General features: G+C 44.7%; 1 protein-coding gene across 2 annotated transcripts; it reads left to right on the forward strand.

Moving 5' to 3' along the window:
- Positions 1-34236: 34236 nt before the first annotated feature.
- RCOR1 (REST corepressor 1) lies at positions 34237-118769 on the forward strand. 2 transcript variants are annotated; one of them, XM_061464049.1, is made up of 13 exons: positions 34237-34382; positions 34712-34891; positions 35000-35059; positions 77343-77426; positions 95165-95217; positions 98227-98388; positions 100958-101076; positions 104600-104678; positions 108925-109119; positions 110107-110184; positions 110912-110969; positions 111515-111744; positions 114344-118769. In XM_061464049.1, exons 1-13 carry the CDS (start codon positions 34334-34336, stop codon positions 114383-114385), a joined length of 1389 nt encoding a protein of 462 aa, XP_061320033.1. In that variant the 5' UTR covers positions 34237-34333; the 3' UTR covers positions 114386-118769. The 2 variants fall into 2 exon arrangements, with proteins under 2 accessions (XP_061320033.1, XP_061320034.1); XM_061464050.1 differs by lacking the exon at positions 34237-34382 and having other exon boundaries at positions 34622-34891.
- The last annotated feature ends 24158 nt before the right edge of the window (positions 118770-142927 follow it).

Below are 142927 nucleotides of genomic sequence, written 5' to 3' on the forward strand. Positions count from 1 at the left end.
AACTAATGATCAGATGAAATAAGGTTTTATCAATGGTTTAAAAGACCTAACTTGACACTAGTTGAATGTATATGGAATTTGTCATTAGTAATAAATGAGAGAAGTGTTTGAAACTCCTTCACTGGATGTGCATTTCTTCACTGAACATGAACTTGTACCTAAGACCACTTTTCCTCTCAATCTGTGAGGTGGGTAAAAGGTGATTGTGCCCTCTGTAACCTATATGGAAGGAGACACTCTACCTTTCTATAGCATTTGCCTTTCATTTGTAGACCTTTTACAGAAGGAAGTTGTCATGATGTGAGCAAGAGACAGAGAAGTTGCCAAATGTCTTGGAAACATAGGCAGCTACTTCTGGGAAAGCGGATGGCTAACAGGAAGGCAACTGCTTGATTCCAATTTTAGATTAATGTCCCAAACAGCATAAATCTGCTGAATTCCTTCTCTGTCTATTCAGGCCTCTTAAAAATCTTGCACTTGGGATTCTATGTCTCAGGGTATTTGAAGGTAAATGCTATCCACATTTGCACTAGCAGAATGGCTGAACAGATCAGAGATTATTTATCCTTTATTATCGGTATGCATTGGAATACATACTAAGTTTTTGATGTGCTCTGCCCCGGGCAGTGGAGGAACACAGAGAGCCCAGCAGCTTTGGGCTTGGGTGGTTGAAGAAGTTGGGAAGAGAGGGCTGGGGAAGGAGGGGATGCTGCTGCAGAGAGGTTAGTGCTATTCCTCCCGTAGCTGGACTTTCCTGACTCCCTCCTTGCTCAGCAGGTGTAGATGTGCCGGTCCAGCAGTATGGACCATTGTTGTGACTGCAATGGACCAGTCATGTGCATGGCTGTCCCCAGAGCGGCACAGTATCCATCAAGGATCAATAGTGAATGAGGAACCTGAGAGTCAAATTCCTTTGCTTTCCCTTCAATCCTTGGCAATGGGATGCAGTGCCATTGCCAAAAAGCAAGAGTTGTCCTGGATCTAAGAAGGAGAAAAATAACTGTTACAGATGAACCCAGGACAGTCAGCCAGAGGACTGACATTCAGTTCCGAGCATGGCAAGGGAGCCATCAGAAGTGGAGAGATGCTTGAAATGAGCCACTGCCATGCGGGTGTTTGGCTGAAGACTGGGGTGGGGGGAGGCTTGGGTAGATGTGTGAGAAAGGAGTAAAAGTGGAAAAAGAGTGGAAAAGAGAAGGATATGACTAATGGGCCTGTGTCTAATGGGCATGTCAAACGTGCTGTGGAGTCCAACAGTATACCCTCACCAAGGATGGGTGATCAGCTGCATCCTTCTGCCTAGCAGAAGGGGATTGTGCATTTCAGTCCAGTGTCCTGCACAACATCTGCTCCCCTTTGAAACAAAAAGATTGATTAGGATTGATTGATTAGTAAGGCATACTACAGATAGTTGCAGGAAGGTATTATGAATAAGCTATATGTTGGCTGAGTGAAGATTGTTTAGCCTTGTGAACCATGCAGGCATCACAGGTACTCAGGAGAAGTTACGGAAATGCTGCTTCTTGGCAAAGCAGGGAATGCTGATGAAAACTGAGTGCTTTTTCCTCCACAGTTACTCTCTTAGCACAGACAGCAGGGCTGTTACCCACTGACCCGGGCCTGAAGGACTGAGTTTTGGTTTTGATGCTGTTCTGGGTGTGACCTGCAAGAGCTGGGTGCACTTCTGGTGGCAGGACATTACCTGTATGGATTTGATACCTGAGCCATGGTTGTAAGGAGAACAGAAAGAAGCAACCCAAAATGCAGCTATGGACACCATGTGCCTAACCTTCATTGAGTGTTGGTGGCATAGGGACACCTGAAACTCCTGCATGGAGGGATGTTGGCTAACTGTAAGGGTGTGAACCTTCCTGGTTTAAGTAGATCAAAAGAGAGACTTTTACTGCCCTCTGCATGTGGGTTCCTGGCTATGTGTCCTGCTGGGGTGCAGTGACCTGCCCTGTTTGCTGACCAGGTGCCTCTGGCTGGGAGACATGAAGACCTACATCTCCTATAAGGATGCCCTCATAGGGGTGAAGGGGTGAGTGCCCATGAGGGGCACCAGCCCTGTGAGCCAGTCAGCATCTGAGGCAGGATGAGCTTCTTCTCAGTAAATGCTTGTGCTAGATGACTGTGGTGAAGTCATGTGGTGGCAGCCGTCCAGCCCCACAAACCACAGAGCAACAGAAACTTTAAACAGAAGTTAAGGGGAGGCCTGCAAAAGGCCTAAGTGCTCTGGCTGGCTCCAAGGCTAAGTGAACAATGCCCTGACCCAATGTGCCCCTGAGCTCCTGGTGTGGCTGGCGACATCCTAGGGGGTGAAACCTGCTAGGGAGCTCAGGGTGAGGCTGGTCTGTGCTGACCGGTAAGGAAAAAATAGCCATGTTTCTCTTTATTTTTAGGTGGAGGAGTAGCATGAAAGCCCAATTTTCCTCTCACGTGTGCTGTTTTCCACCAAGTCCTGGCAAGAGTCTGGCTTGTGCTGGTACAGTGGAAGGGCTGTCTCAATGTTGGCCTGACCTCCTCTGCCAAACCCCTCAGTTACTGCAGAGAACATGCCAGGTCTTTCACTGGTCCTCCCTTACCTGATTTGGAGTCAGTTGCCAAAGCAATCCTTGGGAAGGTGGGCAGCTTTTGTAGTGGTTGCTGATGATTCTTTGTGGCTCTCCTTGAAGTTTCCCTATGGCTCTGTCCTCCTGGAGCTGGATTCAGGGATTCACTCTGCATCCAGTGCTGTGAAAAGGAGCTGCTCCAGCCACCCCTAAGCTTTGAGGAGTGCTTGTGGCTGAGGGCCTTGGGGCACAGGGTGTCATGTTTATCAGTGACAAGGCCAGCAGCTCCCATCTCTGCTGCACGTTTGTCAGAAGTGATGGGCTGCTCTCCTGACAGTTCACAGGTCCTGCAAGATGCTTTGAAATCTTCTTGCAACTGGGTATATTTTCTCATCAGAAGTCAGCGCAGGAGCGATGTCATTAGCCTGCTGGGAGACTGGAGCAGCTTGAGGGATCACTTTGTTACTAACCCGCCACTTTGGTTGAATAGTTGGAGTGTTTCCCTCTCAGAGGCATCTGAATTTTAGAGGCTGGTAACTGCTCACTTAAATCCCTCCCTTCCAAGAGGAGAGGCATCTCTTGTTGTTTGTGCATAATGCAGCAGATTGCAGATAATGCAGGCTTCACCCTGGGTGCAGAGGGAAACCAGATGGGATGTAAAAAAGCCCTGGCCTTGTCTTATATATGGCTGTAAACTGTGCTCATCGGTTCTGTAAAGCCTGCTTTGCTTTTCACGGGGCTGAGCAGCACGGAGCGGGGGACAGGTGCTTGGCTCTGGTGTTTCCTATTCCATGGCCAGCAGCCCCCTGTGTTGCGGGGCTTTGGCACATCCCACGGCTCAGCGCTGGGTGCTGGGGCTCCTGCCTGTTGGGTCTGGTCTTCAGAGGGCGGCTCCTCACGCACGGGAGGAGCTTGGTTGGGGCTGCTCTGCTGGGTTTGGGGTTTCTGTTTGTTTTATTTCCCCAGTCATTGTCACTGCTGGATGATGGCTTCTTGTAAATTCAGGTCCACTAGAGGGCAATGTGATCTGGCGTGGGGAAGGGAGCCATCCGGGGAGATGAGTGGCACAATGAGCACGTATGGAGGTGGTGGTGCTGGGCACTGGCCTGTATGGGGCTGAGCAAACGGCTCTGCTCAACCAACCCAGTGCTGGGGTGAGAGAACCTCCTGTATTGCTGCTGACCCACCCGAGGAGAGGCTCGCTGGGTGGTGCAGAGACAGGGAAGAGCTGGACAATCAATAAATGTCACTGAAAAGTTGGGGGAGGAAGCCTGGGGTAGCACTGAGCACTTCTGAAATGACAAAGCAAATTGATGGGTGGGGGGATGGATGACATGCGCAAGTATGTGTTCCTGCTGCGAGTAGAGGAGCCTGCTCGGGTCACATCCTCTTCCCTGGAGATGTCAAGGATAATGGCTCTGCTTTCAGCACTGTCCAGTGTGGCAGGAGGTGATAGTGTCTGTTGTCTGCTTTCTTGTCCTTCCCCAGGGTGGGGAGAAGGTGAGTGTAGGGGGCACTTTGTTATCATAGGGTTTGGGGGATTTATTTTACTTGATATTTTCAATATAAGAGAGGGTCAGCTTCCTTCCCTGATCTGTGTAAGGTTTGTTATCACACCACTCAGCTTTGACAATGCCTGTGATGCAGTGTGGCTTTCGCTGGGGGTCCAGATAGCTGTGAAAAGAGTTTCATTGTGGTTTTTTTTTTTCTTTCTGCCTTTTAAGGGTGTGGAGGTTAGCTGGTGATCTGCGCTTTGTTATGTAGGATCAGGCACAACCAAGCCTGCAGGAATGGGCCCAGAGGGCAATGGAAGTAGGGTGATGCTTCAGGCATGTGACCAGCCCAACTGTGGGGTGGAGGCTTGGGGGTGTTAGGGCTGGCTGGACAGGGAAGAGAGGGTGGGGAGGTGCCTTCATCAAACTAAAGCTCCAGGGTTTGCCAACAGCAAGGGCAGGCTTGGAAGGCGGCTGTGGCAGCTGTGTGATGTGGCTACCAAGAGCATACACCTTCAAATATGGCTTGCTGGCTGTAAGCTGATCACTCCAGTGCCCTTTCCTCTGCAGAGGGTCTTCTTCTAGGGCAAAACTCTGTCCTAAATGCTTCCTGTCCCAGCTGCTATGGTGGTCCCAGCCAGGGCTAAGGGCTCCCCATAGAAGTGGTGACACCACAGCAGCTGTCTGCCTTGAGGGAAATTGCACCTGTTGACTTTAATGTGGAGCCTGCTGCAAGGTGGCACCTCAATAAGAAACAAATAAAGAATTGATGACTTTGCTCTCTCACAGGAAAGCTGACCTTGGGAGATGCTAAAAGGCAGCTGTACTGGAGAGCTACCTAATGAAGCTTGACTTCAGTTATTCTAGGTTTTCTTCAACTTTTAGTAGGTGGTCTTCACTGCATTAACACTGTAGTAACTCTCCTCTGCTTTCCTCCTGGCCAGTACCTTGGGCACAGGCATGTGGGCCTTGGCGACACCTTCCAGGAGGCTGGCAAGAAAGTGCAGCTCATTCCACTTCAATACATTGTCCATTTGTTTTTCTTCTGTGGTTTATTTTTCTTTAATTTTACCTGCTCCAAGTTTGGCAATGCAGAATTTTCCATTTTGACACAACTTGGGAGCTTTTGACAGAGAGGATTATTTAAGACTTACAGCTGGAAGAAGTAATTAAGGTTCCACTGAAAATGCAACCTCTCAAGCTAAGGCAAAAGTGCTAAATTTCATCTTAGTCTTAGTTTATGATTTTGGGTTTAGCTTTGTAGATACGTGACACTTTACTGCTGACTGTGGAAACAGGGTGCTTGAATCCTGCTTTTCATTCCATGAAGAAGCTCACAAATGCAGAAAAAGCCCCTGAAAACACATTTCCCTCCCTTCACAAACCAAAGCCTATAGCAGGTGTCTGCCAGTGGCAAGGAGGCATTATTTTTTTGTTAGCTGCTAATGACTGGTATTAGAGGTGCTGGGCAGGGCAGGACAGTCCTCAGTCCAGAATCCATAGGGAAAGGGTAAGTGGAGGAACACGGCAGCAGAAGGTGCAGTGAGTGTCCTCCATGGCCCTGTGGTTGTTGGGTGCTCAAAGCCTTTGTGGCAGAGGAAGCCATCCCAGCGGGTGATGTTTCAGTGGGTTCTGTGTGTAGCATATATTGGTGGCAAGTGATGGGTGTGCAGGTAGGTGTTCAAGGGCATGGACAAGGAGCAAACTGGCTTCCTTTCCAGGAGCCTGGTCCAGGCTGGGTTTGCACCAGCCATATGGGGAGCTGGAGGTGATGCAAAGAATCAGATTCACCATGGGAAACCTGATCCTTTCCCAGAGCATATTTCTACCTCCAGCCTTGGCTCCATGCTCTCCCATTCCTACTTCCATGTGGTTGCCAGTGTAGCATGGGAAGCATTTGGACATCTGTCCTCCTCAGCAACCCCCTGGGGCAGACCTGTCCCCAGGGGCCACAGGGCTATGTCAGCAGCCCAGGTGGGCTCGCACTGTCAGGGGGCATGAGGCAGCACATGGAGCTGTGGTGAGCCTCCGGTTATAAACATGCCCAGCTCCTTTGTAGCGTAGCAGAGAGGCAAGGAGAAAGCCACCAGGCTGAGATGAGCTTTATCTAAGCTGGTGTGGAGGATTCATCCCCTGTCCAGGCTCGAGACAGGAGACCCACTTCCTCAGTGTTCCCCTCATGAACCAGGATGCAGCCTATCAGGATTTAGAAGTTTGATCTTAAAGGCCTGCTTTTGTGCTCAGCACCTGCCACTGCCTCCCGTTGGAATGGGAAGTGTTGGTTGTGAGTTGGTGGCAGTGACTTTAACTCTACGTATCTGTCCTGTTTCTCTACTCCAAATGGAGTAGCTGTGCTCAGCACCTGGCACAGCACAGCAGGGAGCAAGTGTTCTAACAGCTTCAGGAAATGCAGATTGCTTCTAGCCCTGAGACCTTCCCAGGCAATACCTGCTCCAGGTCAGCTATGGCCCTCTGAGCCCTAAATGTGCTACCAGCCCCTTGCCCAGTATTGGCCATAGGGATGGGAAGCTGCACCTTGCCTGCATCTCCCCAAGAGCAATTTCCATGACAGGGGGGGAGTTTATGCCTGGCTCAGGAGGAGGGTTTGTAAAACTAACAGTACAGCTGCCTGAAAATATGTCCAAATGGAAACGTGCTCAAATTCCTTAAAAATCAATGAAGCACAAAAGTAGTGTGAAATCTTTAGAAAATCAGAAGATCAAGGTTTGTCACAGAACAGCACTCCACGGATTGATTTTATTTTTTTTTGTCTCATCATCTCTCCTTTTTTCTGGGAAGAGTGGCCAAGAAAACTGCTGATGCTCAATGGAAAAAACCTAAAAGCAACACTTCTTGAATGAATACTTTATATATATATATATATATATATATATATATATATATGTATGTATGTATGTACATATGTTGGTATATGTAATTGCAGGGACAAACCTAGATTTGTTTTCTGGAAAAACTTTACTTAGTTAGCTTGGATGAATCACTGCTGCTAAGAGAAAGACCTGCTGGTCTTGTTCCTATTGCTTACTCTTAAGCCAGTACTGCATCTCCAGAATATGTGCTGTTAACCCTGTGTGAAGCCAGTCACTACCTTAAAATTCTCCTTTTTTGGCTGGCCATGGCCGTTGCTGCCATTTATCAACAAGCATAGTTAAAATGTGCTGCTGCCTTTAGCTTTGTGCCATGATGCAGATTTATCCAACTTCAGCATCAGGAACTGGATGAGAGGAGAACCATGAGCTTGGTTTACTGGTGCACTGAATACTTGCTCCTGGGTCATTGCTGTCATATCCCTCTTGTTGCAGACCCGTGATGCAGCACAAGCTCCCACTACATGTCCAAATGGGCTTAAAACATTCTGACATGTAAACTGTATCAGCTGGCTTGATGCAAGATCAGATAGGGTTTGTCAGGGCTACTCCGGCTGCACGGTTCATTGGAGATTACCCATCTTCCCACAGCTGGCATGGCCCTGGCATGTAGCACCCAGCTAAGGGCAGTGCTTGGGGTAATTCAGTCTCCCTGTGCATGTACCTCACCAGGACCAATTTTACACTTCAGTAACTTGGTGGTGTACAGGTAAAGCCACGGCCTGAGATGGACATACATACTCATTCTACCCTGCAGCAGGTGAATACTGGTGAAGGAACAACGTTTTAGACAGGCAGGGACACAGACCCCATGGGACTGCCAATGTGCTCAGGTAACCCAGCCTTGGCAAATCTCTGCTGTGGCATGGACCACTGGTACTTGGACCCATCGGCTCCTCATAATTTGAGGAGGGGCTGTGATGAGCTGGGACAAATTCTCTAAAACCTATATGCAGATTGCTGCTTGCAGCAGTGTGGGTCTGCTAGGTCTGTTCTCAGCAAAACTGTGTTTTGGGTGTCACCTCGGTGGAGTTCACCATATGTTCACATGTCTCAACACCCAGTTCCAAGGTTACCTCCTGTAAAAGATGTACCTGCTATCCCCTATAGCCTTTATGGGCAATCTGGAAAGAGACAAAGTCTGGGTATTACAGGCAGCGTTGGCCAAAACCCAAATGCCTGTGTTTGCCTCCTGCACCTTCAGGTGGATCACATGCATGAGCAGCACTACTGGAGAACTCTTGACTGGCAAATAAGTGATGTCTCAATGTTTTCAAAGTTTAAAAAATGATTCTTAAATGAAGCTGCTTGTCTAGGTGACTGCTGTGGTGCCAGAAAGTTACCTTCCCATGTTTGGCACAGTCATGCCCTAGCCCAGTAGTGGGGTTTTAGTTGCTGTGATAGCACAGACAAGCAATGACGATCAGGAGGAAAATGACAGTGATGTTGAAACAAAATATACCGAGCTGGACCAGTTTTCTTTGCAAGCATTTTGTTTTCTGATAGTTGCAGAAATTTTTGCCTGGGGATCCTGTGCTGGGACAAATACCCCTGGGACAAGAAGCTCAAAGGCATATTTGGGAGGGGAAACTTTCTTCCAGCCCAGCTTTAGCAAAAGCACCCACAAGTGCAGGAGTACAAAATAAAGGCCCTCTGACTTCTCCCTCCATCTCCTCTCCCAGCAATGGGCTGGGTTCCTCAGGAGCTCCAAGCCCTCCTCTCCTCCCTTGACTAGAGCCATCCCAGATACCACGTTTTGGCATCTAAATTATAGAATTAGCTGGTGACCTGGGATATTTGGAGACTTGGGAACTTGCCACCAGGATGCAGAGCAAGACTCTGTAAGTTCCACTGCTATTGTCACATATGTCCTTGAGGGCAAGTGGCATGAGCAGCAGCTCTGACATGAAATGCTCTCATGTGGCTCTGTTCCCTTCTGCAGGGACAGAGGCAGTTGGGATGCTTGTAATTATGGTAGCTCCTCAGTGATGCAGAGACATGCACGTAGCATGGTGCTGGGTCATATATCTGAGTGAGGGTGTGTTCACGTGGGTTGCCAGAGCCTATAGAGACCTCTGGAAGTGTTGGGTGGCTTTTTATCCCAACAGGCTATTAAAGGCAGCCCTGGAGGGGAAAAGGCCAGGATGGGAAGGGTAGAAAGTCATGGAAAGGAAGTGAGGGGAAAGGGAAGCAGAGATGATGTTTGCTGAGGGCCTAATTAGCACAACTGAAAAAATGATGATAGGGTGGAGAGAGGCTGGAAAGGAAGGGAATGCTGTGTGTATGGAGAGACCAGCTGGTGGAGAGAAACCAGAAGCAGGAGAGGAGCAGGGATGGGGAAATGGGTGATGGGAGGGAGAGGGGGAGTGCGGAAGGATTAGTTGTTTTGAGGGACTTCTTCAGCAGAAGAAAATTAGTGTTAAGGCAAATGGAAATGTGTGGAAAGTAGAGATGAACTGAGTGAGGAAAATCTGTGCTTCAATATTTCTTCTGTCGTGGGAGAGGAGAAAGTGGTTTCAGGATAGCTGTGCACTTGATTACACTGAGAGGAAAACCTGGACAGTCAAAGCAAGAAAAAGAGGACCAAAGTACACAAGGAACAGAAAAAGAGCAAAGGAGCAGAAGCAAATTGTAGAAACATTTATTGCAGAGAGACTGCAATTGGATTTTCTTTTCCCTGCTAAGCAGAGTAAAAGCGAGTTCAGTTCCCCTTCTCTCTCTGGAGCAACCCCGAGGCAACTGTTCTGCTGTTTCTCTGTTGGCCGTGCTGCTGTTGGGTTACATCTGTGCTGTGCACGTGAGCAGAGCTTGAACATGGAGCTGTTTTTCATTCCCAGGCCTGCCCTCGGGGCTTCCCCTGCAGTGCTGGGAATGGGCACTGGCTGTGCCTGGGTCTGCAGCCCTGACAACAGGCACAAGGCTAGGAAAGCTGCATGGTGGTGATGCTCTCACCTGTCAGCTGCATCCCAAGGAAGCTAAACCTCTGCAGCAGCATCCCCTGCTCCATCTCCTAGCTGTGTGCCAGGGGAGAGCTCATTTTAATTACTGAGCAATAAACTTTCTCACATCCCCTTTGCAGCCCTTGCTGTTGAGCTGTGCTGCAGTGCTCAGGATCTCAGGATGCTGAGTTCCTGGGTGCACCTATGAGACCCAGACCACACAGCTGGGAAAGAAACTCGAGCCAGGGAGAAGTCCAAACCACAGTGTCCATGGTGACCTTTTGGATGTGGCTGTGGTGAGACCATCTCTGCTGCTGGGCAGAGATAAGACCAGGGTTGGTCTCTCCTGTTTCTTGGTTTCTTTTTGCAATACCCACTCTCTGTAACTCTGGTTACATGGGCGTAACCGTGTATAGGGGCCTCAGCTGCTGTTCTTCCTCAGCTTGCGCAGCAATACTGCTGTGCTGCCTATAAGCTACAGGCAGAGGAGGCTGAGATCTGATTCAAGAAAAAGTTATTGCCTCGAGAGAACAGGCTCTGCCCACACCTGATGCCTGGGCACATGCAAAATAGCACTGGTAGCCTGGAAACTGGATTGTAGGAAAATTTTGGGGGGTATGTGTTTCAGTTTTTGTAGTTTTGTGGGGTTTTTTTTGTAACTTCATTTATATATGTGAACTTTTGATAGACCTAGTGAAAATGTGTAACAGCTTCCATAACACGTAAAGTAACCCCTTCACATTTTCCTTTACTGTAATAGGTTCTTTGGTAAAATAGAATGAGAGCTATCCATTTTGTCTATTGAAAGTGCTCATGGAAAATGTCTTTCTGTGAAGTATAAATAGTTTTCCATTGTAATGTACTTCTGGATAGCTTTTGGTTTGGTGTGAGGCTTGTACTCAGCACAAAGGGAAAAATGTCTGTTAAGCAGAAGTCACAATCAAAATAATGATCCCATAATACAGGCCCAAATCCTGCTCCTTGCCACCACCCAAGCAGTCATGCTGCACCAAATGCAACCTGGACTGAAGTGCCATTCCTGCAGAAATCTCTAAATCAGCCACAGCAGTGTTGTAAACCAGGTGTTGTAAACCAGGAGGGACTCCAAAAAGGCAGCCAGCATCACCCTTCTGCATTTGAACTTCAGAGGGTGTTTCTGAAAAGGGGGAAGCATGCTATGAGCTGGGAAGGCAGGGATACGAGTACTCTGTGGTCCTATGTACACCAGTATCGTGGGCAGGACTTTGGCAGCCAAGGAGGATTCGCTCCCTGCACTGTTGCAGCTAGCCTCCAGCAAAGGGATGCTGTTTTGTTGCCCTTGTTGCTTGCCCTTGATGCAAAGTGTTTGTGCAAACTTGATTTTTCCTTTGATGGGGGAAGGAAAAATCCAGGAGTGGGCAAAGCAGAAAGTAAAGTGAATCCTGCCTGAGGACAAAAGTGATGGTGATGGCCATGGGTGTTATGAGAAAATCCTTCCGACATGAGCATCTCTGCTGTAATATAACTGTGCTTCAGGCAAGGCACAGTCTGATTCTGGCATCAGATAAGGGCTAAGTGAAACTTTTCTTGTTTGTTTTTCTTAGCTTTACAGCTCATAACTGGAGTTGTTGGGTTTCTTCCACAACAAATGCAAAAAATTCAGTGACAATTAAATGGCTGAAAGCTGAAGAAAACTAAAGTTGAATGGCCTCTTGCTTTTCTAAAAGTTTCAAACAATACTTTGTTTCAGACTTTTTTAGATTTTTATTTAATTTTAATTAAAAGCCTTAATGCTGTGGTCACTATCAAACCAGGTATTTAATTTCACATCAAATGGAAGTGCTGTAGTAATAATAATCTTATTAATAGCCATTTTCAAAATACAGAGAAAGGGATATGCAGAAGCCAGAGAACTTCTTTGGAAGGGGAGAGTCTCTGGGTACTCTGGCACCAGCAGCAAGAACACAAGTGCATGTGGTGGTCTGTCCCTTTCATTGACAGGGTAAGATCATACAGTCACTGGCCTTACAGACAGTGTGGTCCTTCTGGGAAGGGGTAAGGGAACTACAGTCCCTCCTTTTGTGCCTTTAACAGCAGTTCAAGACTCTGGATCACACTGTTCCCCTCCCTTCTCTCCTTCCAATTACAGGAGGCCAAAGTGTATTTTGCTTGGTGGAAGAATAACCCCAACCCAAAAACTGCAAAAAAATACCAAACTCCCTCTCCCAGCCAAATTAGGTGTTGTTTTTTGGTTTGGTTTGGTTTGTTTTTTTTTTTAATAGGGTGACATTTTGAGGAACGCAAACATCATGAGAGAGTGAACACTGAGAGGGCTGTACCTGATATGTGATAAACTGAAACTATACTGGGTTGGGTGGTTTGACTGTTTTAGCAGCCAGCAGGCAGATGCAGAGGGGTGGAAGGATGTTCCTGCTGCTCATAAGGATCAAGCCTGTGATCAGAGTGATGAGTTGGCAAGTCCCCGACCTGTGCTCCCCAAGCCAGGAGTGGTGACCAGCAGTGGTCTTGCCCTCAGCTCTGCCTGTTGGCTTCACATTTAATGTTTGTTTCCTGTGTTGTGGTGGATGGGTTCGAAGGCAGTGCTTCCTGTCAGACTGCAGAGCAAGCTGGATCAATAGTCTTGCTGCTGTGATGTCCTTTTGATTCGCACAGTGTCTCAGTGGACAGATCCTGGTGTTGTACCAGTTGTCCTTGGCTGGAGGCATCAGACTGAGTCAGGCTCGGCCTGTCTTGGAAGTTTTCCTATAACATCCCATTACTGGCAACTTCTACTTTGTGTCAGACACAGACAATAGACTTGGTGGTGGTGTTCTGCCAGGGGAGAACAGCTATAGATATCTCCCCCATGCAAATCTGTGCAGCCAAGCAAAGAGCACAGCCACCCGCAGGGTGTCAGTGTCCCCGTCCGGGTGCCCAAAGACCTCTCTGGGTATTTTTTATTAGGAATCATTGTAACTAAACTACACTTGCTTCAGTCTTCCCCTCCATCTTGAGAATGAAAAGGATTTGTAAAGGCCAAAACACACTTCTGCACATTATGGGTTTGAACTGCAAGGCTGCACTTTGGTTTTTCTCTGTGTTTTCCTGGTACCATGATGTCTGTGGAAAGCTCAGTTATCATATGTTTTTGGGAGATGAGACCTGAGATGAAAAACCACCCAGCACTGCAAAACATATGAAGGAGCTGCAGAAATTACCTGCCTGAGCCCATCTGCCTATGGAAGCTGGGGCAGGGCCCACCGCCTTGCTGCAGCAGTGTCAATGCTGCCCTTGGCCCAGCTTGGCCTCAGGAGAGCACTTGCCAATCCTTTATAACTAAAGGCTGAAGGATTATGTTCAGCCTTTGACTATCCAGTTCCCTTTCTCCACTCCTTAAGGAGCATTGCCCTGAGTGAAACCTGCTGGGGGTGACTCAGGCCTGTTTCTTTGCTCTGGCTCTGAGAGCTGGTGGTTGACAGCCTCCTGCCTCAAACTGCTGGCAAGGCAGCGTCCCTCCCGAACTATGGGCGAATAAAAATAGACATATGGACTGTTCCTGGCCCTGTGGAGGGTGTGGGGGGAAGAACCACTGCAGTGCTTTGGTTTTGCTACCTTGGTGAACACATATAGCCACAGGCCAGTCTGACAGGACAAAGGCTGCTCATTTTTACCAAAAGCATTCTTAAAAGCAAGAAAAAACCTTGGCATTGATTTAAAGTGCAGAGCACTTTACATCTCAGTTTGCCCGAGGCCAACTTTGATACCAGCTGGCCCCCATAGCTGAAGGGTGCCTGGGCTGCCCACCGCTGGTAAAGCTGTGACCCACGGCAGGGCAGATATTGGGAGCCACCAGCCCCACTGCTGCACAGCCTCTTCCTGCTGCCAGAATGTGCTGGTATGTCCTGATAATCCTGTCCGTTAAAAATAAATGCTTGATGTAATTGAGGAAAAATGCTGTATTTATCTTTTACTCATCTTAACTCAATCTGAAGAAAAGGCTCCTGTTGCCTGGGGAGGATGTTGTCCTGAAACACTAATGATAGAGGATGTTTATATGGGAACAGAGTTTCCCAAGGAGGGAGCTAGGCAAAGGAGATGTCGCCTCCAGTTGTCATTTTAATTTCCTGTTTTTAAATGCTTGGCCTCAGCCTTTTAGCGGGAATACAGTAGGACAAGCTGTGTTCGATGTGGTGCTTCACTCTCAGGGCAATGCGAAGAGAATAAACTGGTGCCTCTGACCACACTCATGGAGGCCCCCATGCTCAGAAGCCCAGCATCTGTCATGGATTGGGTGGTCTCGGCTCTGGCAAATGCCAGAGGGCCCCTTCAATTTAACAAAGGGGCAGGGGTATCAGCAATGTGAGAGACTTGTTCCACTTCTAATGCTGCTGGATGTGCCCCATAAGAGCTATAGAGCATGTGATGTGGTTACCCACTGGGCTCCTGGACCTTATTCCCTGCTCACACCCATGCAGCAGTTGCACCCAGCCCTGTAGCAGCACACAAGCCACTTACGGGTCTCCAGTTGTATTATGTCAACCTGCAAGTTGGGAATTTGGATGGACAAAGGGCATGCTGGCCATCTTGCTGGAGATAAAGGCTGGCACAATGTTGCAGATGCTTAGCCAAACTTATGCATCAGCACATCCTCCTTCCCCATGCTGAAAGCCTGAGAATTTGCTCCATAGCTCTTCTGCAGAAAGCACTGTGGAGAGGTGGGGACCTAGACAATTTGGAGCACAATTCCCTACATAAAGATACCAGCAATTTAGAAGGTAAGTGTGAGCCAGGGGACTAGAAGGGTCATTCCTGCTGCCCATGGTACCAGACTGAGGTTGGAAATATTGATGGACCAGGGTTGTACTGTTTGTTTCAGTGAGAGTTTTGTTATAAAGGGAGTAGCAGATGGATGCTTAACACAAAGGACTGAATTCAGTGGTGAATGGCACTGTATGCAGCCCTTCAGTGGGCAGGTGTGGGGTTCCAGTCAGCTCTCAGTTTGTCCTCAGTGAAGCTGTTATTCTAGTTGGACTCTATTATAAGGCATGAGGTTTGCTTTGTTAGTGGGAATGGGATCAGAAATGCCTATACAGGAGACACTGCATACAAACTAAAGTAATGTTTCAGTTTTTCACAATTTGATTAGTATTTCTGGAGGAAAAAGAGGCTCCTGATGGTGACTCATATATAAAATTTCTGCTAGGTAGCTGCATCCTGCTGTGTTCTGCCCTGACCCTACATAGTTTTCAGCTGTCACAGGCTGTCCCTTGCTCTTTCCTTGTGAACTCTGTGAATCAAAACAAGAACAAGTACAGTGTGAAAGTGTGAATGGCCTGTGCTACAGACCTCCCTTGGGATCTCTCCAAGAACAGAAGTCTGGAGTCAGCAGCTGTAGAGATGTGCCCTGGGCAAGCTCCAGGAGAAGACAGCTTGCTCTTCACACCAGCAAACAGCCTCTCACCTGTGCGGCTAAGAGGCACCAAGCTCCTAGTGCTTGCTAGAGCAGCTGTCGTGGGATCAGGGCACAGAAAGGCAGAGCCTGAAGGTCTCTGTGGTGTCCAGAAGAATGGGCTGCACTTATGGGCAAGCAGCCCCTCTGCTGCTGCTGCTTCATGCAGAGCAGCCTGTCTTCCTCGTCTTAGGGTAGCATGGGGCTGGAAAGCTTCTTCCTAACTTTCTCATGTGATGCACCAGCAAGTCTGTTGCTTCTGCTCAGGCTGGACCACAGATGAGCTACTCAAAGTCTGGGTCTGGCTGACTGCAAAAGGTGTTACCCAACTTTTGTTCACTTGGCTTTGTTTTCCTCTTTCATACTGGGTAGGGAGAGCATTTGAATCTCCAGCAAAGTAGTGCAACACAGGTTTTTAGCAACACCTAATGTATTCACCACTCTCTTGCAGTCAAAAGATGCCAGCAGAACTGTACTGGACTATAGTGACTTGTTGTCCGTGTACGCCAAAGCTGGAGCCAGTAGCCTGCAGGCAGTGAGAGCAGCCGTTTTCCTCCTTCCTGCTGCAACCGACTCACGCATCCCGTGCTTGTGCTCCCTCTGCCTTTTCCTCTCTGACACGGACCATGTACATGCATATATGCTTAATGGGTGGCAGAAGCAATGTCAGCCTTACCTTTGGGTGTCTGTGTTTTTTTTTGTGCATGGCAATCTTTTGACCTGTCTCCCTGCTCTGCAGCGGAGAGGAAGTAGACTGAATGTTTATTACATTTTGTAGATTACATACTCCCATCTACAGCATATGTTTACAACGAATTTATAGACCCCTATAAAGGGGCTCACAGGCATTATATTTAATTAATGTGGCAGAAATTATATCATTGTAATAACTGCCTGGCCTTTGGAGGTAAAACTCGATGCCAAGGATTCCCAGATGACTCATCTCCGATAAGAACCAGAAATGACACAGGCCATATATTCTATGGCGAATTTGTTTGGATTGGTACCTTTAGGGTATTCAGCCTTGCCAAGTCTCTGTGGTGCTGACACAGTTTATTACACATTTTCATTTATTAAGGGATTATTTGACTGCAGTTTGTTGTTTTATTGTACGGCAGGTGATAATTTTACACTAAATTAACTGTAACATTTCTGTTAGGAACAGGCCGAAGAGGCTTCTTGCTATGATGCTAAATACTAAGTAATGGCTTTTATTCATCAAGGGAGTAATTTACTCTCGTGTGCAGGGCTTGAATACGACTTTCCACCAACCTGTTATTAGTCTGCATGTGTATGCAGTTTGGGTTAGGGTTAATGGGTCTTGTGCCAGTGCAGGCTGCCTCTTAAAAACAGATATCCATGCTAGAATCTCACAGCTCATTGTTTTGAGGCTTGACTGTAAAATGGTTTGAGGTTATCAGTTCTGCACATAGGCAAAGAAATGGCCACCGAGATCTGGAGGTGGGTGATACTCATCATGTAAGCCCAAAAGCTCAGCTTTTAGCACCAGATGAGGTTACAGCTGGGCAGGCAAAACCATGAAAGCTCCTAGCACAGCTTGATTCTTTGGTAAAATAAAAAGATGCTGTTTTCTTTCCTGGATTAAATTTTTGCTATTTCAACCAAAGAAATACTTCAGTCAGAAAATAATTTTCAAACCTTTTATAAAAACAAAGGAAAAAATGAGCAACAACCACCACACCCCTTTTCCCACAGAAATTAATAACTTCTGAAGGAAAAATGTTTATCCAAAAGCCCTTTTTTCCATTTAAAATAGATTACAGATGAAAATAATTTGCCTGTCCCTTAATGAAGTTCATTATACCAGACTAGTTTCATAGTCTGTCTCACACAGATATCATTGAGCTAAGCTTTATGTTGGGAGATGGGAATTCCACACCAAATTGAATTGGAGACTGAAGCAGGAACAATTATAGCTGCAAATTATTAAAGCTTTGCTATACTGGAAATTCACAGCATGCTTATAATGGTAACTTACTATTAGGAAGAACTGCACTACAAAGCTAAAAATAGAGGCAAAAATCAGAACCATATTGCTTTGATCACAATTCCATGTTTAAAGAAAGTAATCATTGGCAAAATAATCCCCTTCCCAACTGTGCTGTGGATTAGCTTTGGTTAATGCTAACATTTCCTTTATATGGAGCACATCAAGGGAAAAAAATATCAATTAACATCTAGAGCTGTGTAAGTAATTCGCAGTAAATAATTTACTCAAGGAAACCCCCTGACACACACACGCTCTTTCTCACTTATGACTTTTCTGCAAGCAAACTCTGACTTTCAGTACATGATACTGGTGAGTGATAACTTACCAAGCGGTTAGCTGTGAGTTACACGTATTCTGACTGGACAAGCAAGTGAAGTGTTATGCTTCTAGCTGCTGAAAGGACGATCAGAGCTCCTAAATTAGGTGTTCACTGTGGTGGGTTTTTTTTGTTTCATTGTTTTGTTTTTTTTTTTATGATTATTTATTCCAAATTGTCTGCTGGGGGATATTTTCTAGGACTCCTTTTAAAATTTGCTGCTCAAAGATCGTTCCATGGCAAATTTGTTAGCTGGAGTGTTCATCGAAAGCTGCCACCAAAGCAGTGCGCATCCACACGCAGCTATTTTTTTCAAGTGTTCCCCAGGTCTAAAAGCACTAAATGGGCTTGTCTGATTTATTTGGGGATGTTTGCTATTGCTTTTAGATGAGGGAATGTGAGACTTTGTAAATAGCTGTTGTCTGTTGCCTTTTGGGGATGACATTTAATTTTCCCCCATCTCCCCAGTTTTCTGGAGTCCGTTTTCTGCAAAGGGAATATTCAGCAAATTTCCAGCTCATCCTCAATGTGGGTTGGTTGATTTGTGTCAAGGGCAATGGCAATACCAGCCTATGAAACAAAACTCCCCTGGGCCCCAGGCCTGGGAATTCAGTGTTTGCAAGTGGGAGGCTCTGCCTGTGCATGCCAGCTCAGGTGCAAACATTTTTTGGGGAAAAAAACCTGTCCACTTAAGAGCAGAGGAGTTGCCTGGCACCTGCACAGAAAGTACGCTTGAGAACAGATCCTTGCTGGATAGCTTACAAAAGCTGCTGCTCCTAAAGCCACCAACAAAAAAAAAGATGAGCAGATTTAGGAATGAACCGAGATTCAAACAAATCCTTTGTGCACGTTCAACATATCTTTGTGCATAACTGAGAATTTAAATTCATTCCATCCTTTGGAGGACATTTCAGTTGGTGCATTTTTAGAGGGATGTGATCTTGTGCCTGGTCTGGAACTTGGAGGTCCCTTCTGCTCTTGTCTCTGTAACATGCTGGTGATGTACATCTCTGTGGTTTTTAGGTGGCATGTGACAGCATGACATGAGCTTGTAAAGCCCTGAGAGATCCTTAAGTGAGGGTTATCCTACAAGGGCCCAGTGAGATTACAAAGTCCTGTTGTGTTCAGACAGTGTTACAAATAGTGAGGTGCGCTGGCATGAGTGGCATGGGTATCAGCTGCATCATGTCTAGTTTTACATCCAGCAAAATTATTAGAACCACTGCTGTTATCATCAGTGAGAATAAAAATTCCTAAAAGGATAGGGCTACTATGGGACATCCTGTACAAAATGATGCTTGGAAGTTGCACCACAGTATATGCCATTTTGGTACATTTCTACTCATCAAGCATCCCTGCAGCCTGTTCAAAGAACTGTAAGTAAAACTTGAGCTGCTGATAACCATTTTACAAATGAAAGCCTTGATTTTTTTTTTTTTTTTGATGGTGTGAGACTTGTGAATAAAATAGGGGGAAAAACACAGAGCAGAATAAATTTTATTAGTGGAGTAGATGTGGCAGAAAAATTACAGTTTCTGGAAGAGTGTTGGAAACAGCATAAGAAGGTTGGAAAAGAAATAGCAGCTTCAATTTTGATCGTCTGTTTGGGGTGATAGTAAAACCAAGAGTACCGTTTCCAGTCTAAAATCCCTATCTCCAATACTAAGGAGCATTAGAGGCTAAATAAGGATTTGAATACAAATGTCTTCAGCTCCAGCTCACCACAGAGTTAAAGGATCTGTTCCAGGGAATGCAGTATCCACATGAAGAGCCCCCCTAGATCTGTGCCTTTGAAGCTTAAGTTTTAATTTGGGATTTAAAAAAAACCCAGTTGCACAAGGCCTTGCACATGGCTTACAGGCATCCTGGGAGAGATCCTGCACTGCTGCTGGCTTGAGCAGAGCTGGCTTGGAGGTCTCGCTGCTTGCCTGCCCCGGAAAGGGAACGCTGCCCTTGGTGATGCTGCTGATGCAAGAATGATTCAGCTTTGAATGAGAGAGAAGTGCTGAATCCAGGACAGGTGGGGTGGCACACAGGGTGGCTGAGCGCCGACAACGCTGGCTTTAAAGCCAAACACACATGGTTTGGGTTAAAGCTGGCCTCCATCTGTCCAAATGCATTGCAGATTATAGATGATGTGGGCTTTGCACGGGAAATTTTTTTTTTCATCTTGGCATAAGGCAACCAAGGAGGCACATGTATGATGTGTGCATTTTTCTTGTGCTCTGTGTCTCATTTAATCAAAAGAGCTTTCTTAGCAGCCCAGATACGCTGCGTGACCACTTGTATTATTGTCAGCATTGTGCAATGTTGTTATTTTGCCTGTTCTCTTTCATGTGCAGGCTTGAGTGTACTTGGAAGCACCAGGCACAGCTCACTCATTTAGGGGCACCTGAACTGGGATAAAATTAGGTAGCAGGTAGTTTTACCATCACACCTTTACCTCCTAGTGTAGCCAGAGCTGGCAGTTGGGTCATCTTCAATGGATGCCCATGGGTGGCCCTATTAAACAAGACGCCTCTGCACTTGGAAGTGCTGTGTCCCTGCAGCAGTGATGATGGGGTCCCAGAATGCAGGGGATGCTGTTAGGTGAGCTGGTTTGGAGCTGGGGCTGGCCCACAGCTCCAGCCCAGGCCAGCTGGATTCAGGGTTTATGGCCTCTCTGGTGTATTCCCAGGTAGGTGTTGGAAGACCCAGAAGCAACAGGAGGGCCTGCCTCGGGGTGACAGTGGGGAGTCGCTGCCCAGCCTCACTGATGCTCTGTCAGCTGCCCAGCTGCTCTGTAAGCAATTCTGAGGTTGCATTTGTTTTTATTTATTCCATTACATAAAATATTCAAATTTGAGGAAAAAAAACCCACCAAACCAAACAAAGCCCCACAAAACAAAACTCCTCAACACCCAGAGATATTTCCAGAGAACAGTATTTTGTGTTTGCTTCTGCTGGGCAGTGTCTGGCCCTTCAGCTTGCAGTGCAGCAGTTTCCATTTTGAGCCCTCATATTCTTGGGTCAGACCTGGATACAGGAGCCTGTAACTAAAGATTGGTTTCTGAGTGATCTCACTGTGCATCCCAAGACCTGCACAGGGTCATGCCAGTACAAGCCATATTAGTAGCAGACAACTTCATTTACTCAGTGAGAGAATATGTGCATCACAGCTCAGCTGTGGGCTTGGAGGGCAAGGAAGCATTTGGTGAGGGATTGCTGCTTAGCAGATAAGCGTTACAATTTTCTCACCTGGGAAAGCTCCATCTTCCCCAAAATGGGGGGATGCCTCATGTGAGCTCCCTCCTGTGATATCTGGAAAACATTCTGAGAGATTTTTTCCTCCTTCAAATAAAGAACTCACTAAGTTTTCTGTTCCTTTGAGTCCCCATGCTTCCCATTCCCAGAGGCATAACATTGAGCCTAATCACCAACTAGAACAACTGAGGCCTTTATTTTGGCGTAAAGCTGCATGAAGAAAGAAAGTCCCCTGTGTATACAGCTGCAACACTTGCATGATTGTAAGAAAAACGGAGGAATCCACCATGATTTCCAAATCTGCGTTTTCTTTCTTCCTATAATGAGTGCGATGCATAATTTACACAGGCAACAAAACGTATGAAGCTGATTATTTTTTTCTTTCTGTTTGTTTTCATTCAATTGCAGAAGGGCTGGAACTGCAGAACGCTGAGATAAGAGCCCTACCCTTTCCTCAGCGTGGCGAGCACAACATGGAGGATGGAGAGGAACTCAAGGTACAAACGTGAGGACTTAGCTGGGTCTTCTAGCAGCTATCAAGAAAAAAAGAAGTCTCATCTCCTTCCTGTTTTGAAAAGGAGGAGCATGAAGAGCCACGGTGTGAAACACTCAGTGTTCTGGGGGCAATCACAGCCTCAGTCACCGAGATACCTGCCCACACCCAGGACTATGGCAATAAACTGCTGACTACAACCAGTATTATAAAAATTCCTCCCTGGATGCTGTAGGCACACCAATGATTTTGCATATGCCAAAGCCTCACTGGGTGATGACATAGTTCCTCTTTGGGTTGACTCATGAGCTGCTCCTCCTGGTTGCTATGAAAGTGGAAAGCAAGTACATTCAATGGAAAGACAGAAAAATCTCAGTATTGTTTCTGGATTCAGATTTGACCCTTTCACTTTTGCAGCTGGTGAGCTTTGCCACTTAGACATTTACCAACTTGTTTGTTCGTGGCAGAATCAACAACAATAAAATTTGTGTGTATAATTTAAAGCAAACAATCTCTACTGTTAATCTGGCCTTCAAGGCCTGAAGTAAACAACCGTATTTCAAGGTACTTGTACTGAGGAAAGAAAAGCATGTCGGTCCTACTCTTTTTCAAATGAGACAAAATGTTTAACAGACTAAAAGCTCTAACCCCCAAGTTGTTATGGTGAGATAACAGCTCCATTAATTAGATGATCAGATATTACCTTATTAGAAAATTCTTGCATTGGTCTGTCATGGCTTGTGGTTGAGACATGTTACTCTCTTCTTTTGAGCCTTTATAATATTCCAGTAGGTTATTTAGTGTAATTGCCATAATTCTCTAATCTGCACATTTGCATCAGTGTTGTGTGTTGGTTATGACCTCGTTCAGGGTATTTATCTGTGCTGGTTTTCAGCAGCTCTCAGGAAAAAAAAAGATCCTTTCACAATGTGGAAGTTTGCCACTGTTCCAGGCCTTGTTTTCCGTCACTCACCAGGGGAAGTGAACCTGGTAGATTTGTGTATTTGAGCCCTTTCTTAGTTAGCAGCATGCCAGCATGTAGGCAGACGGGAGAGTGAGAGGGAAAAGTCTGGATAAAGACATTAGGGCAGCTGACAGGGAGACTGAGAGCTGACATAGCTCCCCTGCCACTGACTCCTGAGCAGGGGCAGTTTACATGGGGGTGTAACAATGTCTCCTGCTATGTCTGTTTGCCCTGCTGCATGGAAGATTAAATTGCCTGCAAGCTGCTGATGGCAGGAGCTTACAGCCTGGTGATTTAAGGGGAACTAAAATCACTGCTGATCCACTTTGAAATGTGGCTGTCGGCAGAGAGCTTGCTGCAGCAAGAGCCAATGGGACGGTGGCACAGCTCTGCCAGCACAAGTCATCCAGCACCCAAGTTAGCACCAGGCTCTCTTGCAGGGCTATGGGCTGCCCAAACTGAAATTGCCTGTGGATTTCAAGCAGACCTAGCATTTCACAACACAATCTCTCCCTGTAGTTCACTATGGAGGGCCCATATACATTTGTGTATTGTACAGCTCCTTCACAGCCTGCAATACTTTTAAGATGCAATACATGTTTATCTCAATGTAGGATAGACACTAATTAACACTGCTCGTTAATGAGGGCACTATCAACTTGCATAACGGTGAACCACTGAGTGCGCGCAGCAATGTATGAATGAGAGGTTAACAGCAGATGACAGCTCATTTCTTTCTGTTCTTCTGCCCAGAACATCCTGCCAATACACACATTATAAATAATGTGCTCTTCTGATGGTAAGGGCAAGCATTTCAGAAGTGAGTGTCGCTTCCTTCTTCTAGGAGTGATTACATGACATTTGGGGTTTCAGCCTTAATACCATCTATTGCCTTGGTTGCTGGGATCAGCTGTTTCCCCCCAGGATCTCTACTGGTTGACTGCAGCCCCGTTCTGCTTTCTGAATTAGAAAGTTGAATGTGAAACAGATTAACTTAAAAGCCTATAGAAAAGGGCAAGTGGCATTTTTTTATGTGCCTGAGACGCCTGTGCCCATCTGACTCACAGTTCACGGCTCACAGAATGGTGTCATTAGTAATTCGTGTAAATGTTCACTTGCTCACCCACCCACAGCCCTGTTATATACTGCTTTTCCATGCAAAACGTTCCACCAGCAATAAAGCCCAGTTAGCATCATGCTATCTTTGCTCTCCCACCCATTATGCCACATCAGTGTTCCTTCTGTGGGAAATACATTTACTTGCTGTGAAGAGCCATCTAGTGAGGGTTTACTGCATATAAAATCAAAGTAACTATTTCTTTATTGTTTCCAGGCAATACTGAAAGAAAAAGTGCTCTCTTTTTTTTTCCTCTTCTCCCTCCCTCCATGTGCTCCTACTGCACTCAAGCTTCAGCTAAAGCAAACGGCTTGAGCAGGTGAGGCTGTGTGGGACTGAATGCTTATTCTTTTGGACATTTCTTTACAAAAAACAGGGAGCACTTGTGCTCACCCTCACTCAGCTCTGCTTTTGAGGTATAAGCATGGGTTAAGGAAGAGTCATGAAGGACCTGCCCTCTGCACCGGCAAAAGCAAAAGCAACGTGACTGGGTGGAGAAAACAGGGAAGGGCCACGCTATGCAGAAGTGAAAGGCTCTGAAGCCGGTCGTGTTTTAGTATACGGGGAATGGAAGAACAGAGCCAGGCGGTGAAGTGCCCCTTGTCACACAGGCAGCGATGGCATAGCCAGGAACTTAATTCAGCTTTCAGAAAGCTAAGCCAGAGCCTCACATAAAGGGAGCATCATTTGAATAGTGGGCAATTCCGTGCTTGTTTGCTTTTTTGTTTTGTTCTCTACAGGACAACAAACTTCAGCACAAGAAAATGAGGAGTAGAGTTGGGACTGTCCATGCACTACAGAAATTTGAAGTTACTGCTCCTGGAGTATCAAAAGCACAGATGCATTGCAAACCTACATTGTTAAGAATCTTACAGTCTGCAAAAGATACTGAACACACCGAGTTAAATATTAAGCATTCAGTCAGGGAAATGACAGCAGCTTTTCTACAGGCTTGTGTTGTGCTCTGAAACTATACCCAGTGAGTGTGGCTGGGTGAAGTGAGGGGGTGCAGGGCCAGCATCAGGTTTTTTGGCTGTACTCAAGCAGTTTACAAGCTAAATCTGAGTGGCTGCAGGCAGCGGGGTCTCTGTCAAGGTGTGCTTGGGATGCTCCCCAGCAGGAGATATGCTGGAGTCTCCATCATGACATTCACTCTGCAGCCTCCTCCAGCCCTTTCAAGGCACTCGGGGTGGGAGTTTGCAAGCAAGCAGGCAGCTGCACACCACTTTGCCTTATGCTGCACTGGCACTGGAGTTACCCTCCCCACCTCCTGCCTGCATGTTTCCAGTGCTGGTTCTCAGTGGGCAGCTTTTCTGTCCCTCAAAAGCTCAGCTCTGTGCTCTCCTGCCATGTTCTTGGCTCAGCTCCCCTAGGCATAGCCAGCCAGCCCTTGATGGGAGAGTGCTAAGCATCACCTTCTCTGTAGGGCTGAAAAAAATGGCTGGCACACTGGAGGAGAAGACTCTCAGTCATCTGACACTGCAATACACAATAAACAGGACAGTAATTTTTCACAGCTACACAGCTTATCAGGACAGGAAAAGTAATCCAACTTTTATAAATAAGCCTTTATTCTACAAAACCCAAACACTCTCACACACAACAAAATGCTCCGAATTCTGAATGCCTGTCACTTTACAGTGACTATTCCTTACTTTTTTTTTTTTAATGCAATCAATGATTTTTAGTTCTTTTTTAACAGTGGGAAAATCCCCATTTTTTAGTCAGTGGAAAGTGTTTGACTACATCAATGATTAATAGGTTTCATGTAATAGCTGCAACTGAAATTTAGAAAGCAAACGAGCCAAAGAAAGCCAAATGGATTTGTTATAATGATTTCATTAGGGATTTTTAAAAGTTTGCTTTATCCTTGCAGTTTGTTGTCAGAGAGAATTGGCTGAATTCAGTCAAAACGGTTTGTTCTTTGTCTGGCCGTGGTCACCATAGCTACCATTTCAATCTGTTAACATATGCGGTATTATTTTGTTCCTGTCTCTTAAACTCTGTTCACAGATGCTTTCAAGATTTTCCTTTGTACATATCTGATTGGTCCATGCCCGGTTTGGCTCCATGCCTTTTTAGACGAGAGCCTCTGTGATGAGGACAAGGTGGTTAGGCATGTGGTGCAGCAATGGCGACAGAAGGAAAAGCTGGGGTGGGGATGGTTCCTACTCCTCTGCAGCATGGGATCTGTGAGAAATACCTTGGGAAGACATTGTCAGAGGTGTATGTTTTTTCTGGAGAGTAAGTGTTCCCTGGATGTGCTGTAGCAGATCTTCAGCTGCCGTAAATCAGCACAAATGCATTCATTTTAGGGGAGCTGTCGTGACTGCTGATGGTCAGGTCCTGTGACGTTGCTCATTACACAGGTTTTGGGTAAGGAGCCAAGATATGAAGGGAGGCATGACTACAACATTTAAAATAAGTAAGTAATATGATTTCATAGCCTCTACTCTCTTGCTTTCTCCAGTCTTAGAAAAGGTTCAGGTTGTCACTGAGTATGGAGGTGTATCCACTCTGTACAGTGGAGGTGATTGGAATATTTAGTGATCAGATTATCCACATTTCACATTTTAATTGGCATTGAGTTGGGAAAAAAGTCAGTTTTCCCTATTGCTGAATGTGAAGATGATTGATATGGCTTCATTTTTTTTCCAACTGCGAAGCAGGCAGGTAAATGTATTGATGTGAGTATGTACACAGACAGTTTATAGTGGGGAAGCTGTAAGAGGAATCAGATAGTCTGGAAAAGATACAATTTTCTTTCACAACAAAACTCTCACAGTAAAGTTAAGGTGAGTGTCTCACTTTTTTTTAGTAGTATAAAAGCCTTTGCTTAAAGCTCCTTGGGTCTGATTTTCAGAGCTGCTGAGCACCCTGCTCTTCAATGTCTTTTAATTGGAGATGTAGGTGCTCAGCATTTTTGGCAGCTGGGACCCCTGTATAATGCCTATAGAGAGTAGCTGGAGAAAGTGAGAGAAATGTTACTGTAATGAGGGGCTAATTCTGCCTCTTCTTCCTACCTCTCAGCACAGATGAAAGAGTGCCTATGAGTCATGTGATGTGCACAGAGAAGGGGAATTCTGATTTACTGCTCTGGGTCCCCAGGGGCAGGGATGCTCTCTTAGCACGACTCACAGTATGTCACATCTGCATTTCCAGTATAAGGCCCATTTTTAAGGACTCCTAGTTTGGCTATAAAAATTCACTTAGCATACATGAATAGAAACCAAATTGACAAGGTAGATCATAACTGCTCTGAAAGGGCCATTAGTTCCTGTCATATGAAAAATCCACATTTTACAAAAGCGAATATTGTTCACATTTGCACAACAGCCTGTAACTGTTCCTTCTAAGTCTTTATAGCCTGTATGGAAATAATAGTTTCCAAAATCACTATTGATACCACAATAGTATTCCTGCACAGAAACTGCAGGAAGCAGATGCCTGTGCTTGATATTAACTCAGAGCTTTCCAGTGCCTCTGCACAGGTTCCAATCAGTACAAACTCTAGATTTACACTGATGTAACTGAGAAGAGGAAGACCACAGTATAAAGATTTGGTCTGGTGACTGAAAGTTTGGTGCAAGATTTCTGGTGTCCTAAGAAGCATACCAGCTTTGAGAGGGCACCAAGTCTGGTGAGAATCCATCTATCCCCTGTACTCACAGCTGGTGGGGAGGGGGTAGAGGAGATGCATCTGTATTTGGTGCTTTTGGTATTTAATAAGGAAAAAGCCTGGGACAAATAGGAAAGTAGCTGTTTTTTAAGTAGTGATTTTAAGAGGTACTAAGTCATAGCATTTTCTAATTTTGTTTTTCAGTTGTTAATTAATCCATCAGTTAATGCCAAATTGAGGTTTCATTAGTATTTTTCTTTTCCAGGTTTTCATCTGTTTCATATTTTCTTTAAACAAATAGTGAGGAACCAGCTTTGACTTCATTCTCCTCTCCCTGGGATCACTAGCATTTGAGTTTTACAGATTATATTTGGAATGGATGGAAGAGAAACTGTAAAATCAAAGGTTGGCACTAGAGTCCTGATGAGCTGTGCTATGCCTTAGGGGTGTGTTCATGGAAACACCGGGCCTGAACCTTCTTGTACTGGTTTTACAACAAAGGGAATTTCCAGTGATTTCAGCAGAGTGATCCTAAGTACATCAGAAGGATGTGAATAAGATGATTTTCTACACTCCCACATGTGTGTATGGACATACTGACCTATATTTTCACTCTGTTACGAAATTTTGCTTGGACCTATGACTACATGTTTGAAGGGCAATTTCAGATGAATTTCTGACAGTTTCTTTTCCTGTGGAAATGCCAGTGGTCAGAGGTCCTGTAGGCCATCCTGGCTGAATTTCCCCAAGATCCTCCTATGCCATCCTATGCTCCCACCAGTTGACTGCAGCGACACGGGCCACTGGAAAGCTGCAACCGTGGAGGGTCTTGCATAGAGGAGTTGTCCTGCTGGATCCAGCTGATGCTTCCCTGCTAGCCTTGCTGCTAGCAGAATCCTCCAAAGATTGTGCCACAGTGGTGAATGAGTAACTACTCCTGGGGAAATCTTCCCTCACTCAGAAGAAGGAAGATTTAAATGCTGAAGTGCAAGGGATTGTATTCCTTGCAAAGTTCTTAAATTAGTATCTACTGTTAAACTCACATTTTTGTCCCATTAGGTCTTGTGACGAAGAGCTCCCTGAAGGGATTGTGTGCATTGCTTCCTTGAAATCTCCTGTGAGAAAGATTGTATTACTGGACTCCCAGTCACCCTGAAAATGATGGCAGCAGTTCCCTGCCACTCCAGCTGCCCTCACAGACTTCATCATTGCATACTGCCTGCTCTGCTGCTGAAATGGCAATGATGGAGAGAAATGGAATGAAAGAAGCTTATAAAACGAGAGTGGTATCTTTCCAGGTAAATGCTGTGGAGCTGCAATCCTCCTTATGATGAATTGACTCCTGAAAAGAAATCTTATTTCCTCATTCATTTTTTTTTTTTTTAAGGAGTGATCAGTCTCTTTGCACCTTGTATTTCTCTTCTGAGACAAACATTTTCTAATTAAACACAGAACTGAGTGGAGCAAACCCATCAGCTACCTGAGGCTTTCTACTCTTATTTTGCTATGTCCCACTTTCTTGTCCTCAGGAAGGGAAAAGTGCCTGTTCCACCTCATAGGAGGCTTGGTTTCTGTGAGAAGGCATCAGCCATGGAGGGGTTAACAGCACCAGAGCCTAGCTCCTGTTTCCCCCCACCCTCTCACTGCTGTCCCTCCTCACTTTCTCCTCTGAGCTCTTCTTCAGGGTTCCTCAGGGGTGCAGGGTGGGTGGCATAGAGGTGCTACCTGTCTGGGTGCTGCCACCCAGGTGTACCCCTACTCTGGACACCTGCTGGCTGGGGCGGTGGAGGAGCTGAGGGAGAACAGGGCTCCTAAGCAGCCTTAAATTTAATTAGCTGAGAGAAGCTCCTGGCGGAAAAGGAGAGAGGGGAGTCCTGTGGGAGCAACACAGAGGGGTGGTGAAAGCCATATGCCCAAGGAGCTGAATTCCTGCTAAGGAGATGCTCACAACAGCGTGTACAGATGGGTGACTCCTGTTTCCATCAGCTTCATGAACTGTGAAATAGCTCCTAGCATGGATGCTGAAACAAACCCACTGGGGTCTGCGTTCACACTTCGCTGGGATAGACAGGGTGCTCTCTGGAACTCTGCCTGTGCCAAGATGTCATGCGTTTGTTCCAGTGCTCTCCCTGGCACCACCTGCCTCTGCAGGATTTCAATCCCATCCTCTCCCTCCCAGGGCCAGCTCTTAGTGCCTCCCCTCTGGGCCAGCTACGAGTCCTGCTCCACGCCAAGACAGGGTTTCCTGTGCTGCTGTGGCTCTCCTGGTCATGCCATGCTCACCCTGCAGCTGCAGCAGCCCTTCTGCCTCCTGCTGCTGATCAACCCCAGCTTCCTCTCTGCACCCTCTCACTCCCACCACAGTCATCCCCGTATTTTTTCCACTGGCCTCCCACTCACTACAGGATATGAGCCATTCTCTCCAGTGGGAAATAAAAGTTTGGATTAAAATTTGCTGTATTATTCCTTCTCTTTCAGGCAGCTTTCAGGCTCCAAGGACAAATTTCCAAAGGAACACATGAGATTTAGGGAGAGATTTTTAAGGTCTTTTAGTTACATTAAAATTAAGTTAGATGCCCCTTGGGATATCTTCAGCAGAAGGAGGTGGTTTTGAAATTTGCATGTGATGTCTGTTTATGTTTTTTAGGCAACTAAATGCTTCCAGAGATTTTGGGTTTTGAACATATAAGTCCCCTTGAAATCAAAGGGATCCAGGCATCAACTCCTATACATGCCTTCCAAATTCCAGCTCAAGTTGTTGTCAAACTTGGAGCACAAAATTCTAACGTAAGAGATTATAACCCTAATTTCCAATCTGCTTTAGCAGGCAGCTTAGCTTCAGAGGAAAAAAACAACCCAGTGTTAACTGTATAAGCATCTTGTTCAAAGGGTAACGTTTTCCTGATTAATAGCCTTTCAGTATTAAAAACATTCAGTCTAGAGCATGATTAATTGTCCCTTCTACTACTAGTGACCAAATATATGTGTATGTATATACACAGATACATATATATATATACGTGTGTAAACACCCAGGCACATTCTCACTAGGATAAGCATTTTCAGAGTGTCCGTTTTCAAGGAAAATATAATATGCATGAGGTGAGAGCTGTTTTTTACAACTCTGGCAAATGGGAAGGGTTTTAGCTCCTGTAACCCTTTGTTGCAAGAACTGGCAGCCTGAGGGATGTGTGGCAAGCATCGCTGCCTTGGTGAAAGGCACAAAACAATTACCTGGACAGGGAGGAGATGAAGAATGAGGCAGAAGATTCTTTGCTTTTAATTTGGGGAACAAAGGCTGCTCAGTTGATGGACATCCTGGCTGTGTTTCTACTTCCTAAGTATTTTACTTGTGGGACTGACAGAGTTAATGACAATAAAAGGTTTTAATTTAAAAATTGGCAAGGAGAGGTGTTTTTCCCTTGACAAAGATAACCAAATTTCAATAAATTATTTAAAAAGACAGTCCTGCCTGGTCTAACCTGTTATGCTACAGCAAAAACACAGCAGTGACATCTTTATAAGGATAAGACTTCCCCCCTTCCCCCCCCCAACCTTTTGCTCTGATGTATAAACAGCTGAACAGGTTAACCATCATGTTACAGTAATGTGCGGAAGTTGCAGCCAAGCTCAGGGCCTAGGAAGAATACCATCCTTGCCTTTTGTGACTCGGTCTTCTACAGATCATATACAAAACTCCTCCTGATCCTACACATGGCTTGATGAACTTCAGCAGAACATAGCGGTGTACACACTAATGTGTAGGATCAGGAGCTAATGTGTCTAAATGAAGTACTGATCCAGGTAAACAAGACCCTGTACCCCTCAGTCTCTCCTGGTGCTCATGGGGTTTCCTCCTTGTCTGTTCCACCTTGCAGAACTTCAAAATAATGAAGTCTTAATACTGGGATTCTCTAGAGCAAGTGGTGTGAGACGGAGGAGTAGAAATGTTGCTCTTTTGGCATTTGTAGTAGTCAAAGGCTGCAAAAAGTGCATTCACTGTTGCTGCTGAAAAATAAAATAGAATTCTGTATTTTGTGTACAGTCTCTATGTACACTCTCGCCTACACAACGTGAAGAGTTTTCTTTATGGCCAGAAAAGAATTTTTCAGTTTCCTTCAAGAACACCACCAAAATCTGTAGCGCTGTGTTGGGACACTCTTGAAACTTCAGGCTTTTAGCCTAAGCAGAAGGAAATCCAACACCACTGTTAAGGAAGCAAAAACAAACATGAAAATTTTTCTCAATGGTTACAGATGAAAAGCTCCATCAGCATCAGAGATGTTAAATTCAGGGCTCCTGAGTTTGTGCAGAAAGGTCTAAAAAAGCAAAGCTGGGGATGAAGAGGGGGGTGTTGGCTTGGGACAACAGCTGTGACAGGTGTAAACTGGCTGCGATAGTGACAACCCCGAGATCTGCTACTTAAGGACACACACAGTGCACACATTTCTACCCACCGGCACCAGAAGACACTGATTCGCTGCTCTTTCCGGGCATCTCATCTTCTGCCAGGGGCAAGGGCAGGCTGGTGAGCAGGCGGGCGGGAAAGGGTGTGCCCCGCCATCCCAGGGGATGGCTTCTGCACGGGTGGCATCCACAGGTGATACGGTGCTCCTCCAGCTTGCTCCTATGGGACAGTGCTGCTCAGGAGGGCCAGGGCCCTTCAGGAGAGGCAAGCAGTTGTGAAGTGCCAGCAGGAAGGGTTTCAACAGTTGAAAATAGTGAAATGGTGTTATAAATATTTTAGATTATGGATTTAAGAATTTAATCCTGGGGCCTAAGTGGGTAATGGCTATGAACAAGGGAGGAGGAAGGGAGAGGAAATGAGTGAAGACCAAAATTAGGTCTTGATTTGCAAAGCCATACACGTCTTGGTGTATGTCTGTGGTCCCAGGTTCAGGTTCAAATTCAAGTTGAGTACTCAGGTGTGCTTTTTCTTTTTTTCAGGGGTGGGACCTTCAAAGCAGATGGAAAAACATTTCCAATTCCACTCAAGCTCATTTTTAAATGAAAAATTGGGTGTTCGCATTCTGCCCTTGCATTTCTGGAGCAGAAATACTGGAGTACAGAGAAGAATAAGGAACACTGCCATGTTTGTGTTCCTGTCTATCATGGAAAATGTATTCTTCACTGAAGAACTAATACACTTTGCACTGGGAAATATTTGTGGCCGTCAGTGCTGGGGTTTAAGAGCATAGCTAATTATTCCCCTGATTTAGAACTGATATTTTTAAAGAGTGTGTGATCAAGAGTCACTGTCATGACCTTCAGTTTTGTGAGCTAGAAAAAGTTATTTTTATGTGGTGTAAATATTATTTTTGCACTGTAAATAAACGTGGTGAAATCACAGGTACATGCATGTCTACATGAAGGAAACTGATTATGCATCTGTCAGTGTCTACACACAACACATATTCCAGCATCTGAGGAAACTAAATACTGTAAAGAGGTCAGTACACTGAAAGAAACTAACATGGATTTCAAAAGGTATTACTTTTCTGTTTTAATGGAGCAAATAGTGCATGAAAACTGGGGAGGACCCCTTCCAAACTATAACCTAGCAGTGAAATAATTTTGATAATCTTAAACACATTATAGAAGAGGAACGGTAAACCCAGCCCTAGAGTCCGTAGCTCTGCCTCAGCAGCACTTTCCCCCTCCCCCTGTGCAAATTCTCTTGGATTAAAATGGCAGAGGGAGGAGGGGAGCGGCTGGGGACAGTTTGTCTGATACGAGATAACCGCTGCAAGTCAAATCGCACTTTTAATTGCACGGACCAATAAATAAAAAAACTTGCTAAGGAAGTTAATTTGAATGAAAATACAAGACACACCCCACAAGCTGTTTTCCACGATTATGTATTGTTTTCCCTCGCCCTGCTGTACAGTTCAAGTCGCAAATAAAAGCGAGCAGTTTGTACACTTTTGTTGCTCATTTCTGTTACGACGGGTCTGGAGACCCCATTCCTGTCCTCCCCCCGAAACAATTTTCCCCCTGAAGCCTATAGGGTTTGCTGGTAGGAGCCTCGTGTCACAAGGAAAGGAAAAGTGGCCTCACTTCCCCTTTTGTTTCCGTCCCTCGCCCCTCGCTCCTCGCCCAGGCTCCTTCCCAGGTTTTGGGAGGCTGTGCTGCAGGTAGGGCAGTAGCCCACTCCCGGATTTGGCTGGGGGAAGGCACAAACACGCCAGACTACGCCGTCCCCGACTCCTGAAGCCCGATCTTAACGCTGGCAGCCACGTGGAGAGGGTTTCCGTGCCGAGCCGGGCCTTCGCACGCTGAAGGGGCAGCGCTGAGGCCCGAACTCCCACCAGGCCGCACAGGTCGCCTGGGGGGAAAGGTGCCCAGCCGGCAAGGCACGGGATATGGAAATCTGGGTGTGGGGTCTGTTGTTCAGGCCGGGCCCAAAGAGAGATTCTGACTTCGCAACAGAGCGCCTCAGGGGGAACGGAAGGGAGGGTGACTAAAGAAGTGCTCGAGGGGACCTCGGGACGACCACTGCCGCTGCCCGAGGCAAGGGCTTTGGCCGTCGGCTCTCCCTCTGGAGGGAAGTCGGGAGCGCCCTCCTGTCGGGACCCGACCCTGCTCTGGGCTGCGGCCAGGAAGGGCCGTCCCAGTGTGCCCGTTTTCCAGCTGGCTGCCCGCATCCCTTCAGAGATCTGCTCCCGGCCACAGGGAATCGCCAACGACGATGTCCCGTGCCATCGGTGCTGCTCCCAACCGGTCCGCCCCCCCTCCTCAGGCCATTCCTGACCGCTAGGCTTCCCAACACCTCGGAACACCCTTCCCCCTCGCGGAGCAGCCTCTGCTGCCGGCAACACGAGCCGTCCCGACCGGACCACGAGCAGAGCCACAGGCACTAACCGCCCCCGGCCGCGCCCCGACCGGACCGACGCCCCTAGCAACAGCCCCCATGGCAACAAGGGCTTTGTATGGAACCCATTCAAACCACGCCGTAACCTTCCGCCTGGGGGGAGGGGGGAGGTAAGAGGCAAAAGTAGTCCCTCAATACCCTCCCGGGGCTGACTTCACGCTGGGGCGGCGAACCCCGCTGTCGCCCACCCCGCGAGCCGAGCCGAGCCGAGCCGGACCGGGCTAAGCCGCGGAGCACCGCTGCGGTGGCGGCACAGCAACTCGCCTCCATCCCCCTCCGCTCAGCGGCAGCTCTCTGAGAAGAGGTATCGCTGGGCGGAGAGATCCTGGAGCCCTCACACGTACGGCCCAGCGATACGCCTCCACCTAACCCAGCAAACGGAAGCGCCAGGCCGCCACGATGGGCAGGAGGCGCTGTCCAATGGGCAGACGGGCTCGCCTCCCAAAATGTAGGTTTAGCCAATGGGCAGGGGCAGGAGCGGGGGAAGGTGGGGCTGGTGGCAGGCAGCAGCGCAGGTTGAACGGAGTCCCAGCGCAGGGCTGGGATGAGTCTTAAAGTTCGGGGCGATCGCAGTGGGGGATGTAACCGCGCTGCTGCCGCCGCACACCGGCCCGGCCCGCCCCGGTTCCCGCCCGCCCTCGGCGCCTCCCACAGCCCCCCTCCCTCTCCCCCCCCCCCCCCCCTCCCCCGCAGTTTTTAAACTCTGATCTCCCCCTCTCCCTTCTTCTCCACACCCCAACACACCCCCTCCCTCCCTTTTCCTCCCCTAAATGCCAGCCATGATCGAGAAGGGCCCGGAGGTCTCGGGGAAACGGCGGGGCAGGAACCACAACGCCGCCGGCGCGAATAATAACAACAACGGTGGTAGCAAAAGTTTATCCGCCGCCCCCAACGGCAACAGCAGCGGCAACTCCTGGGAGGAGGGCAGCTCGGGGTCTTCCAGCGATGAGGAGCACGGTGAGGAGCGGGGGGGTGGCGGTGTACAGTAACCGGGGGGGGGGGGGGGGGGGAGGCAGGGGCCGGGCGGGCCCACGCGGGTAACGCTTCTCCCTCTGCTTCCCCCAGCCGGCGGCGGTATGAGGGTCGGGCCGCAGTACCAGGCGGTGGTCCCTGATTTCGACCCCGGTAAGTCTTCGTTAATTTTTTAAGGTGGGGGGGCGACTCCCCCCCATCCGTTGCTTTGGACCCCCTCCCTCCAATGAGCGGAGCCCCGATGTGTGTGTGTGTGTGTATGTGTGGCTCCGCTTATTGGGGAGGGGGTGTGTGTCCAAAAATAATCCTCCCCAGTTGCGGTCCCAAACACCCAGAGCAAGAACAAGGAACCCCCTTCTCCTCCCTCCCCCCCACCCCCGGCACACACGGTAGATAAAAGAAGTCTCGATGCTTTCCAGAGGGCGCTTTGCAGGCAGGGAGGAACAGGGAAGCTGGCAGGGCTAGGGGAGGCAGGAGATGGCAGTTGGGTGGATTTTTTTCTTTTTTGATTTTACCCTCTCCTGGACTCGTGTGTCCGTGGGCTCGGTGGCAGGGCTGGAGCTAGAAGACAATAAGTTGTAAATGTATTTTATTTTCGGAGGTGTTTAGAAGCGACTTGGGTCTGTATTTAATTTTTTTCCCTTCCTAAGAAGCTGCTCTCCTTCCCCCTCCAAAAAAAAAAAAAAAATGTTTCACATTCCAGCTATTCTGCTGCGGTTCTTTGTAAGCTAATTTAAAGTGGTATGGAAGCAAATTTTGAGCAAACAAAGGAATTGGGGCTGTGCTGAAAGGCAGGTGCTGGAAGCATGTTAGTACTGATGTATCTCGGTGTATAGAAAGACAGGCTGTTGACCTCCTTAGTTTGAAATCTAAGCAATTCCCCCCCCCCCCCCGCCGTATTGTTCCTTTGTAAGTGGAGGTTGAAGCTAGATGAAACCCTCCTCCTGTCTGGAGATCCTGACATTTGGAGTTATCCCTTTGCCCAGCCCAAACTTAATTGAATCATCTGCACCTCTTGCCTTAAAACAAGAAGAATGGTGTGGAACACCACAGTGTCTCCTTATCGAATGATCCTGAGAGTTACTATTGTGCGGATTCAGGAAAAACGTTTCTTGTGGATCATCCTCAGGCTCTGCGCTAATATGTTGAATGCCTTTTTGTATTATTAAATGTATATATTTGGTCGGGGAGGGTGAAGAGGTGTTTTTTTTTTCTAAGTTCAATATTATTTATATTTATTTTTGGAATCATTTTTCCCCATTCCTCCCCCCTTCATTTTCTTGACAAAATCAGATCCAAGGTCTTGGCACATGAGAACTCCATTTCTTGGTTGACCAGGAGGAAGGGGGGAGGGGGAAGAGGAGGAGAAAAAGAAAGGGGGGGGGGGGAGAGAGGGAGCTGTTAGTTAGGCAGCAGTTGACTCTGTTTTTCAATCTGTAGGTCAAACACAACATTTCTGTAACACACGATGTGGATCACATTGGCTATTAGCCAGGTATCACAACAATACTTGGGCTTTTCAATCACCCCTGTGAATTATGCTCTTTTGTGCAATTTGTTTCTCTAACATAATAGATGGAGGGGGTTTGGAAATGCTGTGTGCCCCTTCCTCACAGTTCTGGCTCTAACTTAAGAGACATTCTGGCTCATACTTAGAGACATGACCTATACAAAGGTGATTGCTTTCTGTGCTGTGTGGAAGGGAGGGGAAGTGTGTGATGTGGAGAAGCAAATTTTTTTCTGAGTAACAGCCTAACACAGCATCAGCAAGCACTCTTATCTGAGTACACAGTGTAATATAGTGAGCTTTTAGTAGATGCACACTATGTAAGTGATCAATCTTCTGATGACCTGAGCGGGCAGCGGGTCCTCCTTTGCTCTATACTCTCCTTCCCTCCCCCCCTCTTTTGATTTCACAAGTTTGAGGTGAATTTTTGTCTGCTTGTCCATTGAAGAGTTGGTTTCCTGGCCTGTGGGATTACCCAGGAATAATTTTGCAGTGCAACATTATTCTCTGAATTTTGTGATCTCTTCTGGGTCCTGAAGGCTAAATAACCATGTTATGTTTATTTGGTATGCCTGTTTTGTTTCCCTGTATAAGAAAGAAAACCTTAAATAAGCTGCAGTAGGACCTTTTGACTGAAACTGTTGTCTTGTCTCACTGGTAGAGTTTCAAAGTTAAATCAATGGAATAGTGTTATCAGAGCATGCAGTATCTGTTTCTCAGTAGAGATTTTGGGGACTGTTTGACCGAAGGGTCCTAAAGCTTGGAGGTTCTTTGGTGTCAAGTTGTGGAGGCTTTCACCTTCAGATTAGGTGGCTGGTAAAATGCAGAGTGCTCATAATGCTTTAGCTGAGTCTGAGGGGAAAAATGGCATAAACTAGGCCTTGTGTGTATTGTTTTTGTTTTTTTTGCTTTCGACTTACTGTTCAATTATACCTTGGGTTTGGCTGATTCTGATGTGCATGTTCCTCTGTTCCCATGCAGAGGGGCAGAGAAAGCATTTAATTTTGTTTCACTTCTCAGCCACGTGAACTGTAGCAAAGAGCAATAAAATCAGGAAAGCTTTTTCTGAAATCTTATTCTGTGAGACTATGGGAGAGAAGAGTGATAGAACAAGGCCGTGGTGGGGTGTTGGTCTGGGTTTCGTGAATTAAATAGCCAGAGAAGAGTGAAAAAGTAGCATATTGTATGGCCTGAAAGTGAAGAGAGTGTCTCCTCAGTGATTGCCTAGGTTTTGTGAGGGAAGAGACCTTAGCACTTTTTAGTTAACATGGAGGAGGATAGAGAGTGCTTGTCTCTCCCTCTTTGAGCTGAGTATGAGGAAAATGATTCAGGGTTTTGCTTCATCCTTAAAACCAGAAAATTACAAGTTCTCATTCTGGATTAAAATATCTTAATGCAAGTTTTTAATACTTATGGCTAAAACTTTTTGTGGCAGTGGCCAAGGAAGGGTCTGATGTGATTCTTTGTAAAAATACTCATGGCTGGAACCTTCTGTGGGAGGTGGTCCCTTAGTAAATCTCTATGATGTCAAGGCCTATTCTGTGTCCTGGCAGAGCTTATAGGTTCTTTGCCAAAGTTAGTGCTGGTATCTTTCTCACTTATCCCGATCTCCCCTTACTCTGGGAGAGTAAGTTCTTGCTGCATTGATCCCACTTTTTTATTCTCAGTAACTTACACCTCTGTTATTTGTATAATAAGAACAGTTGTACAGTAAAGGCAAGGCTTTTGCTTTTTTTTGTTTATTAAACAAGCCGATTCAACTAGGAAGGAGAACAGGCAAAACTTTTGGAGCTGAAAATCTCATGTCAAAGCATGCTAGAGTTGGTAAAACTTGAGCTTCAGCTGTGTTTCACTGCTTGGCCATGACTTCACAGATATGATGTGAAAAATTGCTCTTGTCTCTCCTATATCTTCTTTTGTTAGAGCTCAAGAGTCAAATATTTGCCAGCTTAAAATTCTATGCATTAAACAAAGGCTGATATCAGTAGGTCAGCATTTCTTGTGAGTTCTTGGTCTGAGATGTTTTAAAGAGGGAGAACTATTATGGTTCTTTTAATCCATACAAATCCATGTGTCCTGATAATGGAAAAACTCAGTGGAAGGAAACATTGCGTATCCTAAAACTAAATAAAAATCTTTAATATGGGGAAGCACTGATATTGTACTTGACCATTTTACTTGTTGCTTATTAATTTATGCTACTGGAACACTGAAAGAAGGCATTAGTGAGCACTTTAACACAGCCAGTGAATTTAAGTAAAGATTAAAGCTTCTGTATGTTTGAGTGACTCCCTGAAGAGATCAGTCTCTCCTAATTTTGACAGGTATTGAAGGCAGATGAGCTTTTCTTTCTACTTGCAGCACTACAACTTCAGTTTTCCCTTATTTGTTATGGTAGTAAAAATACAAGCTGCATCTTGTACCTTTGGACATCAGCTGCGTTGGTCATCTTTGGAAAGCAGCTTCTGGTGCTATTTCCAGTGGAAACAGATGAGCAAAAGCTGGTTTGACTCAACAGTGTCTTATTGCAGAGGTCTGAAGTTGGGATGTGTGTGTCAATCCCTTGCTGGCTGTGCTGCTCTCTTAAGTTTATTGTTGCTGTACTGTAACAGCTAAAGTAAAAATGGTGGAAAGAAATACTCTAGTGCTTTCACCTCTAGGTGCAGAAAAACTTACTGGATGATGCTCACTGCCAGAAATCCTTGAGGAGCTCTTTCTCTGGTCCACATTTCTGTGCCCCCCTGTGCTTCTGCCCAAACACTTTGTGTATTTCCTGGCCTCCTTTCATGGTCAAGGCTGTGTTGTTTCAGTGTTATCAAAAATTAAAGTGAAAACAAACAAACAAAAAACCCCAAACCTTTTTAATGTAGTCAGAAACTCTTGTCAGTGTAGTAGTGTCATAAGAAGGGTAAAAAAAAGCAAGCAACCAAAAGACGCCAATCGCCCCCCTCTTACCTCCCAAATAAAAGAACAGTAAAACCCACCCAAACAATGTGTGGCATGGTCAGGTCCTAGGGGAGGGAGCTGTTGTATCCATCCATCACTTCTGGCTGTTAAAATTTGCCTGCTGTCTGGCTTTTTAGGATCAAAGGTGAAAGTGTAATAATAGGCCAGCCCCATGATGGCTGATTCCCCTGGAATAGCTATATTTCAAAAGGAAATGTAGCTATATCTGTAGGTGGTTATAAAGGCCATATTTCATTAGGTTGTATCTTCATCTAGTTTGCAGGGTTCTCTGCAGAAGCGCCTATTGGCCTACACAGTAGGGACTGAGATTGCTAAAAGTTGCCTTATGACTTACACTTGGCAAGTCCAGCTCCAAGCCAGCTTGTTCTGTTTCTTTGTTTGCAACTAGTGCTGCTCCTAACAGTCCATATAGTTTGCAAATAGTCTTAAGTACCCAATGGCTGTAAGAGAAAATGGTGTTTAGATGAACCGACTCAACAGAAAGTGGATGGGGGGAGAATGTGCTCTTCAGGTGGAACTTTGGGATCTCCATCTAAGCAAGTGTAGAAGTCAACTGAACTCCTGAAACTGGAAATACTGGTACATCTCCTCACATGACTTTGCCTTAAATGCCCTTAGTGCAACAGTCTCTGGAAAAGTTACTGGAGAGTTACGAGGATGTTTGATCTAATCAGAAATACCAAACCATAATCTGCTAGTGCCCAATCTGTTTGGGCTGACAGAGGCTGCCTAGTATCTTAATAAACCAGGCATGCCTCGGTCCTTTTACTGTGGTCTGAAGAGATGTGCATCATTCTAACAAGAGTGTGTTTTCCCTATTAGGTGGTAGAGAATTTAAGTCCTGTGGGCTTTCTCTTAAACTTTCTGGTGGGGAAAAGAGGAGCTTTTCTCTCTAGTTGAGTCTGCTCAGCCCCTTTCTCCCTCGTGGGCTATATTTGTCTTGCCCCTGTTCTTCCACAAGTGTTTTCTCTGTATGTGGTGTGCTGCAGAGCTGATGAGAAGGTGCCCAACAGGTGCTCCACCAAAAGCTGTTGTTGAAACCTTGATTTTTTTTTTTTAATTTTTTTTTTTTTTGGCTGTCTTGACCCCATGGGCTTTTTGATACAGTCAAAGGGGGTTATAAAGGTCAAGCTGCTCCCCAGTAGTCCTGGGGAAGGGGGAGATGACTCCTGCCACCTCCTCACTTGTGTTGTGTCGGCAACTCTGCTGCATGAGTGTCTGTATCATCTTGTCCCGTCACTACTACATACTGCCTGGTCCAGTCACCAGGGCCGGAGAGGCTGTGGTCCCACTGCTACATGAGGAGAATGAAGCTGACTTGTAGATGCTGACACTTTAGCTTATCCTTTTGCTTTTTAAATCCACTATGGAGAAAAAGGAGTAGTGCTCAAGTTGGGGATGTATTATCCATATCTTTGGCACCTCAGCAGCAGTACAGCTGTTGATTTTTGTGCCATACCTTTCTTGCTGCTGGGCTGCTCGCCTGAGGGAAACTTTTTAAGTCTGTGTGGCTCAATAGTTACCTTTCATCCGGTCTGTTCACTTACTCTGTGAAGAGGTGCAGAAACTGCTAGTGGTGAGTAGAGCTCTCACTGCACCTTATGCCAAAGCATGGCTCCGGAGCTTTCTTGTTACTCAAACAGTACCAAGAACATCCTTCTAAAACCTTAATGCTGTAGTAAACAAACAAGTCTCAGTGCAGCCAAAGCCTGTGGCTTCCTTCCCTGCCTGGCACATGCAGTGTTTGTATGTGGAGGTAATAGTTGTCTCATGTACTGACAAATGTATTAATGGCTGGCTTGGAATTAATACTAGGTAGAGTGACTGCTTTGTTCTTCATAGCTGGTTCCTGCTGCTTAATGAGTTGCTCTTAAAACTCTTGTTTTCAGCCCTAGTTAGGTCTGTGACTTGGCCAAGTGAAGGCTTAGAGCTTCCTGTGATTGGTCATTATAATTAGTTCAGAAATCTTTGCCTCTGTGATCAAGGCACACTGTATAATGCGGCTTATAGTGGGCTCTAGTCCTGTCACATACCTTCAGAGTAGTGTAAATGACAGTGCTTTGTTGGACATATGTATGTATTTTTTAACTGGTGTAACTTTTAATATACTTTTTTAATAATGTGCCAGACATATAAATCTGAAGTAACTGGCTCCTCAGAAACTTATGGTTAGTGCTAGTCCCTGCTTCCCTCAGATATAACAACTCTCTGTGGCCAAGGCTTGCCTTACTCATTCCACGTGTTAGCTAGGATAGGTACATGGTGACTGGTGGCTGATTGAGTCTAGAGACAAAACCAAAAAGAAAACCCTGGGGTAGTTAGAGCATGCTCCCTGTCTGTACTTCTTTCTGCACTAGGTGACCTTGTCTTTTGAGGCTTTGATTTGATGGTAGAACAAAATGAGCAGTCCCATGTTTTTAAGTATTTAAACTTGAGAGAGCAGTTTGAAATTCAGTTCTTGAAAAGACAAAGTTGATTTGAAACTAAATGTGGTCTTAAATGCTTTTGTAGGGAATGTTGGATTAGACGTGTCTTTTTTTTTTAACTTTACAAGCTTTTAATTAGTAGTCTCATATGAAATTTTGATGACTTTGTGCTTTTGAAAGTGCTCAGTCTTAGTGAAGACAGTGAAAGTTTCTTCAGCATATTCTAGAGTCTGGCTGCTTTTGTCCTTCCCTGACTGTATTTAAACACAACAGGTTGTGATGGGACTGCCTTTAAGTATTGTAGGTCAAACTCAGCGAATTTGCTTCACTTCTCATGTGAGATTTTGAGATGGACCAAATGAGGTTAACCTACCTTTCCAAGTATCTTCAAAATTCCATCTCTATGCAGAAACTTTGAACATCATAAAGGAAGTATTGGTAAATGTTGCCTCTTTGAGAGGAGGAGGCTGCAGCAATGTGATAGAATTGCAAAAATCCCCTCTTGGGAGGAAATTCTAGTCTATGCTTCCCCCTTCAGCCCTGCTCTGTCATGCAGGTACCTCTAGGGGACATCTGCAAATAATAATCTGAGTGTGCCAATGGCTTGCTTTTGCAGTGCAGTTTTCTAATGAAAGGAGTCTAACCACGTGGTTGTCCATATGGCAGTTCTGCTTTTTGTAGGTATCTGTGATAGCCTGTTACGATAGCATGTGTGCGTACTTTTAGATGACTAGATGTCTTATCAAGTTGGGGATTAGTTTATATAGAGACTTATGTTTGAAAGGTGGGTATTGAAAACAATTATTAGTGTACATGACCTTGAATTGGTGTCATTCTAGACTTTACAGTTGTAGTATGAAAGTATAATATAACAAATGTGTAATCATAGTTGTGGTTTCGGGATTCAGAAATCCCTAGGGAATACATGTAAAGAAGACTTGCATGCAGGGGCACAATGCCTGCCCTCCCCTCTTAACTAGTCCTTGGAGAGGGCACAGAGTTAGTTTCACAGGGGAGAATGGGGCTGGATAAAGGCGAAGAAAAACCTCTCCTGAGCAGGAAATGGCCTCCCCTCTTAAAGAACTGAAGCTACAGGACTAGGGAAGCCTGGTTTACATAACAGCATTGCTTTTGAAGCAACTCTGTACTTGCAGCTTGCATTGAAATGCAGAGTTTTTTCTCTTTCCTCTGACTTCCTACCTTCTTTGGGGATCTAAGCACATCTGTCTGTTACTATCTGTAGCGCTGGTTTGAGTTTTGGCCATGTGTGAGTGAGGATAGTGGAGGATTTTTTTGCCTCCACCCCACCCGATGTTGAGAGCTTGCTGCCCCATGTAGCAGGCACTGTTGGCTGGAGTTGTGTATATAGTTCTGCACTTAGGTTGCTGACAGCTGTGTGAGAATCTAAAAGTGCCACATCTGTAATTCAAGCTTTTTTTTTTTTTGTTCTTAACAGTGTAAATAATCTCTGGATACCAGTCTGCATGTCTGTTCCCCTGGCTGGCATCCCTCCATCCTTAGGAGGGGGCTGCTCTGGGTGCTTTCAGTGGGGAGTAAAGGGCTGTAAAGGCAGGCAGGCGTACCAGGTGTACCATTTGTGCTTTCTTAGTATTGTTTTCTGTCTGGGAGTCTTTAAGATGTCCCTCCTGGGACCCTTGTGCTGATTTGTGCAGCTGCCACCACACTGTTCATGACAGTAGCCATGGGAACACAAGTAGGATGGTACAAGTTTTAAACTCCCAACTTGTTGCTAGGCAGACCCAGCTCACAGTGTGTGGATTAACTAGTCTTAACAACAACAATGAAACCCCCTGTTCTGATATTCTGCAACTTCCCTAGGGGAAGACAACTCTGCTCACCCCAAATTCTGGGTATTTGTCTTTAAGCTGGGAGAATAAAACCAGCCCTCAGTGGATCCCCATTTACCAGCCAATTCTGGGGGAAAGCCCTCTTGTACACGTGAATAATGAGTACATGGTGGCTGCGTGAGCAGGAGTTTCAGCAGGTAGGTTTTGACGCAGCCTTTACTTAAAGTGCTGTGAAGTGGTGTGGTGTGATATCCAGTGCAAAACTGTTGCACTGCTCATATAGTCTAAAAATTGTAGCCTGCATTAAAATAGATACTGCTGAAAATGACATACACTCTAAACAAAGGTCACAGGCTTAAAATACCACAAGGTCACTTCTAAACTCTGGCTGTAAAAACTTAAAATTATGACTAAGAGAAGGTAAACACCTTCAAAACTTGCACTGCTTTTGCAGACTGTTAGCATAGATGCTGGTATGTGCTGGATGAGCTGGAGACCTTTTAACTTGGGCAATATTTTGTTGGTAAGTTACTGTGTCCCAAGCTCATGTTTTGGCACTTCTCGTACAAGAAGTAAGGGCAGCCCGTTCCCTAGTGTTGTTTTTGTTGGTAATGCCTGAGAAAGGATGTGTGGCAAATTGTAGGGGCTTGAAGGCGAATGGAGACCCAAACTTTAAGGGAAGGGTGGACCTCAAGTGTGTCTTGGAGGCTGAGCTCTAGCATGCTTTTCCCCTGCAGCTGTTGGCTTCCTGTATCACAGCAGTAATTTGTTATGCTCTGCCCACTGGTTTAAATGGATCTTTTTTATTTTATAAGCATTTGATGTGCAATAACTATCGTTCCTGTTGGAATAAGGCCATTTATAGAGATGCTCCCAATTACCACCTGCTCTTTTTCTTTCTTAGCAAAGTACACTCTTACCTAATTTAACCTCCCACAGCAACTAGTTTGAAGTAGTTTTTATTTCACACCTTGGCTCACTGTTATCCCTTTCCCCTCTGACTGGCTTAAAAAGCTGCAGTTGTCCTTGCACGTCCTTCCAGAAGTTTCCTACTTCTGGAGGAAGAGCTGCTTGCTTGGTTTGCCCCAAATGTTTCTGCAGTCAGCTCTTTTTGTAGTTGGCTCAAAGATTGTTTTCCTTTAATATGCCTCAGATTTTTTTTTTCCTTTTCCTAAGTTGCTATTTGTGGTTCTTCCACTTTCATTATAATTTGTGTACAGCTGCTAGATCCTATCTGTCCACCCTTTTACTAACACAGCCCTGTTCCGATTTCTGTGCTCTTCCTCATGCTATGGGCCCTTTTTTCCTGTACCTGGTCCTTCCAGGGGAACCACCTTCTCTGTGTCTGAGCTACACTGCAGTTGTTCTCCCAGGTTCCTTCTCAGGCTGGAAGAAAGTGGTTGTGACTTTTGCTTTGTTCTAATTTTGCTCTGAAACGGGGAAAACATAGCAGAACTCTGCCCCTTAACCTATTTTACGTCTTGCATGCCTCTCTGGATATGGTACCTGCTTGCTTTTCAAGCATTTAAATAGCAGTGATGGTTTTGCCTTTTCAGGCTCCTTCTTCAAGGCTTTTTTTCCTCACTGAAGAATTTCTGCCTCAGCTTCTGCTGTTGAAGCCTCAAGGTGCTACTTGCTCTTATAGAAGCAAATGCTTCTCTCACCTTTAGCCTGCTAGAGCGTCTGTCTCTGGCTAGTAGTGTCACTCTTATCCTGTGCTGTTGCTGTTGTGAGCAAATAGGTGTGTGAGAAAGTTGATCTCTGCTGCAGCCGGGCCCGCAGTGGGGACAGGCTGAGTCTGGGCTGGCCCCTGCCTGCTGGGCACTGAGCCTGAGCTGCTGGGGGTAGCTCTGAAACCTGTCCTATGAATTTGGAGAGGAGGGAGGGGAGGTCTCCTCACCCCTTTTGCGAATAAAGCAAACCTCAGGGCTGCTGGCTGACTCAAATCTGCAGGCAGCAAGTTTTGATGCAATGAGGACAGGCAAGTGCCACAAAGAGCTTTTCCTCTTTTTGTTGCAGACTCGGCCTTAGGCTCATTGCTGGGTGGTGCTGAGGGGAGCTGGGAGGGTACAGCTGGATCTCATCTGAAGTTCTCATCACCTCTCTTCTGCTGTTAGGCTTTATATGAGTATTGAGTAACTTGGGGGAGAGGCTTGCTGGTGGGAACTTGATGGCAGAGGGGAGATTTCTCAGAGCTGTCCTCTGGATTTCAGCCCAAGATCTGAGCTGCTTGGCAAATTGTTTCCTCCTGTGCGTACTGGCTTTGCGAAGTGGGTTTGCTCTCTGGGAAACTGCTGCATTGCGCTCCAGCTCTTTCTGTATCTTGGGTGGGGTTTTCGTCCTTGGTTTGGTTCCTAAAATGCACCCCCCCCGCGATTTGCTTGGGAGTATGAGTGCATGGGATTAGTTTCTTTTGTTTCTTGGGTGGTTTCAGGTGAAACAGTAAAGGGTCTTTCACATGCAGGTCAGATGCTGTCCTTGTGATGCAAACATGGCAGGCACGAATTCAGCCACCTTGCCAGCAGTCTGAAAACTGGCAAGGGTCAAGGGTATATTTGTAGATTTGGGTGAAAAAATGACTTTTTATTGGAGCAGAAGCAAAGGTGATGTGAGCTGGGAGGTCTTGCGGTTTGCTCTGGTGTAGCTAGTGGCTGAGGAATTACCCGTGTGCTGGTCCAGAGCAGAGATGTTCAGCACTTGTTTTGCATGACAATCTGGGCCTGGCTGCTACTGGTTCCAAAGGATGGAGGTATATTGAGAGGACCTTTATAAATTCTTAAGCTGTTTAAAGCATCTGTGCAAAGTAGTTACATTAGGCAACTTGATGTCTCATTGTACCCATCTTGCTGAAGTTATTTTGAAGGATGGAGGAGAAATAAAGTTGGAACTTTAAACCCCCTAATTAGAATATTTTTAGAGATCATAAAATCAAATAAATGAGGAGTCAGGGGAATTAGGCTTGGAAGCAGTTGTTATTGCTGTGAAACTTGCTGGGAAGGGGACTGTTACATGTCTTCTTACCTGAACCATTGAGAAGAGGCTCTGGGAGCAGATGTTGGGCTCCTTTTGAAGCCAACCATCTCCAGCTCAGTTTGGTGGAATGCTGTCCTGCCTGGTTATCACTCACTCTGCTGCCACTGCTGTTGTTGCCCAGAGCAGCAGTCTGTCGTTTTATTTCAACTCAAGTGAAGGAAACTACTGGGTGCAGTAGTTCTGCTCACAAAATGATTTCTATGGCTGCTGAGGGAGGGGGTAGGAGGACAAGCGATAGGGTCTCTGAAAGAGATGGGTAGGAAAAACATTTCCAGTGACTATAGTGCCTATATAAATAAAAGCAGCGGATTGAATTCGTGCTGCCAGAGCAGGGACAAAGCTTGGAGCAGGTGCTCACCCAGAGTGTGCTTAAGTTGGATAGATGCCTGCTGAAATGCTTATCAAACATGAGAAATACAGAAAAAAGGGTGTATTCCACCTTTTTTTGATGATGTGTTTTAAAAATAACTTGCATTTCTAAAGTGAGCAGCAGCTACAGCCAGGGTTTGAAATACTGCCTTGGTGCTTGTGAGCTGCAGTGGGAAACACCTGTGCTGCAATATGCCCTGCAGCAGGAAGGGATAGAATGGCTGTGTGCTGCTTGCTCACTGTGGTGCTTGCTTGTTGTGGTGCGCTGCAGCGGGGTCCTCCTTGTGTGCTAGGGTTGTCTTCACACTTTTATTGCTACTCTGTTCTTACTCTTTCATCAGTAGACGTAATTTGGCTTGGTATCTGTATTTCACTGCTGTTGAAGTGGTTCTGAGCCTCTGGAGTAGGAAAGAATGAATCTAGTCAGTCTTAGCTCACTTATACCCCCATAAAACTATGGTGTGCCATTGAGGCACTGAAGCTGTCTTCAGACTAAGGAAGACACTACTGCACTAACGTGCTAATTTTATACTCTCACTTGGCAGGTTGCCTTTGTAATCAAAGGGCTGGAAATTTTTCAGTTTGAACAAAATGTTCTAAGTAGCTGTTCTCTAGGTGGAAATGGATTTGGTATGGGATACTGCCTTCAAAAGAAACGTATCTTTCCATATCTTTCTGGGCATAATCATTCTAACCAAAATTCTCTTTCCTGACTAAGTGAAGCTTAGTTAAGACCTGAGTAATGCTTACCTGTGGAGTTTCCTTAGCAGAGGTAAATCTTGTCAATCTCCATGCCTCTGATGGAAATGGAGAGGGGGGATGTTTTTGGAAAGTACCTGGAAGTTTTAGGAATGAGAGTTGCAATGAATTGCAACAGAACCATTCCATTATGTGTCATTTTCTCCCTGTTTAATAACTATTGTACAAGCTTGGTAGAGAGCATGGTCAAAATGCAAAAGTTCTTCCAAAGCAAGTTTGGAAGAGAATGTCCTGGTGAGTTTTGCAGTACCTGACACATAGGGATTGTGCAGTGGGGAGTAAATCTGCTTCTTATTAGTAGTGTAATTAGAAACATCTTTTAATGCCCTCGGGATTTTTGCCCTTTGTTTTGGGGAATCGGTGAGCACTGACCAGAGAGCATACGTGTCCTGACTTTTACCGATGAAAATGTCCACAGGAGCAGGACAGTCACAGAGCAATCATATGTTTTTAGTGTTTTGAAATGAAATGTTAACGTAAAGGCTGTATTACGTTACTAGAAACCTTAAAACAAATGACAGAATTGCTTCCAGGCTGTATGAAACTCATGTCTTTGTGTTGCCTTTGATTTTTTTTTTTTAAGTAGCTTCCAGTGTTCTTGAATCTATATATAATTTTAAATACGCTGTTTCCTAATGAGCCTAAAATTTCAACTTCTGTAATACTAGGAGAGTTGGCTGCTAGACTTTTTTGGTTTGAGTTTCACAAAACTGTGTGCTGTATGTGAAAAGGGCAAGCTGACTTGACAACAAGAATGTGTTTTTGTTCTGCATTTTGGCAAGACAGTAGTCTTGGAGGGTGACTGTAAGGAGAGAGAAATTGGTGAAGATGTGAAAATGATGTGAGAAGGACTTGTGAGGTCAGCAGAGCTGGAAGCTAAGTGTCATAGAGGGGAGGGGGATTAGGAAGACAACCAACCAAGAAGGGCTGAAAAGTCTCAGTGGGGAAAATCTTATTTGGAAAATAACATTGTGCTGTTAATGCCCTCTTCTAAAGACACTTGGCTGTTCTTTCTGTTATTTTAGCATGTGATAGATTAAGCATATAGTTGCCAGTGCAGGTGAACACAAATCTACCCTTCTTATGCTTTGTAGAAGATGAATTCCTGAAATCAGTGAACAGCCAGACTGGTGAAGTGATGATGGAAAGGATGCTACATTGAGGACTATCTTACAGCAGCCTTTGGCTAGTATCTGAAGGCCTGAAACATCCATGTTGAGCTACTGCTGCTGCCCATAGCAGCTGTTGTTGTCTGTGTTAGGGGCTCGCATGTATGGCTGGTTACTGCTCTGGCAACCTGGTCATGGCAACTTGCCTGGTGGTGGGAGAAGCCAAAAGCAGGCCTGTCCTTCCTGTCTTTCCTCCCAGGGAAAGAGAGCTGTGGCTTTCTCTGCTCACATGCCCTCTACCAGCCCTGCAGTTGTTCAGGCCATTCAGCTGAAACCCTTCTTTGCTGTGGCTTTTGTTCTACCTTACCCCAAAGCAGTTTCCTCAAAAGTTGAGGGCTTGCATAGTGGGATGCAAGTAGTGTTCACAGTACCTGCTGTTCTTCCTCTGTTGCTTGTAATTTCCTGTGACCATCAGCAAAGTGTGAAGTCCCCACAGCATACTGATTACTTGTCCCTACTGTACTGGGCTTGGTGAAGCTTGGTCACCATGGATCCAATACCTTGCTTGCCATAACCCGTGTTAAAGATGAATGTGTGTGTGGGTTGCAGGTGAGCATTTCATTTATCCAGGGAATGGAGACCTTGCGTATAGCTACCTTCTGCTGGTCTGTACAGGCCACAGCAAGTGTGAGCAAGCCACATGAAGTGCTGGCTCATGGGAGTGTGCCTGAGCAGGAAGAGCCATACAGTGTAAGTCACTGTGCGGTCTGGCTGTTGGCACAGTATTCAGCTGAGTAAAGTTGCAAGGCATGTGCTTTGCAGGGTCTGAATTCACCTCTGGGCGGCTCTCCTAAAGTCTTGTTATTTATGTCCAGGCTTGAGTTTTAGAGTACAGGTTCTTTCCTCCACTTCTGTTTTACTCCATATAAGTTGTTGGCTAAATACTCATGGGGTACGGGGTCCTTATGGCTTTCTCTCTTTCCACGTTTAACCTCCCTTCTTTCTGGACTCTGTGTTTCATTTCTGAGCTGCACAAAGCACTGTATCTCAGTGGTGGAAATGCTGTTACTACACTACCTGCATTCCTAGACCTCTCTGAGGCTGAGACAGGGCTTGCCTAATTGGGATCTCCTGGGTCATGGCAATTCCTGTTCCTTGTTCCATCCAACAGCTCAGCCTCCCCCGTCTGAAAAACGAGCAGTACTGCAGTTGCTTGTGTGCTATTCCCATGCCATGCTTTCAGAGCAGGACCCTCTGCTGTTGGGGTGTCCTTGCTGCAGCAGGTAATTACTCTGGTGCTGAGTTTGGCCAGGTGTGCACAGGACCCTATTCAGTAAGAGCAGGCAGCTTGTGCTAGTGCTGTTGTTAGGCACTTGGATCAGAGTACAGCTACACCCTGTTGTTTCACGGATGTCTGTGTCACAGCTGTAGGGTGACAAAGATGATACTGTCAAAGCAGATGTTTAACTTGCATTGTAGTGAGTGAACTATCTCCATGCAGCTACAGTTGAGTGGAGTAGGAGTATGGGCCAGCACTGAGGGAGATAGTGGGAATACTGCCTCTAAACAGCCATAAATAAATAGTCTTCGGTTGCAGCCAAGCGCAGTTAGAGCATGAATGAAGTGAGCAAGGGAATGAAGTAACGATCGTGAACAGATCCTGGAATGAATTGGATGGGGAAAGCTGTCAACACACCAGAAATGGCCCTACTGTCTAGATATCTGACTAACTGGCAGTGATGGGGGAAACAGCATGTAGGTAGGATGCTGGGATTTGACACTAGCCTCTGAAGGGCTCTTTGGAACGTATCTGACCACTGGAGGTGGCTTGTGGAGCTGGCTGATAAGTTCCTTCCAGGGTTTAGATATGTAATAATAACAGAAGGCAACTGAAGGTGGGCAGTGGCAGTGGAAGAAAAAGAACTCATTCCCCTTTTGCAGACATTTGGACTGTAAGAGTACAAGCTTGTACTGGGGTTTGGGAAATGACTGCTGTCACCTGCAGTGTTCATGGCTCCCAGCATGTAGGAGCCTCCACACTGAGGAGCTTGGGACATTTGTGTGCTACAGGGAAAGTAGCCACTGTTTCTGTTTAAGGCAGGACTTTCAGTGCACAGTTGATCTGAGTAGAAAGATGAGTAATTAACACCTCTGCTCTGCATGTGTGTTCTCCATAGCTAAGCCTTCTTCAAGTTCTTAAGTTTCCTACTTGTTAGCCCCCAGCTGGGTCACCTGTCTTTGCACAGTGGAGTCTGGACTTGAATTGAATGAGAAACCAGTTGGGAGGTGAGCCAGTTTGGTATGCAGAAAATGTGGCTATATTTCTTCCCTGTACTCCCCATTTTCACCCAGTGGCTTAAAACCCTGTTCTAAAAATCATCCTCGAGCTGATTTTTTTTTTTTTTTTTTTTTTACAAATGGGAAAACAGGCAAGGCTTCTTCTAATGAAGGGAGATAAGCTTGGTTTAGGTTTGCCCTGCAGCAAACAACACTGACTTCTGAAGGTAAGAAGTGGCTGGAAGAAGACTCTAGAAAGAGCTTGGCTTCATCAAGCGAAGTCACCTAAAATCTTGACATGTGAGAATAATTTCCACTTGGCATAGACTGTGACAGGTGTTTCACCATAGGAAACTCATTGCTTGACACTTCAATATGACCTTGGGCAGAAAGCTGAACCTTTCAGCTTTCTCTGTTTTACCTTAAAGCTACCTGTGTTGCTCAGTATGGGAATGAGAGTGTACTGAACAAGTGTGTGTATACCTAGAGACATTGGAGAAGAAACCAGTAGCCTGAGCAGAGCCAGTCTTTTATGAGGCAGGGCTGGAATCCCCTGTCTGATTTGGTGCAAAGAAGGAGAGAGGAGACGTGAGTGTGGTGTGTCTTGTTAACAGAATTGATGCATCTAAAGTCTGGTCTGACCCCAGCAAACTAGTTCATGTTCTGAAGGTAAAACAGGAAGAACTATTCCTTTATAATCTGTCTTCTAGAGGCCAAAAGTGTTTCTGGCTGCAGGGTTACTACGGTGCATTAACTATTCTACTGTGAAGACAGTGTGCTTGCTCTAGCTTTACTGTGAAGTAAAGCAGGTGCAGCCAGTCCTTGGCTTGCCTGATCATCTTGGGGAGGAGTCTACATTTGTGTGCTGGGAGGGGGGAAGACTCCAGCAGGGAAGGCAGAAGCTAAGTTTACACATTTCCCTTTGAGGCTGCTTGGAAGGAACAGAAATATGTATTAAATGTGTGTTGGGGTTAGATTCTTGTGTCAGATCGGTGCTGTGCATTATGAGCAGCCTTGATGTGTCTCAGGGTTGTAATTCCTTCCCTCTGTCTGTAACAGAGTGATGAGGGACTGGAAGGTTTCCAGGACTGCCCAGTTCTGCTCATGTAAGGGCATATTTTTCTGTATTACCTTAACTTTTAGTTCATGCTGGTTCCTCTCTTCCTTGCTTATGCAAGAAAACCTGTTCCTGGGGACCTGTGGAACTGGAGTGTCCTCTGCTCTGACTACTTTGGTGTTGTCCCTGTTGTTGGAATGTCATGTCTGTGAGTGAAGCCTGGCAGGGTATAGCAGCCACAGCCCTGGAGCAGGGACATTTTGCTTGCTCAGGAGAAACCTTCTTCCCCCTTAGACAAACGGTTTGGAGGGTGTTTCTTGGCAGTTTCCTTCCATGTTTTTTTTTGTTTGTGGTTGTTTGTTTGTTTGTTTGTTTTTGGTGACTGTTTCACCAGAGGGTTTCTGAGAATCTGGAGGCCTGTCCCTGAAAATCTGGGAAGGGAATACAGGATACTGGAGAAGGTAGGGAAACTACTGGGGGCAGTGTGTTGTGGCATACTGGATTCAAGCAGGTGCCTGAAGCCCAGAGTTTCTCACAGTCAAAGGCCTCATCTACTGTGAAATCTGGAGAAGTGAATGCCAAGTGATGCTAATAGAAGCATGTTTACTTCTCCCAGATTCCTCTGTAGCTGCCTGCCTAAATGTATCAGTCACACCATTGTCTCATGCCTCTGAGCTCACCTAATTTTCCCCATGATGGTGTAAAACAGGAAGTGAATTCTAAATCTTTATTAAATGACAACTCTAGCACTATCCGCTGCTGAGCAATGAGAAGACACCTGGTCGACAGAGACACCGCATTTGTCACTCAGCCACGTGCCATGTAGCCAGAGGGTGCCGAATGCCTGCTGCATCCATTGGAAGTCCTTGGTAGCAGAGCTCAGGTTTGTTCCAGCCTGCTCAGTGCAAGGTGCATTTATCCAACATGTGAGTGCCAGTTGTTTGGAAATAACAGAACTAGTGTTCTGTCAGCTCTTGGAAGGGAGAGATTAAAGGCAGGTCCTTGATGTATCTGCTGTGGTCTGTGAAAACCACAGTCTATTGGATGGTGAAATTATCTTCCGAGGCTCAGTTATAACGGTGCCTTAGGGCACCCTGAGGGAAATAGGCTGTTCTTAACTCTCCTGTAAAGACACAATTTAAGGAGGCCTGTCTCAGGGTTCAGTGCTTCCTGGTGACCTGCTTTACCATGAGATGTTACCATGAAATGGGCAAGCAGAAGCTGGTCCAAGGCTGTGACCAAGTATGCCTGGTTGCAGTTTGACGTGTGTTATGATAGATGGGTATGTAGGTGAGCTGAGAAGATGGCAAGAGGTCGGAGTAGCAAGGAGAACTTTTCCTGGATTCAGCAAACAAATGGCCATTGTTCTAACCAGTAACTTGTGGGAATGGCTTGCAGAGAAAATGAAACAAACACTTGCTCAGTAACCTGCTTGCTGGTATGCACCCAGTGTCTTGAAAATGTGTGTTTGAGGTATGTTACTAGCTATGCAGAGCATTTTGTGTTTGACAGAGTGGTCTGTAGCTGTACCTTGGTTATGATAAGACTTTGAAGGTTATATCTATCCCAATAATATAAATCACCTGTCCATCTAGTACCAAAATCTCTTCTATTTATTCCCAGAAACTTGCTTCTGGATTATCAGATTGTGAACACTGGTGGGCTAAGCAATAAGCCTGAAGTGCATCATGCTGGCTTGGTCCCTCCTTGGTGCAGTATGCTGGATGGAGCACCTGGGTTCAGGAGCAGTTTCCTGGCTGCCTGCTGCTGGTGTCTTCAATTCTGTAAAGTTTTATGCTTCTCAGCTGGTGATCTTTCTCAGTAACTGATCCATGGGCTTGGAGGAAAAGAGGTGTGCAGCACCGTGTTCTGCTATAGAGCTACTTGTAGGGAGCAGAGAGTAATGTGGTGGGTATTTTGAGAACAGTCCTTGAGGCCCATTGTTCTTAAGTGCAGTGACTGGTTTTGATCAAGGGTTTCTAGCGTGGCTCTGTCACTAGTTTGCAAAGGTCTTGTGGCTTTATCAATTACAGATTTAAAAAGAAACTTTGAATTGCTGGCTCTGTGCAGGCTTGTGATGTCGGGATATGCTGTTAGCTCATCTTTGAGATAGGTGCATGGGTCAACTGTGGGCAGGCAGAAACCCCTAAGGTAGGTGCGGTGTGGCCAGCAAACCTCACCCTTCTACGAGCAGAAAGTTCGCCATAGCTGTACAAAGCACAGCTCTGCCAATATAGCGGGGTACATACTGGGAATACTCTGGGGATGCTTTTATACTTATCTGCTATGGAGTAAATCTATGAATTTCAGAGCATAAATGCCATGAACCGGAGCCCAGCTAGGTCAGTGTAACAAGTCCCTTTGGGTCAGAGGGGTAGGTTGGGCCTAGTATAGCCATTTCTCTTCTCCTTCCCAGTTTATTATGTGAAAGAACTGTAGGTTTCCCCTTGCTCCTCTCCATTTTATTTTTATGTAGCTGGTTTTAATCCACAGTGTTGTCCTTGTCCTATCACCTGTGATTCTCCACAATTGTAAATTGGCAAGAAACTTGATTAAAGCTTAGTGATATGCTAAGATCTTTTTAAGTACTCTGGGACCTTTTATAAGAACAAGATTTCTAGAACTTAAAAGGTCTTGTCCTTACTTACTCAGGTTTTTTGTTTTAATAGCTGTCTTTTTCAGGCAGTTCACCTGGTGTGGTGGTAAGGCTTGCTATTCTGAACTTTCCAGAATCACTTCTGCCCACCTGCCCCCTAAAGGCTCTGCACTTGGTAGCCACAGAGTTGCAGTGCCTAGTTAGAATAAACTGATGTGACATGTGAGGAGGAATGAACTAGGAAAGTAGGAGAGAAGACTTGTATCTGAAACTGCAAAGACATAGCCTCCTTTCTGATGGCTAGTAGTTTGCTTTTCTTTCTAGTTCACTGATTTATTCCTTCATTTTCCTGTGCATTAGTCTTTGAAATACTGCTGGAAGAGAATAGGCATAGATGCAGTTTCCTCTGTTCGGAAGTCTAACGGAGATAAATCATTAGCTTCTCTCAGTAACTAACTTATCCTCCTTAACTACTGCTTTTTGTTTCTGGGTTTTTCAGAAGATCTTGCTGACTTGCATCAAAACAGGAAGTCTGCAGTGCTGTAAATAACTGGGTGGCTCAGTCTGATTTTTTTTTTTTTTTTTTTTTCCAACCAACACTTTACCAACCAGAGTTAAAATTCCTTTTCATTGGCATAGTCATCCTGAGCTAGGGTTAGACTTTCTCTCAGCACATAATAATCTACCAAGTTTCATTATGGAGTAACATGTGGGATTTGAGGGGGATTGTTTTGGTCCTGCCTTGTCCTTCTGCTGTATTTTGGCAGTATTCCCTATGAAGGTACTGTATGTGAAGACACTGAGGAATGTCAGAGCATCCTTGGACTCATCCTGAAGATTGCTTTTTATCTTAACCTGACTGTAGGGAACAAAGGCTTAGTACAGCAGCCTCTGAGGAGGAGCATACCAGATGGACACACAGGATTTCAGTTTCCTGGTGAATTTCTGCTGCTGAATTGACACAGTCATACCAGTCTAACTGTGGAACAGCCTCTTTCACTGCCAGACTGGACATAGTATGTTGTGACTACTTTTTCACTGATAATAGCTGCTCAGCTTAACCTGCTCTCATCTTCTATATCTGCACAGAGATTTATGTTGTGACTGTCCCTGCTTGGGGTAGCAGCTATATCGGTATGTTTACTGTACTCTGTAGTGAGATTCCTGGATAGAAGAACTTCAGGAGCTCCTTTAGATATAGCTTTGGTATATGAGTGTCATCCTCCTGCTATATTCTTTTAGTAGTTTGTTTTAAGTAAAGCTTAAGCTGTATAGCATGCCTCTGGGTACAGATCTGCAGAGACACAGGGTTCTGACTTGCTCTTTGTCTATACTAAAAAGCCTTTCCTGTATGAGCTGAGCTAGGGTGTGAATTTAATCAGCTGCATAACTCTTACAGAGGAACTCCAGTCAGTTGTGAGTAGCTTGCTTTCCCCTTCCCAATGGAGTCTCCTTTTTAAAAAGGGGTTTTGTGAAACCCTAAATAATATTTGGAAAGAGGCAGACTTTCCTAAGTAGGCAAGGCATCTTATATCCTGGTGGATACCATTCTGAGGCTGTGAGCCTATGGACACTTTCGTTTGTCCTGCTGGTGAATGCTTTCTACTCTTACTTCTCCCCCTCCTCCCCTCAGGACAGGAACTATTTTATGGAGGTCTGTGATATTTAGATCCTTGAAAAGGCCGGTGTTCAAAGCGAAAAGGAACACAGCTACCAAGACGCTTGCCCAGGTAACTAGCCTGACACTGATGTCTGCTACTGTTACAGCTGGAACCAGATGTGCACTGGTGTCTGTACTGTTCTCCTGCAGAACTCCATTTTTTTTTTTTCCTTCTCAGAGGAGTAGTTTTTGTAGTTCAGTCTGCTATGGAAGTTGTTCTTCAGTAGGCATTGTGATCTGCATGTGTTACAAGATGTTAATACTGGGAGGTTCATTCTTTGGTTGTGATGGGTGGAAACCTCCTATGGCCACCATTACCTCCAGGTGGTAACTTGAATTGACTTCTTGTTTTGAAGTGCACCATGGTAAAATTTTTCCCAAGGTCTGTCTTTGCCTGTCTCGTGCATGTGTAGCAGTTCTTTCTGCTGTGGAACATGGAACACTGTCCTGATAATGGCCCTTAAACTTCTTATCCCTTCTATCCTTTCCTGTCCTTTGCAGACCCTGTACGTCTGCAAAGTGCTGAGTATTGCCACAAGTTTAAGGAAGGAGGAAATCGAAGTACTGAGGTAAAGTGATTTGCTCTGCTCCTGGGAACAAAACATAGTTTCCCAGTAGCACCCCTGTCCAATGTTCAGTCACTTTCTGTGCTAGTTGGAAATAAATCAATTTTCATACGGCTTTTTCTTCAGAACTGCAGTGCATAGGCATTCTAGCAGATGATCTAAGCTTTTCTTGTAACAGTGCTTGAGAGGAGAAAACATGGGGCTTCTGGCTGAAAAGCAGCTTAGGAGGGTAAAGTCTTCATGAATCAGTAATGAAATGTGGGTAGTCCCATTCCAAGGATCAGATCTTTTAGGTCTATGAGTAGAAAATAATTCCCTCTGTGTGTGTTTTAACACATTAATAAAGTGGTTTTTATGGGTGTTTTGTGAACTCTGGGCTCAAAGTCAGAAGGTCAGACTAACACAGATCTTCATAAGCAGAAGTAAATGATACCTGGGACTGTTTCATGGATGATAGCATTGTGTTTCATGAAGGCTAGGTAGTCCTCTAGGGCAAGATTCAGTACATGAAACACCACTTAATCTATGGAAAGGTCATGATGTGATGTACTAGATGTGAGGGCTTGACAGGAAAAAAATAAGTCATTAGCTCTCAGAATCTACTTCTCCTTCCCCAAGTTCAGCATGGAAAGATCAGAAGGGATATTATTGAGAGAAATACAGGTTTAAAAGTGAAAAGCTTTAAATGGAGATGACTGCTGCATGTAAGTTATTCAGAATGTTTTCTGTTTCTAATGAATTTCAATATGTTTGCTTCATTTAAAAAAAAAAAGAAAATCAGTACATATATATATGTATATATATATGTATTGATAACGTGGGATCAGATTCAGTTTTTGTCCTTGCTGTTCCCATGTTACAATGAAGGGCACTTTTATGTAGGCCAGGATGTTACACTTGTTTCTTTATGTTGCCATTATGACACTAAGGTCTTTATTTATGTATCATTTCAGAGCCCCCAGGATGCATAACCTTCTGTTTGGGTTAACAATACTGATACTTTCTATTTCTGACACTTTCCCTCCTTCCTTTTGTCTCATTTTAGAGGCACACCAACTGGCAGCAAATATACTTACTACCATAGTGTGTTGTGACGTTCTGGTCTCACTTCTGAATAGTGATAGATGTACCATATATTAAAGAGCTTTATTTGAAAGCATACCTGATGGAAATTTATAGGCTAACTCAATTAGGCATGATATGTTTGTCATTCCTAGATGAGCAGATGAGTTTCCAAGTTCCTACAGCTGACTTCTTTGAAAACTTCTAGGAAAGGGCAGGTAGAAAGAAAAGACAAATGATTTTCACTCTCCATGTTTTGGAACTTCAGGAAACATTACACCTCTGGGTTATACGTGAGGTGAACAAGACTGATCATCTTTACATTAGGAAGTAATGAGACAGGATGGTATCTAATATGTGAGGACACGGAGCATGGCGCAGACCTTCCCCTGTCCTCTTCATGTGTGACTTGTTCTACCAGGTTTTTGGTGCCTGGGGATGTTCCATTTCTAATTCACAAGTGCTGTTCTTAGTGGCAGTCCGGAGAATGATGCTATTGTAGATCACTTTGAAATCACCTGAACAAAAGAAACCAGGAGGTATAAGGGAAATTCACCATGGTTTTTGAACAGTGGCAGAAGTGGTGGAGATGTGTGGTGGTTTCAAGCGAGTTTACTATGGAAGAGCCAAGAGAGCCCTGAAGGAGATTGCTAGTATAGCTAAATGACAAACCTAGGGATGGTGATTGCTACTTTATATATATATATTTATATATATATTTATAAGTGGTGCTCCCCCCAAACTTGTGGCAGAGTTTCTACTGGCCAAAATTGATGGTTCTTTAGGAACAGCAGAGAAGAGCTTCTGAATCCGCTTTCCTCGTGGTTTTGGTAGCATCTCCTTGGCCTACATATTTAAATTGGATCCTCAGGAAGGTGCCAGCATCACACAGTAAAGTTGCACATGACCAATCCTAAACTTGTTGAGGGAATGACCATCTAAAGTGTGCATACAGAGTGGAGGGGGTCTACTTGCAGTATTCTTCTGTCAGGAGGTGTCTGTAAAAGACAAATGCCTTGCGTTTTGATTTCTGCATACCATAGCCTGGTGTGCTCCCTGTCCCTTTTGCCTCTCCACTGTTCCTGCAGGGGAGATTCTTTCTTGCAGGTGGTGCAGCAGGGCAAAGGCATGGTGCCCTTGCCTTACTGAAGTACTGCCACAGGGCACTAGCTGAGCCTGCTGGTGTATGACATTCAGGAATTGAGAATCAACCTAGAAGCTTGTTGTGAAAGCTTTAGGTTTTTAGTAGCATCACCCTGCTGAAGCAGGGCTTGGAAGAGAAAGGAAAGGTCTAGTTAATTCTGTTCCTGTAGACCAGTGGGTGGGATCTTCAGAAGGTCTTTTCTGTCAGGATGTGAGGGAGAAAGGTTGCATCACCAGCCAGTGTCAGATGGAAACAAGTTTTCCAGCCTGATTGCACAAAAAGAATGGTCCAAGGGCAGTAAGCCAGAGATGTGAAAACTGTGGTGCTCTGGTGTCATCTTTCCTAGAAATTGCTGCAGTTCTCTACTGGAGATAGCACAGATACTTAAGCAGACTGTACTTAAGTGGGAGAGCTGTTTTCTTGGTGTACTGTTGTAGTTAGGAGAACAAGGATTCTCAAACAGATAGAGCCCAGGTATCTTATTAGGCATTGCTTAATTATCACTCCTTTTCCTTGTGCAGGAATAACTTAAAACCTGCTCTCCCAGCATCTGTGCTAGTCTCATGTGACTCTTCTACATACTGACTGGTAGTTGCATAAGAAGGTGCTGAGGTGATAGGGGGATGTGCCAGGGCTCTGGAACTCCTTGAACTGCTGCTTTTGACCTGATAATGTCTTTTAATGAACTTGTTCATACTTGTGGCTGACCTTGTGTTCTGTGAGATGGGGGGTGAAGGGGAATGGAGGCTCTTGAAGGGGACTAAACTTTTGCAAGTTTAGACTGAACTCTGCAGCAACAGACGTCTGAATTCTTCTGCATGCGAATTGATGGCTCTGCTTCAGGACAGCACTAGATGCAATGGGATTGTCTTGTTCTGCAAGCCTGGAACCAGCCGGCAATGAATCTGGAACACTGCTACAAGAAAGTGGTCTTTTAAGGTGTTTTGTAAACTTAACTTCCTTTTTCCTTTCTGTGTGGGGGCACAGAAGCAAATAAGGCCATGCGATCAGCAGCTTGGCAGTACTGTGCAAGGGTGACTGCTGGTCTGAGACTGGTGGTGTTAGGACTGTGTTGCTGGAGGCCATGTGAGTTGATCTAGCATGTGGATTACCAGACTGGACACAATGCTGGTATCTGTGATAATCATGACCTTGAGGAAAAGAGTATTCCAGATCTCTTGGGGTCATCAGGAGTGTTTATCTCCCTCCCTTTTGCCAAGTTCTTGCAAGCATTGCTGCTGGTGCTCAGACCTTGCTTGAGCAGAAATGCTGGTGTTTGTAACTTATGCTGGATATACCAGTAAAAATACCTCGGTGCAAATATCTAGCATCAAGCTCTTGAGAAAGCCTGGGCCATACTCCTCCTGAATGGCAGTGTCTGGAAATGGGGCTTGTCTGGGGCTTTGGGGAGTCCCATTTCCCTGCTGCTTCTGTATCTTGTGCAGTGGCACATGCCGTGACCACTCGTGCAGGAAGCTCCCACAGCTGCTGCATGATAGTGGAGGGCCATCTGTGGAGGGTTGGGAGGGCAAGCATGTCGCTGTCGCACTGCTGCAGCCGGGTGCCCTGACAAGTGGAGAACACTTGGAAGTGTGTTGGAAGTGTTGGCAAGAGTGAGTTTAGAGTCTTGCTTCCATTTGAGCCCAGTACAGGCAGCGCTTGCTGTGGACATTGTTCAGGTGGGATCTTGGGAATGAGTAAGATGTTCTTGTTGCTTTGCACAGTAAATGCATGCTGCAGAAATCTGCTGTAGGAAAAGGGCTTTAGTCATCTTGTTTGGTGAAGCTGGTTTACTCTTCAGTAGTCTTTAACTGGAGCTTGGAATCTTTTACAGGCTGTGGACTCTTCCTCTACATTCAGACTAGGTGTTAGTGAACAGAATTATACCAGAAATTGCTGCCAGCATCATGACTATCCGACTACAAATAGCTTTATCGTTAAAAAGTTGGACTAATCAGAGCATGCCTTAAAGGAAGCTAAGGCTCTCAGCGGTGGCCCTGGATGTGATAACAAGTATTGGTTTAATGTGTACAAAGCTTTTGCCAAGGGCCTGTGAGGGTGCAAGGGGGGGGAAGGGGGTGGTGTAGGGAGGCTGAAGGATTTTTATGGGATAGGAGGAAGAGTAGGAGAGAGATGTCTCTGGAGTCAGTTTACCCTGAATTATTTTTATGCTCATTCTTTCATTTCAACACAAATATAACTGGACTTACAGAAACTTGTATTAGAGTGATGGCACAGAGCAAAAGACAGAAGACTTTCAAATGTTCAGGATGAAATCGGCGTTGCAGCAGTACCTACAGCTCCCAGTTGCAAATCGGAACTCAGTTGCATTGAGAATGGTGGTTGTTAGTCCTTGTTTCATGGTACCTGTCTTGTAGTCTATTCTTTAAGGTAGAGAACTTTTATTGAAATAGCAGCCTGTGAAAAAACAGACATAGGGAAAATGATCTTCTTTCAGTAAATGCAATAAATTGTGCTGGAATGTTGTGGAGAAAGTGCAGGCCAGGATAGAAATGAAGAGGTGTCGTGGTTTAAACCCAGTCAGGTAACTCGTTCACTGACTCCCCCGCTTCTTTCCCTCTGCCCTAAAAACATGCAGCTTTTCTGCTGAGGAAGATTCAAGTGTCTTGAAATGCTTGGCGGAGCCCCTTGCTACAGGTAAATGGTGCAGATTCCCTGCCTGCCTTGCCTTGCAGTTTTCTTTGACAGTCTGCTTTCCTCGCTGGTGTCAGAGTGTCTCAGCTTTTCTGTGCTCCAGCCCACCTATGCACCTGTAAGGCTGTTGTGTTCTCCAAGGTGGTCTACACAGACTGTTCCGCGGCAGACACACCACACCCCCCCCATTTGAAGCCCCAGCAACTTTAGCATGGTTTAATTTTCAGTCTCTAATAGCTGTGCTCTTCTAAATACTGTTGCTCCTCTTAGGCTCTCTGTCCTCTTTATGTTCCTGTGTGTTTTGTTTCCGTTGCTGCCTTGTCATTGCTGTGCTGTTTTGTTGGGGTTTTGGTTTTTTTTTCCCCTCCCTTGTTTTATTTTTTCCCTTTCTGTAGGGATATGTATAAGCCCCATTAAGCACTTTTCTGAAAGCTGGGAAGCTGAGATTTGGATTTGAATGCAACCCTGTGGTAGAACAAGAGGCTGCATTGAGTCACTGACGCTAGCTCAGACACTCAGAAGGTGATAGAGTGGAGACAGTACTCCAGAGTGGCCAGGGTGGTAGCACTGGATGTAGGAGGATAGATGATTGCTTTAATGCTTCCTTATGTGGCTGGAGCTCAATGCAGTACCCTGTGGAGAGTTGCTGGTTGCTTTCATGGAGTTACCCAGTGGCCATTGGGTAAAGAAAACAAGTTTGGCAGCCACGTTTTGAATTAGTCCAGTGCACTGTGGAGCAGTATAATTGATGCGTGAGGAGGCACAGCTGTATTCAGATTAAACAGCTGCTGGGGGCTGGCCACTGTGTTCTTTTCCATTATACCATTTGTGGGAAGGGAAAGTGAGACCTCTGGGCTCTTTAGCACAGGCAGGGATGCTCTGGCTGCTCTCACTACAATGATGGTTTTTAGAAGAAAGGGAGAGAGGGGATGTTTTGCCATGAGCATAAATTATGTCTAAAAGGTTTGTTTGGGGTTTGTTTTGTTTTTTGTGGGTTTGTTGTTTTTTTTTACCCTTTGTAAATTGGAGAAAACACAACAAATTTCAGCCTCAGTAAAGAGGCATTTATGTGCTGAATAGGATCTCAGTCCTCAGATTGGAAAGACTAATGGCCCTGAACACAGTAAAATTAAGTTAATCTTGTAGCTGTGTATTTGTGTGTGTGAGGACTGTGCCTCGGTGTGCACAGTATGAGGGACATGCTACAGGGCAGGTAAGTGCTGCGCAAACTGCCTTCCTCTGCCTTGCTGGGAAGTGTCTCCTCCTTCCCCTCCCGAGCCAGTGCCAAGCCAGGTTCCTCCTTCAGCTCTCTACCAAACTCCACTATTCTCCCTACAGCAAGATCTTGGCTCCTCCATTTATCTGTGCTGCCTGGCTGACATTTGTCTGTCTTCTCCTTTATCTGCTTAGCCTCACTGTCCCTTTTGTGCTTGCTTTCTTGTGGTGATGGCTGGAGAATAAGGCTTAGTCTCCCCTTCCCCTGTCTCCTTGATGCTGGGGCTTTCCCAGCCCTCTCTACTGTCTCCTGCTGCTTCTGGGCTCTTTGTGTGAGCTCTGCTCCTGATGCTTGCCACGTGGTGGTTGCATTTTAGAGAGCTTGTTAGGCCTTGTGCCTGCAAACTTCAGTTCTCTTTGTTCAGTGGGGTGGGGAAGGGGATGGTGCTGTAGACGTGGATAGGTTGTAACTGGTTGCTTTTCCCCCGAAGCATCTAAGCAGAGCAGAAAGCCAAGTGGTCCAAACACTACGGGCCTCTTCTCAATGTTCATCTTTAAGCTTGTGTCCCGATGGATTTCTTTGTAAATATGCTGTGGTATGCAAATGCCAGCACTGCAGAAGCATTTGTAATCCCAAAGCAGAGGCAGCTCAGGAAAATCCAGCATCTTTGCAGAGCTGTGTCCCTGATTTGTTGCTCTGGTTTGCAAGTGCTGCTTCTTATTGTGGAGAGAGAGCCTCTCCTGGGTTTGGTTCGCTGTTACTTGGCGTCTTTTAGGATCAGTTATGTTTGGTGTCAAGTGAGAGTATGGGCAGAACAGTAGTGCAGAATGAATACTTCAGTATTACAGTGCAGAATGAATACTTCACACACACTGCTTGGTGTGAAGCAGTGATGAATTGTTTAGTCTCTTATAGCTATCATATGGCTTTCTTGCTCTGAAATCATTAATGTAGATGCAAGACAAACTAGTTCTAAGACTCTTTTGAAAGCAGAAGAAGGAAAAAGACCAGTTAACTTGTTTTGGATAGTCTTTTACTGAAAGCTCAATGTTAAAACTTTAAGATTTGCAATGATTGTTAGCTACATTTTAAATATAGTCCTTACTGTGCCTCCAAGTTTGGCAAAAATGGGAAAAAACAAACCGACTTGTGAAATCTGTCGGAAAAATGTGATCCAGGAGCTGCCTGCATTTCAAGGGCATGTTAAATCTGAATTTGTTTTTTGGGTATGAATATTTTTCTTGCAGCACCCTGTTGAGCCAGGCCCCACACAAGCAGAAGGAGAGGGACTGTCTGTACCTTGGGGAGCTTGTGAGCTAATGAATACACCAGTCATCTCCAAGGAGAGCTGGAAGCAGACTGAGTTTTCAAGATCCAATTTGAAATATTACAAATGTGTTATTTATGGGCTTCTGTTTGATTTCAGCATTTCTGAAAGTGGGATGATGAGGAAGAATGACCCACAGTTGGGGTTCTAACACGGGGCAAGGGAAACCTGGCTCAACTTGTGCCAGCCTGGCATTCTGTGCTTTGTGCGTTTGTGTGTGTGTTGATAAAAGGTTATCCTCTGGTAGGGGTGCCCTGAGGATAAAGACCTGGAAGACTCATGGATTGGGGGTGGGAGGAGGATATGCAACAGTCACAGATGTTTAGAAGTCAGATTTGTGTGGGTTAAACTGGGCATGCTTGCTGCCTGTTGATTGCAGTTGCATACCATATCGGTGCATGACTCAGTGCCTGGTGGGTTTTGATGTATAAGCTTCTTGTACACTCATGTTGGCCTGAGGACAGGTGTCTGTGTCTGGAGATGGCTGCATCAGGAGAGGAGGTGATGCACCCTTTTCAGAGGTTGCCATCTCTGCTGCTCTGCCAGCCAGGCCACTTGTGTAACTGCTATACAACCAGCTTCAGGTAGAAGTGGCTGGGTTTGGGTGACCTCAGCATAGAGGTTAGGCCTCTCCTGGGTGTGCTGGCAGGGCCTGATTCTGCTGTTTTTGGAGAGCACTACTTCCAGCAAGGAGGTGCTGTGGTGGTACCCTCCTGGGTGTCCAGCCTCTCCACAGCACCCAGCTGGGTTTGCTACTGTATATGATGGGCTTGTCTGCTTATGGCCTTGGTAAGTGTTGGTGTTTAAGCCAGGTTTTAAAGAAGAATAATAATGTGAAAAATCTTTACTGTCTTTGAGAGATGACTGTGCTCAGCTGTTGCTGATTGATTCATTTGACTGTAAAATGATTTGGTACTTAAGAGTATAGTAACATGGAATTTCTCTCTCACTTAACCTTTTGAGTGGACTCCTGTGTGGATGGAGACACCACTGTGTCCTGTCTACATGCCCTTCACAGTATTGTCCTGCCAAGGGTTAACACATTTGTCCAGCAGCCTTAGTGCATAAGCATAGCTGCTTGTGGGTTGTTTTATTTATTTTTTATTTCCTGAACTCCTGAGATGTAGGGTGAGAAGGAGAAGTGCCCACATCCCCACACTCTTCGGAGACTGGGTTCCAGTTAGTCAGATTTGTTCTTGGCTATCTCTTGGCAAGGGCTTTTGAAGTGTGGTGGAAAAAATAAACCAGTTACTTTAACCAAGAATCTACATTTTATATCTACATTTTATTTTATAGAGTGGTTTCTAGGCACTCATCACTTCCACTGGCCAGTGTAAGCTATCTCAAAAAGATGCTGTCATGTGAACTTTGGATGGGTGGTAAGGGAAGAGGTGTTGCTAAAAATAAAAAATGTAATCTCCCTGCTTTGGGAGCACTTGAGACTGACTTACCCCCCTTCTTCTTGCATTGGGCAATAGAACCAGGATAGTTGGTCCTTGATGTGTGGGGAAGATGAGTTGAATGCTACTTGTTTGGATTGCTGGTGCTTATTCAGACCTGTGAAAGTGAGTTTGAAACTTTGCAGTGGAGAAGAGGTCTGCTTTATGAGCAGAAAGGTTCAGTGCTTTCTAAAGACAAGGTGGTGGGAGTGTGTCCTCTGAGTAGAGGCAAAAGCACTGGTCTCTCTCCTTCATTTTCTGTTTCTCTCATTTTCTAAAGAGTGATGGGAATGGGAAAGGGTATCTGAAGCCGAGGAGCGGAAATTACTTGGGTCAGTCATCTAAACAGCATTGCTGTTGAATGGTAAAGGGAATGGGGGAGGGCACAAGGTCTGAGAAACCCTCTGTTTGCTTCTTGTGATATTTCTCCTGGGGGAAGAAGCCTTGGGAAGCCAGAGGTGTCTTGCAGCACTTCTCACTCTCCAAATAAAGCAACCCTTATGTATTCTCCATTTCAAATTACATATTGTTATTTTTGTTTCTTGCTTTTTATTTTTACTATGAACAGCTGGATTGTTCTTTTGTCAGCATGTAAGTGTGTGAATAGGAAGAGAGAGCAGCAGGGGAGTGTGGGTATCTGCTGAATGGGGGGAACGGACAACCTGTTCAGTCTTGTGACAGCATGGCTATAAAAATGACAGGTGACACTTGCTGTTATGTGCTAAGTAATATTCGGGGGGGGGGGGGGGGTAGCCAGAGACGGACAGGGTAGGGTGGAACAGCCCTTAACTGTATGTGTATGGTAGTGATCTCTAAATTAGCTGTTGCCTTTCCACGTAAAGATCTTGGGAGTCATGGTGGTTTTTTTTCATCAACTCAATGATAATAGTGAAAAGGCAAGTGTATTGTTAAAAGCTGTTGTGAAAGCATCTGAGAGCAAAACAGAACCTCATTATGGCGTGTTTTATAAATCCTGTGGTGTACCCTCTTCTTGAACACTGTGTACAGTTCTGGTTGTGCCCTGCTTCCATCCCTCCCCCATGCATACATGCTTCTTGGAGCTGTAAGGTAACTGGATGAAGTACAGGAATTGTTCTTGTTTCCCATCTCTGTATGAGGGAGAAGCAGAAAAGCCCAGACTGTCTAGCCTGGAAAACAAATGACAGGAGTGTAGTAGAAGGTCTGTAAAACAGCAAGAGACATGGAGGAGGTGAACAGGGCGCAGTTATTCTCTGCTTCTCATAAGGCAGGAAATGGGGCCACCAAATGAAATGACTGAGTAGCAGTTTCAGAGCTGAGAAGGGAGTGTGTGCATGGGCTTTCTTTGTTCTCCTTCAGACAACAAAATTAAATTGACGCACTCTGCCACAGGATGTTGTAGATGCCAAAATTACAGATGGGTTCAAAAAGGATTAGATGATTTGATGGACCTCTTCTCCCCCAACACCCCCCTTCCCCATCATGAAGGGCCATTAAATCAAATAATGCAGATATAGTGCCAGGCTCAGGAAGTTTCTCTGATGGTCCTGGTCTTGTTATTTCTAAGTGCTGCCTGTGAATAATGGGCAGAACTGGGCCAAAATGGCTCTTTTTGTGGACAGCAGAGAACCCTGCTTAGTAAAGAAATGGGAGACCATATGAAAGTGGAGCTGTGCGTGTAGGAGTTGGTGATTGTCAAGGATCAGGGGAGGCAGCAGAATCAAGATCTGTGATGGAAAGAGAGGAAGATGCATTTGCCTTATCTTTGGTTCCTCATCAGTAGAGTGTTTGGCTTCAAATAGATTTGGCAGTACCTAGATATTTGTCAGCAGCGCAAGACCTGGCACTAGAGGGAACTGTGCTATGATACTGTTGTTCCTTTTCTGTATATTAAATTCTGTACCTGGGTCTTACTTGCATACATGTGGGCATACTTGTGTGACTTCTTGGTCACCTAAACGTGTGGAGGGAGGGAAGGAAGACTATTTCTTGTTGGGGCACTGTTCAGGGAGACTGAACGGAAACTAACAGTAGTTGGCTCATTGTAGCTTGGTGCTCAGGAGTAGTTTTGTGCATGCATTTACCTGTTTTTCACAAACTTTTAAAATGGTTCACTGTGTGGCTCTGCAGAGGTCCTGTATTGTTCTGTAAGGTTGTGAGTGTGCAGGGGTTCCCAGGGGTGGAGCAGGATGTGGGTCCCAGCATGATAGCTATGGGTTGTGGGCTAGTAGCCATGGGGTCTGTGGGACCCATGAGACCCTGTGTATGGTGCTTGCTTTTTGTTGCTACTAACTGTTGGGGTGACATGGGTCCAGTACAATACCAGTCCTCCTGATGGAGCACTGGAACTGCTGTGTCTCTGAACTGCAGCCAAGGATGTTCTCTGTGATGTTGAGCGGGGAGAAGTGCTTGGGAGAGCAGGTAGGCCTTGCAGGGCCAACCCTATGCGTGTGTGGCAGGCTTCTGCTTCGTTCTGGTTGCCTGCTTTTTGGCTGTGCATTCAGGATCGCTGTAGCAGAGTTACTAGTCCTCCTCCTTCAGAAAGAGGAAAAAAAAAAAAGGTGGCTGTACAAATTTTTACTTTCTTAAAAAGCCATGCAAGAGATTTATGGTAAAATCTTTATCAGATGTGCATTTTCTCTTCTTAATTTTATACTTAATTCTCTCTTTAAACAAACTCCAACCCTTTCACATTTCAGTACAAAACCCTGGCCTTGTCTAGATGAAAGCCTGTTGTGATTAGCAGAGGTGTGCTTCTCAATACTGAGTGTGTGTAGGGGTATATTCATGCTTCTGATATGTTAATGTGTTTCCTGCTCCTGTATGGGTTGCGGGGCTTCTATATGCAGATCTCAGATTGGAATTGCATGCATGTAGAAAAAATAATTTTACAGACTTTGAGTGTATATTGAAAGGCTGTTTGCTTGCATGGTTATGCAGACCTCATCTATGGCTGCACATTGGTGCCACCTGCTTGCAGGAAGGAATGAGTGGACTCCCCTGTTATTCCGGAAAAAAAAATCCAAGGCGAGGCCTCAACATCTGTTCTGGCTTTATTGTTTGGTGTGGGCTGTGGGCAAAAAGGACACTGCTTTCGCTTTTCTGCTCGCTCTTAAACTGGAAAGGCATCTTGGATCAGATAGGTTCTTAAAGTTTAAAAGTAAAAAATGCAAAGATGTGAAGTTCAAACTTAAGATGGATTGAACGTGATTACCTTAAGAAAATGAAACTGTATTGCTAGCTGTGGTTTTTCTCATTTTCTCTTCCAGTTCTTCTAATGGTAATAATTTTTATCACTGCAAAGTGACCTTTGTAATCATTGCTGGATGATTAATCTTTAACTGGGTAATTTTTAAAGCAGTATTTTTCACACTATTGTAATGTGTGATACCGTGAGGTTTTGTGGCACAGCACCCAGTTATTCTGAGGCAGTAAGGCCCTTCAGCCTGTGTTTCCAGTGCTGCTGCTCTGTACAGAAACCCAAATAGTCACCTTTGTTTCCTTAGGCAGATACAGAAATGCCCTGAGAACTTTCTTTGCATATAGATTATAGTGCCAGCCAGGTGTAGTCATGTATAGGAAGAGCAGCAGTTAGCAGCTTAATTTATAAGTTCTTAATTAAAAAAACATTCCTCATGCAAGATTCCAGTCTAAAATGTTCGGCTGCATTTCATGCTGCTATAGTGTGTACAAAGATGGCATTTGTAAGAGGTACCAGCTACTATATCTAGGCAGTCCTGCTGACTCAGGGTGAAGTCACATGCAGAAGGAAGTGGAGATGGGCAGCGAAGTTTTTCAAAGGTCTTTGAGTTGCTGCTTGGGATACCAGTGCCAGCAGTGGAGAAAGAAGGTGGAAAAAGTTGTTCTTCCAACTCTTAATTTTGTTTGAATCCTCTTGTGCCAAATAGATATTTTGTTGTATCGCTGTTATGTATTTACAATTACATTGTGAGCCTGAGTAATATCAATGGACCAGTGAGAGTAAAGTTTTTTAAACAATGGGAGCCAGTGCCTCCCTTGTCTTACTTTGCTTAACAGTCATCATGGGTACTGTAGACAGGGGATTTTACTTTATGCAATAAATACAAGGTCTGCATTGATTAAAAATAATAATAATAATAAAGCAGGGTGGGGAATGTAAGCACTTGTTTAATCTCACTTCATTAGAAGTAAATACACTTAGACTTGGTCCAAAACTGCTTTAAGCAGCATTCAGCAGCTAAATTGTTGTGTGTCAGCTCCAGTTCTTTCCAACAGTATCTGTTCTACTTTGGGTATTATACAGTGCATGTTTAATATATAGTCTGGGGGTTACATATTAAAAGGAAGGTGTTTCTTAGTATTTTTAAACCTGTAATATGTGATTTAAAAATGAGCTAGTACCAGTTATGGGGGTATTGGTAAGTGCTGTTAGTAACGTTAGCCTTTGTAGGTGGGAATCTTTGCCATCCTGTAGCTTGGGGTTTTCAGTTGTGTAAACTTTAATAACTTTGTGAAATGTTATTTAGAACTGGAAATCTTCTCTTGCCTGTTGCCTTGCAAAAGATTAGTACCTGAAGAATTTTGTGTACTTCTATGTAAAGTACTTTTTAAACTTGGATTTGCATGTTTGCCTTCCAGAGAAGGTAGACAGAAGTGTCTATCAGTAGCAAGTACCTGACAGTGGATATACTTTGCCAAGTTGCCTTTTGCTGTCTAAATAACAGAAGTACTGACTAGCAGCAGGTTCCCACTCTTCATGGTGTGTTGCTGTGCTCTCGCATAGTCATGTTAGTGTGTTTTGCTTTGAAATTCAGAGGGCTTCAATAGCTCTGAAATGCCTTGTGCAAACAGCAAAAACATCAGCGACTATCGAAAGGGTTGTGAAGAGGGAAGAGTGCTGGAAGCTGTTGGGCAGAGCTTCGCAGTGATTTGGGCAGGATAGAGCTGGGAGCAAAGTGTATCTTGGCTTCAGCTGGAGGTGAGGATTGTCTCTCCGAGGGGTCAGTATAGGTGCCAAAAACAAAGTGTGAAGTGCTCTTGAATGGCTTACAGCTGCAGCTGGAATATGCAGCATCTTTAGGGAGAGCTGTGAGACAGAGCAGCTCTCAAGTGCAGGAACTCAAGTGGGAGCTGGCACTGCTGCCTTGCACAGAAGCAAAATAGGCAACAGAGTGATTGGTGACTCTTTGAGAGGCCTCGACTCCCACTGAGTTTGTTCTGGCACATTTCTTTAACTTGGAGAAGAAAAATAAAATGGGATGTGTCATCTGGAGCTGTGCAGTGCTGGGCTCGTGCTCACTGGTGAGCTCCATTGCCATCCTGCTTGCTCTTCATGTACTCTGTCGTTCCAGCAGCAGTCTTTAAGACAGCCTAAGCTGGTGCTGTGATGAGAGGAGTGTCCTGCCTATTCCTGCTTCTTTATACCTCTTCCTTGTCCCTTAGGATATGTGTAGAATAAGAATTGGTACAAGTTAAAGCTAACAGCTTTCTTTTTTACGTTTTTCTTTCTTAAGTTTGGGTAGATCCCCTGTTTTGATTTGTCAAGGTGCTGGTGGAAGGGGAAACAGCCTCCTTCCTTCCCTGTCTTCTGCAGTGGGGCTGCTGAACCATTGCATTGGGGTGAAGGCAGAAAAGCCTCTGTTCACATGGGCCTGCGGCTCCCTGTTCCACCCCCTCAGCTACTTGTCTCATTTTGCAGCCCACTGATTCGATTTAATGACTGGGGGAAATGCTGTTTGCTTTCTGTTTTGCCAGGTTACTTTTAGGGGAGTATTCCTGGCTTGCAGGGGTAAATGCCAGAGTCAACACAGGATGGAGGGAAAGGCAGTGAGCATGTGTCAGGAGAGCAGAGAAACTGCTGGCTGAGCAGGACCTGCCTGCCTTTCAGAAATGGTGGGGGGTTGGTCAGATTCAAGCTACGAAGTGCAAGCTTCACCCTTTGGCCTTTTGACAGAGCTCTTCAGAGGCTCTTAGTTCATCACACCAGAAGGAGATTCAGGAGGGATGAAGGGAGTGCCAGGCATGGCTTTCCTTCCCAGCTGCTCCATGGCTAACTTGAAACTGCGGAGGGAGCTCAGAAGGATGGGGAAGGTACTTCATGTATGTGATACAGTGGCCATTGGTAGTTTCTGTTTGGAGACATGCCCATTTCACTTTCTCTATCAGGTGTCCTGACTTCACAGCAGCCTGATAGAGATGGTGGCAGAAGCACACTTACTGCTTTCAGCTTGGCTTTGTTGTCCATTTGCAGCAACTCTGCTGAGCATGATGGCTGAGGAGCCTGCAGGACACATGTGTTATGTACTGGCTCTCTTGCAATGCGCTGGACAGAGCCTGAACAAAGATCTGTGGTTTCATGTAAGCACAAATGTATTCATGATGACAAACTCTACAGCAAGTTCAACACTGAGCTTATTTTACAGTCCTCATTCCAGCACCTGTGTAACCTTGCTTTGCATAAGAGAAAATACAAAGTTACAGTATGTGCAAAAGAACCCCTCAGATGTGAGGAGATACATGCCTATTTCTTGGTGTAGGGAAGAGGGTGCAGGCCCAGGGTTTAAGCTAATAGATTCACCAGAGGACTCGCAAGGGTATTTAGGGCTTTGGTGTCTTTTAAGAACTTCTTTGCAAGTTCTACTTTTTGTCTCTGTTTCTGCAGTATCCTGGCAGAGTTGACCCTCCACTCCCTAACTTGGACTAAGTGCAGTAGAGGAGCGTGCCTCTGGAGGAGGAGAATGGTTTTTAAGAGTGGGAGTTTTTTGTTTGGCTTGTTTTTTTTGGTGTGTTTTTTTTTTGTGGGTTTTTTATTTTGAGTTTTGTTTGTTTTTTGTTTTTTTGGGGGGGTTTGTTTTGTTTTGTTTTTGTTAAATCTCTTTGCTCTCACTTTACTCTTTGCTCTTGTTTGTGAGCTGGAAATCAGTCGGGTATGGGGTCTAAGGTGAATTTACCCCTGAGGCTTTTGTGCTAGTGGGAGAGCAGGACTGACATCTTGTATGCAAGTGAAAATGGGACAGACAATTGGCTTGGAGTGAGGCTGTTGCATATAGTAACCTTCATAGCAGGGAGAAGACATGCCTTAAAGACACACTACAGATTTTATTTCTTTTTCAATCAGCCTAATGCATCTTGGAGTCTGAGCTGAGCACTGCTGCTGGTTGAAACCTCTGTCTTGTTTTAATATGGGGCAGTCTTGTGACAGCTTTCCAGAAGTTGGGGAGGAGCCATAGCTGCTCCAGGCTGGGTTTCATGTCTTGCAGTGTGTTGCTTTAGCGCGTGCTAGGCCTGTACCTTAGTATGGGCGGCCCAGGGTTGGAGAGCCTCAGCCTACAGGCAGAAATGATAGGAACTCCAGTGTTGCTCTCTCCTGTGCGAACCAATGCATTCCTGCACACTATGTGGTCAGTTGCGTGCTGGTGGTGATACGTGTCCCCACAGTTTGGGGTGGGGAAGGGGGCAGAGAGGGGGAAGCCTTCACAACTTCTTTTTAGGATAATGTTGATGGGATACATGGGTATTGTGCCCTGCCTCATCTCCTGCCTTGCACAGCTGAACTGTTTGGGATTGTGAAATAAACCACATGCATAAATGAGACTGGTTTTAAAAGTACTGTTTTCTTTATAACATGAGTTTTAACCTGGATCAGTTCCTTCCTGTAGTTCAGTGTGTAGTCCATGGGGTAAGGGTATGGTCTGGGGATGAGGGAAGAGCACAATTCTGTGCCTGGTTAGGGTTGTACATCTGTGCTGCTTGTAGTAGATCTTCCTCTTTGGGATTCTTCCATGGGACAAATGGGAAAGCCAGCAGTGAGAAAGTGATTATACAGTGTAAGCTTATGTAACAGCTGTGATAAGGAGCTAATGGCTATGGCACAGACTTTACAAATACCTGGTGGGTAGCCTAGATGAAAGTGCAGGATTAACTGAAATGTCAGATCATCTTGTCTGCCAATATACAGCTTCTCAGGACACAGGTTGTACTGATTTAACTGCAGCTGCTTAGACAAGCAAGCCCCCTTGATCCTAATTTCATCTGTCCCCCTGAAAAAGAGTAATCTTTGCCCTGTTTGTATGGCTCTTTTATATGATATATATAATGGATTAAATTTAATTAGCTTTTATCTTTGTCACTGAAGTGTGGACTATGTGAATTCACCCTGGTATCCTTCATCCAGAAGCAGGGGACAGGAGAGGGGATTCTGCCCTGTTGGAAGGCTGGCAGCTGTGCTTGAAAAGATGCAGGAAAGGGGTGTAATAACTCTTCTTCTCTAAGCCCCCTCTTCTCTTGTGGCTGTTGCTCTGAAATAACGATTTCCATGTATTTCCAGTTTCTGAGCAAGCTCTTAAGCTTTTTCTTACTATGTCATGTACTTGTGAGACCTCATTTGGAGTATTGTGTACAGTTCTGGTGTCCTCAACATAAAAAGGACACGGAACTGTTGGAACAAATCCAGAGGAGGGCCTCAAGGATGATCAGGGGACTGGAGCACCTCCCATATGAAGATAGGCTGAGAAAGTAGGGGCTGTTCAGCCTGGAGAAGAGAAGGCTGCGTGGAGACCTCGTAGCAGCCTTCCAGTATCTGAAGGGGGCCTATAGGGATGCTGGGGAGGGACTCTTCATTAGCGACTGTAGTGACAGGATAAGGGGTAACGGGTTCAAACTTAAAGAGAAGTTTATATTGGATATAAGAAAGAAGTTCTTTACTGTAAGTGTGGTGAGGCACTGGAATGGGTTGCCCAGGGAAGTTGTGAATGCTCCATCCCTGGCGGTGTTCAAGGCCAGGTTGGACAGAGCCTTGGGTGAGATGGTTTAGTGTGAGGTGTCCCTGCTCATGGCAGGGGGGTTGGAACTAGATGATCTTAAGGTCCTTTTCAACCCTAACTATTCTGTGATACTATGATGCGGTCAGTACTGGACTCTGAAGAATGCATGTTGTGTCTGCCTTGCATGTGGAAGATGGTAAATGTGGGGCCTGTGGGCTTGTGAAGCAGCAATGGGGAGGAGGCGGTGCTTGAAGGTGGAGGAGCTGGGTGGCAGGCTACATCTTGGCTTTGGGGGGGAGTCTTGGCCTCTGTGGATGTTTGAGGAACACACCTGCCCACACCCCCTACCCTTCTGTGTGTTGGCCTATAGGTGGTTCTGTTCTTTGCAGAGAAGCATGAGTTTTAACTTAATCCTACTGCATGTTTTTCACTGGCCTCTACCTCTGTTAAGCAACAAGGGTTGAGGGTGGACAGGTGGGCTGGGTTGGAGAGGCAGAGCAGGAGAGATGCTGTGGGGATACCAGAGGTGCTGCTTCACACCCATTTACAAGTGCAGTGTAACTTGGCTCGTGGTGGCTACCAAGAGGGTGGAGAGAGGCAGAGGGGAAGAAGCTGGGCTGTGGGAGCTAGGCAGAAGTCGGTCCTGAGGATTGTGTGCAGAGCCTGTTATCTGCAGGTAGTTCTTGTTCTGAGTGTGAGGCCCAGGAGAGTGGATGGCCTTGGTTCATAGGGAGGGGATTTGGGGCTGGAAGGAGGTAGCTCCTAACCTGAGATATTCCCTTTGTAAAGGGAGGTCCTGGGTGCCTGAGAGGGGAGCTGTGATGGAGGACAAGGAACACATTTCACCCACCCTGCTTGGGTGCCATGAGCTCTCACAGTACCTCCCTGCACTGGTCGTCACCTCCCAGGGCTTGCTGCAGTTCACAGCCAGGAATGCTGTGGTGCTCCCTCTGCAATTCCCCAAAGTGTAACTTGGGGTTTTAACCGTGGGAGGTGAAACTTCACCCATCTTGCTGTAAGTGAGCTGAGCTCGTGGAAGGCGCAGCCGGGGTGGGGAGAAGGCTCAGCCTGTAAAACTAGGAGGAAATGTTTCTCTTTTCCCAGGTTAGGTGGGTTTTGCCGGTTCAGCGAGCGAGACTGTGGTAAAGACAGGCTGACAATTTGCTTAGTGTTAATCCTTGCTGGCAGAATTCGGGCGTCAGGCTCCTGAGCTGCAGTGGGTTACTGGGAATGTCATGGGATCTTTTGTTTTGAGGTTGTAGTTTGAAATGCAGGCACCCTTTGTGTTCTGTGTATAGACATGGTCTTCACACCTATCTCTCATCACCAGAGGCTGTCTCTTCTCATCCCTCTTTTTCTGCCTAGTGTAGAAACTAATGAACATGAACAGTACACAGAATATCTTGTATGCGCAGTTACTAACCTGATAAAGAAAACCTCAAAAAACCTCCACAAGAAACAGCACACCAAACTGTGTGAAAGGTAATCATGGGGTTTGTAATGAAACAAAGTAATTGTTAGTTTAATGTGCTTTGCTGACAACTGGTTATTTTTAATACATGCTATTTGAGCTTTAAATTTAATGTCAAAATATTTTTGTCATCTAAACCCTGACTGTTGTTAGCTGAGCAGGTTTCAGGTTAAAAACAGTAGTCAAACCATGAGCGTTCATAGCACTGTAATGTAATTTTGTGTTACTCTATCTTTCTTGGCCTGTTTGTTTAAAGCATCATGAAATGGTGATGTGTCTAATTGCACAGTGCGGAGAAACTAGCGTGTTGAAATATCACATAAAACTTCAATGTTATGTGATGTTTCGTAGTACTGTAGGCATTCGTTCATAACAAGACCTGCAAGTTGCTCTCGCCCAGGGTGGGTAGTTGAGCTGACTGCGTGTGTGCTGACTCAGTGGAGTGAGTGTCTTTCTCTTCTCATCATCCTCCTCTTTTGCTTGCAACCAAACAGCAGCAGATTCACTAGAACTTGCTGTTGAAATGTACCCTGAGGTTGCTTTTTCAAGCTACATGCAGCAGGGACTCTTCACTTGAGATTTTCAGAGGTCTTGTGCCTGCCAGGTGTTAGGCTGGTTAAAAATGGACTTGCTTTCTGAGTGTGGGCATGTATATGCAGTGTGCATGTCATTTCTCTGGAGCAGTTGAACAGAGGACCTGATTCTGACCTGGGGGACCCAGTGTCATCTGGCTGGGCATTCCTGTCTGTCTGGGGGATGGAGGCATAGGAGGGCTGCTGGGGCAAGAGAGGAGGTGTTCAGAAGTGAAATCTGGGAGGTTCATGCTTGTGTCAACCCTGAAGTGTTACTTATCTGGGGTAGACACAAGCATGTTAGCCATCTGGCTGAACAGTACAGTCACATGATGTCGAAGACTTGGAGCTGCTGCCTCAGCCTAGCTCCTCCTCTTTCATTTAAAGATGGCTGAAGGAAAAATAAGCATGCTGGAAGAGAAGCATTAATTAACTTGTAATTTAGTTCTAACGTATGCCTCTTGGTATACTGCATGAAAGTGAGTGTGTGGTATCTGTCATGTTATATAGGGGGTGATGCATTGAAGAAACAAGGAAAAGCCTCAGGTCTGCATGAAAAGATGGGGCTTTTTAACTGTGCGGATGAGTTTATCTTGATTAAAAGCTGCTGATGTGTGATAAGTTGCTTTTGTATCCATTTTGCATCTGAAAAGGCTTTGTCTGTAACTTGCTTTTTATCTGTTTTCTCTTAAGCCAAACTTGCAAGGCGAAGTCAAGAGAGGGAGAATCTGGGCATGCTGGTCTGGTCACCTAACCAGAATCTGTCTGAAGCAAAATGTAAGTCTCTTCAAATACTTTTATTCACCTCTTTTCTTACATGTATTACTTCAAAAATGCAAAGTTGCCACTTTCAGTACCAAGGTTATGTCTGTGACCTTTACATTATGATTTGAAATTAATTTGAAAAAAGAAAAGCCTACAAAGCAATCCCCCAGAAGAGTTTTGTTCCCCACTGGGCAGCTGCTTAAAGCATCAAATCCACGGAAAGCTGGAAAAATACGACACACTTTCTTCTTTGCTGTGAATTCTTTAAGATACTTACCCATAGGCCTACATGATCTGATTTCCGCCCCCCCCCCCCTCCAGAATGTGCCAGAAATAACTGGAGAGAACAAAATGAAAAGTATTTGTGGGGGGAGCAGGTGGGGAAGAGATATACAGTAATTAGTACTACCTTTTTCTCATAATGACACAAATAAAATCCACATCTGGAGCCCATAGAGGTTTAAATGCCAGAACAATTGTAGTGCCTTGGAATTCCATGTGAGGGCAATTACCAGTGCTCTGTGTGTGTCTGGGAACAAGCCTCAGTGCTGCTGCCAGATGGCAGAACTAGTGTTTGAAAGGTTTGTCTAGCTACAGTTTTCCTCATGACTCCTTGATCAAGGACTCCTTGATTAAAGGGCTGCTGTTTGAATGCAATAACTAAACCGAAGTGCTTTTTTGGGAGGGAGCTGAAAGGAGCTATTTTTGACTTTGTCCTCATACTATTTTTTTTTTTCCATTTGTGATTCTGGGACCCATAAGAATCTTGCATTGTTTGTGGTGGCACTGTTAGGTTGATATCTGGTTTTACCCTAGGCCCAAGGGCTAAACTGCGTGACAAGACTCTTCTGAAGATGTACTGGCAAATTGTCAGCAGAGATGGTGCACAAACTGGCTCTGCTGTGAAGGGGTCTGGGCTCTGCCCTGGTGCATTTGTTCCATTGATCAAGTTGCCCCTTAAATTATAGAAGGGTGATGGTACTGTGATATATAGGTAAAAAGGGCTTTGCAAGGATCATGTCTGCCTTCTTTCTTGCCAGTGGTGCCTTGGCTGCTCCCTGCTGGCTACTGGATGCTGAGCTAAATATGACTGATGAGGACATGAATATATTTGGGAGTTATCTACAGCTAGAAATGTATAAAAAAGTGTAAGAGCAAGAAACTTTTGCTTCCACCAAAAGGAACTACTGTTCATGGGTTTCTTCTGATGCAGAGGATTCCTGTAGCTGCCTTTCAAGTCTTCGAGAGTCTTTTGAGTCTCGGCTCGGGTTTGGAACATTTAACTCCTGCTTGATAGGAAATGGATTTCTTTGAGAGGGAAGAAAGAATGGAGGAGGAAAAGAAGATATGCAGAGCTAAGTAAAATAATCTGTGACTGAATGTGCTGTGGCAATTGGCACAGAAATATGCAAGAATATTATAGAGTATAAAAAGGATATAGGATCTGCTAAAAAGATGTCATGAACCTAAGAGGTAATTAAAAATGTAGTATGACATGGATGAATAAAAACTAGGTGGAAATTGACTGTTGCTGGTATAGTAAAAACATTGGGGAAAACAAAATGAATATAGGAAGAGGGGGCAAGAAGAAATTTCTTGAAAGACTCAGTTTTAGTTAAGTGTGGACTCCTCAGTGACTTCCCCTTACAAAAAAAAGATGCAAAGAAAATGCTTCAGATGGTGCTTAGGAGAAAGAAATACACTTTTGTGTCATACATGACACACAATATTTCCTAGGTGCCTAATTGATACAGAAGGATGGAGTTGTGAAATTCGGCATCTAGTAGTAGTGAAAAAAATAAAAGGAGCATTGGGAGAAGTGGTTGAGGGGACCTTGGAGTGGCAGGAAAACTCCAGCAGATGGGGAGAGGGCAGCTGTGCAGGGAATGAGAGAACAGGGTAAGAGTGTGCTGGTTGGTCCTTGCTTTGTCTTGTGTCAGGTTGAGCTGACACTACCGAAAGGTACTGGTTACTCCTGTCTCTCTCTGGTGTTACTTAAAAACGAACTGTGAAAAACAAATCCTGCTGAAGGTAGCTGCTTTTGTTCTTTTCGAGACTAGAAATGATCTGTAGAAATAACATTATAGCTTTACTGTATTCAACCAGCTGTTAGGCATTGATTGCATGAGCCTGATTCAGTCCCCCTCCCTTTCAAAAGAAGGAAACGTTCTCCAAAATACCAGTGCTCTGCAATGGGTGTAGAGCACTTATTAAATATATTACAAGCAGAGTTCCCTAATTTTTTTTTTTTTATGGCTTATGATGAAAGAATATCAGGGGACAGGAGGTCTCTTCAGCTACTCTTTGCTTCACTGACAAGTCTTGGCATTGCTGATAGTGAATCCTAGTTAAATGGGTGTCCGTAGGGCTATGTAAGAGGACCGATAATGATCAGTCAACATTTCCACCAGTGATAGGGGAATTGATATGGAATTGCTGTGGAGAGAAATTGAGGATGAGCCATAGACTGACAGGATGGTAAATAAATGAATGCTACTGGTAGTCTTGTGGAGTGCTTAGGGTCTTTTCCTAACTTGGGCTGATGCAATGCAATGGGCTTTTAATGACCCAACTGCAGGATTATGAATCACAGTACTTAAGGCTCAGGCCTTCTGCATCAAGGCTGATGTTAAGAAAAAAATGGCTTGTAGAGCAATTTGGGGGGCACAGTGGGTAAGTAATTCAAGAACGGTTACCTATGTCTTGCTTGACCCAATGGATGATGTTGTGTAAAGAGTGAGGTAGTCACTAAAACTGTTTGCTGCCTCTGCACCCAGCAGCATTCAGGAAAATGAACCTCAGGATAGTGGCTTTAGTGTTGAACAACTGAGAAAAGGATGGAGATAGAAGCTACTGAAATGAAGCAAACTCCATCTGTTTAGCTTACTGAAAAGACTCAAAGGGTACTACTGTCAATTATTTTCTCAAAGGGAAATTTTGACATAGTAAGAGACATGCATAATACAAATAGATGGCTGCAAACTAAGTCCACGTTAATTTAAATGAAATGCCTGAGTGTGGGTTATTTTATTTTTTTTTTGGTGTGATTGACTGTTGGAAGTTACCCAGGGAAGTGATGGATTCTCTATTTCTTGATGCCTTTTTGTGATATGTATGTTGTCCTTGGTGGGGGAAATAATTGGCAGCGTGAAATAGCAAGTGCTAGGAGCTGTAGTGCACAAGGTTGGTGTAGCCCCTTGTTTTGTAAGTATTGTGAATTCTAGCTAGCACGTCCATTCTTAATATTGTTGTTAAGGTTGAAGTGTAGGTGATCAAATCTTTCCAATCAGCAGCACCCTTTCCAACTTTCCAGTCAGTTGCTACCTGTGTCTAGTTGCTTCCATTTGTCCTTCAAAACCTTTAATCCATCCTGTGCCTGTTCTTGTGGCGAACTGCTTAAATCACAGGACTTCTCTCTGTTCCTGTGGCTGGGGCTCAATGGGAAGGTGGACATTAGTGTAGCACAAGTTAGCTCTCCATTCAAAGTGAACTGCTAGCTCTCATGAGCACAAAAGTTCCGTGCAGTCAGTGAAACTCTTGGAAGCCACCTCCATTAAAGGTGAATCTGTGCTACAAAACGCTGAGCAGATCTGTGGCAATGCTTAGAGGAATGCACACTGATGTGTTTGGCAGAGGGCTGGCCAAACTGGTGGAGGTTGTGGGAGGGTCCTCTGTAGGCTGCTGAAATGAATCCTGGAAAGACCAGTGTGTCAGCCAAGACCTGTTGGGTATCTGCATGCCTGATGTTCCAGGCTCATACAATTAGTTAAAGCTTGTTTGGGTCCTGTGTACCCCATATGCAGGAGCAATGCTTTAATCATGTTGGAGAGACCTTTTGCCTGGATGCCATGAAATGAGGGATGTGGTAGAGAAGATAAAAACAAGCAAAAGTATGTGTGGCACATTGATCACTTTCTATCCCATGCTTTGTTAACCATTAATCCTGGGTACGAACCACTTACTGCCTTGCCCATATTAATATCAAAGTTGAATGCTGCCAGCATGTTCCGTATCAGCTGCTAGAGTTCTGCCTCTGAGGGGTTGCCTGCCTAGCAGTTGCCACCATTAGGGAGTATTTCACAAAGTTAACCCAAAGGTAGAAGCTTGTCCTGTCTCTTTTGAAGAAGAAAAAAGTAAATGTCACTGTGCAGTAACTAAACATTTGGATTTGAAATAACTGTGCTCCTCTTCCAGCACACGTGTACCCTGTGTGCTGTGACTGGTGGTGCACCTCTCTTCCAAAGAGATTGCTCTAAAAAATGAGACTCCTGAGAGGCTCTCTGAGGGCTTGATGCCACAGAGGACAACTCTACTGGCTGTGCTGGGACTCTGTAATGGAGAGTGACGAAGGAAATGGGGAATGAGGAGGAAGAATGAGGTCTTGAGCAAGGTGACCTTGAGAAGCAGGATCAGCTAGGTAGAAGACAGCATGTGCTCTCTTTGAGTGGCACATGGGGAAGGAGGGGGGGAAATCGTGAAAAATGCATTGTAATGATGCTGTGGAAACCCTGCACAGGATAGAGCTGGGCCAGCATGAAGCTATTAATAAAACAGCAGTGCCTCTCTCTGTGCCAAGTACGCCAATGGGTGGAACCATAAAAATGACATTGGGTTGGTTTAGAAATGAGCAAGTGCTGGCATGCTGCAGCTGCCCAGGAACGAGGGATGGAAACCAAGCGAGGGGATAGGATGTGATGATTGCTTTTATGCGTCTGCAGCTCAAAGGTGAATTACAAGAGGAGAAACACGTATTGTTTTGCTAATGATAAGCTCTGTTTTGAAAGTAATTTTTCTGCTCTCTCCCTGACAGACTGTGTGCCACTAGGTAGGAGTTTTGGTTTCTTACTGATGTCTTGGTAGGTGTCTCCAGTGAATTTGATGGTACTGTCCCTTGTAACCATGGGCTGGGTCCACTGGTCTTGCACTGCTGTTTGTTTGACCTGATGGTTGATCAGCATAGCATACCAACTTTTCATCAGTCCCTCTTTCCATTACCCTGTGGCATCTCTTCCTGTGAGGCTGGAGCTGGCTCCCTGCTTTACATTATGTCTGACTTGGTGCACTTAGAGAGAATTTAGACGGCTTCCTTCCCCGTACCAAGGGGAGGTAGAAGTGCCAGGGGACAGAGATAAAGGAATGCCAAAATTCATGATGTGCTTGGCCAAACCCCATGGCCTGGGGGGAAAAAGAAGGTCCCTAAATGTGCTGCTAAACCTGATGCTGGGAAGGCAGCAGTGTGCCAGCTGAGGCTCTTATGGAGGAAGAAGTGCTGGTTGCTATGGTTACTAAGGATATTAACCCTGTGATGTCTGGATGGACAGGGTTTAGTTAACTGTACCGCAGGCTAGGTAATGGTTTGGAAGCTTATAGCAGTGGTGCTCCACTCTAAGAAGCTACAAGCTGGCATTCAGGATCTCAAAAGCCTATGTCCCAACCAAGTCTGTGTGTCCTGGTCATTAGTGTCTCAACAGCCTTCTTTGGGTGAGAGTGAGTTTTGGTAGCTGTCCTCTGTTGTGAAGGTGAAGTAAGTCCCAAAATTTTGGGGAGCAGGTTTAAGTGGCCAGAGTCTGTCTCCACAGCTGTAGTTCAAGGGGTAATTATACATTGAACAGGCTATGATTATTTTTCGGTTTCCCTTTTAAAGGGGATGTGAAACCAGCTTGGAAATTTCCTTTGTCTGATTTTTTTTCCAGCTTAAAATCTCTACCAGAGTAGAGGAGAGGAAAACGTTTGGCTTCTCAGGTTGCTGAGTGTGTTTGATCATGCTTTGTGTGACAAGTCTCTGTTTCGAGTATGTAGCTGAGTCATAACTGTTTTAAGAAGGTCTTCTGCTTGGTTTTAGTCTTTCACCCTTGGCTCACTTATTTTGGCCTGTGAATTCTGTGGACATATGACTCCATTAACTGTCGTCATCAGTGCTCATTTTCCTTGGAGTGCAGGGTGCCCTAGGAATAAATAAATGTGAGTGGAAAACCACAAATGGGAGAGAGTAGGCTGGGGATAAATGTTGATCTTAAAATCTCCATTTTAGAAAATGAAGCCCCTATTTAACAGGGTACATTTAAAATGGAAGGGATTAGTGCTTCAGCAGTACCCGAGAAGCCACCCTTCCCCAGGCAGCAGCAGTGAGGGAGAGGATGTAGTGTTGTCTGTATTCAGCTTCAGCAAAGCTGCTTTTTAAGTACCTCCTCCTCATTCTCCTGCAAACAGTATACTTGAAACAGTTGGAATTATAGTTTTATTTTTGGTCCCCTCTCACTTCCTTCCCCTGTTGTTTCTGTGAACTGCTTTATAAGGCAACCCCACAAAAGGGTTGTGTTGGCGCTCGGTGAGCCTGCAGCCACCTTGGTCAGGGATGGGAATGAGGGAGCAGAAATGGCTGAGTAGTCTCAAACTTAGCTGCAGTTTCTCCTTTGTTTGTCATCTGCTGTGCTAGTTGCTATTGCAATGCTGTGTGAAAACCTTGGAGCAGTTCTTTCATCATTATTGCTGCAGATTGATATTTCTGGATCCTGAATGCATATGTAAATTCAGGTTTTTAACCCTTTCACAGCAGTGGTTTGTATTGGAGCCAAGAAAACATATTAGGTTGAAAGGTCTAGGGTGTATGTGTTTGGGATGGATTTCAGTGGATTGTGGCTTGTTTCTTGGTTTGGTGGGGGTTTTTATTTTGGTACTTTTTTTGGTGTAGGGTTTTTTTTTGTATTTATTTTTGTTGTTGTTGGGTTTTTTTCCTTTTCAAAAAGAGCCCGCAAACAAAAAAGCCCAAAGGAGAGAATGTGTTGAAGAGTATCCAGGGAAAGAATGCCTTATCTAAGGTGGCTGCATTATCCTGAAGGAATTTTTGCTGCTGTGCTGGGGGGGGTGGGGTGGTGCAGTCACCAGTTTCTTCATGTGCCTTGTTCTCTCCTGCCACCTGTTTGTTCCTCCTTTTTACTGCAGTGTGAAACGGGCCTTCTCCGACTGTGTGGAGATGACCCAGTTTGAACACGTCGGCTGCCATGACTGTTGCTGCTGCTGCAGGGATTGAACTAGAGCTGGGGCTAGAAGAACCTTTTTTCCTGACAGAAGTTTAGAGACAAGATGGGGTGGATGTAATGGAGTGATAATAGCTGTGTTAAGAGTTACCTTGGCAGTGAGCCTTGATCTGAAATAGGTCTGGGAGCAGTCTTAGCCAGCCTGGTAGGTGCTGTGTGAGTTGTAGGACCAGTATGACGAGAACTATCAGGCTGCAGTTACTTGCTGCTGGAACCCAGACCTGGGATGGGCTCAGTGTGCTCCAGTCTTGCTGGTCCTGGTGGGAATGGCAGGCTTGGAGCATTTCAGAGGACTAGGTCGTTGTTCCTGTCCCATCTTACTGTAGCTGTGAGGGAAAATAAGAAAGATCAGGGAACTGGAGGATAACTTTTTTATTATTTTTTTAATTTATTTTTATTTTTCTGTAGAGCAAGGCTAGTCAGCAAATGCAACCAATAAGTGCATGTTTATAAGGATGTGATGGGAGCTGTGTACGGGCAGGGAGGAGCGCTTATGGGATATGTCCTCCCCTGAGGAATCCTTGGGGGGGTCATGGCCGTAACAGCTCACTGTGGTGAGTTTGCATACTGCTGAGTGTGACCTTTACAGAGGTGTTAGTGCAGGAGGCAGAGTAGCTAGGTTTTCTCAAGGACACGTGTCAGAGCTTCCTTCACCCTGATGTGTTTGTGGTGGCATTATGTGTTCTAATTAGGAACCACTCCCACTGATTATTTTCCATGTACTCTTATTTTTGCACTTCATTTTAAATTACTTTCCCAATCATGTGCTTCTCATGCAGATTCATGTTATGGCAGGCTGGTAGTGAATTTTCTAGCACTGGAAGGATTAGTAGTTAATAACTTATCAGTAAGGATTGGGCTTCTAAATCCTGGCTAAAAGCTGTGACCACCTACCACTGATACCCCAGGAACTAGTTACTGGTATTGGTGACTTTTTTCTGTCTCAGAACAGGATCATCCTTGAAGCCTGAAGTCCTGTATGTAATCCATATTTCAGGATGTGCTTTATGAATCTGTAACTTGATTTTTTTTTTTCCTAAATTGATTTAATTTGTAGCCATTAACATAATACTGGTACTTTGGTTTAGCAGCTATTAAAGAGCATGTTGTCCAAGATCTGGCTGTGTCAGCTTGTTATCTTTATATGGACTTCTTGGGAAGGATCAAAAACATTGCTTCGTACCTCTTTGGTTTCAAACCAGAGTAGGTTTCTAGGAAGCAATCAAGTGCAAGAATGGATGTATTGTGTGTTAGTGTCTCCTGAAGGCTGGCCTGCCTACAACAGAGCAATCTATGTGAGTTTGACTGAAAGTAGCTTCTGATTTTCAGTGGAGAAAGGGCTCTTCATCTAGACCTTGTTGCCCAGGTTCTCATGTTGTGTGAGGTAAGGCATCAGGAATTTCATGAACCACTGTACCTTAACCTGTAGTAGGTGCTTATTTATGTTGCCTTAGTTCATAGCCTGCTTTATTAAGTGATCAAGCAGCTGATTATCATGCAGCCGAACTGTTCTTGCAGGAAGCAGGAATAGAAACTTGCAGGAGAGGGACTGAACAGACAGCTGGGGGACAGAGCTACAACTGCTCTTGAGATAGGTTGTGTTCTTCAGGTTGTACATCACTGTGTGCATTGGAAGTCTCTTCAAAACAAGTTTTAGACCTAATATTTTCATTCTTAGCGCCCAGATGTAGTAGTGCAATGAAGTGGAGTTGTGGGAAGGCCCTTGCCTTCTCAGAAGGGGCCAGGCCCAGACATCTGAAAATAAGTTTTTAACTGCGTGTAGAAGGAACAAAAGCATCTCAGTAATACTTCAGAAAATATAACTGAAGGATTAGTTTTACTCCAACATCAAGCTGCCTTTACTTAGTCCCTATCATTCTTTATCTAATTTTGCTGGAAGCAAGTTTCATGCAATTTGTTAAAGAGTGCAGAGGTCATGTGCGTTGCTGAGACTATTATTATGTTATTCATATAGCTCAGTTTGGAAGTGAGGCGCTGGCCGCAAAAAAATACTGAAATAGTAAGTGGTGCTTGTGTGACCTGACCACTCTCCGTTCAGGATCAGAGCATTCTCCTGTTCTAGCTGCTGAGGAGCTGGATGTGGGCAATTACACCTGGAGGCTCATTCCCTGCCAGGAGCAGCTCCTGGCTCTCAGTGCATCTGTGAAGGGCAGCTTCCTTTCGGTCCAAGTGACCTCCTTCAAGGAGGTAGCTTGGGGACAAATTGATCACTTCTTTTGCTTTTGTGTCCCTTATAAAAGGGGTCAGCATGGCTTCTCATCTTTTGTCACAGGCTTTATTATCAGTAACAATAATAATGAGCTGTAATTTAACCCGATGGCTATTCTGCTCCCACACACCCCTTGTGTGCCTGTCCTCATGCTGCGCAAAACTTTGTGTCATGGGGAAGTGAAGTTATCCATGCCGTTTAGGAAACCCGTCTCTGATACGGTTCTTCTGTTAGTTTGCATTTCTACTACAACAGGGAATAGAATAGTTCTGATTTAGAGATGAGCTTTTAAAATGTTTTGGAGGGCGGAAAATTGACCTTGGTGAAGGTTTTGCCCTCTTTAGAGGGTTTTGAGTCTGCATATTCCTTGATGGCTTCTGGAGCTGGTTGAGAGCAGGTTCCTTAACCAAACTTTATGATAGTCTATGCTATTTTGCAGGCTTAGAATTTTAGCAATGTATGGCATGATGTGGATGAAGAACTGAGAATGTTCCTAGGTAGGGTAGTGGAGCCTTGTATCAGACTGCTGTTAGCCTGAATCTGTGGTCTCCCACACTGGATCTGTCATCAGTTTGTGTCAAATGGTATTTTTTCAAATCGGTGTATTTTCCTTTTGGAAAGGATGCACTGGATCATGTATTCTCAAGGATGGCAAGAAATAATAATCTCCAGAAGAAAATTGCACGAGGCAGGTTTCTTCTAATCCAAGTTATCTTCTGCATTGAGCCATCAGATCAAATATATATATATATATATATATATATATATATATATAGGTATTGTTCTCCTTGTCACAACTGTATCAATAATGTTGCTACTTGCATTGCTTGGACATGTAGTTGAAGTATATATAACCCAAGGTTGTAACCTCTCAGTAGAGTTAACTCTAGCCATGGTTTGACAGCAGAATAAATCTGGCTTTAGGGCATCTCAGGCTAAATTGAGAGCACTGTGCTGAATAATGCAAAGAACCATTCTGCTATAAACTCACTTTGTTGTTCGGGCATGTACTCTGTGCATTTGTCCTGTCTGTAGCTTCCTGTCTATGTCTTGGAAGGCCATACTCTCGAATGGGTGTTCCTTCCCTGCCAGAAGCTAATGTGTACTGGTTGTATGTTCTTACATGGGCTCCAAACCCAATATCAAATGCTCTGGCTGAGTACGTTTAATACAATCCAGTGCCTATGTCTGATTTAGGATCAGATTTTCACTGCTGAATGATGGCCATGCTCAGATCCTGTATGGTCACGGATTAGGTCCCTGGGTGATCAAATGTGGCTCTTTCTGTTCTGTGCTATGTCCCAGAGATAGTGTTTCCTCTTTGCTACTGTCCTGTCAGATCTCCCTTGTTCTTTTCTGTGGTACTTATAAAGACATCTGGGCTTGTGGTACCCAGGTTCTGTATCTCCCTCTGTAGATGCAGAAGCCTGTGTCCCTCCTCCATAAAAAATTGGCATTTGGTGATATGGCAGAGCAAATTTCTGGCTGAAGGTTAAATGTGATGGACATATAAGAAACAGTCTTTCTTCCCATAAGGCCTTCCATGAATGCCTTTACAAAGGGCATCCACATAGCCTTTGAGGGAGAAGAGCAGCAGGGGCAGAGAGCAAGCAAGCATCAGCTGGTTGGTTTCCCCTATAGTAAAGGGAAAGCAACATCCACAGATGTACGCAGTGTTGAACCTCTTGATGTGATAGTGTCAGCTGAGGGTGCAACTTTAGGAATGAGCATATGTTGGTAAAAGCTTTAAAAGTAATGTGTCCACTAGCAAAAGGCCTTTCCTGGTAAACACTTTAAAATAGTTTTGGCAAGCTGCAAGAACTGTGCTAGATTTGTCAGTACACCTGTGTCTGCAGTGCAGCCTTCTTGCTGGCAGAGCAAAATTTAAAGGCAGATGAGTCAGGTCTTTAACCATCGCTGGTGTTTCGACTTTGGACTTGCCCTCAGATACAGGCCATGCAAAGAACAGTATTAAAGATAATAAAAGGGGGAGGTAGAAATACAGTGTTTCTTTTCTGTCTTATTAGTGTGTACTGCTTGGGTGGGGACTGGTTGCCTTTGAGTGGGAAAGGAAGCTTTTGGTAGGTATTAGGGCTTTTAAAGGGATAAATCTCCAGGCAGTGGGTCACTCCATTTTATTCCTTGTTTTATGTTCTCTGAGGCTGCAATTTCCAGGCCCCAGGTGTGGTTCCATGAGCAGCGCTTTCCTCACCAGTGCTAGTTGACATAGCCATGCCTGTTCGTACCTGCCTGCTCGCTCATCTCTGGCTCCAGAGCTAGTGCAAGAGAAGGGGCAGCCTGTGTAGCCAGGCCTGGGGATAGGAGGGTCTGGGACTGCCCCTCCTCGTAGGTGAGAGCATCTCCGTGCTTTCAACCACATCTCAGTGCTTGTATGGCTCCACTGCCACTTGGGTGAGGGGTGTTTTTCAGGTGAAACAGTTTCCCAGTCCAGTTCCCTGCGGGTCGAGGCAAATGTTTGTGCTTCTAGATGGGAAGAGGTGTCTGGTGGCTGTGGGTGCTTAACCTGGCTGTGCTGCCAAAGGAGACTTCTAGTGCAGTGGAACGCTACAGTCCTTGATATGTGGACAAGAGACGATATACAAGTAAAATCTGAGGTACAGGGAGGTAAGTGGATGGGAGGTTGAGATACACTGTGGAGTCCTGTGACTCAAGGTACCCTACCCTGCTGCATGGTATTTTCTCTTGCTCCTATTCAGTAAGCTTCTCCTCATAAGGTTGGCTTTCCTTTGCCTTGTAGTTGCATAGAGAATTTTCCCTCACCTGCTGCAGGTGCAGTGGAGTTGAGGCCTAAATCCTCTCATGCCTTCAGTTGCATGAAGTGATTTTTAAAATTTTTTTTTAACATAGCTTTTCCATCTGTGTAACTAGCACTCTGTCCCTAGAAACAGTGTAAAAGGAGGCTGCATGCCTGCCTAGGTGGGTGCTGCATGTGGCTGTGCTCTGGTTCTCCACTCTTCTGCCTGTGACACACATAGTGTCTTTCCAAGAAGAGGGAATAGCTTTTCCAAGGCGGAAGACTCTTTTTAAATAGGAGGGTTTAATTTTCTTTTAAGTGATTTTTGCCCAGAAAAAGTGGTCAAGCCATGTTGCTTTGATCTCTCTCTGCTCCCCTTGCCTCCTGTTACAGGTAATTTAGTGAGACGCTTGTGCAAACTCTTTTTGCTTTTAGCAGCTTCCTCTCCCATGCTGGGACCACGAGGTGGCAGGATTGTTCCACCGATGCTGCGAGGGCGGTGGGACAGCAATGCAGCTGCTCGGTTTTCTAGCCGAGGCAAAAACTCTGCTTACTTGTTTATGTACCATCATAATTGTGTTTTGAAATTGGGAGAATTTCACATGTATGTGTCTAATCCATGCTCCTTATTTACTTCATGCAACATTGGTTTTTTTCTGTGCTTTGACTTTTATTTTGGTTTTCTTTTGTTTTTGTTCTCAAGGATGAGGGAGGGGAGGGGGAGATGTATAGCAACATCCAGAATTCCTCACAGGTTCCAGCACTGATCAAACCCTGTGAAGCGCATTACTGAGGCTGTGAAGAATGCTGCTTTTGTCCTCATTTCACCCCATTCTGTCAGGCTTTTGCATCACGTAATATGCAAAGTCTTCAGAGCTCCTGCAGTACCCCAGTAATAGGGGTGAACTGAGGTTGCAGCAACAGCTCTACCTCTGCATTCCTGTTGCTTTCTATAGACTTTAGCACACTTGCTTCTGCTGCAAACCTTCCTTGGGGTCGCTGAGTCCAGTAAACATGTTGCAATGCTTGTGGGGTCATAAGCAATTTGGGGGGGGGGGGGAGTTTTCCCAAAAGACCCACTTACAGAGATCGTTTAATCAAATGGTGATGAGGGGAGCAATTGCTTTAAGGCATTTTTCTCTTTTCAGAGTTCTCCCACCCCCTCTTGAAATTAATGTTCCTGTTTTATATGTCTCAACTCGGTGTTCTAGGATGCGGGACTGAAAATCAGCAATGCAGTTGTTTGCTCTTGTCCCTCCTCCTCTCTGTCAGCCGAGAGGGACCCCTTTTTTTTTTTGCTTCTGGTGAGGAATTCTTGCAGGAAGATGGTTAGCAGAAGAAAAGGGTGTATGAGAAAGATTACTGGAAGCAATACCACAAAATTTAGGGGGTTGATGGCACCATTTTGGTCAGAAACTCCTCTCTAGATGGCAAGGGTGATGCATCTTTCTGTGCTTCCTTTCCCATTCCTTTCCATTTCCCTTGTCTCTTTTGGTGTGTGCGCGCTACATCTGGGGTCTCTTGGTCATCTCATAGTAGACCTCACTTCTTGTATTAGGAAGAGGTTTTTTTAGCATCTGAGCCCTCTGCATTCCTCTTTGCTGGTGATAGTGTGTTTGTGGGTCTCTGTTCCCTTTGCATCCCCACCTTTTGTGCTACTTCTGTATTCCTGAGCATGACTGGCTGTAGGAAGGGGCTCTTTGGGCTAGTGCTCACACCATTTTGGGTGTGGGGCAGACAGAGGATCCTGCTCACCTCCACGTAGCTAAAATGCATGCAAGAGAAGAAATGTAGCCAAACAGGTGAAGAAATATCAGTTTATGATTCTCTTTCATGTCCCTTCCTCCCATCTGGTTTCTAGTAGCAACAAGAGCCTTCACAGAAGCAATGCATCTCCTATGTCACACGACTGTCTCAATTCAAGTGTTATTGTCTTTTTGGCCTGCTCTGTGCAGAAGTATCTTTCCAGCATAGAGGAATGAGTTGGATGGAAGCAGAGGATGCTCCTGTCTGCCCTGTTTGGGGAAAAGTTATGCTGGTAGAAAAAGTGAATGGTGGTGTAGTTAATGCTGAGGGAAATGGTATGGGATTGCTTTGCTGCTCTTGCTTGTTCTCTTGTGGAAAGCGGCTAAGAGCTGTGCTGGCAACCTGTCTCTTCTGGTGTAAGAAGGGCTCTGCCCCAGGCTCTTCTGGCTCTGAACTCTGATGTCTAAACAGATTGCTGGGTTACATGCCGAGAGTGACTGAATGGCACTGAAATGCAGTGGAGCAGAATTTCACATGCCCAGTACGCTGGGCTTGTGTGAAGTGCATGGGGAAGGCAGAGATGGAGGAGGGCATGCTTTTATCTGGTGTGGTATGTGAAGCATTAAGCTTGTGGCAGTTCCAGGCTCTAATGGTATGGGAGACTAAAGGGATTCTGTGACTCAGCTGGTGCCATGCTCTTTCTTGCTTGCTTCATATGGAGGGGGATTGTAAAGAGAGCAGTCAGAAGGATTGCTCAAGGGACTGTCATACCTCTCTGATGGTGCAAGCATCAAAGTGAGGAAACCTGCAATTAGTCAAGAAATGACAAGCAGAATGGGCTAGATTCAGTAAGCAGGTAGGGAACAAGCCAGGAGTAGAGTACAAGAGTGTACTCCTTGTCCTTCTTCTACAAATACTCTTTTAGTATATAGAAGGAGCATTGCTGTGTGGTCATGGTCGGTTTATTGCCTTACTGCCTTTTTCTTATTTTTCTTTTCTCTTTCTCCACTGTAACATTGTGTTACAGGCCCCACCATGACAAGAAAAGCATCCTGCCTCCTTTCATGCTCTGATCAATTACAGTCCACTGTTTGGGTTTGTGGGGTATTGACTTGAGTCAAGAGAAATTTTATTGGTACTGATAATGTGGGGACCTTGCTAATGTTCTTGCTCAGACGAGAAAATGCTGTAATGATTTTTTTTTTGATGGGTGGGGAGGGTTGGGTGTTGGGGAGCAAGGGTAAGGAAATACATTTTCATATAGCATCTGGTATAAGAAACATATGCTGGAAAGGAGAACAGCTTCATCTCTTCTCTGTATATATTAAAGGATAAGATGCTGAAGTCAAATCAGGAACGGTAGATCTTTATACAGTGAAAGCAAGCTAGTTAATGCAGCAGTACTTAGCATTCAGGAGCTTAATTCAGCCTTGGACTTAGGAGAATTCAACTCCTTTCCCTCCCCCTTCCTTCACCTCACTCTTAGACAAAATAGATAACACTGCATGTGCAGTACCTGTCTGAAGGAAGCTGAGAGCATTTAGTTGAAGTACAGGGAAATGTTGCAGTTGGGGTTCCACATCAGCCTTTGGTTTTGGTGTGGTTATAAAGTCTGGAAGCATCTGAAGTTGCTCTTCTTCCCATATCCTACTGATGTTCCCTGCCCTCTTTGGCGTTTGGGGGGGAGGTATGGTGTGTAGGGAGAAGGTACTTCCATTCTCTGTCTCATTTCCCCCATATGGTCATTCTGCATCATGTTATTTTGTTCTTTCCTTGGAGTGTGGTTTTGCAAGTTGTATGGGGTTGGTTGTTTTTTTTTTTATATGTGTGGTGGTTTTGTTTTGTTTTTTTCCATGGCAAAGCTGATTTCTGAGGTTCCTACGCTTCAGTAACCCTAGGATGTTTTATTAAGCAATGCAGTGATTTCAGCCAAAGAAGTTTCTGTTGCTATCGCAGTCACCTCCACTGTCTGCGCAGCCATTTTGCTTGCCTTGTGCAAGAACAGGTCGTTTGCAAGAAGGGGTGGTTTTTGTCCCAGTTCAGCATGGTCATTAGAAACAATTTGCTTACTTACAGGTAGATGTGTCTGTGCTGCAGGGTGCAAATGAATGGTGGTGATTACATCTTTCTCCAAAGGGCTAATAAAACTTTTATTGAATGTATCCAGAATGTGGTCCAACAAACAGGCTTGTCTGCCCCTTTGGAGTCCCAGTTATATGCAGGTGGGAGCTTGGAAGAGCAAGAACCTCATGGAGTGCCCTTGCTGAAGTGGAACTGTGCTTGTATTTAGTGCATGATTTTCTCCTGCCATGTGTGCCTGTGTGAACATTTTCATGTACTTTTGCAGGGCACTTAACACAGCACTTTTTTTGCAACACCTTTTTGTAAAAATTAATGAATACATCTCCTTTCCAAATGAAGGGCTGATATTGGTATCACATGTCATATTGTCTAGTAAGATGGGACATCTACTTCAAGTACCTAGATTTAATTTCTTTCCACTGATAACAAGATGAAAGTAAGAGGCTGGTGTTCTCCTGTTGTGCATTTTCTGATCTGTCCTCTTTGTTTTCCCAATACCTTTTGATTTTATTGCTTAATTTGAAGGGTGAAGGAAAACTTGGGGAAAGTCCCAGCTTGAAGGAAAGGCTTTAAGAAATGCCATACTATTAGAGACCAGAGACCCCATGCTAGGGTCCATAAGGGCAGAAAACATGGGAGAAGCACGTTTGAAAGCTGAAGTTATTTGTGAGGCCCAACCTATGGGAGATGTGGCTTCCTTAGCTGCAGTGTGCACAGAATAATTTTCTTCTGAAGTTGCTTAGCCCAGGAATTTGCTTGCATCCTGCCCTGGGTATCTGCAGAGAAGGAAGCAGGAATAATACTTGAGTTTATTACTGCGTGACTTATTTTGGAAGTCATTCTTATCCCAGTGTTGGACAATTCTACCTGTGTGTATCAGTTCTGTTGTGGTAAGTGTAGCAGGGTATAGCATGTTGATGATCCTACAGACAAACAATGCTTCCAGCATCTTCCAGTCCATTAGGTGAAGTAGGAGTCCCACCTTTTAGCTTGTACATTTAATTTTTTTCTCCAAGGGTGATGCTATTCTTTAATATCATTTAATAATGACCAAGCACAAGGGCACAGACTTCAGAACTCTACCACTGATACAGACTTTGATCCAGTCTTCTCAAATGTGTGGTGTTGGATATAATATAATCTCAGTCACTCATACTGAAAGAGACATTTGGGGTTTAGTCCCATCTATACAAAGTATAACTCCTCAGGGCATCTTCACGTTGCAAAGGTTAAAAGCTCATGAGGGCCTAATAATACTTAGAAGTGGGGTTTAGTCCAAGATGAAAACTGCTGAAGCATAAGGGCTGAAAAATTCATCAAGATATCTGCAGTGGTTGTGCAACACTAGGAGTCTGGCAGTACTGGAAGGTATGGATTGTGTCTGGGGATTTTTGTTCTTAAGAAAAAGCAACTGGATTTAAACCCTCCCCCCCCCCCCCCCCCAGCAACAAAAACAAAACGCAAGCAACAACAAAAAGTGAAACAGTAAAACCCAACCAGCCAACCACCCCTGCCCCCCAAAATACCAAAACAACAAAAAGTGGTTGAGACAGTCATGTCTATAGTTTTGAAATACTATATTCTGTGTTTCAGCAGTATTGGAACTGTATTGGATATCATGCATCACATAGGCTTGTTAAGGAAAAAATGTAGTAGTTTGACTGGTTTGTTGCTTTTGTGGTTTTTTGTTTTGTTTTGTTTTTTTTTTTTGTTTGTTTGTTTGGTGTTTTTCCCTTCTTTTGGTTCCCGGAATTGTTGAAAACAGCAGCTATTCCTGAGTTATCTGTGGAGAATGCAATGACTGTGGCTGGAGTCAGAGCTACAGAACTGGGTTTTAGACTAGAAGGGGGAAGAGGAGAGATTATATGAAATATTCTTACCCCTTCTTTTTGTTTTTCAGTGGATGAATATATTGCCATTGCTAAAGAGAAGCATGGATACAATATGGAACAGGTAACAACTTTTTGAATACTTACTTTATTTTAAAATCTTTTTCATCAGGTATTAAAACATGACTTACACTGACTGCCTAGCACTGCTTCTTCCCTTCTGTACTGTGTTTCCTCCCCTCTTGCTTCTCCCAAAACTGATGGTTCCTAAAAGTAAATGGTGCTCTGGGGATATGGATTTCACCCCTGGTTTTACATCCAGACTCAGAAGAAAACCAAAACCATTGTAATTTGTAACAGAATTTGGCCATGGGTGTTATCCTTCCTATGGCGGCTACTTCTTGAACACTTTCTGAACCCCTTTTCTGTGTGGAGTTTCTTTATGCGCTAATACTTCCCTGGAAAGGGAAGGTGGGGAATCTGAGTGACTTACTGTATTGGCAAATTACGTACTTTCTCTACAAAGGGATTCTAAGAAAATGAGAGTTTATGAAATTTTTCAGGCAAAGGCCATGAGCATAGAAGTGCATGATTTGGATGGGAAAGGGTTTCTATTTAAATGACTGCTATAATCTTTGAGTCAGACTTCCAGTGGTTGATTCTCATGCTCAAAAAGACTTCTTGTGGAGCAGGAACATTGAAGTTGAGAGAGCCACCAAATTTTTCAGCAAAGCCAGGAATGATGAGACTTAGTAATTATAGTTTCTAAGAGCAGAAAACAGCAATAAAAGGAACATGAAGGCACTAAAAGGCTGTGAACTTAAATGAAAATAAGATAGTTTATTTCATTTGAGATAGGTATATCCTAGTATTGGGTATTGTGGATAATATTTGCCAAAAGAGATGGTCTTGGGCAACCACAGAATGTTTTTGTTTTTAGAACTTCAGTTTGGCTAATGGAGATTTGCATTAATTTTAATGTTGGAATTGCAGGCCTCCCACTTATTCTTTGGAGTCTTTCTCCCTGTTTTTCTCCTTCTGTGTATAGAAGTAGGAGTTATGGGACTCGCCACACCAGGATGTGAAGTGACTGATCAATTTATAAATATGTCCCTCCTAAAAATTTTCTTATTCCTTCCCTAGCAGTCTCTCATAACACTCTGGAGTTAAACGTGTTTCCCAGGCCCTTTGGGATTTCCTAGACAGCTATTCTAGGCACTTCTAGGATATAAGTGGAGAGGATCTAGCTTGTATCACTCTGGAAGCCATGTATTCATTTTGTATTTTAAGGACAAGTGTCAAGGCTTTCCAGTCAGGATGATTTGTTGTATCACCAAGGGGCACTCTCTTTAGCAGGTATTATCAGAGTTGCTGTTGGCAGGGTAGTTATGGACAAGCTGATACGGCCTCCCTGGAAGCCAGTCAGAGCTCACTTTAGAGTTTGGCCACTGCCTCTGGGCTTTGCTGGCCAAGACAGCCCTTTCCCACACATGCATCCCCCTGACAGCTGGTCTCTTTGGACCTCTGTGCAGGTGGCTTGGCTGACAGTCATCACACAGAGGTTCCCATTCTTCTCTGTGTGGCCCTGCCCAAGACCTGCCTTTGCAGATGAAGATGTGCCAGTTTGTTGCGGGATATGGTGAACTGCCTGGCAGGGTGACTGGGGCATGTGCTGGTGCTCCCCTGCCCGGTGCCTTTCCATCCATCTGGCTGATCAGTGCCATGTGCAGCTCCCATATCTCTGTTCTTTCTCTCCCCTTGCCTTGTGCCACTTGCTTTCTCACAGTGATATTTGATACAGATCTGAAGCTGAAGGAATGGTAGGGGAGAGAACTCAATTCTTTGTAACTGCAAAACAGGGTTTTTTATGTTGACTCCATGCTTGCCAGAGTGGATGGGGATTGGTCGCTGTGTGGCCCCTGTGACATCTCCACAGTGGGTGACTGTGCAGCCAAGACTACTTCTTGTTCTGCATGGTGGCAAAAGGGGGTAGAGGATGCCTGGACAGCACTGAGAGGCCAGTAGGGTCAGGACAAGACCTTGGATAACACTAATATTTATGCTGTCTGCTGAATCTCAGGGGATCAAGATCCCATAAAGAAACTGCTTTTTGCATAGCGAAGTGTAATGGGGAAACCCCAAACTTGGAGGGATTTTGTAGCTCTGAGCAGCCAGGGTGAAACTAATAGATGAGGGTAACTGTAGCAGTGAAACCTGAGCTGAGTTTGCATATGCTGAGCAGGTTACTCTGATGTTTTACTCAGCATATTAGGGATTGTTTTCACTTTACTGCCATTGCAAAAGGGCTGGTTTCTAGCTCTGCGGAGTCAGGCCTTCCCAAAATGACTTGTGGTGGTCGCTGGCCTGCCAGATGTAGTGATGTGTCCTAACGCTAAGTGGCTGCACGCGAGAGGAGTGGCTGTGAGCTAGGGTCTTGGAAATGGCAGGAGGATGACTATTTGCAGGTTGTGAAGCACACTGCATGCACTTTGTCATTGGAACTGAGAACCAGAGACTGTGATAGTGAAATGAGGCATCTCTCAAGGGAGCAAGTGAGCAGCCCCCAAAATGAGATTTGTTCCTTCTTCAGGCCAGGGACATCTTAGCAGCAAGTCAAGGTTGTGCATGCTCTCTGCCTTTCCTTCTTCCAGTTCCTCCCTCATTGTCTCCTCCTTTTCTTCCTTCCCCTCAGAAAGAGACTGCTGAACAACTGTAAAACTCCCATCAACTAAACCGACTTCCTAATTGCACAGGAAATGGAGTTTAGCACTGGCAAGAAGCTTCATTTAGTCTAGCCTGCTTCTTAGGTAGTCTCACGAAGTCTGCTTAATGTGCATACCAGGATCAGTAAAGTTGGAGTAATTTCTTCAATTTTCTTCTCCCCCTTTTCTGTTGCTACTCTCATATTACATTGCTACCTGTGTGGTTTGGAAAAACTTCAAGTTGGTCTTTTCAGTCCTAGCAGGGTGGAGGTCAAACTCCAGGTTTCTTGCACATGAAAAAGTGTCTGATGTAGCTGAGCATTAAAATAGTTTAACATGCCACCTTAGGAAAATGCTGTAGCTCTCCCTTTGCATGCATATAATAATGTTCCTTGTGATTACAGTTGTCCTCTTGGTGTCCTTATTTCTAGGCCCTCGGGATGCTGTTTTGGCACAAGCACAACATCGAGAAGTCTTTGGCAGATCTGCCAAACTTCACTCCATTTCCAGATGAGTGGACAGTGGAAGACAAGGTCTTGTTTGAACAGGCCTTTAGTTTCCATGGGAAAACCTTTCACAGAATCCAGCAGATGGTAAGTGGAGTCACAGGAATGGAAAAGGCGGTCTGACTGTTGTCTTCAGTGCGGACTGTACTGACCTCCTGTCAGGACAGAACAAGACAAAGGGGATGTTAAAGGGAAAGCATTACCATTAATAGAAGCAACCAACCTTGTCTGCAGAGTCTCTGTGGAAGTGTTTTCCTGAAGTGCTTTTCTGGCTCAGGATAAACTTTGACTGTGCAATGATTTTGGTGGGAAATGACAGTTTTCAGTCTCCTGCATGCTATGAGTGTTTGTCTCAGCTGAAGTTCAGGCATGGTCTGTATGTATGTGCCCACCCACACACAAAGATCATCTCTGTGCCAAGTTGATTTCCTTTCTTACAGCATGTTTTTTAGGAATTCATTTTATTTGACAGTGAGGTCTGTGTTTAATGTGATTTGGAACTGTCCGTGGATGTTGTGGTAGAGGTTTATTGGAAGCATTCAGTCCTTTGCTTTTGGTTAGCAGTGATTATTTTTAAACTGTGATTGAAAACTTCAAGGGTAGGTTTCTGTCTGAAAGGGGTGTGTGCAATTTTCTTTTGAAAGATGGACAGGATGGGTTGAAAAATTATTCTGATTAATTATATATCGAGTGTTTCTTCAAGTAGTTCATCACCTGTGTGGGAACCAGACTTTGTTCTTTGCTCTCCTTCAGTAAAGTGCCTCTTGAGTGTTCCAGCAGGACCCAGTTATGTTGGTTGTGACCCTTTGAAGTGAGCCTAGCCTGCTGCAGTCTGTTCAGCCTCTTTAAAGCACATGTGAGGGTCTGTGTTGCTGATGCCACTGAAAAGTGAAAGATGACTTGCCTCCAAGTAAGAAGGAAAACTACCAGGTCCCTTTTCAAAAGGGCGGCAGGAAGGGGCTCTTCTCGTGTCCTCCTTGAATATTCCTTCACTGGTGTTCATTTCCAAATGTTCTTGTGTCATAGGGTCTCCCACTCCCTTGGGTCAGATGACAGGGCTTGTGCATATTATAGACAGCTAACACAGTCTGGAGAGTTCTGTACTCCTGAAGGGTGAAGCTGTTTCCTTTATTCCTTTGTTCTTACATAGCAGGGGGAAGAGGGGGAAAAGGGAAGAAAGGGGAATGTCCTGGGAAAACCAAGAAGATAAAGCCTGGCCTATTGCTTGGTGAAATGCCAAAGCAGGAAATTCTCAATTTGTTTTATGTGCAGAAGCACGACTCTGTCCCTGAGTGAAGTGCATTCCTATACAGGGAGGCCAAGCTCATGCACTGTTCCCTAGGTAAAGATATTTTTTTACTGTTGCTCCCAGAAAAGCCATCCTGCATGAAAGGAATTAAATGGCATGAAGCTTTGTGTTTAGCTGGGGACAGGAATCAATGGCTTGGGAGCATGTTAGTAGTTAGTTTATATATGCTGCCCCATTAGCACCAGTGCAGCTTAGAACTAAGGGGAGAAGTCATTGGAGCCAGAGAGTAAGAATTGGGTTATGTTATTTATCGGAGCTGGTTCTGATATTTTGGCACTCTTAGCATGTGTTTGTAGCCAAGTGGATGTTTGTCATGAGCAGCCTTGTCCCCAAGTTTGTTCTGTGGAACTCTTTTGATTCCAGCATACCAGCCTGCTACATGGCTATTGGCAGCATAATATTGACATAGCACCCATGTTTTGCTACTGTAGATGGGTGTATGCCACTGTACAGCTGTGGGCCAGGATGGTAGTTCTGGTGGGATCTGTTTTTAGGACCAGAAGTCAATCTGCAGTCTGAGAACCAGGCTTATCTCAAGTGAAGACTTAAACTGCAGTTTTATCTGAATGAGAGTTCTGGCTCTTGCTCACAGTTTTGTTTACCTCCCCACCCATCCTGCCCTCCAAGCTGAATCAGGCAGCATGTTTTATTCAGCAGGAAAGGCTGGACTTCTAGGAAGTAAAAGTCCTGTATAAGTACATTCATGCAGAGTACCTCAGGAGAGAATTAGTCTTAATGTAGTTTCATGCTTTTTGGAGGCAGATGTTTCATAGCTACGAGGAAATTACATTACTGTGAGAGGACAAAACAAAAAAGAGGGAGAGTCGTGTTCTTCTGTATCTTCAGTTCACCATACAGTAAAGTTTTGAAAACGTCTTTTGTTGAGACCTGTGAATAGACTTCATCATTTGAATTGTGTGAATAAGTCTTTTTAAACCAAACATCAAAGATATGCTTGGGGTATAGCCTGCAATTCAGCAGTTCCTGTGGTTGCTTACACATGCCTTTGTTGGCTTTTAAAACTGTTATCTCAGTTTCAAGGCCCCGTTTTGGATTTGCTTTTGATACTTTCCTTTATTCTGAAGGGAACCCAGCTACCCGGCTGGTGAGTGGAGGCTTGCTGAGATGCTCTTTAGAGATTTTGATGTTCTAAATAGTAGCACTAACCTAGAACACTCTCCCGTAGATTCTTTTTGAAAGGCTGCAGACCTGCCTTGCCTTGAGCCTTTAAGAGACCCCAAAGTAGAGGGATCAGATGTTCCTTGACAAAACCAGACCCGATTGTATATGACCTCCTGGGGATACTTTACATATAAGCATATAAAAGGATACATGTTTAATTTACAGCTTCCTGACAAATCAATAGCCAGCCTGGTGAAATTTTACTACTCCTGGAAGAAGACAAGGACTAAAACTAGCGTGATGGACCGTCATGCTCGTAAACAAAAAAGGGAACGTGAGGAAAGGTAGGTTTGCAAGCAGAAAGGCTGTGTATTGACGCACGCTGATTTCTTTAGACTATCTCAGAGGTCTGTTAGCTTGTAAGAAACTAGATGTAGGATTTTCCCCAAAATGTTTCCTCGTACCACACCTTCTTTCCCCCCCCGCCTCTTCCCTGCTATGCATCTTTTTGCTTTGTTTAAAGCCAAAAGAAATCTGTCAGCAAATAGGTGCACTCCCTTTTCAACACTGTGCAATTTCTGAGTGTCCTCTAGTGCAGTGGTCAGTGTCCCGTCACTCCAGAGGCTTTTTCTCTTAATACTGCTTGAGTGTGGAGAAAATGAAATTGAAACTATTTGCAAGCTGATTGGCACTGTTGTCAGCAGAGCCAGAAAAGCTGATAAGCAGGACACTCTAAGGAAGTAATGAAACAGCTAGAAATCTGCCTTTGTTTCCTCCATGTGATGCTTAGTAGAGTGAGAACGTGCACCTCATGGGGAACAGGTTCTAGTGCAGCACCTGTCAGCCTGTACATATGTACACACAGGCCTTTCCCCCACCTTTCGCTTAGAAAACCTTTAGGCTGTCAGGCTAAGTGTTACTTCCTGGGAAAGGTGAAGTTAAGATGGTGTTTTTTAGTGACTGAGAAGAGGGTAGCACAGGAGAATTTAGGGTGATTTCTGGCAGAGGTGTCCTAAGGACTGCTGGGTGCATTAGGATTTGGGGTGAGGGTGGTGGTGTTCACGCCACTAGCCACTGAGCTTAAGCAGATGAGCTTGGCTCCTGCTTGTGCAGTTTTGTCTGCAAGTTCGTCTTCCTATATACCTATGAAAGCCCTTGGAGGTATGTCAGCCAGTGGCATTGTGTGTATTGCTAGAAGTATCTGTACAGTTAGAGCTGCCGCTTGGTGACTTCTCCTAGTTCTGGAGCTGACAGAACCTCAGAAATGAAGTGGCCTTACGTATGTGGTGGTGGTGGTAGTGGTGAGCTCCACCTCTGAATAGCACCAGCTTTATGCAGGTGCCTTCTCAACTTGCTCTAAAATGCAGTTCATGTCTTTGCAGACCAAAGTTGAGGTGTGCCTGGCTTTGGAAATTTCCTAATATAATTGGGCAAAATTCTGTGAAAGCTTTTCCCAGGGAGCTGTTTACTGGCTCCAGTGTGTATGAGTTGAGTCCTGTTTGGGAAGGGGAAAGAAACATTTCCAGGGATGAGCTGTACTGTACCAGTGACTCACTCAACCTCTCTCATCTCTCCATGAGATCAACAATACTTGCTTAACAGGCAGGGCCAGGGACAATACTTCCAGCAAACTTGTCCAGTATTTGGCTGGCTTTCTCTGACCTGGGTCTCTTTTCCCCTTCTGTTGTTTTCCCTTCTCTGCAAAGGCTGACTTGATGGTTTTTGGTTTTCATGTTTTGGTTTGGTTTTTTTCTTCTCCCCATTCTGCTTTTTAAAATGTTCCCACTAATTTAAGAAGGGGGAAGTATCTTTTATAAGGAATGTTTGTCTCATACTGTGTAGCTTAGGATCTTTTAATCCTACCTCTATTTTTGTTTTGTGCTTATAAATGAAGTTACTGCAATTTGGAAACACACCTCTTTGATACCAATGCCTGTTCACTGGGAAAAGCAGCACCTCAGACCATCTGGTGATTGGAAAAGAACTGTATAGGCTGCCATGTGCTGTAATCTTGTAACCTTTCAGGAAGTCAGCTGGATTGGAGATGTGTAATTTGATTTACATCTGCAGCAAGCTAAGCACCAGGCCATCAGCTTGGTTTGATTTTCCCATCTTCCCCTCCATCATGTAAAATAGTCAAAAGCCCTAGACCCCTAAATATTTGTCAGTGCAGCCATGCAGGGGGTGGAAGCAAAGCTGTGTGAGAAGCTCGGGGTTGCTAGATTTTGAGGTTGCATGGTGCCATTGGGTGTTGGCAAAACTTCAGAAATGTTCTTCAGTTAATAACAATCAATGTCTAAAACTGCAGAAAAGGGGGGGGGTGTGTGTGTGTCTAGCTCATGTCTAGGGAACTTGCTGGAACAGAGCACAGTAAAGCCATGGGGGTTTCGGACTTTGCAGAAAGGCTGAAATCTCAACCAAGGTGAGAACACAAGGAAGCACTTTTGAAGATGGGGTTAAGAGAAGAGGCAGTCTGAAGTATCTCACTCAGATACTGCTCTATTTCTTTGGTGGCTAGGCAGGGAAATTCCCCAACCCCTCACATTGTCACTAAAATAGCTCCCAGTGCATTGGGGACCAGGTTTTCAGTAGCTGTACTTAGTTGTGTGTGAGGGGCTTTGTGTATGTAGCTCTGGGAGGGAGTGCTTGTGATTGCACAAGCTAAGTATTCTTGTGGATGAGCTGGTGAGCCAGGCAGTTTCGAAGCGCTTGCATGTGTTGCACAAGTGACTGCTCTTGTGGGGATGAATACCAGCTCAAGCCACCTGGCAGTACATTCTTCCTTAAGTTGCCCAGGATGTCGCTGCAGCAGGGAGGCAGCAGCCGTGCTCACCTAGCACCTGCTATGCCTTCTGTCCCTGCTCCAGTGTGAGCACACCCTTGCTGGCTGCAGCACCCCAGCACAACTTCTGCTGTGGTTTTCCTGCACAGCCCTGTCTTTCATGGTGATGTTACATACCTGCACTAGCTTAAGTTCCTTGTCCCAGGCTGGAAAGTTTGGCATGACAAAATAGGTTTATTTTTTTATTAATAAAAAAATACCCAAACAATAAACCACTTTGATTACATCAGCTTATTTCTTCTGTTTGGGGGCATCATCCCAAATGGTGCAATTAACTTTAGTTGTGTACAGTACAAAAATTCTAAATTGTGAAAATAGATATGATTTAATGTCTGATTGAAATTCCGATGAAGCCAAACTGGCCAGGTGTGCCAAGATCACTTTCAATAAGGCCCAAGTTTCGTGCTTGCTCCTATTCTGTAACTGATAACCTCTTTTTCTTTTCCAGGGGAGAATGAAATGTGAGGATGTCACTGGGGGGATGATAAAAAAAACCAACAACATTTCTTTGGGCTTGTTCTTGAGGGGGTTCAAACCACCACCATTTCATTATGCTTGTTCTTGAGGGAGTTCAGCTTGTGCATGTCTATTTTGCTAAATGTTAAGGAGATGTATGAAATCCCAGTGTTAGCTACTTGCTGTAACTCTAAATCTTTGTTTCTTTGTCTTAGGTTGTGTGAAGATAAAATGCTGCGTGTCCCATGTTCTTTAAAAGATAACCTGTGTAATCAATTCAGTGTACCTTCATCTGAGCAGGTGTATTTTAGTCAAGTACAGTACAGAGAAGTCTTCTTTTACAAAACATGGTCCTCATATCTTTACAGTTAAGAATCTCTTTATTTAAACCAAAACCAAATAAAACCCCAAATGAAAAAGCACATCCCAGCCCCTAAAAAAACACACTGGCACTAAAAGGAGGGAAAGCTCTTGGACTTGCTAGTGCATCCATGCATTTCTTCTAGCATGCTATTTATAGAAAAAGAGCCTCACAAACTAATACAATACTGTTTGCTTTTGTCTTCCAGTGAGGATGAAATGGAGGAAGCAAATGGAAATAACCCTATTGATATGGAAGTTGAACAAAACAAGGAGAGCAAAAAGGAGGTATAAATCTTTTCTTACTACTGTACAAAGAAAAGTGTTTACTTACTAGCTACTTCATGTAGAAGCTGACAGTATCTAATTTTCTTTATTTGTGCTTTGTATAGTTGTCATACAAGAAAAGAATTGTCTTAAGAATTATTCTTAGATCAAGGCAAGTATAGACAAATAAGTTGTTACAGATGGAGCTGGGAAAATTTAAGACTTTGCCATCCCATGATAATGTACTATGTGAATGTTTCTGGTCTTTTTGATTCCGTCTTTGACTGTGTTAGCTTCAACCACATGCAGTGATGGTTTAATCAACCTAACTATGTGGAGATGGAGTGGAAGCACTTACATCTCTGCTGAGATGGCTTGGTGGAGGGGAGCTATTTCCATTAATTTGTTCTAGGTAGACTAGCAAGGGCATGGTTATTTACACTTTAGACTATCCTGATGTACTGAAATCCTTCATAATAATTCTGAGGATTTTGGTGGCACCAGAATTGCAACTACAGCGATGAACAGTAAAGGAGAAATCTTTTGTGTGGCCAGTTCATTTTGTCTGGGAGGGGGGCCTTAGCCTGCTATTATACACATGGAATATTTGGTCTACTTGAAATGGACTCCTTGCAACTCACTTAAAATACTTCATTTTAAGTGAGCATAGAGTTCTGGATGAAAATAGCCACACAAATGTAACAGTTTTGAAAACCTAGTCTGTGATGCTTACCAGGAAAGTGTATGCTTCATTTTTATGTGTATAGCCTGCTAGTTGTTACTAAAAAAAAAAAGCCTTGCTGTTCAGCAGCAGTGTGGGTTGTATGTGTGAGTGTTATAGGAAGGCATTTACCCTAAGGCCTTCTCTCCTTGAAGTAATTCCCTTTCCTGTTTTCTCATAGAATGATTTCTCTCCCACTGTCATTTTCTTTCAGTTTAAGGTTGTTTTTTAAAAGGGTGTATGTGGAGAAAAAAGGAACACACTAGAAATATTTAGAAACATGGTTGCACACAGGCAGAATGGAAATCTTAGAGTAGCTGTTTTGTCAGTCACTGTCAGTGAGATTAATTTCTCTAATTAAGTATTTTGAATGGAAATAACTGAAAAAAATCACAGCATTCTTGTCTGTTCTTCACCCATGCCAGGGTGCTCTCTAGACTTTCTGGAAAAGCCTTTTGCTTCTGATGGAGCTGGCATCCTTGATGACTTCCTAGGAGCAGAGTGGACATGAATCCATTTGTATTCACCCTTACAAAAGACAGTTCTCCAAAGCCTCAGCAATACCCAAGCTAGAAGGGCCCTCACTTAGCTAAACTGCAAATCTCAGTACTCCATTGTGTCTTGTAAATAATTAAGGCTATAATCTCATTTCCCATTATTTTAGTAAGTTTTCAAGTTTAGATTTCTCTGCAGGCTCTTTGAATGCTTGCATCTGTAAGAAAGCTCCCTTCAGTCCCCTTTACTATTATTTCCTTCTCTACCAATGCTGGCATGCTCTGAAGTTGCTGCAGAAAGACATAAAGGTATTTCTTTGCCAACTTGGCTGCCTCTGTTGTAAGGCCAAACCAGATCACATATGTCTGATAGCTACCATCAAGGCATTTTTGTGGAAAGTCTTGTATGGGAGGAGGCTGTCTGCCCTCCCTGCCACACCAGTACAGGCCATAGTGCTCTGAAAGAGATCACCAGAACTCATGGAGCATGTGCAGTCTGGCCGAGTGTGTGATGGTAGGCAGCCTTGTGGGGACCCTTCTGGACAGGGGATAGTACTGGGTGCTAAAATGAAGCTGAGAACCTGCATAGCCTATTCAGAGATAATGTGATTTGATTTTGCAGTGCCTGAACCTGGGGCTGATTGAAAATGCCTTTGAGAGAGAGCAGGTATCCAGGAGGATGATGTGTTCTTTCTTAATTGTTAGATTTCTTTTAATGACATGGTCAGACATGCAGGCCTGGTCATGTGCTATTAGCCCGGGACTCTTACCGTAAAGAATCTCTCTGTCCCAACCCCATAGAGATGTTTTTTTCCAGCTCTGAGACATGTCAGTTACTGTATGACTTGCCGAGTAATACTGGGATTTCTCAGAGTACCTGAAATCTCTCATTTGTTTCTTCTTTTGGGTATCACCAGAGGGACGAATCTTCCCTTTTTCTCTTTTTTTAGTACATTCAGTGTTAGTGCAACTGTTCAGGTTTCTTACAGATAGTGGTTCCATAATACTGAGGTCATGAACTGGAGTTGCTTTCTCCACCTCTTCCCTGTTCCTGAAAACACCTCCCTGCTTTTACATGGCTTGAGATAGATTGGTCTTCCTTTTTTACACAGTGAAATCTGAGGAAGGGGACCTTGTTTGTATTAAGGGGTTTGTAAGACGGAAGTGTAGTGGTTAGTAGTGGCAATGTCTAAATAAATAGCACTGATAATTCCCTGTATTTTAATTCTTTATGTTTTTTCATTAATTGCTTTAATTCTACAGAGATGTGTGTGGCCAGGAAAGCAAGAGTTTCCAAGACAGGGTAGATGTTCAAATTTTCTGAGCCTGTGCAGTATCACTGGGACCTGGAGGCATTTGGAGCTGTCAAAACCCATTCTGCTGGAGCTCTGGCTTCTTGTCCACAACACAAGAGCTTCACGTTCTTTGAACCATGTAAAGCAACCTTTTAAAACTGCTTTCATTTTTCTTTAATGTTGAGGCTTCTGGGATATCTGCACTGCAGGCATTGTGTGTTGGTCAGCCTACAGCCTGAACCTGTTGTGAGGCATTACTGCATGACCCTGTGAAATTTTGTATGTAGATGAAATATGAATACATCTGAAATGTCTATCCATGTTGAATAATTTACCTGGCTCAGTTATCAAAGTGCTAGCTTCTGAAGCGGAGTGCAGAGCTTACGTCACTTGTTCATAGCTAAACCAGTCTGTTTTTTCCTGCTTATCACTCCCTTCTCTTTGAGGGTGGTATAAATCCTGCAACAGCAATAATTATCTTTTGCTCCTGGGCTTTCCTTAGGCATTGTCTCTCATGGAGTCCTTTGCACTAAAGGAGGGAATAAAAAAGTTGAGAATAGGCAATTGTCCACATTAGTGTTCCTGTGTGGCTCTGGCTGTTGAGCCCATGAAGAGGGTGCAAGCTTTTATCTAATGGCAGCTGTGCTGGGGCCTGCTAGTCTTCAGGAGGCAGAGCCTCATGATTGTGTGGTGGCTTTGTGCTCTGCTTTATGTGGATTTTAGTGTGAGTATTTTAATGCTCACTAATGAGCAAATGCTGCAAGCTGTTTAGAAACTACATGTAGCTGCAAATTAGCAGGGAAACAATAGTGCCAAGTGAAGCCAATGTGTTTAAAGCTGGTAGTTATCAAGTAGAGGATTTCAGACGTGTGGCCTCTCCTCTGCTTTTTCTCTCCCTGTCACCCTTCTCAGTGTTCTTGGCCAGGCTCCAGCCACTGGGTAATAAATCTTGGGTATGATGTGCTTGTTGAAAATGACTTCTGCAAGAAATGGTTTTGGTATTAGAGAATCGGATGTGCTCTTGAAGGATCTGTAGTATAACATCCTAGCTAATCTTCCTGTTACAGGTGTGGGCCTAATTCTTTGCTTGAGACAGAAAGTGTAAAAATAATGAGTGATGTGTGAAATATTCCCTTTTCCAAAAGAGACTTAAATTTTATTTGTGGTCAGAACTGCATCAGTTTAATGGAACAGTTGATGTATCAGTACTGTGGAAGAAAACTTGGCTTCCAAGAAACTGCCTAACAATCTAAGAATTACTTTGTAGTCATCTCTCTTCTTTATATATAGCCTTTAAATAAACTGGCTTATTCCTTCTCCTGTCTGACATGTAGAAAAACAAGGCTCTGTAAACTCTTCCAGTTGCATTCTTCCCCTGTCTCCAAGCTCCACTTTGTTTCCTTCTGGTGTTCAGTTAAACTGATGTGTGCAGGCCTGGTGACAAAAGCAAGAAGAGAGGTTTTGGAGTGTTTGAAAATAACCAGAATATTTAACTGCTGGAAAATTGGGCATTTTGTCTCCCAAAATGAGAATGTGCAGAGAAGACAACTAGTATCTCTGTTAACATTGAAAGCTGCCTAGAAGAAAGGAGACATTTATACAAGATGGTTTTTTCATGACATGCCGCCTAAAGCAAAAAACGTCTGCAAGCTTTTTAATTCTCCAACCTGTGACAATGGCTAAAAGAGTCACAGAATGGTTTGCTTTGGAAGGGATCTTTAAAGATCTAGTTTTGTAAAGTGACTGCTGTTTGCCAGGTGCCGCCCGCTGAAACCGTTCCTCAGGTGAAGAAGGAGAAGCACAGTACACAGGCAAAGAACAGAGCAAAGAGGAAACCTCCCAAAGGAATGTTCCTTTCCCAAGAAGATGTGGAGGCTGTTTCTGCCAATGCGACAGCTGCTACCACTGTACTCAGACAGCTGGACATGGAATTAGTCTCAATCAAACGACAGGTACGGATGGGATAGTTCAAGAATAACTGCTGGGTTTGGTGGTAGTGCCTGTCACAGTCTGGAAAGTTCACAGGATTGTGTAGCTTGACAGTTCTGCTGTCACAAAAAGCTGGACAGTTTTGCTGCAGTTCATGTGGCTTAATTGATAAACTGCTAGCCTTGTGCTATAAACTAATGCAGCCCTGTGTTCTGTATCTCTTGCGTTTTAGTTCTATGGGCAAAACTAGTTTGTATGTGAAGTGAAGCAAGGAAAAGCCCATAGCACTGACTTGAAGGAACGTGTGTTGGTGCTTCGTTTTTCTTGCAGTTCAGGGTCCCTTATTTTTTAACTATGGACTGTGACATTCATTTCAGCAGTATCTGATTTCCATCTGCAGCAGTTTTCCTTTGCCTTCTCATATGTTACTTTTGAACAGGCATGTTGTATGATACCTGTCTGAGAGAATAAGACAAACTTCCCTATGTAGCTTTTGCTTCCCTGATGGATCTGCCTTGTAAACATATGTTTTTCAAATACCTGTTAGTAAAGACAGGTTTAATACATGAGTCTGTTTCCTAGAGCTGAACATTTTTACTTTTTAAAGCAGAGATCTGGCTCAAGCTCTTTATTAAACTTAATAGAATTGGTATTTTGCCCTGAAGCCTTTTTCTTGGCACTCTGGGAGAAGCGGAGCTCTCTAGCAGTCTTTGATTCATTATGTGCTCTGATCAGGGCCTTTCTTCTTATGCTGAGCTTTATACAGACCTGGAAGTTGGGGCAGTTCTTGCTCCAAATAACTTGCAGACAGGATAGAATAAATGGGATCTCCTGGTATGCTTCTGCATTGCTTTATTCCAATATAACAGACTTTCTTCTTGGAAAAGAGAGGTGGTGAGAAGCACAGGAATGCTGAGCTTGTGTGGTTCCCGCTGCGGCTGCTGGAAGAAGGCTTGTCCGAAGATTTTTGTTTTTAAATCCTTGTTAAAGGGATTAAACTTTCTTTTCAGATACAGAATATCAAGCAGACAAACAGCGCACTCAAAGAAAAACTTGAAGGCGGTATAGAACAATACAGACTTTCAGAGGTAGGATCATTTTCTGACCCTTGTTTATTGTGAAGATAAATGCTGATATGTGTTTACATACCAATGCTATTGAGGTTGCTAATAAGCTACTACCAGTGTCCTGTTAGTTGCTAGTGTGAACCAAGACCGCTATTGTATTCATTGTTGTTGTGAAATGGAAATGAGAGATGAGAAGAAAGAGCAGTGATTGTGAAAGTGGTTTCTAATGAAGTATGGACGTTTTGCATATACCACGTTTTGTGTGTGTGTGTGTGTGTGTATATATATATATCACAGTTTTGTATCCGTATGCCCTGTGAGACAAGTAGTGCTTTGCTCTGAATACTGGAAAATACAGGAGAGGAAGTTAATGGCCCATCTTTTCTTGGCACTTGGTGGTTTTGCTGGTTTCTTCCACCTCATGCTGGAAATAATTTGACCAAGATTACAGAGAGTGTCTGTGATAAAAACAAGTAGCTGCTTTGGAAGAGTGTGGCTCTTGGTTATCTGTTGAGACCATTCTGTATCATTTTGTATTACCATGACTTACTGGTCAGTGTATGTCACAGCTAAATGATGAATGGATGCCGTATGCAGTTCTTTGTTGAAGACGTTGATATTAAAAGGAATGATAGAGTTTTGACTAACAATTCCTTGTTATGAGGTTTTTATGAGCTTGGATACAACTGAAAGTTGTTGCTTATATAAATGAAGTTACCTATGTGTTTTTGTATTTTTTTTTGTCTAGGTTGCTCAGAAATTTAATGCACGCTGGACCACGGATGAGCAGCTTCTTGCTGTGCAAGGTATAGCACTACATGGCGATTTTCTTTTTTTTTTTTTTTTACTTCAGTTGCTAATAATCAAAGCTGCGTTTCAGAGATGTTCCACTTCAGTGGGTAATGAAGCATTTTGACATTGCTGTGTATTAATGCCCAAAGAACAGAATTGAACAAGGAAGCAATAGCCCCTCTTCCACTCCCTGGGCAGTATAAATTGCTCCATATGAATATTTACAAATAATCTGCTTGTCCAAGCCTTCAGAAAGTGAAACTGTACTGGAAGTCACTGCTATGCTCTTTGCCTGTGTGACTTCTCAGGTACTACAGGCAGATTTACACAGGTCTTTTAGATTTGGCTCTACCTGTCTTTATTGCACATCTATCTTCTTCTCTTCTCCAGGGCTTAACTGTCTCATGTGCAATTTTTTTTTTTTCCTGGATTAATATGAGAAAGGATTGAGACCTTGACAGAAGTTCACCTTTGGTTTCTTATTGTGTCACTTGAGCCTGATTTGTGGTCCTTGTGGAAATAACGTGTTGGTTTTTTTGCTTCTTTTTGTTGTTTTTAGCAATCAGGAAATACGGACGAGACTTTCAGGCAATCTCTGATGTGATTGGAAACAAATCTGTGGTGCAAGTGAAAAACTTTTTTGTAAATTATCGACGTCGTTTCAACATAGATGAAGTTCTGCAGGAATGGGAGGCAGAGCATGGCAAAGAGGAGGCAAATGGAGCCAACAGCCAGAAGCCTGTAAAATCCCCTGATAATTCCACTAAAATGTCTGAAGAGGAAGATGAGGTAAATCCTATTTAAGTCACCTAAAATTCCCAGTCTGAGCTCCTTTCGGATAGGGCTGTGTGTATATATATATACACACTCTTTGCAAAAGCCATTTTTGACAATCTTCAATCTGAGCATATTTTGCTTCAGCTGGATATACAGATTTCAGTACAGATTTTTGGAATTGGGAATTCCAAACATGTACGAAAGTGGAAAGAGAACAATTTATTTGCAGCCCTCTGAAAGTGTATGCGTCTCTTCAGCACATGGACATTTTAATGCCTCTTGCTGCTGAAACCCCATACATCTTTATCTCACTTGGATGTTTTCCCTGCGCTCAGTTCTCCAAGCTGTTTTAGGTTTGGCTTTGTGGGACCGTACAGTCTTCTGAGACAAAGCTCAACCTTTCAGTTTTGACGTGGAGTGATTTCACTCGGGGGAAGGGAAGAAAGCTGTAAAAAAGGCGAGTGTGTGACACTTCACTCTGGAATGATGTAGAGGCAAAGTTTCCTTGATTTTACAAGAGTTTCTATGAAGACAGATTCTAGAAACAGCCTCTCCTTGATGGCGCTGCATGGAGTTAACGCTTCTCCAAAGACAATTTGTGTTTGAAGTTATCTAAGGACTGTAGAGTGTCTAAATATGGAAGTTATTTGCAAAAATGTAATACTACAACAGTCTTGCAAAAAAAAAAACCCCTCTAGCGGTTTGCGTGTTAAAAAATGTCTGATCTAGGAATCCCTTTGGCTGAATTTTACAAGATGGCTTGGCACAAAAGCCGTATCTGCTAATTGTAAGCACAGTCAACAGCATAAGATGAATTTTGGTCTCACATGGACTAAAGATTTCTCAGTGTACTGTATATTTTTTTTGCCCTGATTATGGTTGGCTCACCCATATGTTACTGTTCAAACATTCAGGGAGCAGAGCTTCATTGCTTCACAAATCTGAATGTGTTATTCAAAGATGCTTATATCTGGGGACTAGATCCAGAGGTATGATAGCTGAACAAAACCAAACTCAAAAAACTTTCCTTCTGAGAACAGTATGAGTGAAATTGTCAGTCTTCCAGAATTGAGAGGTGGAGCAAAGCAGCTGTGGTCTTAATATGTAGCTATCCATTTGAAAGACAGGTGGCCTGTGTCACTGTCTTTTCCTGTGACCAGTGGAGTTGTGTCTATTGGCAGGGCAGAGCTTTTCTTCTCTGAGCCCTCTGAGATTCTTCCTGGCTTCAAATACCCCCTTGCTCCTGAAAGGTGCAGTCAAAAAAGGGGAGTCTTGCTTGAGACAGGAAGAAAATGGTTGCAGCAGTAACTGGAGCGTGGTGATGTGGCCAAGTGTCTGGATACTGGAGCAATGAGAATCCCAGGCAAGTTAGCAGAGGAGAGGGGGGAGTGGAGGCAAGACAGCAAGATCTGGTGACATGACTGGTGGAGCAGCAGCTGCATTCCCCAAACCAGTGATGAAAAGTGCCCAGGCTGGAGCTGAGCAAGTGCTGAGTGGTGGAAAGGGGACTGAAACAATAGGCTGCTGGGAATAGTTGCAAAGCCTAGAGAAAAGGCAGCTATTGCAGGAGTGAGATGCTTCTCTGTGCCCTGCAGTGCACTAAAGTATGAGGGCAGAGCTTGCTTGCACTATGCTGACACAGGCAGGGGCCAGGCAGGGTTGGCAGTAAGCTGCCAGCTGTGACATATCATGTATGACATAGACTAGCACCATGTGGCTTGTGGTTTTGATGAAGCCTATTCTGGACAGTAGGAACTGATGTGTCATGGCTGGGAGAAGGAAGGTGCTGGCAGCATGAAGGGGATTGTAGCTACCAGGTCTGCACGGTTTTAAAAAGATGCACAAGGAAGGGACACAAGGGTGTTGCACAGTGGATGTCTAATGGCCACGATGCTCTGAGCCTGTCGGATATTGCTGCTCAGGCTGGCTATAAAAGTGATGCTGCTGCCTTCAGAGATAACATAAGCACAGTGCTGACTGGGTGCCTGTCTTGAGTTGTTCTGGGGACAAAGTGAAATGCTATTGGAATTATCACATCAGTGATCTGTGTGGTCTAGGAGGGTGTGCCTGGCCCCTCCTGAGCTGTGCAGTACTGTGTGGCTGGTGCCTGCTCTGGAGAGCATTTGCGTGGTGCTCAAGCTGGTCAAGTCAGGTGGACTCAAGTCAGCAGTAGCCAGGAGAAGACTTTTGCTGGACTATCACAGAAACCTCTCTGGTGCTTTCTCCCCTGGCATGCCTTGTTTGTCTGGCTGCCAGCTTAGTAAAAGCTTTGTCAGCCCTCTGACTGCTCTGGGTTTTCCCCTTCAGTGTGTTTTCATAGCAAGTGGTCACAGTTCCTTTTTATTGTTTGTTTTTGAAGGGGGGAGGCGAGACTGCTCATTATAAAGCAGCTTCAACTCCAGTCTTCATTTTTTATATTTACACTCCCGACAAATCCCAGTGTGGCTCAGAATAGGGGAAGTTGTTGAGATTCTTCCCATTTTTGCCAGGTTGTCATCTTTGTTGCTTTCAGTACTGTGGACCCGGGGTGAAGTTTGGAGCTGCAAGGCCTATGTGTAATCATTTTTAAACTAAACGTGTCCTTTTTCTCCCCCCTCCCCCTTCCCTCCAGGCTACTTCTGTTCTTGATGTCAGATATGCATCTGCTTCGTGAGAAGGTGCTGTAGCCTAGAACAATTTGTGTTGACTACTGTGTTATCCAGGATATCAGGTATTAGCAAACCTCAGACAGCCATCTGCATCATATCTATGGACAAGCAGCTATTACCAAAAAAAGGCAAATGCTTCCAGTTCTGTGCTACATCTGCCTTAATCTCCCCTCGTTCCTCCATACTGCCTCCACTTTCTTTCAAAAGCACCCAGGTAGCTCAGCTCTTCATTTCATCAACATCCTGTGTAAGCATGGGGATTTCTAGAACCAGTAACACCTGTCTGTAAATCTTGACCAACCTGCAGAACAAGGAACTCCTTGGCAGCCCCACTGTAACTCTACACATTAGGAGTTCTTATAATACTTGGTCCATAGGGTATAAGTGCGTATTGCTGCATGGCCCTGTGGTCTCTGCTTCCTGTGCATTCTTACGATGACACTATTCTTAGCGAGCTTTCTATAAAGGAGAGAGGCCTGTGCACATGCCAGTAGTGTCAGGTTTGTTCTGAACTGACAAGGCATGTTAGCAAGCAATTTTGAATAATGCAGAAGTGATAGGAAATGTCTTTTTGAAGGTTTGGTCAGTCCAAGGTTGTAGATGTAAATCATTATGCTTCTGGTTTGTGCAATTCTTTCCACTATAATTGTGTGTTCTCACTTAATAGAAAGCTCCCTAATTGAGCATTTTATTCCTGTATATTTTAATGGCTTTTATTTAGTGCAAAAGGGAATAAATAACCTGAAAACATTTGATATGCTATTTAACCCCTGGCATTCAGCATTTGCATTGTAACCTGTTCAATGAGTGCTACACAACTTTCTTTTTCCTGATCCTCTGCGGGATTAAGTCAAAACAACTTTCTCTGGTGCCTCTCCTTTTGGAATACGTGCCTTTTTCCATTTGGCTATCATAGGTCACTTCCTGTCCCAGTGTCTCACTCCTCTTCGGAGCGCTGTTTGCCAAAGACATCAAACTACTTCTCCCACTGGAAGTCTGGATAAGGGTTGGAGCACAAAATTCAACCTTCAGATAGTTTTTTGGCCTCTCTAAGTTTAATGGAGAAGAACTGGCTTAATTTCATTGGCCATTTTAACCCTTCTGAAGCACACATTGCTTTCATGTTCTGAACCAAAATATGCAATTTAAAAATCTAAGAGGTGCTTTTCCAAATACTTGGTGCATGCAGCTTTCAAATTCCCAGCCCTCTGCTCAGTTGTGCTATGCTGTGGTCTGTCTAACTGGCTTGAACTGGAGCCATTCTTGGAAGTCCTGCCTGAGGACTTCACACCTTGAACAAGGTGGTTACTGACTGCCGAGCAGATAGTGTTCAGAGAAGCTAGAAACAGCAGTATTACTTCTTGTCCAGTGGAAAGCTGCAAAATAACACTAGTCACAAAGCATTTAAAAATGGTTAATTATGTTGGAAGAAACCACCTGTTGTCTTTTCAGGTGGAAAAAAAGGACCTTCTTTGCCTCCCTTCCTCTACAGAGGGTTCAAGCCAAGATGGCACACAGTAACGCATGGCACCAGTTTCTCTTAACACAACCTGAAATGAGCTAGTCCGTATCCTGGCCTGCAGCTGAGGTGCTGCAGCTTGGAGTCTAGCCCTGAACTTGGTGCTGATGTTTGAGCTGCTGGGCTGGGCCATGTTGTGTGCTGTGGTGGCTCTGTTCTCTGTACCTAAATGAGGTATGCTAATGCCAGCTGGCTAACAGCCAGATGTGACTGTACCTCCTGTAACGCAGATGCAACCGAAGGAAAGGCAGGAGAGGGGAGCCTCATGTACCAGTGAGATGGTCTCCTTCCCAGGTCTTGTGTGAGGGAAGTAATTCAGCATCAGAAATTGAGCGACAGTACACAGGTGAAGGAGCAGATAGGCGTTTGCTAGGGCAAGCTAGAGTGTGGAGCCCTAAAAGGGCCTGTTTCAGCCACTTTGCAGCTTTTTCTGAGCCATTTCGTTCTGGTAGCTCCAGAGAGATCCTGTGAGGTGATGGGAGGAGGGAAAGGAGCTCTTCCCTATCCTCTGTTTTGGAAACCTGTAATCCCAAGCTTCTGTCAGTGTCTCTACAGCTGTTGATGTGAACTGGCAGCTCTGGTGGCTTTGTAGATGTTCCTTCAGTCCGGTGTCAGTTGGAGTTGGGAGTCTCTTGTGGGAAAGGACACTAGTTGTTAGCCAGTGTGAATTAGAATTAAAGACCAGGCAAATAGCACTGTGAATTCTGCTGACAGTTCTGGTGTAAAGCAATGCCGCTCGTTAGAAATACTGTGGTATTCAGCCTCCTGCTGGTACCAGTGCGTGGAGATAGGTCCTTGCCAGTGTGAGAGGGTTCTGTGAGATTGCATCCCAGCTGATGAAATTCCTCAGGAGAAACTTCTGCTGGTGAATAAAGCCACCCATGAGGACTTTCCATTGAGTTTTGCCCTCAAATCTGTCCATTTTATAATCAGAAAAGTTGTGTTTTGCCTTTATCCCTAAGGGGTAGGGAGAAACATGCGTCATTCATGATATTAGGAAGAAAAAAGTCGTTAATTACCTTTCAGTTGACTGCTATCTTATTGTAGTTAATACGTACAATATAATAGCACTATTTTAAACCTTTAGTTTTCTAAATTCTCTTTATGTTTTTAAATGCAATAAAATCATTTTAGCTTTGAAAGTTTAAATGGTTTGGTCTTTTTTTGGTGAAGACCCTCTCCTTTTTTCAAATGGGTCAAGCATTAGATACATCAACTGGTTGCATTCTGATTAGAAGGGTCCACAAAGATAACTGCATAAGATAGAATATTCACTTAAATTTTGTTTCTTAAACTATCAATGTGAATGTCATAATTATATATATTGTGGAAAATGGGAAATTATTTCTCCTAAGTATAAGTTATTGTGCAAAATATGGTATCGTCAAAGAAAATGATAGTTTAAGTTTTAGTTTTAGAGATCTTAAAGATATAAAAGTGTATTGCATATGCATAAACAAATTTCATTTGTTCTATTTAATTTTTATGTAGTTGTGCAAAGTGCTAGGTAACTTCTCTTTTTGCTTATCCATAAAAATGACCTTGTTACTTGAATATTCGTGTTTAACTGGTTTGAAACAGTGATCAATTTCTGATAACCAAGGGAAAAAAATACATGCCTCAGTTGTGCTTAACAGTATAGCAACAATGTACAATCAGATGCGTAAGACCATAGTAGCCATAACTGGTAGTGCAACCACAATGGTTGTCTTGATATATTTAATACCAATGGGGATAATGAATTCTTAATATATATTTTTAAAATTTGCAACCAGGAAGACCCCATAAACATCCACTAGAACACTTTTTTAATAGTTAATGTAAGAGCGAAATTCTTACTCTCTTAAAGCAATGTCCTGACATTTTTCTTTCCTGCACAAATACATCTGAAACATTATGTATTAAAATATTCTCATTGTCACTTTAAACTTCAGTTTTAATCGCTAACATGCTGTTGGTATTCTTGCACACCAAATATGAGCCAAACAGTGCATTACACTAACTTGACCACTGGATTTCTGACCATAAATCTCCAAGTCAATGAAGCGCAAAAGTATCGTAGGAGGTTTCCCTGATAATGCGTTTTTTTAAGTCTGTATAAAATTATGCATAGCCCATTCCACGATGAGTGGCTGATATTTACTCTTCACCAAAAACTGAAAGAAAGCAAAAGAAAAAATATTTTTATTAGCTCCAGCTTGTCTTCAGCAAGTCAAAATCTAGTGATCTTGTGCAATGCCCCTAAAGCAAATACTTTCTGCCACTCCCTGGATTAATGCAGCTTTTCCTGTTGATAGTAAAGCACAATTGCAGTGAAAGTTACCGTTCAGAAAATGGAAGGTCAGTATAGTCTATGCATGTTGTATAATAATGAGTGTTTACATTCATATTCTCCTAAAATAAAATTTATACTGGAGTGTATAGTATTCCATTATGTAGATTTTATCAATTTTGTTAACTGCTTATAGATTGCTTAAAAGAAGTTTTTTCAAGATTTTAAAAGATGTATAAGGTTAAGTTTGCAAATATAATGGAAATGCTGTATAGCTTTTGAAGTGATAAAATACTCGTTGGGATTTTAAAGAAAGTATGTTGTCATAATGCTGTTGTAAGATTTTAAATGTCTTTTTTGCCTGTTTTCTATTATTCAGCACACTTACTGTGATGAATGTTCATAGCATTATAAAATTGCTTAGCCACTGAAAAGTAACATTTGGTTTTGAATTATTTTACTGTATGAGGAATTGTAGTGGGGTAAATTCCCTTGTGAAATTCTACATAATTCATTTTTCTATGATTTCCAATGTTTGCTGACATCAAATAAAATTTTTTCAAGCCATTGATGTAATAAAATATGTAGTAAAATGTTACTGATGTAAAATGTGGTTCTGGTACATAATTGGTCCCCTACCTTTCAAATGTTGGTCAGGAGAACCAGCCAGGTTCCTGTGTTTCATCGTTCTGTGCATAGGTGTTGTTGGAGTACAGGTGAACTGCTTCTGGTGTTGATGGGCAGAGTCCTGCTCTTTGGGGAAGTTTGAGTGGCCTCTGGTGCAGTGCTCTCAGCTGGAGCTACCTCCTGCAGTTCATGCTGGTGGCCCTGGAGATACTGCAGCTCCTTTCTTGATGGCACAGCATATTCCTTCCCCAGCTTGTGCGCTCTGCAGTCCTGCTGGCTTGGGCATCGTCTCCAGTGCATGGGCAGTGCTGTCACGAGGCAGCTCTCATGTTTGAGAAGAAGTGTGACTGGGATACTGCGATAGAGGGGTAGAGTTGGCATCCAGCTTGTTAGTGTATGGATGGACACCTGAAGAATAAACTGCTGTGTGCTAATTGCAAAGAGCTAGAACTTGGCCGGACAAGTTAACATCATCAGCATCTTTGTCCAGCCATGATGAAAAAGCATTTAAAATATACAGGAAAAGGAAATTCTTACCCTTGAAGCTTAACAGTGTGTACATAGATGTTGCTATCACAGATGCTCAGAAAAACAGGAAATTTTGCACAGGGGTTAACGTTGGGGTTTTCAGGGATCTTCTGTCTTCACATGCTGGGTGCAATACGCACCAAATGCAGAAGCATGGACAGGATGTTAAAGGGCTGTTTGGGGGAAACTGGTGGTGTCCTATTGCATTTACTGGGCAGGGTACCAGTGGTGCTTTGTAAGCCGGGGAGCTAGCACAGGGCAGATGACAAGGCATTTTCTGCTTTGCTCACGTGTGTTAAATGCAGCAGAACTAATCCTGCAAGATACTGTGGTGGTTTGCAGTGCCATAGTGTATGGAGGGCCGGAATTAAGTCATGCCTTTCTACAGTGTAAAGCAGGTGGGGTTGGAGGGAGATGTGCTTGGGTTTTTGGAAGCACAGACAGCATTTTTAGGAGTTAGGTGTGTTTCCTTACTGGAAATTAATTTTTCTGGTGGCAGTGAATATGGAAACAATGTTGTAAGGTAGTGATCCACCTTTTTAGTGGAGTCATCTGACTCAAATACCTTTCAGCCCTTCCTGCCCATGCTTCCCCAACACAAAAATGGAACAGAGAGAAACACACAGAAAGGAGTTTCTCCTCCTTTCAATCAGGAAGCATAAGCAGGTGAGGAAACGGCAACTTCCTCTGCCCAAATACATACCTGAGGGATCTCCTGAGGAGTCCAGATGCAAAGGTGAGTAGTGCAAATGCTACTCTATTTAAAACCAGAGGGCCTATGTTCCTACCTAATGATGGTATGTATTTGTAAATGGAAATGCAATGTTGAATTTATGCTGAATGGCGTTCAAGTGCTGTATTCCTAATAGCCTGTTTCCTACGTAAATTGATACCTGATAACTTTCAGTGTTGAAGTCTTAAGGCATCGGCCCTATGTGATTTAAAGTCTGAACTTATTTAAGCTTTGGACCTTAACTAAGAATGGGAATATGTATATATAAAGAAACTGTAGTTTCCAGAACACATGTATGTGACTTCTAGGCCTTTCCTACCTCTGCAAGCTATGGAGTAAGAACAACACGACAGCACGGAGCACTTTTCCCTTAGGATAGGAGCTGCTTCACACCACATGGTAGGAGCTGGAGTTCAGGCTGAAAGGGCTGAACTGGAAGGGTTCAGTGTTGGTGCTGTTTGTGTGCTGAGATCTGAATCTAATCCCCAAATACCAGATTTATGAAATAACAGTAGAAGCATGGATTTTATTTCATAAACAGACTGTGTGACGATTGAGAGAGCTGGGTGTCAAACCTAACGTCTCTTTCCCCTCTAAACTGTGCTCTGGCTTATCCACCCAAATCCTCTTCGAACTAAGAGAAGCAAATGTAATTCCAGGTCTTGCTTTTAGTAAGCAGTAAACAAAATGTGCATGCATGGATGCAGAAACAAACAAAAAACGCCAACCAACCAAAACCAAACCAACCAAACAAAAAAACCCAAAACTCAGCAAAGTGGCAGAGGAATTGTTCGCCTTCACTGTGGAAGGGACCGGGAGAGAGTTACTGCAAAACATTAGGGGGACTAGGTCCTGAAGTCATCAAGAAGGCAATTCTTGAGGAGGAGAGCATAAAGGAGGTCTGAACTTTGATCTAAGATGAAGAAATCACCTGGAAGTTTCCCTTCCTTCAATGGAAGAAGCTTGTGTGGAAGAAGGCTGCAGGCCTAGCTTAACCAGGGCAGTGAGGGGCAGGACCTTGTAAGATGGCGACAAACGGTGATTAGGCAAGGTGTTTACACTGGGGAGATCAGGGAATGGGAGTAAGCATGACACGTGTCATTTCTGACTGCCACGTGTTTCCAGCCAGAGACAATGGTGAGGGAGAGGTCAGTGCTCTGATTCTGGATGCAAACTTAGCTTTCACCAAGGTAGTTTGGAAAAGGAGAAGATGTGTGTGATGATGCAAAGAAAACATGCACCTGTGAACTGAGAGGAGCTTTCCTCCATCTGCATGCTTTGGGGCAGCGCATAATTTTCCTGACACCTGGCATACCGAACTGTGTGTGGCTCGGCAAGACCTGAATAAGCTTTTAAAATTTAAGATGATACTTCGTGACTGACAAACTGAACTGTTTTTTGAAAGAGAAAGATGAATAGTAGATCTAGGCAGCTGCAGATTTCTTGATACTGCCTTGTGTATTCAAGGTTTAGAGTAAGTCGTGCTGGAAAGAAGAATTAGGTGAATTAATAAAATAGAAGAATGGATGCAATGGTTTTGCAAGACAAAGACTTGTGCCTGACTAGTCAATCACAAGGTGCAGGATCCATCAATGGATATGGATATCGCGCCTGAGCTTGCTGTCCAGAATCCCTCAGAGAGAAATAAGCTTTTCAAGGGTATAATTAACTTAATCCTAAATTAGATGATGAAAACTGATCTAATGTATTACATCCTGAACGTGCTTATTTCTCTCCTTATGACAGATTATATGTAGAGCCTGGGGCTCTGTCTCAGATGTGGAAGCTAGGTATTAACCACGCCAGTGCCATGGCTGCCTGGGCTTAACCCCAGAAGGGGCAAGGTCTTAAACCCCTCACTGCAGTGCTGGGCATTGCGCTTCTAGCTAGATGAAGAAATGTTGATGCCATATCGATGCTTTTAAAAGCTTCTTTTGCGTACAAACCTGGCTCAAACTCTGGAAGACAGGTCTGCCTGAGCAGATGGAAAAGGAAGGAAGTCACCCAGTGAGCTTGGCTTGCTTAGGTGGTAGAATAAAGGCTGGGGGGCTGTGTCTGGTCTCCATAAATATCACCCTGGGGCTTGCAGGTAAAGATAAAGGCAGCACTGATGGAAGAAAGGCCAGGTTGGATTTTAGTCTTGCCAGAACCTTAGTGGGGCGATTCTTCCAGGTCTGGGGGCAAATCTCTCCATTAAATCTAAGTTCTTAAAATATGTGAAGGAGGTGCCATGGTTGCTGAGCTGAACTCCACATGGCAGAAGGTTCCTCATAGCTCTCTTGGTACAGAATATATTGGGCAAGCTCTGGTTTGTCAGTTGGGTCCACCCTTGCTGCCAGCTGGTTTTCTTCCTCCAGCAGCCGTAATGGTGTTGAATCACAGTGGTTTGTCCTGTTGGTAGGGCCACAGCTTCTGACAAAGGGTGCACCAGGAGACGTACCTACCTCTGATTGTATCTGTAGCCTTCCCCTGTTGTGGGCACCTGGCTGCCTGCAGCTGACCAGCATATTGCAGAGGCCAAGCAGCTCTCTGGTATGAAAGTTGAGGAGAGGTGCTATGAGCATGGAAGAGTGTGCTGGCTGTGGATTTCATGTCCAAGCTTGCACTGGGATGAAGCTGCTGTCTGACAGCTGTGTCAGGGCTCCCTGGAGCTGTCAGCTCCATGGCTATGCTCTGCATCCTGCCTGCAGGGTGAGATAAAGGCCCTTGGGATAGGGGGATACTAAAAGAGATGCCCTTGGCCAAATGAAAGTTATGTTGTGGCATTCCAGTCTTGATTTTGCACTTAGTGTTCTGGATGAAAAAGCTGATTCGGAGAAGCCTTGGACCGCAGCCCATACCAGCTGGGCCACTTGTCATTGGGATGCAGTAACTGTTTGCTCTCCCTGTGCCAGACCCAGGACCTTGCTCCTCTATGTGAAGGCTTGGGAGGGCATTCATAGGAGCACCAGCAGATTCCTAAAGATTCCTGCTGTTTTGATTTGGGGATTTTGAATTGGCTTATGCTTTCTTTTTCCTTATGTAAGATGAATGAAGTTCCCTATAGGAAAGATTGGCTTCAAATACTCTGCATGTTTTAATTTCAGTAGCTACTGGATGTTGAGTTTCCCAAAGCTGCAGCACAGTATGCCCTGGAGGCTTGTCTCCATCGCATAATGGAACTGCTTGTCCTGCTTTCCTGTAGGAAGGGTCCTGTGCTCTTTTTTTATGAAGGAGGGTTCAGTCTGCTTCCTGGTGCAGGATGTAGTGGGGGATCTGGTGCAGGCCTGGAAACTTCTGCAGCTTCAGGACAAGTATGTCTCCTGAAGGTCCCAAATTTTTGTTGCTTGTTGAAATACCCCTCTGATGACAGAACTATCTACCCTGCGGTTTGGTGCCTTTTAATAGGTACCAGGTACTCTAGAAATGTACCTGAAGGAGGGGGGAGCGACACAGGCAGTCATTGGACCCACTTTCCATTCTTTTGGGCACTGTGTCCCACCTCTCTTGAAGAGGCAGGGAAGAAGTGTCAGCATTTGCTAATGATAAAAATGTTCTTATATATTTTCCATCATTTTTAGCTTTTCCAGTACAACTTTAGAGACAAGTTTTCTAATGCCCAAAGTAGCTTTGCATTTCTGATCAGTGTGTTGTGCTGATAATGTTCTCGCTTAAACAAAAAAAACAGCTATTGAAACACAAAACCAAACCCAAAAGCAGTTAATTGGATGTTCTCCTTTAGGCTAATTCCCTTTTGCTGCATGGCTGATTCTCTCCTCCCTGCATGGTCGAGTCTCACTGGTACAACTATTCTGAGAAGATAAATTTTAATCTTAATCAAATTCTCCTTTAAAATTATTTGCATAAAGATTCCAGTTTCTACAATTAAACATGGGAGACCCTGTGTTCAATGCCATGCCATATGAGGGAAGCAAACACTACCCATGTCTGTGCTCCATCATCACAAGCAGCCTCTCGCTTTGACTTTCAATGAGTGACCAGAGCCACAATGGGATTTAGCAGCAGAAAAATGATTTAAGAGAACTGTGCTATGCACAAGAGGAAGATAAACTACTCAAGGAATTTGTTACAAACAATGTCATTAGCTCAACACATGGATGGACAGCTTCTCTTCCTCCTGGTTGTATTTTCATGCGTTGTTAGCAGTGAGTGCTGGGATCTACCCAGGGCTCCAGATCTGGGGCTCAGAATCCAGTGTCAAGAAAAAAGATCCAGAATAAATAACTATAAACTGGCTTGCATCTTCACTGCCTTCAAATGTGTGCTGCACAAGGCCTCTGTAATGTGAAATACACTAAGTCTTCTTCTGCCACCCTGTCTACCCTGTTTTCTCAAGGTGTGGAAAAAATCACTTTTCATAACAGGACAAAACTTGACTTTTATAGATGTAAATTTACATATATAAATTACTCATGACTCCTTAACTCCTGATGGATTTCCCAAGACATTTTTGCATTAATGCTTTAAACTGCAAGTCACCCACACGAAGATGCCCCTGCTATAAGCATTGAATAAACAGCAGGGAGCCTAATCCAAGCCTTGTTAGGAGGTTTTACATAGTCTGCAGTAAGATTTGGAGCAGGTGAATAGTAAATAACTTCATAGTGTTAGAGCAAATGCAGTTTTAAATGATTACCTGTCAGGCTCTGATTAGTGTCTGGGGCCAAGCAGAAACCTGACAAGGAAAGATGTGCCTTGCTAACAAAGGAACGCATCAGCACACTGAGTAGCGGCAAGGTTTCAGCAATGCTTTTTTGACTTGGGAGAGCATCTTGCACCTCTGAATTGCTTCCTTGTTGGTCAGTGAGCCTGTTTGGAGGACTTAGAGGAGAGAATTATGTTGTGTTCAGGACTTTGTCCCCTGGAGATGGTAATTTCCTGGATCCAATCTGGTTAATCTCAAGGATTTCACCAGTAGTATGTGTTAACAGGAGGGCAGTGCCTTCAGACCTGGATGTGGGCCTCTCTTCTGTCCTCCTGCCATGTTTGGCCTTCACTCTGTGTGGAATACTGGGGGAAATTAGAGACACCACCCCTAAAACATCCTCAAAGTCGTGTTACAATATTAAAATAAATAGGGTAAAATGCAGCTGCTACTTCTGGGATGGAATGTGGTTAACGTGCACAGAACCCACCCTACAACAGCTCTCCAGGCAGCCCTGTGAACTTAGAGTATGCTGAGATAAACTTACCAGAGTGGAGCAGAGTGAAGGCACCACGGCCAGGGTCTGTTCTACTCCCTGCAGGGGCAGGAATATGGAGGCACCATGTACTGATGAACCACCTTGCAGCTACAAACAAGGGTTGTAAAGTGAGTATTTCACACCAAATGTGTATGACAAGGGCAACTCAAGCTCCATAGGTGTTTAAACTCTGTAATCATATGTTTAAGCTCCATAATTGTATATAGTTAAAATTCCATGGGTATTAAGTTAAGGAATTGTACTACTGTGAAAGAGGCTGAACAGATACAAGAGCCTCTTAAAGGGTCAGAATACCTGAGAAACAACAGTGATTCACAATGAGGACTGAGAGCTGGAGAGGCTTTGGCCTTGTAGGCAGACTGAGAAAAACAAGACTAACGAATCAAGGAAGTCTATCCCTGAAGTCTGTTACATCCAGACAACACCTGGACAATTGTCAGAGTATGTTTTTTCATGAGTGAGGAAAGACATGACTAGGTATCTTTTTGGTGGACTATCCTCATTTTAATCTCATTTTAATACTAAAAATCACATCCTGAGGTCTAAAGACCCCAGGTCGGGAGACCCTCCCCTAATGACGAGCATATGTAATTAGGCATTTGGTTATGTAATCATTGTGCAAAGTAGTTGTCTAATCAGTAAAAGGTGGGGGGGTTGTGGGGAGTTACTAAATCAAATTATATCATACAAGTATGTGAAATTTGGGAGTTGGAGGGGGAGAGCCAGAAATGAGGGGGCAGACTCCTCGTAATTGCTGGGATCTGTTGACCAGCTGAAACTTCTCCCCCCACATAGGGACGCCTGTTGGGTAAGAGCTATACTTCATGTGCATGTAATGATTGATTTTTAGCTGGCTTTATATATTATTTTCTCACTTGTTCTCACAGTACATTACGTTGTCACTGGCAATCTTTGTCAGCCATGAAATTTAGTGTCATGAAATTATATGATAAAAATCTTCAGTTAAGATCTATCTTGTGTGAGTTTCCAGAGATATAAATTGGCTTCGAGCTGGCTTAAAGACTCACTTAAAAATTTTCATCTTGATGGGTGAATCTGGTACCTTGTACCCTGAACAGGATAGGAGAATCACCCTCCGATACTGTCTGGTGGAGCGCCTGCAGATGGCTTCAACTGGCTTATCAGGCGCAAGGGTCTTGTCTTTCCTGGGATGGTAACAGAGCTGTCAAACTTACAGGGGGTGGTGTTAAACCCTGTACTGTGGTAAAGACCCCCTTAATGTGGCAATTAAGTATGGAAGCTGTCCAAAGAAGTTGTGGCTGCCCTATCTCTAGAAGTGTTCAAGGCCAGGCTGGATGGGGGTTGAAGCAACCTGGTCTAGTGGAAGGCCATGGCAGGGGGATTGAAACTGGATGATCTTTAAGGTCCCTTCCAACCAATTCTTTGACAAGAAAATGTAACCTGCAAAATGAAGCAAAGAGGGCTTCCATAATTTTTGTTGCTGTTCTTGCATTTGGAGGTTGCCAAGAGGCAGTGGAGTACTCTCTGTTTTTCTTGTAAAGGTGCATTTTTTCATTTAGTAACTCAGTGTTGTTTCTCCAGCCTCCTGGGATGGAAAGGTCACAGTGCTGTCTAAATGAAAGCCTAGTAATTGAGATAGTTTTCAATGTTTTTACATTTAACTAAAAAGTTTAATGTGTCCTTAATGCCCTGTAAGCACTCAGGAGAATCCATCTTTGTTTAAAAATTCAGGACCTACTAAAGGCTTCAAACAACTGCTGGTCATCTGGTGAGACTTTGCAGCACTGCTCAGAGTCACTGATGTACTCATGGAGGAGGAGGGAAACTATAATTTCTGCCAATTTCTGCCGAAACAAAGTCAATGTTAACTCGCCTGTGAGCTCAGGGTAGAGAGTTCTAATGTCAGTGTGAAAGTGCTGATGTCTGTAGATGGGAAGTGTTAGAATATGTCCTCCCTATGGATAAGTCCTAGAATAATGCTCAGTTTAAGCTTGGGTTGCCAACCTGTGGGTGTTGGGAGGTAAACCCCTTAGTTAATGTTGCACAGTTGTAGAGGAGCAATTATGTACCTAAGGAAGAAGGCTGTTCCTAATCCTTGTGATACACGGCTACCAAAGGCCCTAGAATATCATTTTAGGCAGTGCACTCAAGATGTCATACAAGTGATTTGGGGTGGGTGTTGTCTAATAACAAAGGGTTATTTTTGACTTGTACAAAACAAGCCCTCTGAAAATCAGTGCTGGTTGGAAGGGGGCTGACTTGAGAAGCTACACATGGTTGTGAATTTGGCCCTGTTGGAGGAACACTGCAGAGGCTGAGGTTGTGTATCTGAGTAACAGGTTGGAGGGATGGGTTCTCCTTTGGATTCAGTTTCTGGAGAGAGGTGTCAATGTGGGCTTGTTTCTGAAGGCAAAGCTCCCTGATGTTAGAAGGGTGTTACCCTTGGTGTTTGTCTTGCTCCTTGTCAGTGATGGTCTTTATAGCAGGCTTTTCTGAAAACTCCTAAGCAGGGATAACCAAAGTACAGAGGGAAGTTGGAGAGCACAAAAGAATGTCTTGGTATTATGCACATCAACAAGATTGCTGGGCTGTGCTCCAGCTACAGGCTAGTGTGGGCGTCAAGAAATCAAAACGTACCTTGAACCTATGCTGGGAGTAGTGGAAGCGTCATCACAGACTGTGGGGGAGTTGGGGCTTGGGACCTCTGCCATGGTCTTACCTCTCAGATCAGTCCTGAGTAAAGGATGAACAGTTTGTTCTGTTTTCCATGCTGGGTCTGCTGCACATCACAAGATTTGTTTTTCACAGCAGCCTTTTACAGCAGGTTGCTATCCTAGAATAGCCAGAGCTTTGGAGAACACTGTCCAAATTTCTTCAGCGTGTGACTACTTTGATTCTAAGTGAGTTGTTTTGTAGGCAGACCCCAAGGGCCACTTGCTGGGTGGCTGTAGCTTGGCTTGGTTTATTTTTCAAGTACTAATTATTCCCATGAGATGCAGTTCGTGATTTCTGTTTAGCTATTTAGGTGTCTCAGCTGTAAAGACAAAGTAATGTGTCATTTAAGTAAATTAGTATGTGAAAATTGTGTCCTGAAGTGTTTGATTAATGCTTGCAGAAGCCTTTGGAAGCCATGTGTTTGTGGCTGGAAGCTGGGCAATGCATGTGTGCTGCTGTCTTTAGCATTGCCTACAGCAGAAGCGGGGGAAGAAACTGTAGATCATACAAGAGGAAGGGGCATGGATGTGTCCTCGCATTTTCTCTTCACTCCTTCCTACCCCTTTACAAGAAGGTTTTTCACATGAGAATCTTGACCTAAATCCAGATTACTCTGGCCTTTCAAAGGCCAGAGTAATCTGGATATCTACTCATAAACTGATATCTACTGTTAAAACATCCACCTCCCTCCTAGAGATCAAGCCAAGGTTGCAGAAGGGCAATGACAGTAATGGCAAAGGGCCGGAGGAAAGTGGTGCAAGTCCCTGAGGGATGGAAAGGAGGAACTGAGTGTAGGCTGTGCCACAGATGAAAGGAACAACTCGAAGCCCTAAACTATATTTCTTCAGGGGTGGATTCTGGCCAGGGATGTTGACAGGTGACTGCTTCAGACCAGGCTGTGTGGTAGGGCTAGAAATGAGCTCTCGACAAAGTCCTGGAAATGAGGTAGAAAAAGGAATTAATCATCAGTAGAGCTGAGTGACAGATGTGCCTCATCCTCTGTTGCTGCTAAACTTTGAGTACAAACTATTTCTCGACAGCCTGTGTTCAATGCAGGCATGCCAAGTGGCGTCTCCAGCCTGTACTGTGCCAGAGTTGGTGAAGCTGTGGAGGAGAGGGTAGTCAAGGTGTTCCCAGTGGCTATGAAAAGTGATTAATCTTGTCAGATGACAACCCAAGTGATACCTAGTCCAAAGGATTTGGAACTGCTTGAACAAATTATGAATCATGAATGATTTACTTGGGGGTTTTCTCTGAAGAGAAGTCTCAATAAATATAATTTGAGAGGGAGGCATGAACTGTGCTGGGATGCGTGAAGGACCCACATGTCTAGGGCTAAATGATCTTGTAGGTTTTGAAGGCCAGAAAGGTCCACAGCTATGTTTTGTGTGGCTTATCCCACCTCTCAGACCTTAATAGCCCTGAAACATCTCGGAACCTGTCTAATGACCTCTGCACTGAGACCTGCAGGCTGGCTGTACTTGTAGCTCTTCTGCAGCTCCTTGGGGACTTCTCTAGGTCTTCTGGTGCCTCTGTCCCATACTCCTGTCTCCCCAGGGATGGGGTTTAAACCTACAGCTGCCTTCTGATGTACCGTGGTAGTTTCTACGTGTTGGATGTCAGCTCGACCTCCCCAGTTCTACTGGGGCAGTAGCTGTGCAGAGGCTCCTGCAAAGCAAGTTTATGTTTGTTCAGGTTAGCAGGACAGCAGTGGGGGCAGATGATGCTTGTGAAGCACGTGTTTGGCATTTGGTACAGGAGTGAAGGCTGTTCCCCTGAGTCCAGCACTGCTGGTGTTTAGCTCAAGTCCAGCCCCCTGAGCCAAGCAATGCTGTTTTCTTTGGGAGGTGATGTGTCAAGAGGACGAGCCGTCTATGCAGGCAGTTGTGGGAGCTTGCCCCAGTTATCCCTTTCTCCCCTTCAGCACTTCAGCAGCTCCCACTAGGTAAGGAATACCAATTTATTCATAATGACTTCTGCTTGATGTGACTGCTTCCACGGCCTTTATTATATCTCCGTGCTTCCAGAACATCAGCTCTGTCACACCTGTAATTTATTCTCAAGCTGTAACATAGCTCTTGGAAAGATGCCTAGGTTTGACTTCAAGCAAAGATGAATCCACAAGGTCCCTAAGCAAGTTGTTTCAACTGTAAGTTACCTTTGCTGCCTTAATTTGCCCAGCATCCTTTCCTTTTTTTTTTCAGCTTGGTATATCTCATTGCATCTCCTCCTGCTAGGTTAAAGACTGTTAGCAGACACTTTTTCCCAGCCTGGTACTTGTAGATGAAAAGGCAGCTACGTCTTAGTCTTATTTTGGATAAACTGAGGAGTATGTGTTTTCTGCTCATGGAAATGCAGACTTGACAGAACAGGAAATGCCCTCCGCTCAAACCCATGGCATCAGGCACTGGTAACATGTGGAAGTGAATCTTCCTTCCTCTATCTTTTCCTGGCATAAATTGTCGGATAGTATGTTACAAGGTTCCAGTTTTACAGTTGCAATGAAGATGCTTTTGAAACCAGGGAGCCTGTCTAACCTGATCCTATTTACAAGGCTTCTCTTTTACAAATAGTGGTTTCCTCTTTTTATATCTTGTCCCTGTGTGTGTCAGCCACAACTTACATGGGAAATAAATCTCTGTGTGTGGCTGCTTTCCGTGTTTGAAGAACCAGGCCAGAGCCCATCTCCCAGCATGACGGAGGATGCTGAGTGCAGAAAGTGATTAACTGTTTGTCTAGCAAGCAGAGCAGTGTGTTTGGTTGCCTGTGGAAAAAGCCGGCTGGTGGGACTCGAGCTAAGCTCATTCATTTGCTGATCCCTGAACTAATCTGAAAAAATGAAATACAAACTGAGAGCAGTTCTGCAGTGTCTGCAACTCTGTCTCTAATTGATGGAGTCCAGACAAGAGGCCTCAGGTGCTAAAAGATGTCCCTGAGGAAAGAGATGTGTTTTCTTATAGAGGCCTGGTGGGCACCAGGGTAAGAACTGACCTGTGGGCAGGGAGCTGGGTTTAGGCTCCTCTGGGAAGGGCATGCAGAAGTCTCCAGTCCCTATGTCCCTTCCCAAGGATACAGAGGGACACAGTGGGCCAGGGGTGGTGCCTCCTTCCTGCAGTGAGGAGCTTTCAAGATGCATCCTTCAACTTAGCGGCAGCACAAAAGGGTTTGCATTCCCTGTAGTGCTCCCCCATGACACCCCCACACCCCCCCCGCTGCAGAGAGGGACAGGGAAATGGTTTGCTGCTGGTGAGCGGCAGCGCACCAAGGAGCCTTGTTAGCACGCTGGGCGGGTCAGCTTCTGCATTTGACTTGTCACCTTCCTCATCCTCTCCTGTTCAGCTCTGGTACCCATGTGTTGCTAGTGTGATCAAACCAAAAAGGGGGAGATGAGGTTCTCCACGCGTCGGAAAAGGGAGCTCAGAGCCCTGGTGAGGGTCCCATCAGCAAATGTTGAGGATGCCTGGGGATTAATAAGAGCCCATGGGTAGACTTGCTGGTCAGGAAATGCCAACCCCAGAAGAGAGCCCAGGGTCACATTAAGGGCATTTGTCAGTGTGTAGTAACCGTAGTAACTGACTGCAAAAGAACTGCTCATGAATCTTACCCTGACCATGGGGTCTGTTAGGTTCCAGCTCAGTGCCATTGGCTGAAGTAGGATAAGGGCAGTGGGATGCTTGTTTCCCCTTGGAAGCTGATGGTTCTGGGCTGAGCCTTCCTAAAGGCAATTTTCCGCTCAGCGGTGATGGCAATCTAATCTCCTCTCCTCCTGGAGAAGATTGCTTTGCATCTAAGTTAAGGAAAGTATCTCCAGTGTTCTGAGATAATGGGAAAGCTCTGGGATCTGTGGAAGATACTAAAGAAAGAATAAATACAACTAGTGAAACTGCCTCCCACTAACACAGCACCGGCAGTGTTTGAGCCACTCAGGAAGAATGACTATGGAGATACTCGATTTGACCAAGTGGGATTTATCTCAGTCAGCCTGCTGCTGTCCATCAGAAACCGAGAAAAGTTATGTTCTGTGCTGGAAGAGGAATTTTCTAACCCCAGTACAAAATGAATAATAAGGGTAAATCAATTGGAGATGCACTGTGCTTATGCTAGGAATGGCACAGCGAGCAGCGCAGCGTTGAGTTCAATTGGTAATGTTAGATAAAATGCTGCATTTCATATGTAGGCACTTACTGGTATTTCCTTTATTTTTAGAAACGCTATTGGCTTTTGTAATCATGCTTCATTTCACTTTTGCAATAGTATTATTGTGAAGAGAAATAGCTGGGCTGATGCCAGCTTTCTTCTGGAGCACTACCCCATGTTTCTCCAGCTCCTGGGGGTAATTAGGGCCAAAGATCTGCTCAATTTACTGCAGCCTGGCTGGGTTACTCAAGGACGAGGTATCTGCACTCAGTGTTTCTTATTGCTGCTGCCATGTGAGGAGCCTCCTGCATGTGCTTTTGAGCAGTCCCTTTAGGGGTGTGCCCCTCTTACCACATGAGCCCCCAGGCCTCCATTTTCTGCAGGGAAAGCTTGGATTCACCGAGCCTGCCTCTTCTCCTTCAGTGCATCGTTTCTCCCTGTGGCTCCTGAAACAAACCCAGAAGTGCTGGATCCCTCTTACAGACACACCACCCTCAGAGCTGTGTTATGGGCAGGAGCTTGAGGGAACACAGGGAACTTTCTTAGGACAACATCTCCACGTGCTGTTCTAAGTGCCTTTATATTGGGTTGGAAAAGCCAAGCCCTCCAGCTTGCTTCTCTAGGAGTTGCTGTCAGCCCATGGACTGGTGTTGTCTTCTGTGGCCCATTGGCTTTGGTCACCAGCGGTTCAGAGAGGAGATTTAAATGGCAGGAGGATGATGCTCTTCAGTTTCCACACTTGTGGGAGATGGATTAAACCAATTGTTGTTTTTTTCTTCCTCTAACAAAGAAGTGTAATTAAATATTCCTTTCTTTAATGTCTCCTATGGTAATTTGAGACAACTTATTAAAGGCTCAATGACTATTGTTGCTGCATAGCACTGCCTCCTTCCCAGCACCCCCAGCAAAGTTAGGGGTCTGTTGTGTGAGATGCTGCACTTAATATGCAGCAAGATGTGACTCTTTCTTTGATGATCTCCTTCTCAGTAGGCAGCTGGGATCTGTGAACCCCCAAAGGGGGCTGCTTTTTTGGGAAGATGTTCCCTGAAAAGTAGGAGTGAAAAGGATACAGTATTTCTCTGTGATTTCTTTTAAAGAGGAAGTGTAAGCTATTGGAAGTAGTACACATGCCTTTGCTAATCCATGCTCAGGCATGTTGATGTGATGGACCAAAAAAGAGGAAGCTTTGTTCAAGGAAAGAGTGTCACTCAGTAGGAAATTTCCTATATGAAAATCTCCTTGAGTAAGGGCAGCAGCACAGAGATGAAGTGTCAACATGAAGCTTCAGCTGTGGCAAGGAAAATATATTACAGCTCTGAGGAGAAAATGCAAATGAATTCAGCATACTTCAACATGCACGTCTGTTAGGGCTCCCACCTCTCAGTCAGGCTTCCTCTCCTTTGGAAACATAAAAAATAGCAGTCAATTAAAAATCAAACTGTCCCATGAGTACGAGCCCAAGTGACTGGGCTGTTGTTGTTTTTTTTAATGTTTACTTCATGCACTTACACTAATTGAAATGCAAGTTATATTGAATGAGTCTAAAAAAGCCCTGGCACACTGTATCCCAGCAAATGTCACCGGAAAAGGACATTTAATTATAGCCTGCTTCAGGAAAAAAAATCAAAATTAAATTAATACTAATGTCTGTTTGAAAAATGTAATGAATGTTGGACTGGGTGAGGAAGCATGAACAATTGTCTGCAGCCTTGCAGGATACTGCTTTTGCAAATCCATGGAAAATTCAAACCCATTAGCATCCAGAGCACTTTGCAGAGGAGTTTTAACAGAAGTTGTGGTTCCAGCTCCCCTGCCCTACTGGAAGCATCCTGGGTGGGTTGCCCTGTGCTGCAAGCTCTGGGCAATGCCTGCCCTGGGCTTGCTTAGCTGGAGCATTCCTTCTAAAGGGACACCAGGTCAGGTAAGGGGTAAGTTGGCTGTAGCAGCATTGTCCTCTGCTGGGAAGCAGGGGCTTGGTGAAGATGCTGTGAAGGTGGCAGCTGGGCTGGGAGTTGGCACCCTGGGGCAGATCAGGGGCTTGGCAGGGGAAGGAGGATACAGGAGGTTTTACACTGTGGTGAGAGGTGAGGCTGCAGGTTACACATGGCTCTTAGCCGTCAGGGCTCCCTTCACAAGTGCTGGAGCAATAAAGTGCACTGGAACAGCCAATGCAGAATGCCTGTCAGCCTGCGGATGAGTTTATACAGGAGCTGATCCGTAGCCAAGGTGGGAGGGCTTTTACTCTCATTAGCAGATATTGGTGGCTGCCACTCTAAAAATGAGCTCGGCTGTAAATCAGCTTTTCTAACTCTGCAGTATTATTTTTCTTTCTATAGTTTCAGTGCACTCAGAACAGCATCAGATTTTAGTTCTTCTCTTCTCTCTCCTCCATCGTCTCTTGTGCCTAAGCCAGGGGCTAAAAATCCCCAGTTTCTGAAAGTGAGCATCAAGCTTGCAGCAAACCCCAGAGGTTGCAGTGCTCTGGACATGGAGGAGCCACTGAAGAGCCAGCAGGGACTGCAGTTCCAGCAGCGCTTGCTCGCTCAACCGGCAGAACTGGTCCCTATGGGACCAGACCGCTTACCCCCAGGTAGCTCGATCAGGGAAGTACAGCCACAGCATTGGGTGGAGATGTCAAGGTACTGGCAACAGCTTCTTCATGCAGGCAGTATATGTGATGGTGGTGGGTGAGGGGGGGGCAGTTTCCTGGCTGGGGTAATGACTTGGATGCATCTTAATATAAGAGATAAATTAAAAGTCATTCCTGCCAGCTGAAGAAAGGCACCATCTGCTTGGCTCTGGCTGCAGGCTCTTACTGTTCCCAAAACTGCCGTGATTGGGTTGCTCCGGGACACTGCAGTTCAGCCACACTGTCTTAAGGAAGGAAGGAAGGACCTGCATAACATCGAAAAAACAGTTCTGTGGGACTTGGTTGTGCTCAGAGCTGGCCTTCTTGCTTCTGGTCCCCCAGGTGTCCCTGCACTGACCCCCTTAGTCCTGTCCCTGGTGCAGTAAGTCCAGTCAGCCTTGCTCTGCTACCTGTAGAACCAGAGCTGCCATCTTCCCATTTTCTGAATGAACCTGATGAAGGGTTTTCTGTTTCTGTTAGAGGTCTGGTCCCCTCTAGAGGGTGGAATTACCTCCCAGCATCCAGAGTAACACCTCATTATACATTTGTAAACTGGGTCGGGACTGGATTGGACTGTAGGCATTGCTTTCCATGAGGTAGATAAGCTGGAAAACCCAGACTGAGCCAAATTGCTTTGGGCTCAGAGGAGTTTCTTCATATTTTTCCCCCCCTGAAACACTTCAATTGTAATGCTCAAGCTGTGGTTTGTTATCTGTTGTTTCCGTAGTTGTTGTGCTGCGACTGGCAGATACACTTTTAGAGACCACATGGTTACTGGTTTGTAATCTTTAGTACTGCTATTTTTGGATTCTAAGAACAATGATCCAAAATCAATATACATTTTCCCAGCAGAAGAAGGCCTGTGCCAGCCTTGGCCTGGGAATCTGGCTTCCTTCAGTATGTTTGGAAACATTAGCTTAGGGGGTTTTTAATTCTGTCTCTTTTTCATTTTACTTTAGAAGGCTCACTTTCTGCATTGCCTTCACCTACTGCAGGGAATTGGGCTTTTATTTTGGGTTGGGGTTCTTTTGTCTGCCCGTTGGGGTTTTTTCCCCCCTTTTCTTTAGTTCTGCTTCTCTATTTACTTTTTTTCTCCACAAGCTCCTGTCCTATGATACCAATTTTATGAATTTTCAGGAAGGTAAGATGAATCCCACCCTGGTCTCAGAGGATGGCAGCCATCCAGCTCATGTAGATACCTGCGTTGTAAAGCCTCTCTTTTTATCTGTTGGAGAAAAATACCCACACCTAGGATGCAACTCATCTCCTTACAAGCTGGAGCTAAGCTAGATCTCTAAACTGGGTGAGATGAACTGCATCCCAGAGGTGCCTGTTTTCCTCCCTTAAGGGCCCTGGACAGGCAGTGCAGATGCAGGCTTCCATACGGGACATCCTGCTGGTTGGGGCAGGTGAGTCCAAATGTTGAAGCTTAATATATGAATTTGTTACTTTAAACAAACTTCTCAGTGTTTTGTTTTCCTCTGACATCCAGCTTGCTTCTGCCTATGACAGAAATTGTTTTCCTACTGCAATAGCCAAGCGCAGCAATGAGCACAATTATATTTCCTTTTCAACCCTTTTACTGAAACTCCATCTACCCACTCACACAAGTGTTCCATTTATAACAGACCTTCATGCTCAGGCTGACGTTTCACCCACTGGTGCCTTGGCTTTAGAAATCACCCACATCTCATCTTTGTACTGAGGCCATCTGCTCCCTGCAGGGATGGACCTTTGGGATTTCTTTCGAGGTATGTTTCTGTTGGTCCTCATTGTGTTCTTGTAAATGCAGCAGAGTTGCAGAAGCCCACACATGCTTCCACACTGGATGGAAACTCCTTTATGCAAATATGCCAGGCTTTGCAAATCTCTTCTCAGGTCTTGGAAATCTGGCTCTGCATCCCTCATCCCTGGGGCTGGGATTTTATTGTTTTGTCCTACATGTTTTTTGGCCAGGATTTGCGGTTGTGATCTGCAGCAATGGTGAATTCTTACTGGGCTCTTTTAGCAGGCTTTTTTCCAGCTTTGTGTCTTTGACAGCCCTTGCAATCTAGCCTTAAACTAGGCATTTCATTAGGTTGTGAGTTTCAAAAGTCAATCTCCCATCTCAAGCCTCAGAAGCTTCTGTCTTTATATGAAAGTGATATCCTTCCATTTTTTGGGGGTAAGATTGCACTGTTTTATTTCTTTTCCAGTGTCACCTAATAACCAGTTCTTCTCACTTAGCTGTAGACTATTGAGCACGACTAATCTTTTTGACTGTGAAAAATTATATTTGTTTTAGGGCCATGCTTTGCTTGTCTTCCTTTTGAGCATGTCTTCATAAAAATAAAATCTTCCATAAGCCTTTTTTGATGGTATTTCTGGTGCTAGGCACCTTCCTGTCTCTTAATTCCAAATTCTCACAGGCAAGAAGCAAGTGTTACAATACATGATTTAATTTCATATCTCGTTTCTCCTTTACCCCTGTCAGTTCTATCCACTTGGTGCCCTGTGCTCTCAAAGCTCCATGTGTCAGTGGGTAACTTTCCTGTGATAAAGGTAAGCGATTACTTTTATTCTTTGAGGAAAAGCAGTGATTTTAGTAAGTGTCATTGCCTTGGTCTTGCCCAGAGCATTGAGCTTTACAGCTGTAATACATCACTGATGCAAATCCAGTGTGGCTTTCCTTTGTCTGGCCCCAAACTACAGCACAGGAGTAAATAAGGCATCGCTGCCTCTGGGAGAGGAGATGAACTTGTGGCATCCTGAGATATTTAGATGCTTGAGAAGACCAGCAGATTACTATTGACTTAAGAACCTCAGCCCTTATCATGTGTTTCCGGAACCACAGGCACACTCTTGTTTTAAAACCCCTCTTTTTTGGAAGCCCCTTCTTACCTGGCTTACTGAAAGCAATACACCTTGCAGTGCTGGTATATGGTTTACCTCCTATAAGAATTCTGTGAGCTGCCCTGATGGGAACACAATGATTCAAGCTTGCAGCTGGATCTTCTGTTATACAAAATCCTGAAATGACAAATTAAGCTTTCAGAAACAGGTACAGTGTCATTCCAGAGCCACTACAGAGCATTCTGTGTACATGCTGTTCCCCTGCCTGATCACCCATTGTGGTTTACAGTGCTTTTTCCTACCCTCCGCTATTATGTGCAGTGAAAAAATGGATTAGTCTGAACCTTTGAACAGCTAGTTGCAGCCCTCTTAATCCATGGGAAAGAGATGCTGTGGTATTTATCAGTCTGTCAATAAGGATGCCTGGAGAGGATGAAAAGAAGGTCTGAAATACAAACATGGAAAATAAACAAACAGAGGCATATATATATAATCTGATACATATTCCTCACAAACTAGCAAAAAGGAAGCAAACTGGTGTGTCCGTCGTCTAGAAACAGGCTGCTACAGTGAAAGCAAGAGGAGCATTAAACCCTCACAAAAACTGCAAATCAACACTTTCTGAGCTGAGCCACTATGCAAGAGGCACCTCTGCATTCCATTTCTAAATTAATTTATATAAAAGCAAAAAACCCCAACCAACCCCAACCCACACATGCCAAAACCCTGACAAATATCCAGCCAGCTCCAGTTTGTGTTGCAGTGGAGATCATTGCTAATTTTTCTGTAGAATGACTTGGTGCCAGACTGTTATCCTGATGCCTTTTACTTGGGCTAGAAATGTCCTGCAGCTCCTTTCTTCCCGTCTCTGGGAGTGAAGAGGAGCACTTTCCCCCCTTCTATGATTAATTGTTTCACATCATGGGGAATGGAAGAGAAAGCAGCAGGTAAGGGGAAAACAGTAATTCCTCGTGATGCCTGAGACAAGGTTGTGGATGCATCAGTGGCCAAGCATTTCCTCATTTTTGTTAGCAACAAATCTGAATTTGTTGGTGGCTGCATGCTGGATTAATGCCAAGTCTCGGGGTAATGTGGGGGGTTTCTAGCATGGATTTAGTGAAAGAAAATCTTGTGATAAACTGGATCTGAAGAGTTTCAGCTCACTGTTGCATGATGGTGGGAATGAAGGATATAGGTGCTACAATAGAATCCTTGTGAATACCATTTGATTTTGAGCAAGCGCTGGAGGGTAGAGCACATAGTGATGATGTGACTCGAGATGCCAGTTTGGGAGGGGAGAGCTGTGGGCCCAGACAGCTGAACAGAGGGATGCACACTGCCCTTGTGGAACCAACAGAGGACCTGTGGGTTTAGCGTTGAAGCTCAGGCACCCACAGTGCTCTGCTCCAGCAAACCAGCCGAAGGCTGTTTCTTCTACCACTGTGGGCACTGGCCTGCAGCTTCCAAAGGTAACCTCACCCAGACACTTCACGCTTTCTGCGGCTGGTGGGGAAAAAGCTCTGGAGGGAAATGAAAGTGCAAAGATTAGGGACAAATCCTCGTGGGGGAACTGGTGCTCCTTCCCTGAGATAAAGCACAATCAGTTCAGTGCTGAGGGTTGGACCTACCTGGCTTTGATGGGAATGAAAGGAGGGTTCATGATCAAGGAAAGAGGAGGAATAAAAGAGCAGAAAAACATAAAGCAGTGATAAAGTGGTAAAAGGAGAAAAGACAGAACAGAGAGTAAAGCAGAAGGAAGATCCTCTCTCCCACCTCCCCTGCAGTCCCTCTGGTGCATGGCTGTGCTCTCCAGCTCAGCTTGCCATGAGTGCCAGGGTGGACACAGCTGCTGAGCCCTCTGCTTGGTGGTGAAGGCTGAGCATAGTCAGACACTTGAGCAAACACAGCATTTTAGAGTGGTAAAACAGGGTTTTGGGGTTGGGTTTTTTGGAGTCAAGTAGTAGCCCCAACCTGGAGACCTTGGGGCTGGCAGGTGGCCAGCTCCTGGTGACAGCATGGTGCTCAAAAGAGCATCTTGGACTCCAGCAGACGCAGAGCTCAGTAAATTGATCTGTTACTCGGAACTGGAACATCCCAAGTTGAGATCCCCTGAGGCAGATAACTCTCCAACTACCTGGAGTGCTGGCCAGGAGCCAGCCAGCTGACCAGAGACATTAGCCTCCACCCTGCCTGGCTGCAGCCCACAGGGGCTGCACAGAACCACTCCAGCCAAGAGGCTTTCGGCAGTGACTTGAGATGCAGCTGGATGTGTTGGTCACTGCTGTCAATGAGAGTGACTTCATGACCTGGATGGAACAATGGTTGCTTCATGGGAAAGAGTGGTACACAGTGGTCCACAGATCCTGAGCACATAAAGGTTAGCTGGAGGCAGCGAAGTCTCTTGTTACCAGCTCCTGTACAGCTTGGCAGTCTGTGATTTGACTCCTGTCAAATCATGATCTACAGCTTATTGCATTGCATGTGGTACAGAGTGCTATTGGCTGGATCTGGCCTTCACAAGGAGTGCAAAATGGGTATTTTAAAGCAACTTCTCCCCTTGTTTATCCAGCACATCCTTCGGGTACAGCAAATGAGTGTACCTATTCTACCTACAGAATAGGTAGAGTTCTATAGGTACAACTATAGTAGGTGTACCTACTGTAGTGAAGGAGTGTGGGATGGAGTCTGGCTTGTTTTTATAAGAGCATGATGTCTGTTTTACACAGTAAAGATAATTCTGTGCAAATAGCAATTGCCACCACTGCATCTGCAGTGGCACGTCATCAGGTGCTCTTTGCTTACTTGGGTTCTCTAAACACTGCCTGCAGTGGAAGAGAATGCAAATAGTAAGTGGGGAAGGAAAATCAGATTCATACTGTGTGTAAGCCTGAAATGCATAATAGGGATACTGTGTCATGTCGTTGTGTTGTCATCTCGTGTCCCCCCCCCCCCCCCCAATTACAATTTAGCTAAGCCTCTCCTTATTTTTGTGTATCTGTAGAGAATCTGTAACTTTCTGGAGTGTTCTTTCCCTCTGCATGTGTAACAGAAGGTTTAAGTGATTTTAAGCGAGACAGCCTGCTAGTGAAATGCTAAAGCAGTGCTCGAGCTAAGTACATTTCATTTGGGTGTCTTCTGCTTCTCAGTTCTGGACCACCAGCCAACTGTGACTACAGTTCCAGATAAGCAGCTAGAGACAACAAGCTATTGCAGGCAGCTTCCCCTGCCCTTGTGCTGCAGCTCTCAGAGCAGATGGCCCCAACAAAGGCATTTAATAATTGTACACGTTAGGGTGCAGGGATCCAAGGGACTGGCTCTTCGGGCCAGGGGGAAATCCCTTTTCTGCCATTGCTGTCTGCAATCCTGGAAGTGATTCTGCATGTTTTTAACCAGGATGGCTGTGCTGCTGCGCTGTGTTTGATGCCGTATAACCCACAAGTTATATGACTCACCTGAGCAGCCTAATTCATAGACATGACTGGCTGAGGTCATTAAAATTTCCTCAGTTTTGGATCTCCTATGTTGTGAGTCTTTAGAGGGAAGTTTCAATTCTGCTCCACCTAATCAGGCAACGATCAGTTTTGTTCATCCTGATGTTGGGGGATGATTTTGTTTTCTTTCATATAAGCGTTATCTCCTCATTTTTAGAAATAGTAACAGTGGCAGACTCGTGTTCTGCTGAGGTTTGGGTAGTGCTGGTGATCAGTGAGGAACAGCAATGGCAAGAAAGGCAGGAAGAAAGCTTTTGCAATGGCAAGAGTGAGGAGGTCATGGAGTGGTGGGACAGATCTGGGAAGCAGCCTGGGCAGGAGAAGGTAGAAAAGAGGGCTGTGACATTTCCTGGGGGTCACTGTGTGATATTTAGAAAGAGAAGGATGTATTGAAATTGCTCTCAGGCCAAAATGGAGGTAGGTAAATCTGCCTGAGGACAGCAAAACAGCCATCTTACTCCCCTCCTTTTGATGAAGGGGAACAATGCATGTGCTGAAGCCCTGCAGGATGGAAGGCAGCATGTTATGTTTAAGACCAGAGGTAACTTCATTAGAGCTGTTATATTTAGCCCTTCCTATAGAGACTCTTATTTCTATGGAATATTACATAGAAACTGTTACTATGTACAACACAGTAGAAAAACATGTTTTCTGTCCCACAGAGCTCACAATCTGCCTCTGCAAATTAACTTTACTGACAAAGGTTAAATGGCAAAAAGGTAGAATATTCAAACCTGTGAATTATAAAATGTGTGGATCAAGAAAGAGAAGGGAGTAGGTCTAGCTGGGAGCCTGCGTCTCCTGTGCTGATCATAGTTCTGAGGTGGTGAAAGCTCCCAAGGAACAGAGATGGACCAGGGGCCCTGCAGAGGGTGCCAGAAATGGAGGAGACCTGAGTGAAGGTGACCAGTTTTGCCCCAGCTTTGATGATATTTTCAGATGTTGCCAGATTAAATCCCAGCCTTCCTGGATGTTACCAGTAATCAAACATAGGAACAGGGCACACAGAACCGATGCAGCATCTTCACCTGCAGGGACATAGAAAACCCAGCCAAGCAAGCTGCTCTGGCTGACCCTGCCCTGGGCAGGGGTGGGCGGTCTCCAGAGGCCAGCCTCACCCATCTGATACTGTAAATCACCCAGTTCCATTGGTCCTTTTCCTCCCTCTTCCTGCTTGGCGACACAGCTTGTGCATTGTAGTCCTGTAGTAAAGCTTGAGGAGGATGCCCTGAGCCTCCCAAACACCAAGAAGAGTGGCAACAGGCTGGCCTAGGGCATGCTGAGAGGTCAGAGGGTTAATTGTGAGAAGCACGTGCCTTTGAAACTAGCACTGAAACTCATCTCTCAGCTATCTGCTCCCTAGAGAAGGCACGCAGCTGCTGCTTCCCCTCACACCGCAGCCCTGCACCCTGGGGATGCCCCACAGCCCCATCCCACCTGCTTGGCCTCCACCCAAACCTCAGGCCCTCTGTCCCTGAAGATGATCTGAAAGCATTGGATTAACCTGTTGGATGAGCTCCAGGCTCAGGCCGGGGGCAGAGCCAGCCCTCAGTGAGCTGCCCTGCAGGAGCTGAGCAAACGCATCCTTGAGGAGGTGGAGGCACTAAAGCATCCATCCATCCATCCATCCATCCATCCATCCATCCATCCATCCATCCATCCATCCATCCATCCATCCATCCATCCTGCAGGGGTGATGCTCTGGGGAAGGTCTATGTGGAAGGCTCAGGTAGCCACTTTCTGCTGCCAGTGCTTTTGAACCACAACGTGCCTCCAGCCTTCATGCAGAAAGCCAGGGCTGGGGAAACCACTGCTGTTGGGACTGGGCTGTGGGTGGTTTGCTTTAAAAAGCAAGCAACCATCACCTGGAGGGGTGCC

The sequence above is a fragment of the Pezoporus flaviventris genome, unplaced genomic scaffold, assembly GCF_033815535.1.
Source record: "Pezoporus flaviventris isolate CSIRO_AGI_PZ_B2104156 unplaced genomic scaffold, CSIRO_AGI_Pfla_v1 ptg000036l, whole genome shotgun sequence".
Taxonomy (NCBI): domain Eukaryota; kingdom Metazoa; phylum Chordata; class Aves; order Psittaciformes; family Psittacidae; genus Pezoporus; species Pezoporus flaviventris.

Bases quoted from the DNA above. Each gene is read 5' to 3' on its own strand.
- RCOR1 (XM_061464049.1), top strand. From the start codon at position 34,334: ATGGGCAGGAGGCGCTGTCCAATGGGCAGACGGGCTCGCCTCCCAAAA. The intron at 34,892-34,999 runs GTGAGGAGCGGG...TGCTTCCCCCAG, and splicing joins TTCCAGCGATGAGGAGCACG to CCGGCGGCGGTATGAGGGTC. The intron at 111,745-114,343 runs GTAAATCCTATT...CCTTCCCTCCAG, and splicing joins TGTCTGAAGAGGAAGATGAG to GCTACTTCTGTTCTTGATGT.